The 127892-nt window shown below is 43.5% G+C and overlaps 2 protein-coding genes across 6 annotated transcripts in view; one reads left to right on the top strand and one right to left on the bottom strand.

Annotated features, from left to right (window-relative positions):
- Nucleotides 1–43686, top strand: part of LOC129855801 (F-box only protein 41-like) — a 113545-nt gene extending 69859 nt beyond the window's left edge. For both annotated transcript variants that reach the window (XM_055923823.1, XM_055923825.1), the window contains 10 exons: nucleotides 4435–4508; nucleotides 9708–10114; nucleotides 13648–13895; nucleotides 14230–14345; nucleotides 20284–20436; nucleotides 27836–27931; nucleotides 28124–28242; nucleotides 33869–34153; nucleotides 34563–34678; nucleotides 36127–43686. In XM_055923823.1, the coding sequence (XP_055779798.1) occupies nucleotides 4435–4508; nucleotides 9708–10114; nucleotides 13648–13895; nucleotides 14230–14345; nucleotides 20284–20436; nucleotides 27836–27931; nucleotides 28124–28242; nucleotides 33869–34153; nucleotides 34563–34678; nucleotides 36127–36189 (1677 nt within the window). In that variant the 3' untranslated portion in view covers nucleotides 36190–43686. The remainder of the gene's footprint in view (nucleotides 1–4434; nucleotides 4509–9707; nucleotides 10115–13647; nucleotides 13896–14229; nucleotides 14346–20283; nucleotides 20437–27835; nucleotides 27932–28123; nucleotides 28243–33868; nucleotides 34154–34562; nucleotides 34679–36126) is intronic.
- A 4366-nt stretch (nucleotides 43687–48052) lies between these two features.
- On the bottom strand, nucleotides 48053–110966 carry LOC129855802 (RING finger protein 24-like). Of its 4 annotated transcripts, none has more exons than XM_055923828.1 (6): nucleotides 110456–110966; nucleotides 75298–75447; nucleotides 68031–68073; nucleotides 67404–67445; nucleotides 56639–56718; nucleotides 48053–53967 (listed from the first exon to the last, which is right to left on the bottom strand). In XM_055923828.1, exons 2-6 carry the CDS (start codon nucleotides 75438–75440, stop codon nucleotides 53817–53819), a joined length of 459 nt encoding a protein of 152 aa, XP_055779803.1. In that variant the 5' UTR covers nucleotides 75441–75447; nucleotides 110456–110966; the 3' UTR covers nucleotides 48053–53816. The 4 variants fall into 4 exon arrangements, with proteins under 4 accessions (XP_055779803.1, XP_055779802.1, XP_055779804.1 ...); XM_055923827.1 differs by lacking the exon at nucleotides 110456–110966 and adding an exon at nucleotides 84660–85486; XM_055923829.1 differs by lacking the exon at nucleotides 110456–110966 and adding an exon at nucleotides 83589–83680.
- Nucleotides 110967–127892: the final 16926 nt, after the last annotated feature.

Raw genomic sequence — 127892 nt, 5'->3', positions numbered from 1 at the left:
TTTCACGGCCTACCTTCAAACTCAGTTCCTCTTTGCTTGACATCATGGGAAAATCAAAAGAAATCAGCCAAGACCTCAGGTCTCAAAATTATAAACCTCTGCAAGTCTGGTTCATCCTTGGGAGCAATTTCCAAACACCTGAAGGTACCACGTTTATCTGTACAAACAATAGTATGCAAGTATAAACACCATGGGACCGAGCAGCCATCATACCACTCTGGAAGGAGATGTGTTCTGTCTCCTAGAGATGAACGTACTTTGAACGCAATCAGTCCCAGAACAACAGCAAAGGACCTTGTGAAGATGCTGGAGGAAACAGGTACAAAAGTATCTATATCCACAATAAAACGAGTCCTATATCGACATAACCTGAAAGACCGCTCAGCAAGGAAGATGCCACTGCTCAAAAACCGCCATAAAGTCACTACGGTTTTCAACTGCACATGGGGACAAAGATCGTGCTTTTTGGAGAAATGTCCTCTGGTCTGATGAAACAAAAATAGAACTGTTTGGCCATAATGACCATTATGTTTGGAGGAAAAAGGGGGAGGCTTGTAAGCCGAAGAACACCATCCCAACCGTGAAGCACGGGGGTGGCAGTGGGTGTTGTGGAGGTGCTTTTCTGCAGGAGGGACTGGTGCACTTTACAAAATATTATTATATGAAAATTATATATGAAAATTTTATATGAAAATTATATGGATATATTGAAGACATCAGTAAGGAAGTTAAAGCTTGGTCGCAAATGGGTCTTCCAAATGGACAATGACCCCAAGCATACTTCCAAAGTTGTGGCAAAATGGCTTAAGGACAACAAAGTCAAGGTATTGGAGTGGCCATCACAAAGCCCTGACCTCAATCCTATAGAAAATGTGTGGGCAGAACTGAAAAAGCGTGTGTGAGCAAGGAGGCCTACAAACCTGACTCAGTTACATCAGCTGTGTCAGGAGGAATGGGACAAAAGGTACCCAACTTATTGTGGGAAGCTTGTGGAAGGCTATCCAAAACGTTTGACCCAGGTTAAACAATTTAAAGGCAATACTACCAAATACTAATTGAGTGTATGTTGACTTCTGACTCACTGGGAATGTGATGAAAGAAATAAAAGCTGAAATAAATTATTCTCTCTACTATTATTCTGACATTTCACATTCTTAAAATAAAGTGTTGATCCTAACTGACCTAAGACAGGGAATTTTTACTAGGATTAAATGTCAGGAATTGTGAAATACCGAGTTTAAATGTATTTGGCTAAGGTGTATGTAAACTTCCGACTTCAACTGTATATATCTGTGTATCTCTCTGTGTGTGTGTGTGTGTGTGTATGGGTTAATACAACAAATGTTAAAACCATTTGATCGTGATGGACATGACATGGACGTACCACTATAATGTATTGATTGTCAAGTCCCGTCTTGCTGGTGCAGCCCCTTCTTGATACACCATTGGGGGGTGGATCTCAATAGTCTCAAGTGGTTTCCTCCCCTCGTGTCTAGGGCTGTGGTGGTCATGACATTTTGTCAGCCGTTTATTGTCATGTAAAAGACTGCCGGTCTCATTTGTAATCGAGCGTTAATTAACATAAACGCAAGCCGCTTATGCGTCCCCATCACAGTAAATCCATGATTTATTTTAGGTACGTCTAAAGAAAGATTATGATATGTAGAAAATGTATTTCAGAGGAACAGAATATGGGTTTGCTTTACTGAATGTTATCTGACTGTGCACCATGCTGTAGGCTTGTTCGTTTTGCAGACAAGATGCTTAAGTCCTGTGCCATTATTTTATATTCTAGGATTTTACAGTAGGAAAAATGTAATTCAACTTAGCTGAATAAGATGGAAAGGATATTTCTCCCATTCCGTAGCGAGTGAGCAAATTACGTGGCTATGTTGAGCATAAAAGTGATCATTTTAAACCGGTCCTATATGCTAGATTTTGAGATATTTGAATACTTAAATTGTGAATGATCTAAACCTTAATTTCTTAGGAATCAAAACGTATATGAGCTGCATGGTGTGACTAGGCTATCGGCGATTCGGGAAAGTCGCAAAAAACCGCTCTGTCCCTGCACATGCTGTTCTCATCAAGTGATCATATTTTCACCCGTCAGACTATTCTGAATTTAATCTTGTCCTTTACTAATACGTCAAATGTGTTTTGGATTTAGAATGGCCCGTTTCTAAAATGGGCAGGGGAAATATGTCCACCCGTATGCACTCGAATAGCGAATGGAGGCGACTTTTTCCGCCTGTTTTTCAATCGTGCCGGATAGGCTACTCTGGCTATTTCACTCCATGCATGAACCACTTTTTGAGAATCATGCAGCCTCTCGCTGCGCAAACAGGTGATATTCCCGCCCCAAACTCTGTATGCCATGGGCTCTCCTACCCTGTACCCCAACCCTGTTCCTGCAGCTACCCCCAGTGCTGAATTTGGGAAACCAAGTGAAATCTGTTTGGGAACATCGATGGTAATATGTTTTCACAACAAGACTCATTTCATTAAACCGTCGACAGCCCCCATCTCTGCACGCTCGAGAAAGGAATGAAGGAGAGAGAAACTCACGGTGGTGAGATATTCTTTATCTAAAGGGAATGTCAGCCTATTTTTTTTAATTATGAAAATATAAGAAATGCCCTATTTAGGCTATTCAGAATCCAATAAAAATGCACTATACAGCAGGCAGATTGTGTAAGCCGCCCTGCACAGTCAATGAAGCAACTTCATCGCCTAGACGTTCTCTCCCAGACTCATGGATAGAAAGTGTAGCATAAGGTAATCAGTCCATCCAGGATGCATAATACAGTCCACACTCAAAGGCCATTACTAGAATTTGTTTTATTTTGGAGTATAGGCTAACTAGACCAATTAGGTACCAAACACATCTTAAATCAGTTTTTTTTTGGTGTGTGAGTACCATGCGGTAGGCTATGCATTGTATAAGGGTACAATCACTGTTTGAATCCCCGGGCTCATATACAGTATAGGCCTGTGGGTTTAATCATCACCTTAGCAAAGCTAGGTCCTTTTCAATGTTATGCTTTGAAACAACATCCACAACGACCAAGTTTTCCACTCAGTTTCTTTCCTCAAGCTGATCAGTCACGGTGGGGTGACTTTTAAAAGTCAGCCTACTGTGTTGATGTGTTTTAATGTGACTTTTGATTGCATTTGCTCTGACGTCAGAGTGGTTAGAGGGACACTGGAGTCCTGAGTACCAGGCCATTAGGACCTGATGGTTGTTAGCGAGCTGGTGTCATGGGTGCGAGACTAGGGAGATTACTGCGGCCCTGACTGTGGCGGCAATGCGGCCGCCGCAACAGCCCCTAGATGTGAATACTTTCTGAAGGCACTTGTAGATACGATTGTGCTGGATAGGAAAGTCATCCGTTGATCCGACTCCATCACAATGTTTTCACCTATCCTACATTATCAAGTCAGTTTAGATGAAGGAAAGGAGATGAGAACACGGCAGTTTTGACTATCGAGATGCAACCCTCAGAAATCATGTTTAAACCCTGCTGATAGTGTTTGTGTGTGAATATATGTATATATATGTGTGTGTGTATTGTTGCGCTCCTGGTGGCTTCTCACAGCTTGGCAGATATAAATACATCTGAAGAGGAGACGTTTATACTTATTCTTTGATTAACTACACCACAGCGTGTTATTTTTTTTCATTTGGGAAATGTGTTTTTTTTTTTTTAGCCAATCGCTACCTCCCGTTGAATGTGAAGCTGTTTTTAAACCGATCACCTCTTGGGCTTTGAGCGAGAGTAGTTGTCCTCGTTGTTATGGGTCATTTAAGAAGGTATCACACCTGTACACCAGCATTTTTATGTGCTTCAGTTTTATAGTGGTTGTTTGGTGTGTGTAAATAGTATTTATTTGAATCAGAGTAGATTGAAGAGAAACACGAACAGTGGGAGGTGTTGTTGACCCGTGACAAACCATCCTCTGAACACAGCACAGCAGTAAATGGTTTCAGGGCACAACAACAGAATATCGAAGTCTATTCAACATTCACTGTGAGTTACAGAACACACGAGGTTGGTGGCACCTTTTTAATAGGGGAGGATTGGCTCGTGCTGATGGACTGGAGCGGAATTAGTGGAACCGGTATCAAACGCATCGAACTCGTGGTTTGCGGATGTTTGACGCCATTCCATTTGCGCTGTTCCGGACATTATGATGAGCCGTTCGCCACGCAGCAGCCTCCTGTGTTACAGTCAGTACATAGACCGAGGACTATTTTCACTACCATGTGTAAAGTCCTGTTTTTGTCCTTTTATTTTTATTTTTTAGAAGTATCAGAATTCAAGGAAACGGTTTAATGTGTTGACACACCTCTCTCTCTCTCCCTTTCTTCCCTCTCTCTTTATCTCTCTCTTTATCTTCTCGCTCTCTCTCTCTCTCTCCCCATTTTTTCAGAGGAACTCCAGCATCTCAGGGACGTCCAGGGGCATGTACCAGGTCTCTGACCGACGATCCTCTCCCAGCACCGGGTAAGCCAGTCCTCCACACGCTATCCCGCACTGCCCTCCTGTAGTGATGCCTCTAGCACTGAGATGCAGTGCCTCAGACCGCTGCGCCACTCGGGAGCCCAGAGTCGTGTCCTCTCCCCATGTTTGAGGTTGGAATAGAGGGAGATGAGCTGATTCTAGGTCTGTGCCTATGGGTGACTTCTATATCCCATCTTCACACTTCACTCTCTGCACTGTAAGTGGCTTTGGATAAGAGCATCTGTTAAAGGTAAGATGCAATGCAATGCAACCCCCTGGTGCACTTAGGTACAGTGACTTGATGTGGGGGCCCTATGCTTGGGGGCCAGTGGTCCAGTAGATGGATTCTGAGCACCAGACCGTGGCCTGAGCCCGTATGCATCAGACTGTGGCAACACTGACTCCGACTGAACTGGACCGCCCTGAGCATGGAAGGTATCAGAGGGCACCAGCCAGGTAGTATTTGTCCAGTACTGTGCCCTGGCCCCTGACAGCCTCACAAAACAACTTCCTGTTGTCCTGCCGGGCGCTGAAGTGAGGCCCGACTCTGTCAGCCATGCAGAAACGGTAGGGGAATGTTCTGTCCCAGCTCTCCCTTCCGCCGCTATGTGTTCCCACTCGCACCAAACGCACACAAAACCAGCCGATGGGCATCGCCACTGCTCTTTGACACATGCTTGTAAACAACGGCGGTCAGAGAGTGAGGATTTAAAGTGTCAGTACTGCTTTCTTAGGCCTGGCTGCCTCTGTGGGCACCGGGCAGAGAGAGTGATAGAGAAAGAGGGAGAACCCATGAATTTGTAAAAAGCTCTCTGTTGATGTGCTTGGTGTTTGGTGTGTTCATGGACAACTTGTCATATTTGGTTTACCCCCCCAACTCAGATTAGTGAACGATGTGATTACGTTGTAAATAAACAAGCAAACATTAGATTGGAAGAAAATGGTAAGTTACAGGTGGTTTTGGCATTATTTAAGTATATGATTCATCCCATATGGCTTTCAGATTGTCACCGACTGATCTGCTCATCTTTGCGCAATGACGCATCTTCGCGTGCATCTGGATTTGAGTGGCTCGCTGAAAGGTCAAAAATTCGAGCCCTATCTCATGCATTTCGAGAGGACCATCTCGTGCTCTTTCCTTCACTGCTGATCCAAACCCGCCCACACCGGGCTGCGTCCCAAATGGCATTCCGTTCCCTATTTAGCGCACTACTTTAGTAAATAAAAAAGGGAATAGGGTGCCTTTTTGGTATGCAGCCCTGGCGCTCTAGTATGATGATCAAGCTCCATATCACCATGGTATCATGTCCATGCAGAACCATGTCTTTTTTGTTGTTGTTCAGACGAAATGTAAACCTTATTTTGCATCGTTATGCAACTCTTTGTGTTTGTACGTGCCCATGCGTGTTTCTGTGGGTGCATGTGCGTAACACATGATCATGACTTTACCGTCCTTCTGTCACGCGACGACGTCATCTCGCTTCGGCGTTCGTTTTTTGGCGAGCCAATCGTTGGTCACCAAGTGATCCTTTCACTTCCTAGATTAGAACGTTCCATAAATCCCCTCGGTCTCCCGGAGATGAATGTGATTTATTTGTTCCAAATACAGTGACGGAAGATTCTATTTAGGTGCTTGTTTGAGAAATAGATATTTGGGTTTAAAAATATCTTATTTTGTTGCTTTATTGACATGGTCTGGATCAGTCGCACTGAAATCCTCGACTCCATTTTGTACCGAAATGGCTACTCTGTCATCCATCCTGAGCCCCACTGTGCATTACTGGATAGGAAACTGTACATCCCTGTTATACACTTGAATAATGATCTGTACCCAATTAGCCACAGCTCTGCTGATTGATTCCACAGTATTGATCCAACCTGTGGCTTTTATTGCTGAAGCCACCACTCTGATATAGGCTGTGTACCACCCTATTCCCTATACAGTGTGCTACTTTTGACTAGAGCCCGATCTAACCTGGTCAAAAGTAGGGCACTATATAGGGAATAGGGTGCCATTTGGGATGCATACAGAGCCACACTGCCAAGTGGCCTCTCCTCTGCATCTTTAGCGGTGTCACTAGGTTCTATGCAATCAATCGAGCACAGATGATGTATTTCAAAGAAAAAAGTTCTATTTGATTCCAGGTCTGGCGTGGATTTACCACAGGACGGTTGTGTTAGATGTCATTCGTCTAACGCGTGTGCATGTCAGTGCTGGAAGGTACACTGATTGTTTTGTGGAGTTTTAATGCGGACGTTTAGGACACAAAAGTAATAACGGAAAGGTGAAAAGCCTTACAATGAAGTAGCGTTGTAATGTTTAAAAGAAGAATACGCGTATGCACTAATATCACACAGTGAATCTCGATTAGGTACGGAAGGACTGAATGGAAGTCTGACTTTCGGTGTGCAGTTCATCCACTGGGTACGCCAGTTTATCTGTTCTAGTCTGTTTTGTTTTGTTTGTGGTGCTTTTGCCTCCATAGGACAATATAAACGCCTTTAGACAAGCAGGAGAATGATGAGCGATGCAAGATTTCCTACTTTTCTGCGAGGCTAGGTTTTAAAATTCCTCGTTATTTGCTTAATATGTGGAGGAGAGTTATCGGTATAGTAATTTAACAGGGTCTTTGTTCTCGCTCTCTGTCTGTGTGTGCGTGCGCAATGGCTGCCTCAGGGGGAAAAAACTGCTGTTTCCAGAAGCAGTCACTGTAGTCAATTTTCCCGCAAAAAAAAACAACCCCCCCCCCCCCCCCCCCCCTCACTCCTCATGATCTAAATTGGTCTACTTTGTATTTCATCAGAGCTTCAAAACACTTTTATGCTGAAGTAGTATTTTCACTCTCAACTGATATTATTCTACATTTTGTTAGTTGTTTGTTGCATAGTTTTAAAGCGTCTTGTCGGCACCAGGAAGTTAGTCTTTGTCAGTGCACGATGAAGAGGGAATGTGTTTACAGCTTGGTTTGATATAGTGGCTTATAAACTTCAAAATGTCTCTCTCAGTTGACTAAAAACCATCAGAAATGATTTCTGAAGAAGGGATAGTAGTAGACAATAATGTTAATGTGATTTTCATTTAACACAAAATCTAAAAGAGCTTTACACCTAGGCTTACAAGTATTAAAGCAATGGGTTATATTGAAATGCTGAGGGAAGGGAATGTAACACGCACATCTACAGTATCTACTATCTCAACGAATATGTAATGATATACCAACCTATTAAAAAGTCTCCTTCCCATACATGCACTACATGGCCAAAAGTATGTGGACACCTGCTTGTCGAACATCTCATTCCGTAATCTTGGGCATTAATCTGGAGTTGGTCCCCCGTTTGCTGCGATAACAGCCTCCACTCTTCTGGGAAGGCTTTCCACTAGATGTTGGAATGTTGCTGCGGGGACTTTCTTCCATTCAGCCACAAGCATTAGTGAGTTCGGGCACTGATGTTGGGCGATAAGGCCAGGCTGGCAGTCAGCGTTCCAATTCATCCCAAAGGTGTTTGATGGGGTTGAGGTCAGGGCTCTGTACAGGCCAGTCAAGTTCTTCCACACCAACTTCGACAAACCATTTCTGTATGATCCTCGGTTTGTGCACGGGGGCATTATCATGATGAAACAGGAAAGGGCCTTCCCCAAGCTGTTGCCACAGAATCGTCTAGATTGTCATTGTATGCTGTAGCGTTAAGATTTCCCTTCACTGGAACTAAGGGGCCTAGCCCGAACCATGAAAAACAATCCCCGGCCATTATTCCTCCTCCACCAAACTTTACAGTTGGCACTATGCATTGGGGCAGGTAGCTTTCTCCTGGCATCCGCCAAACTCTGATTTGTCAGTCGGACTGCCAGATGGCGAAGTGTGATTCATCACTCCAGAGAACACGTTTCCACTGCTCAAGAGTCCAATGGTGACTTTACACCACTCCAGCCGACGCTTGGCATTGCTGATCTTAGGCTTGTGTTTGGCTGCTCGGCCATGGAAACCCATTTCACGAAGCACCCGACGTTACAGTTCTTGGGCTGACGTTGCTTCCAGAGGCAGTTTGGAACTCGGTGGTGAGTGTTGCAACCTGGGACAGACTCGGTGGTTCTTATTTTCCGTACAGTTGAAAGTTTCTGCTGTACAAATGCCTGGGGTCTCCAAATAATCCAGAGCACAGGAGCTGGGTATAAATATGAATATCCGTGAAGATGGCCACTAGCATAAAAGTTTTTCATTTGTTTTCCCTCTACTTTTTTTCATGGTTCATATTACTGGGAAGGGAATTATTTCTCATGCTGACTTTAAAGCACGACAGTATGTTGTCGTCTAAACTTTCAGTAAACTTTATTACCTTTGGTCAAATATATAATTTTAACAAGGTCTGTAGGTGCAGTGATTGACAATCGCGGACTTGACACCATGTTGAGGCGTGTGTGTGTGTCATTGGGGATAGTGTCAAAATACCTTTTATATTCTCAATGCTACAGGGAGGGACATGTTAAATTGTGCATATCAGATTTTTGGGACATGTAGCGACTGCCAGAAGGCAGTAAGCTCATGAAATGCATTCGGGATAAAAAGAGCTGTCCTTGAGGGGCACAGTGTTTTCCACCTGTGGCCAGAATCTTAGTCACTGCCAAGACATTACAGTCAAATATGTCTCTACAAACTTAAAAGGACACACCACATCACTATTCAAATATGTCTACACAAACGTAGTTTAAGGGACACCCTCAAAACACCACTAGACAAGTGTCACACCCAAACCTGTGCAGTTACTGTAAGGTTTAAAAAAAACAACGATATGTAAACATTCATTGCAGTTGGCAAATACGTTTCATATTCTTCGTTTTGGAAGTTGTTCATCTTGGTCGATACTGAGCTGTGGAAACCATGGCAACACTGTTGGGCTGTAGAATCATGTGGTATCAGGAAGTGACAACGTGTGGTGGCTCTGCTGCCACTTCGACTCATTTCAGCCAATCACTGACCTGACAAACAGATCTGGGACCAGGCTACAGTAATGCAGATGACCTATCTGATGAAACCTGGATAGAGAACTATATGATGCTGTATACGTTTCAATAGTTCTGTCTGTTAGTTGTCCATATGTAAAGTGTCCACAAAAGTTGCTTTGAGTAACGTTTTTTTTTTTAAAGTGGTACCTTTTGCGTATAACTCATCCCCTCTCTTCCGCTCTCCCCCTCTCTTTCCCCAGAGCGTCGGGACGGGTCAAGTCCTTCTCCCAGGGCTCGGGCGGGGGCTACGACAGCGGCGACAGCGTGGAGATGCACCCCATGGAAGAGTGCCCCGAGGGCCAGTACTACCACGTCCAGTGTCGGCTGGGGGAAGGGGGCGGACAGGGAGGGGGCGGACAGTGCTACGAGAGGGGCGGGGGGTCCCGGAGCTGGGGGCTCCGCAAGCAGGCCATCCAGAACTGGCAGCGGAGACCCTACCGGAACAGCACGGAGGGGGAGGAGGGTGAGGAGGGTGACGTGTCGGACGTGGGCTCCAGGACTACCGAGTCGGAGGCGGAGATGTGGGAGCAGCAGGAGAGGAGGGCCACCATGGCCGAGACGCAGCAGTCTGGAGCGCCGAGACCATCTGGATACCGCCTAGGCACAGGTAGGACTGGATAGGAGGCTAAGCCGCTAATCTTTACCTTGCTTAGGAACAGTACGGTAGGATGCTGGGCTAGGCTACGTCAGGTAGGAGGTTTAAAAGCCGCTTACCATTTGTTTATCCTGATTTGTCCATTGATTGTTACTCAGCAGATACTTGTAATGAAATGGTGTGTACTGGTGCATTGCAGAGAGACACTCGTTTCTAAAAGGAACAGTTGTCACATGTCTGGCACACCTTATGACCCTGATAGCCTGCCTGCCAATGGCACCTGCAGCAAACACACACAGAATCCCCTCCCTCACACAGACAAAACCCCCTCCCTCACACACACACACACACACACACACACACACACACACACACTGTCCTGCGGCCCAGGCTAACAGTAGTCAGGTCTGTCAGAGAAGGACAGAAGGACGGTGGCTGGTGTGAAACTGGGTCATGGCTGTTCTAGTCCCAGGTGTTCCAGGGTAAGGCTGTCCAGAGAACAGTGAAGGACGACTAATGACCAGAGCGGTGCCACAAACTGATTCCGTGTCAGCCCATGGAGCCCTGTCATAGAGGGATGACTTTCACCAGACTGATCTACTAACACACACTACCCAGATAGATCACGCATGAACAACCTCCAGGGGATGGCATGGAATGCCTTTGTGTGTGCTTATGTTTATAAACTCAACAAAAAAAGAAACGTCCTCACTGTCAACTGTGTTTATTTTCAGCAAACTCAACATGTGCACATTTTTGTATGAACATAACAAGATTAAACAACTGAGAAATAAACTGAACAAGATCCACAGACATGTGACTAACAAATTGAATAATGTGTCCCTGAACAAAGGGGGGTCAAAATCAAAATTAAGTCAGTATCTGGTGTGGCCACCAGCTGCATTAAGTACTGCAGTGCATCTCCTCCTCATGGACTGCACCAGATTTGCCAGTTTGTAAGATGTTACCCCACTCTTCCACCAAGGCACCTGCAAGTTTCCAGACATTTCTGGGGGGAATTGCCATAGCCTTCACCCGCCGATCCAAAAGGTCCCAGACGTGCTCAATGGGATTGAGATCCGGGATCTTTGCTGGCCATGGCAGAACACTGACATTCCTGTCTTGCAGGAAATCACGCACAGAACGAGCAGTATGGCTGGTGGCATTGTCATGCTGGAGGGTCATGTCAGGATGAGCCTGCAGGAAGGGTACCATATGAGGGAGGATGTCTTCCCTGTAACGCATAGCGTTGAGATTGCCTGCAATGACAACAAGCTCAGTCGGATAATGCTGTGACACACAGCCCCAGACCATGAGGGACCCTCCACCTCCAAATCGATCCCGCTCCAGAGTACAGGCCTCGGTGTAACGCTCATTCCTTCGGCAATAAACACGAATCCGACCATCACCCCTGGTGAGACAAAACCGCGACTCATCAGTGAAGAGCACTTTTTGCCAGTCCTGTCTGGTCCAGCGATGGTGGGTTTGTACCCATAGGAGACGACGTTGCTGCTGATGTCTGGTGAGGACCTGCCTCTCAGTCCAGCTTCTCTCAGCCTATTGCAGACGGTCTGAGCACTGATGGCGGGATTGTGCATTCCTGATGTAACTCGGGCAGTTGTTGTTGCCATCCTGTACCTGTCCCGCAGGTGTGATGTTCGGATGTACCGATCCTGTGCAGATGTTGTTACACGTGGTCTGCCACTGCGAGGACGATCAGCTGTCTGTCCTGTCTCCCTGTAGCGCTGTCTTAGTACTCACAGTACGGACATTGCAATTTATTGCCCTGTCCACATCTGCAGTCCTCATGCCTCCTTGCAGCATGCCTAAGGCACGTTCACACAAATGAGCAGGGACCCTGAGCATCTTTCTTTTGGTGTTTTTCAGATTCAGTAGAAAGGCCTCTTTAGTGTCCTACGTTTTCATAACTGTGACCTTAATTGCCTACCGTCTGTAAGCTGTTAGTATCTTAACAACCGTTCCACAGGTGCATGTTCATTAATTGTGTATGGTTCATTGAACAATAATGGGAAACAGTGTTTAAAACACTTTACAATTAAGATCTGTGAAGTTATTTGTACTTTTATGAATTATCTTTGAAAGACAGGGTCCTGACAAAGGGACGTTTATCTTTTTGCTGAGTTTATGTACTGCACCTTTCCCAGTATGGCTAAACTTTCTCATATTGATAGGGCCATAGCGCGCTCTCCAAAAGTTGTGCACTATATAGGGAAAGCGTGCCATTTGGGACTTAGACACTGACAATGTTGATGAGAAAACCACCTTTACCTCCACCACTCCTGGTTCAAACACAGCAAGCATATCTCTCCTTTAATTGCCTTCTCCAGCCAAGATCCCACAAATCCCGGCTGGCGACCTCCATTTTATTTAGAAACACCTAGGTTGAGTCTCAAATGGCACCCTTTCCCTATTTGGTGCACTATTTTTCTACCAGGGACCATAGGGAATAGGGTGCTATTTGGGATGCAGAGAGACCAGGTGCGTCATGCTAGGAACGAGTAAACCTGCTTCCCAAATGGAACCCTATTCCTTATACGTGCCCTGGTCAAAAGTAGTGCACTATAAAGGGAACAGGGGACCATTTGGGATGGAGTCTTAACTAGGACAGAGGCCATTGAAACATGCACATTTTGCCTTAAATGTACACATTTTGGGCAAAAGATAGTCCTACCCTATTCCCTGTTGGTCCTTCTGGCTACATATCTACTTGGCAAAGGAGCTACTGTAAACCCAAATAGGCAATAAAGCTGTCATTTTTTACACAACCCAGAATGTCTGGTATGAGAATTCAAATTGGCACCAGCAACATTACTTGTCATGTAAATGACATTTTATGCTCGGACGTTGTCGTCCATATAAGATTCTCAAAGCGTTTGGCAGGGTTGAGTTTGAAATGGCACATATCAACGTATCACACGGTATGACTGCTAGCATGCATTGGTAGATTGCTAGCTAGCGTAGGCGGTGTGCCTCTAGCCGCGAGGCCTGTCGCTTCCAAAGCCTCCTTCGCTTCTTCTTTTCGAAGGCCAACAGCGATGACACGGCGGATGACTCATCACATAGATTGATGCCTGCTGGGAGAAATGGAAATGTGCTGGAGTCGGTTTTGGTCACATGGTATTGGCCAATACAGTACATAATGGTAATGCTCATATCTGTGCTTGAGGGTGAAGTGGATCGCTTGCACCACATTGTGGATATTTTGTAGAATGCCACTGTAATATATATATATATATATTTGCGACTCAGGATGGCGTCTCTAACCTCCGTCTCTTTCCCCGCCACATTTATTTTTCTGACTAAACTCCCTGCCTCCATCTTCCTCTCTCCTCATCCTCTTTTCTCCTTCCCTGCTGCACTTCTCTTCCTTTACCCACCCACCCTCCTTCTCACCACCCTCCCCCTTTCTTAACCTCCCCCTCTCTACCTACCTGACTAATATCCCTGTCCCTCTTTTACCCTCTCCACGTCTCTCTTTCTTCACCTAACCTCTCTATCCTTTTTCTCTCGTTCCGACCCTGCAGGGCGGTCCGAGGGGGGCTACCGCCACAACAAGCCGTGTCGCCACGACAAGAGCCTGTCCCGGTCCAACAACGAGGTGATCAGCCCGGAGATACTGAAGATGAGGGCGGCTCTGTTCTGTATCTTTACCTACCTGGATACCAAGACCCTGTTGAGGGCCGCGGAGGTCTGCAGGGACTGGAGGTTTGTGGGCCGCCACCCTGCCGTGTGGACCTGGGTGCTGCTGGAGAACGCCCGCATCTCCTCCAAGGTAGAGGACACGGATCGTACACGCGGAAGAACAGACCCAAACGCACAGAACGCCGCAGGTGGCTTCTGAGGGGAGAACGGCGCGAATGGAATGACCTCAAACACCTGGAAACCATGCGTTTTGATGCATTTGATACCATTCCACTGATTCCGCTCCAGTTCATTACCACAAGCCCGTTCTCCCCAAACGAAGCTGCCACCAATCTCCTGTGGTACACACGCGCGCACGCCGATTCTGCTGATAGTTTAGGTGCAATAATTGTGATATGTGTTACAGTAAGCCCTTCGAGCGTCTGCTAAATGACTCAAAAGTAACTGTAATCTCTTCGTCCCAGTTCCTGAGTACACTGTCCCAGTGGTGTACCCAGACCCATTCCCTCATCCTCCAGAACCTGAAACCACGACAGAGGGGCAAGAAGGAGATCAAGGAGGAGTACCTCAAGAGCACACGGTGAGAGGCGTGTGTGTGTGTGTGTCATGGACTGATTTCCCTCTATACAGCAAACAGCAGGGGTCTGCAGTTCTCTCCCCATCTCTCCTTTCTCTCTCACCCCGTCATCTCTCCTTTCTCTCTCACCCCGTCATCTCTCCTTTCTCTCGCTCTCCCCGTCATCTCTCCTTTCTCTCGCTCTCCCCGTCATCTCTCATTTCTCTCGCTCTCCCCGTCATCTCTCATTTCTCTCGCTCTCTCAGGGATGCAAACTTGTCACCTTACGGCGGAATGTGCCGTTTTGAATCCAAAATAGGTGACCTACGTGAATCATGTCAACCTGATGAGAAAAGTTTGGGGGGGGGGGGGGCTTTGGATCACTACTGGCTGTAAGCGAACGAGTGATGCGCGTTTGCAGCAATACTGGCTGTAGCAAAGGCTCAGACAATCGTTCAGATAACAACAGAATGCAACAGGAGACTGAAGAGACAACCAATTTGCTAGTTACAGAATCAGTGCGCGCTATGAAAAGACAGCAGTAGGGTGGAAAGGCTGTTTGCCAGTTACAGCAGCGCGACCCCTGAACGATAACGAGGAGGTCGGTGAGAAGCCTGACCACCGAGACGGGGGTGAGAAGGTGATGAAGCGTACTTCATGAGCTGTAACCGAAAAACAACTGGCATTTGGAAAGTTTGAGGTGAGGGAGAAAGTGTGGTGAACAAGTATTAGCATTGTTAAGTATCTTGCTATAGTAGCTGGATGGAATTCTCCGTTAGCTAGCCAGAGAAATGTTGAGCAACATTAGCCAATTTAGCTGATCAAATAATTGAGTTTGTTTGAAAATTAGCTGGCTAATAAAGTCAGACAGCTAGCTAACGTTACAACAGATGTGCTAACGTTAGTAACCTAACCAATGCGCTATAGTATTAACTGGTATATGACTCAAGTTATAACGCGTTAGTTGCACCAAGGTAAAGACAGTTTCAGGTTGGATATTCGACAGATATTCGCCTGTAGTTTTTCTTACGTCCACCAACAGCAGTTAGGGACCGTCAACATGGTGACAATTTTTTTTTTTGGAATTTCAATAGCTCGTTAACCATTAAAGAGTAAACCATTACTTTAACCAAAACTTTCAAAACTTGTTGTAGCAAACCCGATGGCGTAAACGCACATTGCACACACTTTTTTTTGTTGATTTATTTCTCACGATTTTAAATTATTTATTTACATTTTCAAATTGTAATAACTCATTGGTCATATGACCTACTGGCTTCAAAGAAGGTTCAGAATGTCCACTGACTACCCTTCTATATTGCACACCCATCAGTTTGTCCATTTTCATCTCACATGATTTTACATGAATTTTTCCACATTAAAAATGTCAATAGTTCCTTGGTCATGTGACCTACTGACCTCAAACAAGGTTGAATGTCCACTGACTATGCCTTCATATCGCACACTCTGATGTTTGTCTACTTTCATCTGATGCTTTTAGACTTAAATCTGTAAGCCTGAGACCAGAAGGTGTGGATACGCACACTCAGAAGTCATTTGGAGAAAAAGAGAGTATCTGACTGACAGAGTAGTTAAACAGTGATTACTATTATCTGTCTGAACCCCTCGTACAGTAAAGCCCTTCCAGGACATTACAATCTCACCACGCAGGATATTCCATGGTCCCTAGACTCCTTTCTAACAGTCCTCAAGCTTCAATAGGGTAGTCAATGACTGTGTAACCTTTGAAATTTAGAGTCAACGTTATCATTTTAGTAAGTCTTATGGTCGGGCATAAAGTGTCGTCTCCAGTTTCTTGCTTTCTCAGGTCCCGCTGAGTGGACGGTATTGATGCCTTTTCAGTCTAGCTCCAGTCAGGTGTCATTATGTTATACGCACCACGCCACCGCACTCCCGTTTCATAACACCCTCTCACCTTCTACCATTTTGTCTACCCTCCAAGAATCAGGAGAACCCTCTAGCTGTAGACTGAGATTCCCATATCCATAGCCTTCGTAGTTTGTAGCTCTTAAAGCGTTTATGTCCTTACTATGTTGAAATCTCGTAGACTAAGCTTTTCGTGTGACTCTGGTAAGTCATTTCAAGTCAAAGCCTTGTTTTCCCTGGTACATAAACATATTCTACTAACTAGTTCTGTTTATTTTGACTTTGCGGCATAGAAATCTTGTTGGGAGCTGAGAAACACTCACAGTAAATGTGAAATCTTTATTTTTATATAGTTGTGTGGGAGAGCCATATGTTCAGTTCATGCCTATGATTTCAGAGTTCAAAGCCAACAACTGCTTCATGTGTGCCACTGATAAAGAACCTGGATGTGGCCCAAAGACTGACTGGGTTAGTAACTTTATTTAACATGTTTAGAATCTTTTGACACCAGTGACGGCATGTAAGACAATTTATGATATAACACAATGGATGGCTAGTTTGTCATACTGCATTGATATTTGGTAACGCGTTATGCTTCGTTTTGTTTTAGATTGAATGGTTTGCATGCCGACGGCGGTTCCATGGGCTGTGCCGAGTCAAAAAGAGTTGAACAGAGCGAAGAACACAAACTGGAAGTGCAGTCTTTGTTGTTGAAAAATGTCTGCTATACCCCATCCACACTGAAGAGGCTCTGACATGTACATCAACCAGGGATAAAGAGAAAGTTAACACTGTGAAATGTGTCGTACTTATTTGAAGTAAAGTGTCTGTTGACATGTTGGAAAAGATTAAAAAGTCTACAATTTCTGTTTTAATTTGTCAATATTACATTTGTAATCATTGATTTACTGGCCACCATTAATGTGGTTACATGTTCAGTATATGTATTGACCAGCAAACCCACTGCAGCCTACCTCACTAGCTCACTCTCCATCCCTGTTTTGGACAATTAATAGCATGACTCTCGTACTTTGCCCTTTTCCGTTATGGTTGATATTAACGACGAAAGGAGATATTATCCGTCTCTCTCCTATTGTGTACCGCTGTTAAATACTGTGGAAAAATAAACAGGGTAAATAAGTACTTAGAACTACCAATTATAGATAAATATTAAAGAAAAGGGTAAACACAACACTGAACCCCCTAATTGTCAAACTAATATTAATGTACAACAACATAGAAGATACATGACTAGAGGTTTTGCAATATGGGTGTATATCCACTGCACGCTTCTTAGGTGTGTAGTTGACATGACCGTGGCGCTATTGAAATGTTAAACTATTAAAAATGTATGTTACACTGTGTGATTTTACAGTACAGAAAGAGTGTGCAATATAGAAGGGTAGACGGTGGACATTCTGCACCTTGTTTGAAGTCAATAGGTCACATGACCGAGGAGCTATTGAAATTTGAAAGTGAGAAAAATGTATGTACAAACGTGTGATATGAAAATGGACAAACTAAAGGGTGTGCAATGTGTAGGCCCACTGAGTGGACATTTTGAACCTTGTTTGAAGTCAGTAGGTCACATGACCAAGGAGCTATTGAAATTAGAATGTAAAAGAAGTTTGTACTTTGTTTACGCTCCCTAACTAATTCAACTAGGAATACAACATGCTGCTCACATTTCCACTTATTAGCTTTGGAAAGCGAATGAATGTCCAAATTGTGAAAATAAGACCTGTGCAATTTTTCCTAGATCATGACATTTGTTTTGAGTCTGTGGCTCAAGTGGTTTGAAAGCACGAATATCTGTCGTATATCCAACTTAAAACTGTTTTTACCTCGGTGTTAGTTGCTTACTGGACCCTGGCAATCTGTGTGAAATGTTAACTAGCTAATGAACTAACTTCTATCTGTGAACTAATGTTTTCCCTCTACAGTATGTGGTTAATTTTCAGAATGAGAGAATTAGGTGAAAATGAGGCGTTGATTGTTAAACAAGTGGATTCGGGGATCAAGTTTAGCTGGAGCTGGACCTGGCTTATGCTGGATGCCAGTAGAGGTGAAAAAGGCAACACGCTTTCCCTCTTTCAATAAATACAGTGGATAAAAATGAGTATGCCAGGTGTACACTCTGCCTGAAAGAGATAAATAATGCCAACAAAGGGTCTCATGCTGGCACATTGTACACGTTCTGCCTGCGGACATCTGTTCTACAATGTAATAACCTGCAGAATAGCCCAAAGATATTGCTTTTGTTGTGCTGAGCTCGACACTAACACTTTTGTGTGAGTGAAGGGGGATTATACATTTTTTACTCAGTGAACATTATTTTTGCACACATGTAGCCTTGTGATCGATGTCTACTATAGTGGCCACTATAATAGAGCAAAAATAGAATGCCTGTTTCATTTTACTTTAAGATGTTTTTTTCCCAAGTGCAATATTTAGATGTGTGTGTGTGTGTGTGGTCACAAGTGTTCTATTATAAAGGCTGCCATGGTTAACTGCAATATTAGTGTATTGTTTTTTTCCGCAAGACTTTGCAGTAAAGTCTAGGCAACAAATAACATTGGATTGCTTTCTCCCCCCATCTCTCCTTTCGCTCTCTCCGTGCGCTCTCTCTCGCTCTCCCCCATCTCTCCATTAGCTCTCTCGCTCTCCCCCATCTCTCCGTTCACTCTCTCTCGCTCTCCCCCATCTCTCCTTTCGCTCTCTCGCTCCTTTCTCTCTCTCTCTCCCCCATCGCTCCTTTCTCTCTCTCTCTCCCCCATTGCTCCTTTCTCTCTCTCTCTCTCTCTCTCTCTCTCTCCCCCATTGCTCCTTTCTCTCTCTCTCTCCCATCTCTCTGTTCGCTCTCCCCCCATCTCTCCTTTCGCTCTCTCTCGCTCTCCCCCCATCTCTCCTTTCGCTCTCTCTCGCTCTCCCCCCATCTCTCCGTTCGCTCTCTCTCGCTCTCCCCCATCTCTCCGTTCGCTCTCCCCCATCTCTCCTTTCGCTCTCTCGCTCCTTTCTCTCTCTCTCTCCCCCATCTCTCCTTTCGCTCTCCCCCATCTCTCCTTCTCCCCCATCTCTGCTTTCTCTCTCCCCCATCTCTCCTTCTCCCCCATCTCTGCTTTCTCTCTCCCCCATCTCTCCTTCTCCCCCATCTCTGCTTTCTCTCTCCCCCATCTCTCCTTTCTCTCTCTCTCCCCCATCTCTCCTTTCTCTCTCTCCCCCCCATCTCTCCTTTCTCTCTCTCCCCCATCTCTCCTTTCTCTCTCTCCCCCCCATCTCTCCTTTCTCTCTCTCCCCCATCTCTCCTTTCTCTCTCTCCCCCATCTCTCCTTTCTCGCTCTCTCGCCCATCTCCTTTCGCTCTCGTGCCCATCTCTCCTTTCGCTCTAGCCCATCTCTCCTTTTCTCTCTCGCCCATCTCTCCTTTTCTCTCCCCCCCCCCCCATCTCTCCTTCCTAGTCTATATACTGTAGCCGGTTGAGAATGTGCTGAGTCAGAAAGCCCCATTGTTCTATCTCATTCCTGACGTGTGTGTGTGTGTGTGTATGCACAGCCTTGTGGGCGTGTGTGTATGAGCGTGTGTGCACACTGCATTTGCATGCTTGCTCGCTTATCCCTCTTATCCTTATAAATACAAAATGGCTTTTATTCTATTTTATTATGATTTGCACAAACAAATTGAACATGTTTTAGTACAACATTTTTCCTTGACTCTCTTGGTCAGAACAGCGTAATGCCATGCATTATTAACATTCTACTGCTTAGACAACTCCAGAGGCATACATTGCTGCAGTGCCTTGTTCAACTCAAGGACAATACTCGTTCTGTACTGAGTAATTGGTTATTCAGTAAAAATTGTTTTATTAACTTGTTTTTTGTATGTCTGTTTCTGTCTCTCTCTCTCTGTTGCTCTCTCTCTCTCTTTCTCTTTCTCTCTCTGTCTCTCTCTCTGTCTCTGTCTCTCTCTGTCTGTCTGTCTGTCTGTCTGTCTGTCTGTCTGTCTGTGTCTCTCTCTCTCTCTCTCTTTCTGTTTCTGTCTGTCTCTCTCTGTCTGTCTCTCTGTTCCTCCCTCCCAGGGGTTGTCTGGAAGAGGGTCTGGAGTCCTTGCTGAAGGCTACAGGAGGGAACCTGTTGATCCTCAAGGTGTCTCATTGTCCCAACCTGCTAACTGACCGCTCTCTGTGGCTCGCCAGCTGCTACTGCCGAGCCCTGCAGGCCGTCACATACAGGTACTACCACCAGGGGGCGATCACACATAATACAGTACAGTGTGCATTAGAGGTCGACCGATTAATCGGCTTTGGCTGGTTAATTAAGGCCGATTTCAAGTTTACATAACAATTGGTAATCGGCCTTTTTGGACGCCGATTATGGCCGATTACATTGCAATCCACGAGGAGACTGCGTGGCAGGCTGACCTCCTGTTACGCGAGTGCAGCATCAAAAGGACCTTTTGGCTGAAAGGAGCCAAGGTAAGTTGCTAGCTAGCATTAAAATTATCTTATTAAAAAATATCAATCTTCACATAATCACTAATTAACTACACATGGTTAATGTTATTACTAGGTTAACTAACCTTCAAACGAGCTTCAATGCCATACAACACTCCTTGAGTGGCCTCCAACTGCTCTTATACGCTAGCAAAACCAAATGCATGCTTTTCAACCGTTCGCTGCCCGCGCCCGCCCGCCCGACTAGCATCACTACTCTGGACGGTTCTGACCTAGAATACGTGGACAACTAAAAATACCTAGGTATGGCTAGACTGTAAACTTTCCTTCCAGACTCATATCAAACATCTCCAATCCAAAATGAAATCTAGAATCGGCTTTCTATTTCGCATCAAAGCCTCCTTCACTCACGCCGCCAAACTTACCCTCTTAAAACTGACTATCCTACCGATCCTCGACTTCGGCGATGTCATCTACAAAATAGCTTCCAATACTCTACTCAGCAAATTGGATGCAGCCTATCACAGTGCCATCCGTTTTGTTACCAAAGCGCCTTATACCACCCACCACTGCGACCTGTATGCTCTAGTCGGCTGGCCCTCGCTACATATTTGTCGCCAGACCCACTGGCTCCAGGTCATCTACAAGTCACTGAAGCTGAAGACTTATATTTCCCTCACTAACTTTAAACATCGGCTATCTGAGCAGCTAACCGATCACTCCAGCTGTACATAGTCCATCTGTAAATAGCCACCCAATCTACCTACCTCATCCCCATATTGTTTTTATTTACTTTGCTGCTCTTTTGCACACCAGTATCACTACTTACACACCATCTTCTTCTCATCATCTGCTCATCTATCACTCCAGTGTTAATCTGCTAAATTGTAATTACTTTGCTACTATGGCCTATTTATTGCCTTACCTCCTCACGCCATTTGCACACACTGTATATAGACTTTTTTTTCTATTGTGTTATTGACTGTGCGTTTGTTTATTCAATGTGTAACTCTGTGTTTTTGTTTGTGTCGCACTGCTTTCCTTTTATCTTGGCCAGGTCGCAGTTGTAAATGAGTACTTGTTCTCAAGCCTACCTGGTTAAATAAAGGTGAAATAAAAATAAAATACAAAAATAGCTTGTCCTGCGTTGCATATAATCAAAGTGGTGCCTGTTAATTTATCATCGAATCACAGCCTACTTCAACTTCGCCATACGGGTGAGGATTTAACAAAAGCACATTCGTGAAAAAAGCACAATCGTTGCACAAATGTTCCTAACCATAAACATCACCTTCCTTCAAATCAATACACAGAAGTATATCTTTTTTTAACCTGGCTACTTAGTTAAAATAAATGCATGTTAGCAGGCAATATTAACTAGGGAAATTGTGTCACTACTCTTCCGTTCGGTGCAAGCAGAGTCGGGGTATATGCAACAGTTTGGCCGCCTGGCTCGTTGTGAACTGTGTGAAGACCATTTCTTTCTAACAAAGACCTTAATTCATTTGCCAGAATTTTACATAATTATGACATAACATTGAAGGTTGTGCAATGGAACAGCAATATTTAGACTTAGGGTTGCCACCCGTTCGATAAAATACGGAACGGTTCCGTATTTCACTGAAAGCATAAACGTTTGTTTTCGAAATAGTAGTTTCTGGATTTGACCATATTAATGACCAAAGGCTTGTATTTCTGTTTGTTTATTATATTATAATTAAGTCTATGATTTGATAGAGCAGTCAGACTGAGCGGTGGTAGGCAGCAGCTGGCTCGTAAGCATTCATTCAAACAGCACTTTACAGCTCTTAGCAATGCTTGAAGCACAGCTCTGTTTATGACTTCAAGCCTATGAACTCCCGAGATTAGGCTGGCAATACTATAGTGTCTATAAGAATATCCAATAGTCAGAGGTACATGAAATACAAATGGTATAGAGAGCAATAGTCGACGCGTCATAATTCCTATAAATACAACCTAAAACTTCTTAACTGGGAATATTGAAGTCTCATGTTAAAAGGAACCACCGGCTTTCATATGTTCTCATGTTCTGAGCAAGGAACTTAAACGTGAGCTTTCTTACATGGCACATATTGCACTTTTACTTTCTTCTCCCACACTGTGTTTTTGCATTATTTAAACCAAATTGAACGTTTCATTATTTATTTGAGACTAAATTGATTTGATTTATGTATTATATTAAGTTAAGTGTTCATTCAGTATTGTTGTAATTCTCATTATCACAAATATATATATATATATATATATATATATATATATATATATATATATATATATATATATATATATATATATATATATATATATATATAAATAGAAATTTGGCCGATTTAATCAGTATCGGATTTCTTTGGTCCTCCAATAACCGGTATCGGTGTTGAAAAATCATAATCGGTCGACCTCTAGTGTGTGTATATATAATACAATACAGTACAGTGGATTCGGAAAGTATTCAGACCCCTTGATTCTTTCCACATTTTGTTACGTTACAGCCTTATTCTAAAATTGATTCAATTGTTTTTTCCCCTCATCAATCTACACACAATACCCCATAACGACAAAGGAATAACTGTTTTTCACACCTGTATTTGGGAGTTTCTCCCATTCTTCTCTTCAAATCCTCTAAAGCTTTGTCAGGTTGGATAGGGAGTGTCGCTGCACAGCTATTTTCAGGTCTATCCAGAGATCTTTGATCGGGTTCAAGTCCAGAGAATCTGGTTTCTCATGGTCTGAGAGTCCTTTAGGTGCCTTTTGGCAAACTCCAAGCGGGCTGTCATGTGCCTTTTACTGAGGAGTGGCTTCCGTCTGGCCACTCTACTGTAAAGGCCTGATTGGTGGAGTGCTGCAGAGATGGTTGTCCTTCTGGAAGGTTCTCCCATCCCCACAGAGGAACTCTGGAGCTCTGTCAGAGTGACAATTGGGTTCTCGGTCACCTCCCTGACCAAGGCCCTTCTCCCCCGATTGCTCAGTTTGGCTGGGCGGCCAGCTCTAGGAAGAGTCTTGGTGGTTCCAAACTTCTTCCATATTAAGAATGATGGAGGCCACTGTGTTCTTGGGTACCTTCAATGCCGCAGACATTTTTTTTTGTACCCTTCCCCAGATCTGTGCCTCGACACAAAAGTATCGTCCAACCCATCGGCTATCTCAAGGCACTCTCATATGCCACGTCTTGAAATATGCAGACAGAAGTATTACAACGTAAATGTACTTTTAATCTGTCTGACAGCCAACTTTCTAACTCCGCCCATAACTTTTGGACTTTATAACATTCCCAGAAGGCACGAATTATTGAGTCACTATTAGTTTTACACTTCAGACATGACTCTTAAATTGTTCTGTAGAGTTAGGATTTTGTGTGTTGTATAATAAATTCTATACATTACTTTATACTGAATTAAATGTACATTTTTGTTAACTGTAGTTGCGCTAGTTATGTTCCAACTTTCCCTCTCTTGTACCAATATCAGTTATTTTAAGTCTTGTTCCAATAGTTTATATATTTTTCTAATAGATTGTCAGTTGGATAGGCTCTCTGCAAGGTTTTGTATATCTTACCGATCATATGGACATCCTTTTCTGACTCAAATAGGATTCCCTCAAGATTTCAAATCCACATTTTGTAATATACAACTTTTAAGTTGCATGTATTTGAAAATATCTACTTTGGGCAATCCATGGAAATAAATGTATTTCCTATTACCAAGTCATCTACGGTTTCTATGCCTTTTCGTTTTCCACGTGGACCAATTTATCGGTGAATTGTGAAAAGCTATCCAAGGATTGGTTCCGTAAGGTTGTTGTTTTAAGGAAGTGATATTGGTTCTTGTAGAATACGTTTCACTTTCTTCCATGTTGTTATAGTGTTCTGAACAATGACGTTATTCATGTTCTTAACTTTCTACTTTTAAAATAGAGAGGTAAAAAGATTCTGGGGATTGAGCTGCGCATCTTCAATAGTTACCTATTGTTCCTCTTTAGTCGCAAGTAAAAGACTTGGGTAGCGATTTGATACAATTCCAAGTCTGGAAGGTTAAAAACAACCCTCGGACGTAAAGTCGGAAGATGTCAAACTTTCCTTTTTATTCTATGAATTAGTATTACAAAAAATAAATACAAAACCTTTTGAAGAGGTTTATTCAACCTGTGAGATTTATGGGAAGATTATTCAATTTATTTCGATCTGTTTTCATACTGTTCAGTAATGGCATAAAGTTAACTTTATATTTGTTGTTGTCACTTATTAAGTATCCCAAGTATTTCATATTTTTTGTGGTCCACTTAAAGACTGCTGTAAATCATGAGTAAAAAAAACAAAACAAAAAAACATTTATTTAGTTTTTTTAGTTTTTCCATGTTCATTTTATATCCTGAGATTTTAGAGTATTCAGAAAATATACCTGACCAATACTTATTGCAAAAAATATCAGGAGATCATCTGCAGATAAGTTTAGTTTATATTCATGTTTACCAATACCTGTTATGTTTGAGTCCTGTCTAATATTTCCTGCAAGCGGTTTAATTGCCAGTGTAAACAGGAAGTACTATTTCTGTATATTTTTGATTTAGGACATTTTCTGTATTTATTTAATTTGTATTTTTCTGCTGTTTGTGTGTAGCCTAAGATGTAGGGCCTAACTACGCTCCAATCGCCAAATGCTTTTCGGGATCTTGGGCAGAAAAAGTTAACTTTGTTTAATTCTATAAGAGAAAAGCTGCAAAAATGAGTTGAAAATCAATAGAAGGGAGGACCAGAACAATAGCCTAATATTCAGGAAGGATTTGGTGTCGAGGATGATTGCAAGGCGCTATACACATTTAGACAGTTAGTGACCATCTTATAGGTGCTATCTCTATCAGCATCATAAAGTCAAACTGAAATCTTATCACAAACATGTTGGGTAGTATTCACACCTTTTTTAATTTCCTTAGAACCGCTCAAACTGTTGTTATTAGGACATTTAGCACAGAAAACTCTTGCATCCCTAAACATCTTTGCTGCGTAAGAAGAATTTTACCGACCTCAGGATTTATGACATTCTGGTGAACATGGGTTTATTTAGTATTCTAGGGCAACAATTAATGACAAGAGAAGCTATATCTAATTGTATCTGATTATAGAAAAGTTTACTAACAAATAGCGTACCAAAATGTGGGAACGTATAATCAGAAACATAGGCCTGTCTCTGATTGGACAGTGCCTTTTCTATATTTGCGGGTTAAGGTCGGGTGCGGGCCTAAAATTTGCACTTAATCACATATAGTCGGGAGGTTGAGGATGGGTTATTAGAAATTGCGGGTTATCACTAGCGCCCGCGTCGATGGGGCAGAAGTCCGTGTGTTATGATTCTGGACTACTACCACCACGGGGTGCTCACACTCTATACAATATAATCCACTACAGTATACTATATAGTATTCCACTGTAGTATTACAGAATATACTGTAAGTACACTAGCATTTAATCTGCCACATTAAATCAGTAGACGGGCCACATTTGGCCCGCGTGCCATGAGTTTGAGACCCCTGATATACACTGCTCAAAAAAATAAAGGGAACACTTAAACAACACAATGTAACTCCAAGTCAATCACACTTCTGTAAAATCAAACTGTCCACTTAGGAAGCAACACTGATTGATAATAAATTTCACATGCTGTTGTGCAAATGGAATAGACAACAGGTGGAAATTATAGGCAATTAGCAAGACCCCCAATAAAGGAGTGGTTATGCAGGTGGTGACCACAGACCACTTCTCAGTTCCTATGCTTCCTGGCTGATGTTTTGGTCACTTTTGAATGCTGGCGGTGCTTTCACTCTAGTGGTAGCATGAGACGGAGTCTACAACCCACACAAGTGGCTCAGGTAGTGCAGCTCATCCAGGATGGCACAGCAATGCGAGCTGTGGCAAGAAGGTTTGCTGTGTCTGTCAGCGTAGTGTCCAGAGCATGGAGGCGCTACCAGGAGACAGGCCAGTACATCAGGAGACGTGGAGGAGGCCGTAGGAGGGCAACAACCCAGCAGCAGGACCACTACCTCCGCCTTTGTGCAAGGAGGAGCACTGCCAGAGCCCTGCAAAATGACCTCCAGCAGGCCACAAATGTGCATGTGTCTGCTCAAACGGTCAGAAACAGACTTCATGAGGGTGGTATGAGGGCCCGACGTCCACAGGTGGGGGTTGTGCTTACAGCCCAACACCGTGCAGGACGTTTGGCATTTGCCAGAGAACACCAAGATTGGCAAATTCGCCACTGGCGCCCTGTGCTCTTCACAGATGAAAGCAGGTTTACACTGAGCACGTGACAGTCTGGAGACGCCGTGGAGAACGTTCTGCTGCCTGCAACATCCTCCAGCATGACCGATTTGGTTGTGGGTCAGTCATGGTGTGGGTTGGCATTTCTTTGGGGGGCCGCACAGCCCTCCATGTGCTCGCCAGAGGTAGCCTGACTGCCATTAGGTACCGAGATGAGATCCTCAGACCCCTTGTGAGACCATATGCTGGTGCGGTTGGCCCTGGGTTCCTCCTAATGCAAGACAATGCTAGACCTCATGTGGCTGGAGTGTGTCAGCAGTTCCTGCAAGAGGAAGGCATTGATGCTATGGACTGGCCCGCCCGTTCCCCAGACCTGAATCCAATTGAGCACATCTGGGACACCATGTCTCGCTCCATCCACCAACGCCACGTTGCACCACAGACTGTCCAGGAGTTGGCGGATGCTTTAGTCCAGGTCTGGGAGGAGATACCTCAGGAGACCATCCGCCACCTCATCAGGAACATGCCCAGGCGTTGTATGGAGGTCATACAGGCACGTGGAGGCCACACACCCTACTGAGCCTCATTTTGACTTGTTTTAAGGACATTACATCAAAGTTGGATCAGCCTGTAGTGTGGTTTTCCACTTTAGTTTTGAGTGTGACTCCAAATCCAGACCTCCATGGGTTGATAAATTTGATTTACATTGATAATTTTTGTGTGATTTTGTTGTCAGCACATTCAACTATGTAAAGAAAAAAGTATTTAATAAGAATATTTCATTCATTCAGATCTAGGATGTGTTATTTTAGTGTTCCCTTTATTTTTTTGAGCAGTGTATATTATGAATGGGTGTCTAGATTGATATACCATGAAGTATGGTGAATTGGTGTTTTTTTGTTCTAGGAGTGCCACAGACCCTGTAGGACAGGAGGTGATCTGGGCTCTAGGAGCAGGCTGTAGAGACATTATCTCCCTCCAGGTGGCACCACTACATCCATGGTGAGAGGCAACTCTTAGCACACATTTATTTTATGAATACTATTAACACATATATTGTAACGTACCTCTCTCTCTCTCGCTCTCTCTCTCTCGCTCTCTCTCTCTCGCTCTTTCTCTCTCGCTCTTTCTCTCGCGCTCTTTCTCTCTCTTTCTCTCTCTTTCTCTCTCTTTCTCTCTCTCTCTCTCCTCCAGCCAACAACCGGCTCGCTTCAGCAACCGATGCCTGCAGACCATTGGCCGATGCTGGCCGCACCTCAGAGCCCTGGGCGTGGGCGGGGCAGGCTGTGGCATTCAGGGACTAGCCTCGTTGGGTGAGGAAATTAATTTGGATAAACATCTCATGATTTAATCTCATTGGTCATTTAATAAATAAACTGATATAGGGATTATTCTTTCAGAAAAAATAAACAATTTGGATTGAAGTGCTTTGTATGGCTCGTATCAGAGGTCTTTGTTCAGTCCCTCCAGGATCTTTTTGTTGTGATTTCTGCGGCCAAAAATGCTCGATTTTGCGGCAGCCTTTCTGAAATTCTGCGATACATTTTGCAATGTTTTTTTTCTTCACGCTAATTTCATATAAAGCAATAAAAAGCAGAATACATCATCCAAAAACATTTAGAAACATCTAAAGTGCTCAGTTTAGTTGAATTTCCTGAACAAACAGCTCTGTCATAATCCACTCACGCATCAGTCACACACACCTCTCCGATACATCAGGTTTGGGGCCTTGCTATCAACACAAGATGCACCTCCCATTCCTACTCTCTCACTCTCTCTCAAAACCCCCCAAATTGATTCAAAGCTGATCAATCGCTTTCAATTTGAGGATCAATATTTCTTATAAGTTGTCTTCAAAATTCTCAAGTTTTTTTTCTGAAAGGGTCGTAAGGGAGACAAACAACAGAAAACATAGAAATAGAATATCGTGGTTGAAATGTACTGTTCCATTTCTAAAAATAAAAAAAAATCCAGAAAGATTGTGCTTTCGTGAACCGTATTCTGTTTTACGGAGAGTTTAAAATGGCAAAGCTGACAAATTAAACTAAGAGCTTTGAGCAGCGCTCTCCATAGACAGACTGGGGAGAGCAGAGTGCCGACCACCCTACTAAAGCCAAGGTTAGCGGAGTAAAAGTTTGAGTAAAACGCCACTCACCTTGATTCATATTACTTTTACCGTTTGCCACGGTCTTCCCTGCTACCACTTCAGTCATGGGGATCTGCAGCTGCTGTGGGAACTGTTCTGACATTCTCATATGCTTTGCTGATTTGAAGTGACTGTTGATTGTCGACTTTCTCTAGTGTCCAAAAACATTTGGAAATTGTTTTGCACGGTCGTTAGCTGTTACTTTTTGTTGGCAAATGAGATTGATCTCTGTTCATTGTACTGCCTGTCGGCCATCAACAATCACCCATGATCTTCGCACGTGAATACGCTGACAGGCTCACGGGGAAACTTTGTTGACGTGTGGCTGGATTGTGCCATTTTCCACGGTAACAGTGCAGTAATTAGTCAGAATTACTAACCCGCTTTTGATTGGACTCATTTATGTGCTAAAAGTGCAGGGATTGGTCAAAATTGCGAGCTCTCGCATAATATATGCTGCTTGGTTGATTTTGCATTGAATTATGCGATTGTGGAATCCTGGAGGGACTGTTTGTTGATGGATAGAACTTTGTACTTCAAGGGGTTATTTGTCACATTTAGATTTGTATTTTTCTTAGGAACAAAATATTCTGATTTATTTCTGGCCCATCCAAACATATGGGAAGCGGGATGCGTGCGACTGCAAATACCCTCCCAGTCAGAAGGAAATGTAACCCAGCTATTGCGTTCCTACTCACGATTCACAGCATGCAGGAACAGAGGGAGGAAATTACTTTTGTGGCTAGATGAGAAACAGTTGTTTTGGTGGCCTGGCTATCAGTACATCCGCATATTGTTATTTATTTTCTTGCTCTTTTGCACCACAGTATCTCTACTTGCACATCATCATCTGCACATCTATCACTCCAGTATTAATGCTAAATTGTAATTATTTGGCCTATTTATTGTCTTACCTCCCTATTCTTCTACATTTGCACACACTATACATAGATTTTTTATATTGTGTTATTGACTGTACGTTTCTTTATGTGTAACTCTGTTGTTTGTGTCGCACTGCTTTGCTTTATCTTGGCCACGTCGCAGTTGTAAATGAGAACTTAAATAAAGGTGAAATAAATGTTTTAAAAAATTAACAAACATGGGCTGAGTGAGGATGAGGGGTGGCAATAGGAAAGGACATTGAGTGCCTCTCAAATGGCACCCTATTTCCTATATAGTGCACTACTCTTGGCCAGAGCCCTACAGTGCTTTCAAAAAGTATTCACACTCCTGGACTTTTTTCCACATTTTGTTGTGTTACAGCCTGAATTGAACATTTTATAAATTTCGATTTTGGGTCATTGGCCTACATACAATACCTCATAATGTCAAAGTGGAATTATGTTTTCAGAAATGTTTACTAATTAATTAAAAATGTAAAGCTGAAAAGGTATGCAACCTCTCTTTTTTTTTTATTGGAAAGCCTAAATAAGTTCAGGAGTCAAAATTTGCTTAACAAGGCACAATAAGTTGCATGGACTCACTCTGTGTGCAATGGTAGTGTTTAATATGATTTTTGAATGATTACCTCATCTCTGTACCCCACACATACAGTTAGTTACCTGTAAGGTCCCTCAAGTCGAGCAGTGAATTTCAAACATACACTACATGACCAAAAGTATGTGGACACCTGCTCATCAAACACCTCATTCCAAAACCATGGGTATTACTATGTAGTTGGTCCCCTCTTTGTAGCTAAAACAGCCTCCACTCTCCTGAGAAGGCTTTCCGCTAGATGTTGGAACATTGCTGCGGGGACTTGCTTCCATTCAGGCACGAGCAATGGTGAGGTCGGGCACTGATTTTGGGTGTTCGAATTCATCCCAAAGGTGTTCGATGGGGTTCAGGTCAGGACTCTTTACAGGCCAGTCAAGTTCCTCCACACCAATCTCTACAAACCATTTCTGTATGGACCTTGCTTTCTGCACGGGGGCATTGTCATGCTGAAACAGGAAAGGGCCTTCCCCAAACTGTTGTCTCAAAGTTGGAAGCACAGAATGTCATTGTATGCTGTAGTGTTAAGATTCCCCTTCACTGGAACTAAGGGGCCTAGCCTGAACCATGGAAAACAGCCCCAGACCATTATTCCTCCTCCACCAAACTTTACAGTTGGCATTATGCGTTGGGGCAGGTAACGTTCTCCTGGCATCTGCCAAACCCAGATTAGTCCTTTGGACTGACATGTGACGTTTGGCATTGCGCATGGTGATCTTACTCTTATGTGCGGCTGCTCGGCCATGGAAACCCATTTCATGAAGCTCCCGAAAAACAGTTATTGTGCTGACGTTGCTTCCAGAGACAGTTTGGAACTGGGTAGTGAGTGTTGCAACCGAGGACAGACGATTTTTATACACTTTTGCCAAACTGAAAGGTGGCATTCTATGACTGTGCCACTTTGAAAGTCACTGAGCTCTTAAGTACGGGCCATTCTACTCCTAATGTTTGTCTATGGAGATTGCATGGTTGTGTGCTCGATTTTATACACCTGTCAAAAACGGGTGGGGCTGAAATAGCCGAATCCACTAATTTGAAGTGGTCAACATACTTTTGTGTATATATAGTGTAGAATCTACCACAGAACCAGGGAGGTTTTCCAATGCCTTGCAAAGAAGAGCCCCTATTGGTAGATACATTTTTTTTATTGAATATCCCTTTGAGCATGGTGAAGTTATTAATTACACTTTGGATGGTGTTTCAGTCACTACAAAGATACAGGCGTCCTTCCTAACTCAGTTGCCAGAGAGGAAGGAAACCACTCAGGGATTTCACCATGAGGCCAATGGTGATTTTAAAACACTTTTAATGGCTGTCATAGAAGAAAAGTGAGGATGGATCAATAACATTGTAATTACTACACAATATTTATCTAATTTACATAGTGAAAAGGAAGCCTGTACAGAATAAAAAAATATTCCAAAACATGTGTCCTGTTTGCAATAAGGCACTAAAGTGAAACGGCTGCAAATAAATTAACTTTATGTCCTGAATACAAAGCGTTATGTTTGAGGCAAATCCAACACATCACTGAGTACCACTCTTCATATTTTCAAGCATGGTGGTGGCTGCATCATGTTATGGGTATGCTTGTCATCGTCAAGGGAGTAAAAAAAAATAAAAAAAAATGGAATAGAGCTAAGCACAGGCAAAATCCTAGAGGAAAACCTGCTTCAGTCTGCTTTCCAACAGACACTGGGAGACATTCACCGTTCAGCAGGACAATAACTTAAAACACGAGGCCAAATATACACTGGAGTAGCATACCAAAACGACATTGAATGTTCCTGAGTGGCCTAGTTACAGTTGTGACTTAAATTTGCTTGAAAATATATGGCAAGACTTTGAAAATGGCTGTCTAGCAATGATCAACAACAAACTTGACAGAGCTTGTATAATACATTTTAAAAAGTGGAAATATTGTACAATCCATGTGTGCAGAGCTCTTAGACTTACTCAGAAACACTGTAATCGCTGCCAAAGTTGATTCTAACAACCATTGACTCAGGGGTGTGAATACTTACGTAAATTAGATTTATTTCATTTTCAACAAAATTGCAAACATTTCTAAAAACATGTTTTCACTTTGTCATTGTGGGGTGTTGTTTAATGATGGGTGAGAACATTTGTTTTTGTCACGTTCCTGACCTATTTCTGTTAGTTTGTTATATGTGTTAGTTGGTCAGGACGTGAGTTTGGGTGGGCATTCTATGTTTTCTGTTTCTATGTTGGTTTATGGGTTGCCTGGTATGGCTCTTAATTAGAGGCAGGTGTTTGGCGTTCCTCTAATTAAGAGTCATATTTAGGTAGGTGTTTTCACAGTGTTCGTGGTGGGTGATTGTCTCCTGTGTTTGTGTATGTCGTTACGCCACACGGGACTGGTTTCGGTTTGTTTGTTCAGTGTCATTTATGTGTAGGCTTTTTTCCCTGTTCGTGCGTTCTCGTGTGTTATGTGAGTCCGTCGTTCAGATCTGTCTACACCGTTTATTTGTTTTGTTAGTGTATTAGTCGAGTTCGTGTTTTTCGTTAATAAATCATGTCTATAAACTCCGCTGCATTTTGGTTCAATCCCTGCTCATCCTCTTCTGATGAAGAGGAGGAGGAAAGCCGTTACAGTTTTAATCGATTTTGAATCCAGGCTGCAACACAACAAAATGTGGAATAAATCAAGGGGTATGAATACTTTCTGAAGGCACTGCATGTGCGCTAGTGAAAGGTAGTGCACTGTTAAGGGAATAGGATGGCATTTGGAAATCAGCCATTCTGATCGGTTCACACTCATCCTACCATCTAGGACGAAACATGATGAAACACTATCCCCAAGCTGTTCAATAGAATCATCTGAAATATATCTATATCTGAGATTATCATACAAACGATAGAAACACGATGAGCGTACTGTTTTGGTTTTGTAGGCTGATTATGTGCGCTTTCGCTATTGACCGTCTCTCTTTTAAACTTATTTAGGTAGCATTGTTATTAAGTTTTATTTTCATGTAAGCAATGCTAACACTGCAACCCATGAACAGAAGTATATCAACATGTGGTGCCAGGTGTATATGGCTGCTTTAGACTCTGGATAGGCTCTTTATATATCTTACCTAGCACTTGAAAAATGATGGATTAGCACATACCAAGCGTCCTGTCCAGGGGGTGTACTTGTGCTTCTAGCTGCCTCTCGCTACAGAAACGGATGATATTCTCCTGCCCTATGGGCTGTTCTGGTGCGGTCAATGCGACGTTGTTGGTATTAAAGGGATCTCAACCTCCTCCTCTCCTCCCTGTTTTCCTCCCTGCAGCGAGGAACTGCATGCGTCTGCAGGTGTTGGAGCTGGACCATGTGAGTGAGGTCAACCAGGAAGTGGCAGCTGAGGTGTGCAGGGAGGGTCTGAAGGGCCTGGAGATGCTGGTCCTCACCTCCACCCCGGTCACCCCTAAGGCCCTGCTTCACTTCAACAGTGAGTACACCCTACTACACTGCATAGTACACTACATAGAACACTACAGGGAGGGTCTGAAGGGCCTGGAGATGCTGGTCCTCACCTCCACCCCGGTCACCCCTAAGGCCCTGCTTCACTTCAACAGTGAGTACACCCTACTACACTGCATAGTACACTACATAGAACACTACTGGGAGGGTCTGGAGGTTCTAGAGATGCTGGTCCTCACCTCCACCCCTAAGACACTGCTGTACTTCGACAGTGAGTACATCCTACACCAGACCCAGGTTCAAATAAAAATGTGCTAGTAGAACAATAGAACAATCCCAAAAGTGAAATCCCTGCCCATTTTTTTGTTTTCCATTGCTCAGGCAACGGCTCAGAGTGTTGCGTAAGCACCATTTTTTTGAACCCAGGTCTGCACTTTTCTCATCCAGTCAATCATTTCAGATCTACAGAAGTGGCTAGGGCGTAGGGTCGAGGGGTCTATTTGGAATTGGGCGGCGAGTCTGCTGCTTCCGTGTGAGGGTTGTACACAATCTCGCCCCTCCAGGTGTGTGTCGTAACCTGAAGTCCATCGTGGTGCAGATCGGTGTAGAGGACTACTTCGAGGACCCCAACAGCCCTGAGGCTAGGAAGCTCTTTGACGAGATGGTGAACAAGCTGCAGGTAATTATAACGGCGCTTTAACTTCCACTTCAGAGACCACATCCCAATGAATCCCAATGCTCTTAAAAATAATTGCATTTAAATCATCTTAGATCATTTTAAAAGGGGGTGTAATACACTTAATAAGGGGGGGGGGGCAATACTATTAAAACTTACTCTGGATCGGTTCTTTGAGGGCAACTCCTAACTATACCTGTCCAAATAAGTTCCTATCTTTGGGTTCTCTCCTGCCCACAGTATACATGTAATGTATATGACTAACTCTGTAGCATCCTTTAGCGATGGTTAGGTGGGTGAGCGAGTTGTCTATTATTACAACTCAACCATACTGAACTGTACGTGACTCCAAACCAGGAAGTCCAGTTCAGCTGATCGTCTGAGGAATTGAGGAAATGGAATAATCCAGCTGCTTTCTAAAGAGAGGAAGCGGGGCGTTGAGGGCGGTCGCACGCCCACGATGGGCGCCACTCAGAGGTTAAGAGGAAGAGCGCTTCGATATTCGCACTCGGACTTCATCTACATTTTTCTCTATGGGCCCTGGTCAAAGTAGTGCACTAAATAGGGAATAGGGTGGGCGTGTGAGCCTTCCCTTCTTCTGTGAGTCAGCGTGGAAGGTGTCCCTTTCTCACTGGCGGATGCTGTGCTAGATTGCTCATAGCCGTTAAGTAACGAACTCCAGAGAGCTAAAAGTGTGTGTGTGTGTAATTTCGGCACTGTTCATTTGTCATGGCTGTAGCCAGACGGGGGAGAGGCAAAGCAAACATTTAGTCAAACTGAATAAACCCTCGAGGGGGAGAAACCTGCGAGTTATGTGTGTACTGTACAGTCAGTGAAAACCGCTATAAGGAACGAGCACAGTCATTCATTTCTTATGCGTGTACATGTGTGCACGGCAATGGGCTACAAACTTAGTTATATGCTTACTTTTCCGTATCTAAGTAACGCTTCTCCCGGAGACACACTCTGAAGCATATTTTAGGTTCACACATTCTTAATAGGGCTGTGATGATATCAGTATCGCAATATTTTTCCCGTGGCGAAAATGAAAACGCAAAGCAGGCCGAACTCTTTAGTCCGTTTTGAAACCTGCTGTATGTAAAATGTAGTGTGCTAATAGTTTTGGGAAATAAATAAATGTGACTCGGGATGACAACGTATTGATGTTTGTTTCCAACATTAGGGCTATTTTCCTAAAGAAGTTGAAGCCGCTTTGCTTTCTTGCCATGATACTAACGAGTATCGCGATGCTGGTGTCGTCACCGGGCCCTAATGCTTAAATGCACTCACTCAGGTAGAAATAGATTGAGGCACGCTCATTTACACACACCCTTTTGATGGTTCAACGGCCTCTACTGTGTGTGTGTGCGTGCGTATGCACAATGGTCTACAAACTAAAGTGATGTTGACTTTTCTCTGCATAAATCCATCCATCCCTCCTTACCCTCCAGGGCTTGAAGAAGAGACCGGGCTTCTCCAAAATTCTGCACGTGAAGGCGGACATCCTCTGCTAACCCCTTTCACCACTCAGGACCCCACCAAAGAAGGGTCGGCCATTTTGTTTCCAGCCACACCAACAGAACAGACCCTGTCATTTGAAACCCCTTGACGTACCAGTCAGCCAACACACACACATAACTGAAGAGGAAATTCAGCAACTGTTGGAGAAAGTGGAAGTTGTTAAACATGCTGCTTTTTAGTTAAAAATAAAAACCAATGTGTTTTCGGCCCTTAGCCTTGACTAAAAGACAGACACATATACCACAGACAGATAGATCCTACATAGACCATTACAATGCATTACAGAACAGAGGATAGACAAGACAAGGGGCCTGGGCGGGGCCTGGGCAGGGCCTGGGTAGGTTAGGCCCACACCTTACCCTGGAGCATGTAAACCCAGTGGAGATTCTCATGAAGGGACCAAACCCTCCTTTACCATAGATATGTACTAGAGAGCTCATCTCCTATCTTTTCAATGCCTGCTTTTTTGACCAAATGGGCAGCAACATTGAGGGCTATCTCCATTTTAAAGTAGTACATTTTGTGTCCTCTATCCAACTTTATGGTGGGGTAAAGACATCATCAGACAGGTAACAAGACCAGGGGCCCGTAAGTCTCCGCGAAAGCAAACAGGGACCCTGCCTGTGAGTTGCTGACCTGCCAAACAGATTTGAAACATAAACTCAGCAGGACTATTGGACTTTGTAGATGCTGTGATCTCAGTGGCCATTTTGATTTCAACTGAGAAAAGAGCTGTAAGCAGGAGGACCTTTTATTCACTGAGAGCATTGCAGAGAATGTGTCTGGGATGCTTTTTTATCAAGATGCTAAACAGTTAGTTAAAATAGACCCTGTGTGTGTGTGTGTGTGTGTGTGTGTGTGTGTAAGGGAGGGCAATACATGACATACCAGCTGCAGACTTGGTCGAACATAAAACGAGAAGATATCTTGTCACCTTGAGAACATTTTTATTCCAAGGTCTTTATCGGCCTATCAGCCACTCCGTGGTGTGGTCGCCATGGGAACGGTGCAGTATTGAACACTAGGCCCATCCTCAGCATGATCCTCAGCCGAGCACCATCTCTCGCACACCCGTGGATTTTTCAGCTGTCAATTACTTTTGTCTGTGGAACTCTTACGGTATCTATAGGCCGGTTGGGTCCATAAGGCAGCTGCTTTTTATTTGTTTTTAAACAGGGTTGCAAAATTGATTCATTATGCCTTCATTTCAGAATCGATGCCATTCATAGCCGTGTCTGTCCTATCTTCCTTTCGTAAAATGGTTTCTCCAGTGTGCCACTAGTCTATAGGAGCGTTGTAAAGGCAGGCGTTCACCCTATACAAATAACTAGCCACTAGCTCTGTAAGCTGCAGTGAATTACATGCATAAGCTACATCCCCAATGCACCCTATTCACTTGGTAGTGTAATACGTTTAACCGGGGCTCATAAGGCTCTGGTCAAAAGTAGTGCGCTGAATAGGGTGCCAGTTGAGAAACGGCTATAGCCTACATCCAGTGCACGCAAACCACAACTTCCATGAGCACAAAGTTGCTGATCGTTGACTGACATGATGCAATTTATATGTTAACTGGCTATAAACATGATGTATAATACATGTATATATGTTACAGCCGTTTATTATGATATATATACGCTGTTGTATTTACAGCCAGTACACCGGAAGGGCGTTTTATTGTCCGCCCATTGCGTAGAGTTGGATAGAGAGCACATATTTGCCTTTTTGCCACAATGGCTTCATACGTGTGCCCTCTATCCAACTTTATGGCCAGTTGCAATTTGTTCGATGTCATAGATCAGCTGACTCTCTGGAGCCCTATGCTGAGCAGGATGACGACGACACACAGCTGGTGGAGAAGTAGGAAGTGTCTCTGGATGCCTCCCAAATTACTCTGGTCAAAGGTAGTGCACTATATTGGGAATAGGGTGACATTTGGGATGCTGCCTTGATCTCAATTGCCTCAAAAATCCTCTTCCTGTTTCTTCATCTGCACTGATTGCCTTGTCAAGTGAAAACAAAATGGTGGAAGCTCATCGTTAGGCTGTCTTACACCTGAGCAGTTATTTTCGCTCAGTGCAATGATGGGAGAAGAGGACAGAGTTAGCCTGTATGGATCCACTCGCAATACTGTACCGTTAATGCATTCAAGCAAGTCATCGAGCTGAGCTCAGGCAACAATGCATATCGACCTCAAACCATGCACCCAGCCCAGGGAGGCATCTCAAGTCTAATGTGGACTCCTTCTGACAGAAGACAACAGTCGGAAGCTGATCCTCTGGTAGGCTTTGACTTATCCTTTTGTTTTGTAGGTGTTTGTAGATCAAGGAAAGGAAACGAGAGAAAGACATTTTAGGCCATTGAGATGCAGCCCGTGTGCTGGTTTCACGTAATTGTTTTTAGTAAAGAGAGAGATGTTTTTAGTAAAGTTGAGCACCGAGTTCTGTTCCAAGTTACGGGCTGGTCTGTTTTAGTAGTGCTAGCCTGACATGAACACACACACACACACTACAGTTGTGGTTTCTCACCTCTCCATGTTCTCTTCCAATACTGAATATTGTACTGCCTTGCCCCTCAGAGATTGAAAAGGGGTTTCAAGTGAAAGGTGTTTTTAAAGTCACTGTCACAATAGAGAAAACACAATGCACTTGTTTATTTCGGGTGTGCTCCAAATGGCACCCTTTTCCCCCTGTGTAGTGAACTGCTGTACGTTAGACCAGGGCCCATAGGTCTCCGGGTCAAAAGTAGTGCACTATATAGGGAGTGGGGTGCCATTTGGGATTCAACTTTAGGGGGTTTTCAGTTCCTGACAATCTTGTCTTCTGTAAAGGCATTAAACACTGTACATAATGTTGTTTATAATATAAAAAGATTACTGCATTTGGTGTTCTAAAAATTAAGGTCAGACGTATAAGTATCGAAATGACGAAATCAGAAATATTAAGAGTACAGGTGTCCATTCTGTACGTTTTTTCCCCCTCCAAAGTCGAAAGGAAAGATTCAACTACAGTGGCAAGACAAAGTATGTGAACCCTTTGGAAATACCTGGATTTCTGCATAAATTGGTCATCAAATTTGATCTGATCTTCGTCTGTCACAACAATAGACGAACACAGTCTGCTTAAACTAATAACACACAAACAATTATACGTTTTCATGTCTTTATTGAACACACCGTGTAAACATTCACAGTGTAGGGTGGGAAAAGTATGTGAACCCTTGGATGTATTAACTGGTTGAGCCTCCTTTGGCAGCAATAACCTCAACCAAACATGTTCTGTAGTTGAGGATCAGACCTGCACAACAGTCGGGAGGAATTTTGGACCATTCCTCTTTACAAAACTGTTTCAGTTCAGCGATATTCTTGGGATGTCTGGAGTGAACTGCTTTCTTGAAGTCATGCCACAGCATCTCAGTCGGGTTGAGGTCAGGACTCTGATTGGGCCACTCCAGAAGGCGTATTTTCTTGAATCCATTCTGTTGTTTTACTTCTGTGTTTTGGGTCGTTGTCCCGTTGCGCCACCCAACTTCTGTTGAGCTTCAATTAGCGGATAGATAGCCTAACAATCTCCTGCAAAATGTCTTGATAAACTAAGGAATTCATTTTTTCTGTCTATGATAGCAAGCTGTCCAGGCCCTGAGGCAGCAAAGCAGCCCCAAACTATGATGCTCCCTCCACCATACTTTACAGTTGGAATGAGGTTCTGATGTTGGTGTGCTGTGCCTTTTTTATCTCCACAGTGATGTGTGTTCCTTCCAAACAACTCAACTGTAGTTTCATCTGTCCAACAGTGCTGAACTTTCTAAATTTTTGGACTATTTGTCTTACTGTGGACTGATGAACGTCGAGGCTTTTAGAGATACTTTTGTAACCCTTTCCAGCTTTATGCACGTCAACAATTCTTTATCTTAGGTCTTCTGAGATCTGTTTTGTTCGAGGCATGGTTCACATCAGGCAATGCTTCTTGTGAATAGCAAACTCACATTTTGTGAGGTTTTTTTTGTTATAGGGCAAGGCAACTCTAAAAATTGTCGTCAATCTCGTCTCATTGATTGGACTCCAGGTTAGCTGACTCCTGACTCCAATTAGCTTTTGGAGAAGTCGTTAGTCTAGGGGTTCACATACTTTTCCCAACCTACACTGTGAATGTTTAAATTATGTATTCAATATAGACAAGAGAAATACAATCATTTTTGTGTTATTAATTTAAGCACACTACGTTTGTGACTTAGATGAAGATCAGATCAAACTTGATAACCAATTTATGCAGAAATCCAGGTAATTCCAAAGGGTTCACATACTTTCTCTTGCCACTGTATACTATGTATAAGCGGTAGTGTTGAAGTTTGCAGTTGTGTGCTATATAGATGCTTTATATTCAATGTTCATCAGAAATGTGCTATAGAGATGGACATTATTTAAGAAAGAAAGAGGATCAAGATTATTTGAGCTATTTATTTCTATAAAAAGAGAGGTCTATAATGTTGGCATGTTTGTGTTCATGCATCAATCATCACGTTGCCTTTGACATATTCTGCTGTAGTGGCTGTAGTTCTAAATTAATATTTCAAAAGATTTTAAGATTGCTTGCAAAAGTTTCCGCTGTGTTTTATTTTTAATACGTCTGTTGCACTAGTGGGGGGAAAAAATAAGATGATACTGATATTTAATATTAGTGCTGTTTTTTAATGTTTAAAACGCTTTCTCAGTATTTGACATATTACGATGCACTTTGTTTTCTAGAGCGCTTTTAGAGGTCCACGTGGTTCTGTAAGATTAACGAAAATCACACGTCAGTCAACATTGTCATGCCGTTTCCATGGCTTCCTCTGTCGTGTGAGCGACGGGGTTGGTTTCTCTCTTACATAGTCGTGATAATTGGTTGATTTGTTTCAACTGAATGGTGGCCAATTAGGGGCAAGAAGGTGGATCACTTCATGACCAGTAGCCAATGGCAATGGAGAGTTTTGAACGTCACACAATGCGGACCGGACCCTATTTTATCGCCTATATCTGTCATTGGCTGTAGAAGTTTCTGGTTGAACCATGGCCAACCTGGTTCAACTGCATTTCAAGTCCTGTTGAGGTTAATTTTACACCAACATGACCTTATGCTCATGATTGTTAGCAGGTCATGGCGAGTGTAACTATGTTTGTGTACTCTGTGTTTTGTGTTGGTTTGCTTTAACGCTTCTTATCCAAATGTATTGTGTGACAGAAGTCCTGCTGAAATTGTTTTAGAACACGTCCTGAAAACTGAATCAAATAAGAGAATGAGATTAAGAGTTGAAGAGGAGTCATTCTGACAAAAACATACTGTATGTTTGGGTTCCCCAACTGGCGGCCCCGGGCTGTGATTTTATTTGCATTTTATTTTATTACCGAGCAACAACAACAGAACTTGGTTGGACATAAAGTACTGTAAAAACAACAGCAAATCAGCTCCAATTGATTTTCATTTAGGAAATCTGTTCCAAAGTCTTCAAATCCAACTTTATTTGTCAAATGTGCCCAATACAACAAGTGTAGACCTTACCGTGAAATGCTTACTTACAAGCCCTTAACCAACAGTGCAGTTCAAGAAGAGTTAAGAAAATATGTACAAAACAAATGGAGGGAGGGGTCAATGTAATAGTCCAGTGGCCATTTAAGCAAGGTTTGAAATGATTTTTAGTCAAATATACAGTACCAGTCAAAAGTTTTGACACGTACCAATTCAAAGGTCTTTCTTTATTTTTACTATTTTCTACATTGTAGAATAATAGTGAAGACATCAAAACTATGAAATAACACATATGGAATCATGTAGTAACTAAAAAAGTGTTAAACAAATCAAAATATATTTAAGATTTTACAAAGTAGCCACCCTTTGCCTTGATAGCTTTTCACACTCTTGGCATTTTCTCAACCAGCTTCTTGAGGTAGTCACCTGGAATGCATTTCAATTAACTGGTGTGCCACCTTAAAAGTTAATTTGTGAAATTTCTATCCTTCTTAATGCGTTTGAGCCAATCAGTTGTGTTGTGACATGGTAGGATTGGTATATTTGCCTATTTGGTAAAAGACCAAGTCCATATTATGGCAAGAACAGCTCAAAAATGCAAAGCGATACGACAGTCCATCATTACTTTAAGACATGAAGGTCAGTCAATCCGGAACTTTTGACTGGTACTGTATCTGTTTACCGTAAGGTAAATGTTTAGCCTACAAATGATTTGTAAATGTTTAGCCTACAAATGATTTGTAATTATCTTCTATCTCCCTGGCCATCCGCTCAAGAATAAAATCGGCCCGCGGCTGATTGTAGTTGATGATCCCTGCTGTATGTTCTACTACCAGGATCTTATCCATAGCTAAGATTCAATGTGTCTGTGGTTAAAGAGAGAATTACCCCAAATTACATAGTTTCCCTTACCCTACAAGCAGTCTATTGACAAGGTAAGTCCATGCTTTGGTTTTGTTGTACCAGGCCACTGCCACAGACTGCTTATAAGGTAAGGAAACCAATGTAACAATTTGTAATTTGGTGAACTATCCCTTTTTAATGTTTTTATGACTTGATTTGGCAACTTAGTCATTCCGAATATCAAATAATTTAATGATTCCCATGATTAAGATTCCTTGTCGCCATTTTATTTTATTTGTTTATTGTAATAAGATGGTACATGATGCTTTCATTATTTGTTATTTTCTAGAACCCTGGCTATTGTTTCCTATTGATACACACACAAAAATTGTGTATCTTAATTTTTGCTCTTTCAAAGCCCAGTTCTGATCCATTAAGTAAGGTTGTTTGGGATATGGCCAATCCGTTTTTGTCTGTAAAACAAACTATTCTACTGTGTCAGGCATTTGACTGCATTTTCCTAAGACCAGCTTTGTGCCAAGATTTTATGTTCTTATGTCTCTTTTGTCCCAAATGGCACCCTATCCCCTATATAGTGCACTTCTTTTGACCAGAATCCTATGGGCCCTGATCAAAAGTAGTGTGCTATATAGGGAGTAGGGTGCCATTTTGGAAACAAATGTGTCAAGTCTTGTATAATTAATTAGCCTGGATCCAGATCTGTTGCTACATCTTGCCATGTCAATGACCATAGTGATTGGCAAGATAGCACAAACAGATCCGGGACATAGGCTAGCATATGTTTACCTCTTCTGCACATATTCCCTGTATGGATGATTGTATTCTCTGTCCATTTGTCTGAATAGTATTTGAACTCATTACCTCAACACTTATCTGGGCAACTAAGTGTGCACATTCTTTATTATTTTGGACAGTCATTGATATTCTGCTCATTAATGTACTGTATCGAATATAGGTATGTCATGTTGGTATGACCAGGTTTATTTCAAACCCAAACGGTCATTCCCACACCAATGTTATGCCGTTCATCATCCTAAGACCATTGCAATAAATGAAAAGGTGTTATTTTCCCATTCATAGTCAAATTCATCCATTTCTTATCATCAATAAAATGGCTTAAATACATTGAATTGTTTGAAAAGCAAATTATATATTTTTTTGTAGAATAAATCAATCAATGAAATGTATTTATAGAGCCCTTTTTACAACAGTTGTCAAAGTGTTTATACAAAAACCAAGCCTAAAAGAAGCGGTTCTCTTTTAAAAACTCTTGATGTACTCCTAACAGACTGTTTCCCCTAGGTACAGATCTAGGATCAGCTATCCCTTCCTCCAATCCTACCCTTAACCATTAGTGGGGGGAATACTAAACTGACCTAAGATCAGTGTCTAGGGACAACTTCACCCTACTCTATTTAAGCACCCAATAAATGGACTTGAAGCATCCTATTTGTCCACTAGAGGACAGTGCTGCTCCATTTACAAGCACAGTGGCCTAATGTTGGGCCTAGGGCTGTGCCTATGGTAGTTCACCTTATTCCTTCCTCTATTGGCTAACAGAACTCAAACTGGTGAAACAGGCCAAAATCTAGTCAAGAGTGTCATCACTCTTCACAGATGTATGCAACTGAGTTATTTGACATTTTTCCTAATAAACACCTGATGTGAGACTTCACATACTGTACTGTACCTACTCTAGAAAAGTATAGGGGCTCTATTACATCTGTATCAATGAAGCATTACAGATTGTGTGACATAAATTTAAAGGTAATTTCCGATGGAGCTGACATATGCCGTGTTTACTGTGAATGAGGTGTCCGCTAACGTGGGGACATTGCCTTTAAATTGGGCTTTAGAGCTGAACAGAGCCCTAGGCCTCACACAACCACCTTAACATAATAGATGTGGAAAAAGCAAGGCTCACACCCAATGTACAAATAGTACTATCGCTGCTGCTTTTGAGATTCTAGAACATGCATGTGATGACGATTAACGTGGACTGCACACACATTGTCTGCCACATGTCTAACCTTAAATTATATCTAGCCTATCAAAGGTTATGTGCCACACATCTTACACCCATCCAATCCTTCCATCATAGTCCAGGACAGTGGTTCCCAAACTGTGGGTCGGGACCGACTTTTGGGTTGCAGCAGGGGTCCGGATGGGTCACAGGATTACTTTTTTTGTGCATTGTTACAAATATTTGTGTTATTATACAGTCAATTCCTTAAGACCCCATACTTTAATCTACATTCAGTTACCCTCTTCTTCAAAACATGTATTATTAATAAATGATTAACTTATTCTTTGGTCTGACCATGTTTTTTCACCACTCAACCGTTATGTTGGGTCGCGACTCAGACACATCAATTGGTGGGTCACGAAGCAAGAGAGTCTGGGAATCCCCCTGGTCTATGCTAGGGGTTGTTTCTGGACAGGACCAAAAGCTATAAACTAAAGGACAACCCAGCCAGACCACGCCACTCTTCATTTGACCTTTGACCGGGTCACAAGAATCTGACTGCAGGGGAAAGTAGGTGGAAGTCAAGCGGTTGATTAGTCTCACCTCTCGGTGCCAATCCAGAGCAGACGCAACACAGTATTGACTGAGAGAGGCCAGTTGGTCAAAGGGAAACAACACAGGCTGCATCCTTATTGGCACCTATTCCCTATTTAGTTCACTACTTTTAACCATGGCCCATAGGGGCCCTCAACTGCTTAAGACTGGTCGAGGTCGTTAGCCCCACCCCCCCATGGTGCAGAGGTTGCACGTGATGTGTGGCCCCTGGTCTGCTTTTGATATATTCTTCACCTTTCAGACCAACCCACTGACACACGAAACTAGAAACCCCACTCCACACACACATACGTGTCAACTCCATCACGTGACAAGACAAATGGACACCAGCTTTGCTCCAGCTGTACAGAGAAGTCATGAACGGCCGTACTATTTGATTTGTGGCCCAGAGGGCTCCAGTGAAGGCCAAGTATGTCTCCCAAATGTCAGCTATTACCTACATAATTGCACTACTTTTGACCAGAGCCCTGGTCAAAAGTTGTACACTATATAGGGAATAGGGTGACAATTGGGATGCACAAACACTGGAACAGGATTTACTATTGATAGTCATCACTGCTGACCGGAGTGTGTGGAATAATAGTCCAGATGCTAGTATTACTTGTATTCCCCACTGCTGTAAAAGTGGACCGAGCAACAGAGCCTGCAGCTCTATTCGTATACTTTGACAATGGAGCCTTTCTTCCTCTCACCACCCAGATAAACACATTGGTTTCATTACAAAATGTTGACACAGATGAGTTGTCATTACACAATATGGAGATCTTATGATTCAATGTAGACTGAGCCCAATGTGAGCGCCACCGCCCTGCTATGTACAATGGCATGACCAGCATGTAAACATGGCTGAATTCCTACCGGCAATTAGCCAATCAAAACATAGCATTTATCATATGTGATTTGTCATCCGCCATTGCTTCAGACAGTTAACTGTATAACGTATTTCTCTGGGGTTTTGTGTTTGCCTCGTGTGAGCTGCTGGCTGAACAAGATCCCTTTTGTTTTATTTCGGATGTCTTTTCAACTTTCATTCGGAACTGAAAATGAACCTGATGTCAACGTCAGAAAAATTTCTTTTCAACGTCATTTTGATAACTGGAATGCGTGTATGTGTGAGTCACTGTGTTCTGAATATGGATATCTGGAGTGTGAATTTGAGGTGAGATGCTTTCACGTGCCTGTGATTACAGAAGCTCAACAGGCATGGACAAATTGGTCTGAAAACAGGACTAAAGTGGCAAGGCATTTCTTTTATTTCCGCAAACTGAAGGCGTCCAACCAGGCACTACTTTTAATTTCCTCTTGTGGTCGATTCACATCTGTCTAACGTTTAAAAGTACTTTAGAGTGGTACAGCTCTTAGGCTGCTTCAACACAGGCAGCCCAATTATTGGTCTTTTGACCAGTCAGATCTTTTGCCAATATTTGGGCAAAGAATCAGAATGGGCTGCCACTCTCGTGGTAGCCTGGTTACACAATGGTGAGTGCAGAGTTCAGTCTGGTTTATCCAGGCTAACTTTCTGGACCCCATATCCTTAAAACGTCTGTGGATTCTTTATAATGGTCAATCAAGCACCAATCTCCTGTTTAGTTCAACAGGTAGTAAGTTAGTGGTGGCACTTTACACCCTAATCGGTCGGTATTTATAAAGCATCTCAGGAGTGCCAGTGCTGATCTAGAATCATGTCTTCCCTGTCCATGTAAAACTTTTGTGATTGTGATCGAAAGTATAAAACTGATCCTAAATCAGTACTCCTGCTCTGAGATGCTCGATACGATGTGTTTGTTCCAAACCAGTAGAGAAAACGATTTTGGCTGATTTCTCGTGATAATCTTAGTCACAGTTTATCCTGTACAACATGATTATCAGACTCAATACCTTCAATCTAAACCAGGGGTATTCAACTCTTACCCTACAAGGGCTGGAGCCTGCTGGTTTTCTGTTCTGATAATTAATTGCACACCTGGTGTCCCACCTGGTGTCCCAGGTCTAAAACAGTCCCTAACATTGAAAAAATGCAATGGAACTGGCTTTGAGGTCCAGAGTTGAGTTTGAGTGATCTAAACCAGCCAATCCTTAATTTCACTCAACACCAGAGAAGGGAACGGTAGAGGCTCAAATTGGCCGAAGCATGTCGAGGGGAAACAGTACAGACACTCTGAGGCCTGTTGTTGCCTTAGAGCTCTGAGGTAAGGAAGGTGTGACACCCCACAAATTTTCTCTGGTCTACTTATTGCCCTTGTGGCAAGATATTTAACTGGCAAAAACATCTGGGTGAGCGGGAAGGGACAATAGGTAGAGCAGAGCCAACTGTCCCCTCTCTCACATGAGCATGCCAGATATTGGGCGCATTCCTCTGCCCAGGCGTCATTGATGCCTGCTAGATCTTACAACGCCTGGAAAGGTATTTTACCACGTATGTTATAGCAATCTGTCAGGCGATGACGTGGCAAGCAACGTCTGAGCAGTGGAACGTGACCAATATGGAGGAACTGAGAGCTCACGTGGGAAAAGCATGCTCTCGCGAGAGAGAGAACACCCACTGGCAGACAGGAACCTTGAAAAAATTGTCCAATCGTAAACGGCCTGAGTAAACTGCTCTTTGTGGCGGGTCTGCATCTGTAAAAGTTGGTGTTATGCAACTAGTGATGCAGTGTGCGAGCCAAGAGTCTTGATCAGCCACTTGAATACATTTCCAACATTGGTATGTCATACAAGAGCCCAATACTACAAATCAAGTTTGAGGCATCTTTGGTCAACTGAGTTCAACTCGGGATAACCGGTACCATGGAAGTGGCTCACCTTTTAGCCAGGTAAATTTCTATGGCAATGAATCCTTCAGAACTAACTCCATTTATGCTGCTACAACCATGTAAAGGAACTTTACTAATAAAGCATAGCAGGCAGTCATTATTTCCAAAACGTGGTAATTTTATTTACAGTTCAAGTCAGTCACATGCAACTATTTTTTTTAAATGAATAAAACAGAATTAGCAAAAGAAATGCATTCATAATTTTTTTCCTCAAATGGCAATTAAATATACAAAAATAGAGCTTACAAATACTGTACAGCAAATTTCTCCAAAAATATTCTGCTGCAGAATTCTTAATTTTATAAACAATGTTATATTTCTCAGGGTAGGATGGGTAGGCCCATGGGGGGTAGGTTCACCAATCAAGGGAAGAAAGTGTGGGCTAGTGGATGAAGCGGGAGGTTGGGGTAAGATGGGTGGGAGAGGTTATCACAGGGTGGGGTAGGTTGACCCATTGAAGAATGTGGTGGCTATTGGACATAGTGGGAGGTTGGGATAAAGTGGGTTAGGGGTGAGACGGGGGATGTACTTGAGGAAGGGAGAGAAGGGGGGGGGGGGGGGGGGGGGGGGGGGGGGTGCACTACAAGAGCTATACATTGAATAAATAGACACCATACACAACATTGAGAGTTTTCAGTGAGGCAGTGACACGTGTTATGGAGACCCAAGTGACCAATTACACAGCGTTGACCTTGAGGTCTGGCACACAAAATGGCTGCCAACAGCCAGGTATACCAAAGATGTTATTATTATAATTTTTTTAAATGGTTCACTCAGGCCATTTACCATTAAAAAAAGTTATACTTAAGGGAGTGGCTCTACTATAGAGACCAATGTGATCGCAGCTTAGTCTGGTCTACTTAGTTCATTGGCTTCCATTGAAACACAAATTAAGGAGTGGGATGTCCCACTTTCTCCGTCTCTGGGTATACTTTCTGAGATAAAAGCACCTTATAGAAAGGATACACGATAAGGGGCCCGTTATTACGCATTTTGGTTGCTGTCGTGACAAAGAGCCTCACTCTCCTCTCAGTAATTCATGATATTGAAGCAAGTACATCGTAGTCCTTCAATATTTACAGCCCAATAGCCTGGCGTTCTCTGGAACAGTGCTGACATCAATGGAGGTTATGGTGGGGTGAGTCATCACTAAATTCATCAACCGTCCAAACTCGCAATGTTTTTCAAATAGATTTGGCCTGGTACCTTAGTAGACGATAGGTGATTATTCACTATGAATATACACATGATTCCTTCCTCTCGCAGAAGGGCCTCTAACTGCCTGCTGTTGTGGCACTTGACTGTGGCTACATGCTTTCCAGGACTCGGAGAGAACCTAGAACCATGTAGTCTGGTCCGAGAAGCGTGGGGGAAGGATTAGGGAGTTACACAGGAAGAAATGATGGGGTATAATAGATAAGAGTTCTCTTCTGACCTTCAACTCTCATTTGAAAGAAAGCATTACAAAATGTCTGGAATTGTTGCAATTCTCAGATGGGCAAATGGCAGTTTAAAGTGCTCAGATGCAGTGTTTTCGATGGAAGAATTATCCTCAACTGTTCGTTGTTGGATTCTGGGTTAAACTTGGAACATTGCTATCCTAGAGACTGGGTTTTACATCAGAAGTGAAGGAGCCAGGTGGCTTTGGAATGTGCTGGGTGGATGGGAGGAAGTCACAGGTGAAGATCTTTGGATTTAGGCATCAAGGGGGTTGAGGTCAGGTCAGATCCTCTTAAGGGAGAAATTATGATTTATTACCCTATCACTTCGTCTTCCTGTCGAACCATAAAAGATGTAAGGATTGGAGAGAAGGAGTGCCTAAATTCGAGTATATATACTTGTGTTGGTGAAAGCATGTATTTGTCTGAACACAGCTGTATTGATCCTCTGGGAAGAATAAACTTGGTTAAGCTTTCATAATGTCAGTTTTTTTTAAAAACTCAGAATTAGAACCTAACAGGTGCACAATGCACACCCCCTCACAGTAAAAAGTGTTTATGCAGTATGTCTTCCTACCAACACTACTACTCTCTATGTACAATTACAAAATGGTGAAATCGGTTGCATGTGCAAGCCGCCATTTCATCGGATGCTTTCACATTATCGATCTCCTCCCCACCCGGTCCTATCGTTAAAACTCCCTCTAAACCGTCAATTCAGAGACAACCACACATAGCAGAGGATGAAGCGTCAAGACTTGCTGTGTTCTTCTTGGCTATCTGTTACAATATAGGAGTCTTAAGGGAATAAGAAAGTGGTGGGGCTAGTTGTCAAAAAATAAACTTCGGACCGGTCAAACTTTGGAGTTCTGAGATTAATATCAGAGTTGAAGTCTCTTTGTACAAAGAGGTGAGTTATATACAGAAAGGGTGACACCTCCATTGGTTCCTGTGTAGCTAATTTTTTGTGTGTAGCCACAAAGAAGAACCAAGAAGAGGCAAACGGGTACCGAAGCAACCCGCACATACAAGCAACGCCGGGCGCCTTCAATAAAAAGGTTATGGTTTTTCTCATTCCACATTCAACCACAGACTGGTGTCTCATCAAACAAATAGCCAAAATGAACACACATCGTAAGTAAAGCACAAGTTTAAAAACAAATTACAATAGTCACAATTGTCATCCTCCTCCCTCAAATACAATAGATATTATTGGGCGGGGGCGGGAGGGAGACATTGTTTCTGATATTGGCAAGAAATAATGTCCCACTATTCTTTTCACCTACTAGCTACAGTAGGCTAACATTCCCCTCTGTTGTTGTACGAAGGTAAAGCCAGTGGACACAGTACATTTCGTTAACGACTTGGTGTTCGTAACACCTAGAATTCTAAGAATACCATTCTATTTTTAGGAGACACAAGCGCAGTGGTTCTAGAGCTGGGCCTGATGCTCAGCACTGAAAAAGCACAAACACTTAAGAGGGAAGAACCGAATCAACCCTGTTAGAACAGCCCAGGCTTTCTTATAAATAAAGTTGCATTTAACGCCATTATTTTGACCAATCACCTAGATCTAGTCTGTGACCTTTGCCACAAGCTGACCCATGACCTATGGGACACTGTTTCCCCTCTGTTCCAAACTATCACACAGCACTTTTACTTCAGTGATGCCACAAAGCACGAGGGTAGAGGGGTTAGTGTGTGCATATATATACCAGTGTGGAGAGAGCGATTGGGGAAAGAGCTAGAATGAGCCTGCTGTTCTCTCCGACTGCTAACCAGGGCCTATACCAGCTCAATGACATCTACTGGATACGTACGTATGTGTGTTGACCGATATGCTGAGTGCTGCCAGAATTTGAACTAGATAATTAGCCTATATCCCCCATAGCCTAATTAGCTCAACGCTAAGCTAAAGCTAAATAGCGTTAAGTAATTACTAATCCCAGAAGCAGCTTAGAGTCGTTGACTGAATTGAGAAGGAAGTGAAAGCGCGGGTGGTCCTGCTCTTTCAGTGCTGAGTAAAAGACCATGCGTTTTTCTGCCATATGTAATGCTACATCGGTAACGGCTCGCAAACAAGAGAAGGTTTGTTGCTTAGTTTGCGTAGCGTCACAACTTGATCGATTTCAACAAGCCTTTCACGCGCCAAGGCAGTGCTATGTCACCCTGTAGTGTTCACTACCATCATTGTTTGGATAAAAACAAAATGGAAATAAAATGAATTGAGCAAATTTGTCTGGTTTTATACATTTATGTATAGCAGTCAAAATGCAACAATGCCTTAGTTCCGGGTTTCTTAAACGACTGTATGGGTTGGGGCCCTGGGCAGGTCAGAGGTGGGTTGTGGGAAAAGATCTATAATCACGCACTATTTATTCTTCGTTTGGGTTGTTGGAGGACCTTTTGGTTCAGGGGAGGATAGTCAATTTCTACATTTGGTTCTCGAGCTGGAAAAATTTAAGAACCACTGCCTCAGTGGACCAGTGTTTGTTCTAGGTTTCGTAAAGATTAGCGTATAGAATATATGATTCTAGACATGATCACATCGGAGACAATATGGAATATAATCATCTTGGCATTATATGAAGTACTCTTGTTGACTATGTAGTATGTAGATTGGGCTATTTGTTTTAGACTTCAATCAGGCTAAACCTCATTCAAACTCAAACCTGAGGACGGCAAGAGAGGGATGTATTTTTAACTGTAATAAAACCAAAAGAGGAATCTTCCAGCTATACGTTTTCATAGCGCTCTGTTGCCACAAGCTGAATGAGTAATGCTTTGGGAGCACTGTGGGCTCGGGAGGGGCTCAGTCTTCTCTTATGTAACAGTACCGGAGGCATCTGATTGGATGTTGGCTCTAGGGGTGCCATGGGCTCTGGGTGTTGGGTTTCTCTTACTTCCTGATCGCCAGTCCACAGGAAGTGACAGAGGCCAGGACCCCTCAACAGTTTGTGTCGGGTCTGTGTGTGTGTGGGGGGACACACACACAGGGGGCTCTATGTTTACACTAGAGAATACTACTATTTTAATTTGATTTGACCCTCATAAAACCCCATTGTGAAAAATATTTCAATGAGAATACGAACTCGGCATTGTTGCGTTTTAACAATTAGTTCACATCCCCCCCCCCCCCAACAGAATAGTAACTATTGGCTATTTCTGAAATTACAGATGCAGACCGTGACAGTGGCCACATAGCCTTTTTGTAACACACACACACAGGCGGTGTCCCAAATGGCACCCTATTCCCTAAATAGTGCACTTTTTAGAGAATAGGGTGCCATTTGGGAACGCCGACACTGACGTGTGCAGTGAGTAACAAACTGTACAACCTTCATAGGCAAGAGGGGACGCAGAGTCCGATGCACACCGCTGAATCACATTCGGGTCACAACTCCACATTCACACCCATCCTCTCTTAATTCACATTAAGTTGTTTAGACACCAAGTACTGAGGTTGGGGTGATCCTCCCTTCACATACATACATTCCCCTCCAATATCCACTTTTGTGTGTGTGAGAGAGGGTGGATCAGGCCACGGATTCCACGGTTCCTTGAGCTTCCCACGAGTATCTTGACGTTATTTCATTTGGAGGCTACTGTCCCTTTAAGATATTATGCTCCCTCCCCGCCAAAAAAGTATCCACTCAACAAAAAAAAATTCATTACGTGGCTCTGTATGTACACACAAAAAAAGTTAATTGAAATAATAAAATATAACCTTGTTGCTACTACAACCTCCTCACAAGCATTCAATTTTTAAAGTGCTTGTAGAAAAAGAAAAAAAATACTAAGGTTTAGTCGTTAAAAAAAAACCTAAACGATGACGCCATTTTCATTTCAACGTGTTGTAGTTGTTGGTTTTCGTGCCTCTTGCTCGTCACGCGCTGGTGTCCCCAGAAAAGTGCTTTGGTTGTGAAACGGTCAGAATAGTGACCACGGCTGTGTCCAAAAGGAAAAGAGAAAAAAAAGAGATGGTCAGTAAAGAACCGTTATTATAAAAAACCCTTACGGGAATCCACCGAGGCAGAGAGATGAGAGGAGACGCAGCAGATTCACTTCCTCGTCACCGTGAGTCTCTGTCCGCATCGGAAAACTGTTGCGTTTCTCCAATGTCTGCCCTGTCTTTTTAAATCACATATAAACGCCTCGATCACACCTGCAGCGGCATGGCGCAAAATGGTACGCGGCATCATCTGGATATGTGTGCAACAAAAGTTCAACATTCACCTTCTTCTACCATTTCCGTCAAGCTGTCTACGCAAAGAATTTGATGCATACGTCCGATGATGCGAGGCAAACACAGCGTTCCATTGGAAATGAATGTACTTCTGGTGTACCAAAAATGCAATGACGCTGCCGGTGTGATCGAGGTATATGTGTACAGGTGTGTGTGTGTGCGCACTGCAGTCTGCGCTACACCAGGTTTTCCATGCCTGGCAGGGGCTGCTGTATGGGCACAGTGACGGTAACGTCGATGGTGTTGCCCGCCTGCTGGGCAAGCTGCAGGACGGGCATGTTGCACAGCGGGCACACCTTCCTCACCTCCAGCCACTTAATGAGGCACCTGGTAGAGCGAGAGAGACAGAGGGAAAAGGACAGGGAGAGAGCGAGGGGGAGACAGGGAGAGAGCGAGGGAGAAGGACAGGGAGAGAGCGAGGGAGAAGGACAGGGAGAGAGCGAGGGAGAAGGAGAGGGAGAAGGACAGGGAGAAAGCGAGGGAGAAGGACAGGGAGAGAGCGAGGGAGAAGGACAGGGAGAGAGCGAGGGAGAAGGACAGGGAGAGAGCGAGGGAGAAGGACAGGGAGAGAGCGAGGGAGAAGGACAGGGAGAGAGCGAGGGAGAAGGACAGGGAGAGAGCGAAGGGGAGACAGGGAGAGAGCGAAGGGGAGACAGGGAGAGAGAGGGAGAACGGAGAGAGAGCGAGTCAGGGAGAGAGCGAGGGGGAGACAGGGAGAGAACGGAGAGAGCGGGGGGAGAACGAGGGGTGGGGGAGAACAGGGTGAGAGGGGAGAGGGAGAAGAACAGGGAGAGAGGGGGGGATAGAGAGAGACAAGATTGTTCATTTTTAAGGTAATTTAGCAGACACTCTTATCCGTACAAATTACAGGGGCAATTAGGGTTAAGTGCCTTGCCCAAAGGGCACATCGACAGATTGTTCACCTAGTCGGCTCAGGGAGTCAAACCAGCAACCTTTTAGTTACTGACCCAACCCTTAGGCTTAAGTCAACACTTGCAAATGTGGGTGACACTAACATCGGCTAGACTATAAGTGTACCCGTGTGGGTGTTTCTAGTGTTGTCTCTATAAAACACTAGCCCTCTCAGTTCAGCTCTTTGACTGCTGCAACTGATCCAGCTATTCTATTTCTGACTGCTCACAAAGTGCTTGCACTGGGAGACCAGGGGGCTTATTCCACAGGGCAGACTGTGCCGCATAGCACCTAGAAATAGCTCAGTAACTGTATAAAAAAAAAATATCTAATGTGTGTGTTCTGTCTACCTGTTCTGTGTGTTCCATTTCTATCTGCAGCCATCTACCATCCCTACATGTTCAGCCCTACTGAATAAGGATGCTCTGCGCTATGCATTGTTAACGGAACAGACAGCGAGACGACAGCGCGAGACAGTACAGTAGGCTGATGGGGCCTAGACTAGGGTGTGCGTCCCAAATGGCACTATATAGTGCACTAAAATAGGGAATAGGGTGCAAAATGTATGCACCCCTAAACAGGGAATGGAGTGCAAAAGTAGAGCACTAAAGAGGGAATAGGGTGCCATTTGGGACGCACACCTAGAGCTTCTGCCCATGACTCAGAAGTAAGTGGGGGCGGCGTGGCGTGTTCGTTGCTACTTAATTATTTACAGTGGGGCTGGCAGTTCTATTTTGGTACACTCTGGTCCTACAGGGTTGGGAAGGGACTCACACATAGGAGTGAAGGGGGAGAGGGACTGTGCTTCCTTCTCACGGTCACCTACTGGAGGGGTGCATTCAACCCCTGTGAGGTTTATAAATCTTCTGCTCTCTAGTGCCATCTAGTTTTCTCTGCAGTCCCAGAGGGCCACACACAGCGGAGTGTGTTGACATGCAAGTCAGTGTGTTGTGATTGAGTGGGCCCCGCCCCAGCTCCTGACGTGGTAAAAACTAGGCCGAGGCTCGACGTAAACAGCCTAATTTAAATTGTCATGCTGGTGGGAGGAAACTCATTTGGCCCCAGGCCACCAGAGACTTCCAATCCATCAAGCGCTGCATTGTGTTCCCTCTCACTTGCTCTCGGTCGGTCATTTCCTTTCCCCATAATCTCTCTCCATCGCATTCATCTCACCCCCCCACCCCCACCCCCACTCTCACTCTTTCACGGATTTCTTCAGTCTTTCACTCTGTTGCTGTGTGCTGGGTTGCTCTACTAAGAGACCTTGGAGGGGGCGGGAACTGTAGATAGCGGCGAAGAAATGGCAGTAAAGGGACCATCACTTCTGCAGCCGAATCATAACATGTTTGACTTGGTGTGAGGAAGGGTTCCGGTCCACAATATTGGGTCCACTTTGCTCCTTAACAGAAGTTACGGTTATTGTGCAACTGGGGCTGAGTGAGTTGGAATCACTGGACTAACTGTGATGATAAGCACTCTGTGCGAAGAGGACGTCCACCATTTTGGATCCACTTTGCCCCTCATGCTTATCAACAACAGACCAATATTATTGTTATTGTGCGACTGGGCTGAGTACAGTGTGTGTGAATTAGACTAGGATGAGTGAGTGGGAATCACAGTTTGGTTGGGAAGGGCTCTGTGTACCATTTTGGGTCTGGTTGGAACCACATGCTCATCATTAACGGAACTTGTTATTGTGCGAATGGGGCTGCATACAGCGTGTGTGTATGTATTAGACTGGGCTGAGCGAGCTGGAATCACTGTGTGGATGTAACTTTGTGCAAGGAGGCGGGAGGCACCATTTTGGGTCCGCTGAACCATATATGCTCATCAACAGAACTTATCGTGCAACTGGGTGATCCTTTAAAATCGCAGTTTGGATGGGAAAGGTGCTCTGTGTACAGGGTGTGGCTATTAGATTGGGTTATGTAAATGGTGCTCAACCACACTGTTTAATGTTATTGTGAGACTGGGGCTGAGTGGAAGACGGCCTAGGCCTAGCCAGGCTAGGCCTAACTGGGCTAGGCTCCATCCACAGGCTTTGTGTACAGGGTGTGGGCATCAGCCAGGCCCCTGGTGTACTTACTTCCTGTGAAAGGCGTGTTTGCACGGGCAAATCCCCAGCTCGTCTTTCTGTTTGAACTCCTCCAAGCACACCGCACATATCTGTTGACAGATGGAGAAAGATGGGGATGGGGGGGGTTAGCAAGGCAGCAAAACAACCACAGTCATTGTAGCTGAAGTTTAAGGAGAGAAAGGAACGATTGAGACAGAACGAGAGAGACTAAGACAGAGGGAGAAACTGGGCTGTTAGCACTAGCAGGGCAGAAAAACCAAACATAAACAGCTTCGAGATAGTGGGTTTTGTATGTACCGTTATGGCAACGCATCAAGGATGACAGACGTCAGTATCCCAAACTAAAACATGTCTGGGTATAGCCAGAGGAGGGAGCGTCGACACATATACGATTTGTATACTTCTGGGCCCATATTCATGAAGCGTCTCAGAGAGTGCTGATCTAGGATCAGATAGTTTTGCCTTTTAGATCATAATGAATAAGACTACATGGACAGGGAACCTGATCCTAGATCAGCACTCCTACTAGATGCTTTCTGAATATAGGCCCTGGAAAACCATCACCTCGATATACCACTTCTCATGCCAGACCTCAATATGTTCTCAGGCCTAGAAAGAGTGGCGACACACCCCGAGATAAGACTCCTCAGGCCGGAAAAAGAAGCCTCTCCCTCAAACAGTAGAATGTTTTCATTAAACTGTGACGTTAGAGGGAACATTCTGGAGGGTGCAAACAGAAAAGGCCTCTGCACCTGGAGTGTTGTAGAAATGCAACTTACGTAACATGCACAGGGGTGTGATCTATTCATCACAGCCCAACTAAATCCAGAAATTACATACGATACACACACACAATGTCGATTGTGCCCTCAACTTCACACAAGCTATTAAAACCAGTTGAAAGATCCAGTATGGGTCTCCTCAGCCCAAACCATTCTGGCCCAGCTGGGTGCGGTGTACTGTGTGTACTTTCCTGCGTCAAGGTGCCAGCCCAGACAGCTAGGCCTAAATAAGACCATTAAAAGCTAGTTTTATGGCCTAGTTAGGCCAAGCTGAAGCAAATACTAGCTGTGTAGTAAGACAAGAGAACACCACACAGGGAGAGAGAGGGACACTCACCTGGGTATTTAAAGTCTCTTCATGTGGAGGGCTGGATTCAATCACTCCCGCATTAGCAATATTGATGCAGGGACCATTGTTTAGAACTACTACTACATGCTCAGACCTTATTCTGACAACCTGTAAGCACCCACCTTAGTCGCCCAAAGCCAAAACCGGCTCTGTTACAGGACACCCCCGGAGAAATTAGTCTCTGCATGAGTCTCATGACACCTTATTCCCTATATAGTCCACTACATTTGATTTGAATCGCATGGACCCTGCTCAAAAGTAGTGCACTAAATAGGGAATAGGGCGTCATTTGGGACGCCCACTGTTTGTACCAGCAGAGCATGTCCGATTGAGCAGCGTGCTGAAAGGCAGTGGTTGGTGTGTGTGTGTTGACAATGACTGGGAGTACAATGACTGGGAGAAGAAGAGCGTGTGTGTGTGGTTTGCATGCGTGTTGGGGTCTGTGATGAAGCATTTTAACCCACTGTCACAATAGGACTCTGTGTGGGCTGGGAGAAGAAGAGCGTGTGTGTGTGGTTTGCATGCGTGTTGGGGTCTGTGATGAAGCATTTTAACCCACTGTCACAATAGGACTCTGTGTGGACCGGGAGATCTTTGTGTCTTGTCTGTCTGTCAGAGGACAATGGAGAAGGTACAAGACAACAGTGCTGACAGAGGCAAGAGGGAGACCGGCAGACTGGATATAGCTCATCTACCTACTAGCTTGTCAGTGCTGCTGTGCACACACACACCCCATTCAGTGACCTATCAGCACTATTGTGTGTGTGTGTGTGTGTATACATTACTGCCAGTAGTGGTTCCACAATGTTCATGAAGAATCACACTTGTAACTTGTGGCAGAAGAATCAGAATTAGTTGGGTAACATAGATAATTAAGATGTCTTATCTGCATAATATGCTTTTATGATATACTTGTTATTAGAATGTATTCCTTCAGACTCTGGTGTTGGCAGTTGCACTTCTTCCCTCAGCTGGGGCTCAGTCACCTGGGGCCCAGAGAGGGGAGAAGTCAGGCTTGTCTTTCACATGTCCCTGATGCTATGCAGAATATCAGAAAGAGAAGAGGACAGGAGGGAACATTGTCTTCATATGTGAATGTGTCTTTACCTATTCTTAAACCATGTGAAGGGATGGCGTGATTAATGGGGAACCAATTACTTGTCCCCACAATGTCTGTGTGCCAGTCATTCCTTCCTTTGGCCTTGGGGGAAATGAGGTTTGAGAGAACAGATGTGCGGGGTAGTGTCTGGAACCATTGTATGTCATCTCTGATGTTGCACTTATCCTGGGATAGTGTATGATCTAGAGGCTCACTCCCCTCAATCAGCTTGTCCAGGCGTGTGGTCAAGAAGGGGTTTTACTTGAGATGGGAGTATCTGGAGTTGACAATTGATTTATGCCATTGGATGAGTTGGTGTTTTTGGTCTATGAAGTACCAGGAATGAGATCGGAGCCTCGTCTTAGGGGCTAAACTGAACGATAATTTATAGCGAATGCTATCTGGCTACGGGACACTCCTTTCTCATTTAAAAAGTCTCACCTTGTGACCCGTTCCAAACATCTGTTGTTTGTTATGTAGGCTAGGGGGTGGATCTTAGCTATAAAAGATCTCAGTAGCCTTTGTGTTGGGGCTCTCAACGAATCATCTGAGGTTGATTCACCACCAGCCATCGCTATTGCAAAGCTCTCACTAATAAAGATTCAGTTTTAAGTATAACTCTGACTTGTGTGATAAGTTTGTCTCTCCTCATTGATAATACAGAAATGAACCACCACAAACTCGATCTAGACAAAGATAGTAATGTTGTACCCCAGACATTACAACTGCGTCATTAAGTGCATCCCTATATCCAAGGGTACTTTCAATCCATATCAGTACAACACATGACATTTGTCCTGGGACGATGGCCCAGGAGGCTCACTAAACACTGCACAGTGACCTCTATGCGAGTTACTAGGCTAAGTTCAAGAATACATCTTTGCAAACGTGTCCTCTATCCAACTCTATGAGCCTAGCCTTTTTGTCTGCGGCCATTTTGGCTACAGTATTACGTCGGGGCAGGACCTACTTCGGAGTGCTACACTTCAAAGACAAAAGGCATACTTCTCCCTCTCTCCCCCCTTTTCAATACAGACTAGCTTGGGGCTGGGGATGAAAAGAGGTACTGCCAGCTTAGCCCTCTAAGGTTTCTCTCTAGGGTGTAGTTAGAGACAAGACACCATCCTCTCGGTTGAGCTCCATTGAACACTAACCCTGGCTCCTTCTCATTCACTAGATCAATGGTGTCAGTTCTTTTCATTGCCCTCTCTTTAACTATGCTGTTACACTAATGGGAGGAGAGGAGTGATGAGCTAGGATGGTGTGTGTGAAATACAGCCCAAAACTGCACGTCTCAGCACCACCTCCTCGTGTGTGTGTGTGTGTGGTATCTATGCAAGTGAGAGTTAAATCATGTAGATGAGCAGTGCACTAAATCTGACAGTTGTGTGCGCGATATGGACCAAACTGCACATCTCAGCACTCCCTCCTCCTGAGCTCAGTACAGCACACACCCAGGTCTCACAGCGTGTACTAGGGCATGTACATGTCTTACAATCACTAGAATAAATTGGTGTGCTGCTGTGCTCAACTCTGGAAAGCAGTGTCTTTGGATGTAGCCAGGGTTACAATAGCAACCTGCACTGAAAATAATCTAAGGAGCCTGCTTCCATACAGAGGATCTGAGCCCTAGGACCATGCCTCAGGACTACTGGCTGTCCTCAGTCCACCTGGTCGTGCTGCTGCTCCAGTTTCAACTCGTCTGCCTGCGGCTGTGGAACCCTGACCTGATCACCGGATGTGCTACCTTGTCCCGGACCTGCTGTTTTTCTCTCTCACACACTCTCACTCACCTGCTACCTCAACTTCTGAATGACCCTGCTGGTCATCTATGAACGTTTGAACATCTTGAAGAACAATCTGGCCTTTAAAGCCATGTACTATCTCCACCCAGCACAACCAGAAGAGGACAGGCCACCCATCAGTGCCTGGTTCTTCTCTAGGTTTCTTCCTGGGTTCCTGCCTTGCTAGGGAGTTTTTCCTAGCCACCGTGTTTCTAAATCTGCATTGCTTGCTGTTTAGGGTTTCAGGCTGGGTTTCTATATAGCACTTTGACATCTGTTGATGTAAAAAGGGCTTTAGGCTTTATAAATACTTTTGATTGATTTACGAGTCAGGACAGAGGGACATTGGAGATAACGGTCATCATATGACTATTTACGAGACCACTGATCTCTGTTGCCATGGGAAAAAACATCCCGACGACTCCAACCACTGCAAATCCTGGAATACAAACGATAGTCACTCCAATCAAAGAGAAGGGGGTGGGCGAGATAGAGAGAGCACTCACAATGTCAAACTATCCTATAATAAACTCAAATCATCCCATTGTAAACAAGTTGTTGCTTTTGATACAAGATGTACAGCAGTTACACAGAAAGAATATTTACTAGGCCATTTCGTGTCTCTTTACTTTGATTCCAGCTCAGCCCATATTGATAAAGCGTCTCAGTAGGAGTGCTGGTTTAGTATCAGGTTTGCCTTTCAGATGATAATGAACGAGGAGCTCTACCCTCTCTCTTTGCAAGTCACGGGCCGAAAGTCCCCTCCCCTTCTGAAATTCCAAAGACGCCAACACCCGCAAAAGTGTGATTTGTTCAAATAATCCAAACTACTGCTGCTCGTTATACCACGCATCCCGTACAGTCCCGACAGATTCTACGGTATCAGTTGTGTTTACGTAGATCTGTCCACGAGAGATTAGAGGGGACCTGGTCCTACGCTTTATGAATACTGGCCCTGGCAACTGGCCCCCAATTGCTCCTCTTGGTCCACATCCCAGTTTACATAAGACGTACCTTCTTGCTCTCGTAAAAATTGAGCAACAACACAGACCACTATCCACATAGCTAGCATCTAAACAAAGCCAGACAGCCTGTGTTTGATTGAAAAACAACCGCTCTGCTCCAAATGCCAACGGCCTCATGAAAATTCATGACGGCAAATTCATTTATTCAGTCTGGCTCTATTATTACCATTCCACCTAAAAGGTTGCTTGGGTTGTGTTCTGTCTGACGTTTCCCCTAGGTACAGATCTAGTTTCCCCTCCCCCCCAATCATATACTTAACCATTAGTGGAGAAAATGCTAAACTGACCCAAGATCAGCAACAACGTCTCAGTTTGTGAGATACAATTCCTATTAACCAAACAATCAAGTTATCCTTGTACCGTTCTGCGTAGTTCTAATCCCACGTAGCCACTTAAGAGTAGGTAGCCTAAAAATGTGATTTGTAGGCAGGTAGCCTAGTGGTTAGAGCGTTGGGTCAGTAACTGAAAGTCCCCGAGCTGACAAGGTACACATCTGTCATTCTGCCCCTGAACAACGTAGTTAACCCACTGTTCCCCCGGTAGGTCGTCATTGTAAATAATAATTTGTTCTTAACTGACTTTCCTAGTTAAATAAAAGGTAAAAAAGAAAAAGAAACCCTGTTTAAACTCTTTGGCTTAATGAGCAGTTTGTTAAGTGGGGATGGTACGTGAGGTGTGTGTTTCAGAATGTGTACTGGTCAGTGTGTGCCCCCAGGCAGGCTATGGGTTGGAGGGTAAGCAGCTCTGCCTTGGGCAGGAAATGGGGTCACCAGAGACACCAGAGACCCAGGGGTTTTTCCACTCTGAGTACAACTATTTATTTAACCTTTAACTGGGCAAGTCAGTTAAGAACAAATTATTATTTACAATGATGGCCTTGGAACAGTGGGTTAGCTGTTTTGTTCAGGGGCAGAATGACAGATTTTTACCTTGTCAGCTCGGGGATTCGATCTAGCAACCTTTCGGGTTACTGGCCCAACGCTCTAACCACTAGGCTAACTGCACTGAGGTGAGATGGGCTGCATCTCATTCCTGAGAAGTTTCCCTTCTCCCCTCTACAACTGCACTGAACTAGAGTTGAGGGACTGTGTTTCATTCCAGATGACCAGTTGACTCCTCCACTCTATCCTGAAGAGAAAGCAGCATGGCAAGGAAACTAGGCAAAAGTTAAGTTATCGGTTAGGCTATATCCGTCCAATGGCAGATATGAAGCGGACATATTTCTGAAATGAAACACAACCAGGGACAAAGAGCTTTTGAGTTAATGGGGACAGTGATTCACCCCCAGGGGCCCATTCAAAACTACTGTTGAGGGCCACAGTCCATTACGTGCTCGTAAATAGCAGCGTGTGTGTGTGTGTGCGCGTTTTCAAACTGAAAAAGCTTACCTTAATCTATAGGCAATTATTGGCAAACAGGGAGCATTGCTGCTCCTACCAAACCATGCCCTTGTAATGGTATTTCATTCATGCTCCTGATATCATCAGTAGTGCTGTGAACATAGACCTTGACCGTGTCCTCAAAAGGCTCAGAACAAAAGTAGTGCACTATGCTATGTAGGGAATAGGGTGCCATTCTTGACGCAGCGCCAGAGTTAGGCTTATCTTATCAAAACGATATCGGCTGACTAATTCAAAAGTAGGCCTCTGTTTGCTTTGGGAAGGATCGCAAGTAAAATACAGCAGGTCAAACAGAGCTGAGAGCGTATTGAAGCCAAAGTCAAGTCAAAGCTTGCTAATTTCAACACTCATCAGCCCCATACAGTAGTCCTACATTTTGAATATGCTACTTTGTCACAAGGGTCAGGCCTAGAAAGCTCCCCTTAATGTTCTTTGAACGTTAGAGATTGGTTTAGAATGTTCCCCTATTGTTCTTTGAAATGTTAAAGACTGGCTTAGAGTGTTCCCCCAATGTTCTTTGAATGTTACATTGCTGCGGCTGTACAGTGCAACGTCACAGCAACACGATCTGTAATAGATTGGCTGAGTACTATCAAGGACACTACTACTGAACTGCCACAACATTGAGCTGATGCGCCTCCTCACACAATACAACACCTGTCCATCATACACAGACAAGGACACAAAGTGATGTACCGGTGTGTGTGTGTGTGCGTGTGTGTGAGGTTGTAGACCTATGTGTATTTATAAGGGTTATGTTCAGCTGGATACAAAAACATTGACATTGATTTTACCTTTATTTAACTAGGCAAGTCAGTTAAGAATTTTTTTTTATTTTCAGTGACAGCCTAGGAACAGTGGGTTAACTGCCTTGTTCAGGGGCAGAACGACAGATTTTTTTACTTTGTCAGCACGTATTATTCACAGCTGTTGTAGCCATGCTCTGTGTCAAATGAAGGTTAGATGTATACAGCTGCAAGAGGCGCAATCTATACACTTTTTCCAAAAACATTTTCCTTTGGACAGAGCCCTTCCAATAAAATGGGTCATTCCCCCCCGCCAGCGCTGGTGAGTGTTTTTCAGCAATACATAACAACTTGGCTGTCCTACAATCACGCACGTTCACAAACAGGCACACACATGTCACATACTGTAGCGCTCTCCCACTTTTAATGACATAGAATGACTCAATAATGGCTACATAACTAGACCGCTGCACTGTGGGAAATGCCTGCCCTGCCGGTGAGCCGTTTGGTTAGCGTTAGCAACGTAGTGCTTTCGCTCCTTACACGCGGGTGCCAGCACTAGTTTTATCATTAGCATTGACGTGCTAAAGGGAGTAGGGGGGGGGCTAGCGAGAGGCTAGTAGGGCCACTTGGGCATAGTTTATCCTGTTTGGGATAGGGGGCAGCATTTTCACTTTGGATGAATTGCGTGCCCATAGTGAACTGCCTCCTACTCTGTCCCAGATGCTAATATATGCATATTATTATTACTATTGGATAGAAAACTGTTTGAATTATGTCTGTGAGTATAACAAAACTCATATGGCAGTCAAACTTCCAAACAGGAAGTGGAAATTCTGGGGCTGGTTGATGTTAAACTCATCGTGTATTCACATCCCAGTAAGATATGGCTCTGTTCGCACTTCCTACGCCTCCACTAGATGTCAACAGTCCGTAGAACGTGGAATAAAGCCTCTAGCGTGATGTGGGGCCGGATGGCAGCTATTTGAGTCAGTGGTCTGGCAGAATGCTAGTTCCTGGTCACGCGCGCTAGTCATGATATGGCCATGTGTTCCATTACTCTGTAGACAAAAACAAATGCTCCGGTTGGAACGTTATTGGATGTATATGATAACATCCTGAAGATTGATTCTCTACTAAATTTGACCAGTTTATTCGACCTGGAATATAACTTTTTGAAGTTTTCGTCTGAGTTCGCCTGGACCGGCGCCAGCGTTTGGACATGTGAACTAAAAGTGCTAGCAAAAGTAGCTAATTGGACACTAGTAATGGACATTATCGAACAAAACAACGATTTATTGTGGAACTAGGATTCCTGGCACTGCATTCTGATGAAAGATCATCAAAGGTAAGGGAATATTTATGATGTAATTTCGTATTTCTGTTGACTCCAACATGGCGGAGAAATGTTGTGTATTTCTGAGCGCCGTCTCAGATTATTGCATGTTAGGCTTTTTCCTAAAGTAAAAAAAAATCTGACACAGCGGTTGCATTAAGAACCAGTGTATCTTTAACTATATGTAAAACATGTATCTTTCATCAAAGTTTATGAGTATTTCTGTTATTTGACGTGGCTCTCTAATTTCTCCGGATATTTTGGAGGCATTTCTGAACATGGCGCCAATGTAAACCGAGATTTGTGGATATTATTATGCACATTATCGAACAAAACAAATGTATTGTGTAACATGATGTCCTATGAGTGTCAGCTGATGAAGATTATCAAAGGTTAGTGATTGATTTTATCTCTATTTCTGCTTTTGTGGCTATCTTTGGCTGGGGAAAATGGCTGTGTTTTTTGGATTTGGTGGTGATCTAACATAAATATATGTTGTGTTTTCGCTGTAAAACATTGTAACCATCGGACACGATGGGTAGTTTAACAAGATGTTTATCTTTCATTTGCTGTATTGGACTTGTTAATGTGTGAAAGGTACATATTTTTGAATTTCGCGCGCCTTTTCAGCGGAATGTTGTGGGTGTTCCGCTAGCGGAACCCCTGGGCTAAAAGGTTATCAGGGGCCAGGGCTGAGGCTGTGAAGGAGATCTGTGGAAAAGGGGCTAACGCTGCTAGCTGTACAGCTGGGCTAACATGACTAACACATTGTCCGACGCAACAGATGGACTGTAACAAGCTCCAGAGACAGACATGCATAATGAGAGGACAGGGCACATGCACACTCAAAAACACAAGCGGGCACACACACACACACAAGGTGCCTTTTCTGACATGGATACCCTAAACATGAGAGAGATACAACAACAACAGTCTGCTGACAGCTCAACTAAATGTGTCTCGACAGGTCCACTTTGCATAAAGGGGTTCCCTCGCTATTTAAACAACATTTTCATTTTAGCAGGTTAGTCTAGTTGAGATACAAATCTATTTTTCAAGAGAAACCTAAGGGATCTTGTGGCTATTGAACAACCAGTTTGCTTCAGACGACAATGATAAATCTGCGTCATCAAGATCACACGTTTCTAAATCAATAAGTAGCCTAAATGTATGTCATGGGACCCATATACGGTAACACAGCAGTAAACAACAAAACAATCAATGTAAATACCAGGCCAACGGCGACTTTACAGTTTATGAAGCTCAGCCTGTTCAGACAGGAAACCAGAGTATATGCATTAGCTGACGTCGCACCAATCAAATTCTAGATACACTTTCTACCTTAATATGGTGGTATATTTAAGCTGATCATCAGTTTTACTCACATTCTCTACTGCTGTTGGTTACGCGATAGTATGCGGTTGTATTTTCTTGAACCCACCCACCACCCCAGCCTCCACCTGTTTGGTTCTGTGTTTCCGTCCTGTGGTGCGATTGGTACAGAGTAACTTGCTCACTGCCTGTAATTATTATGATCTTAAAAAGGTGCACTATGCAAAAATCACTCCGCCATTTCCTGGTTGCAAAAATGTGAATAGTTTGCCTAATTTCAGTTTATGTGACAAAACAAGCAAGTATTAGTGTAGAGAATCATTGTACCATCTAAACCGCTGAAATAGATTTTCCATAACCAAAAATGTTGCATTTTCAGCTGGTGTACAAAACCAAAAAAGACACAAAAACAAAACTTAAACATATAAATAGCACACATAGAACATATCTACTGCGTCTTAGACTTGCTTTAAATGAGAAAGAAATATGAGTTCTAGATCTGTCAATGTGAATTGTTTAAGGGTTGCCCAAAAAGTGACATATTACAGCTTTAACATGATGCACGCTCTGGCAGTGAGATTCCTCGAAGGAGCAGAGCCTAACGCAAACCCTAACATACTGCAATCATTTTCTAAATAATGGTTAAACAAATAAGTGGCGTTTGCTGTCTGAAAGGTTGCTTTTGGCGGAGGTACAGTTCAGTACAACGACCAAACAGTTACTAATGTTACATTAGGGAAGTACAGCACAGAGTGTGCTAAGCTTTGCAGTCGTATTACAGAATGTCCATGTCCGGTCCAATAAAAAAAAGTTAACACCTGGTGCAATGCTAAACAATATCAACTCAAAGCCCATGTAACCATGAGATACAGTATCAATAGAAGTCAAGACAATGGAACAAGAAAAAGGTTAAGTGCTTACCTCATGCAAATTTAGCTCTTTGACCTTTTCCTTCTGTATAACCTGAGAGAGAGAGAAAAAAAGGCAATTAGAACAGACAACATAAAACACACTTTTCCTCAAAAGAAACATCCAGAAGTGAATCCAATACTAGTTGTTTTTTTTTAGTATTAGAAGAATGTTGATGTATGAATGGACAGTAGAGTTCAGTTCAGTTCCAGGCAGTTATGGTCCTGGGTGGCTCAACCCCTCACCCTCACCACTCACTTAAAGGGATTAAAGACGTATCAACAAAATAAATGCTTCCTGCTGCTATTTCACGCACAGCATCTGGAAATGTCTTCTGACAGGAAGGAGTACAGCTAAGACCGATAGTTACTTTTTCAGCAGGCTGGCTGGCTAAAACTGGCCGTACATTCGATTAAGGGCGAGTCCCCCACTTCCATTGAAACTAGCCCAAAATAAACCACAATCCTTCTGTTTTTACTCTGATGCCTTCTACAGTATGTATATTAAGGGTGTGTACTATATAATGTGTATGTTCAGCAACAGAGGATTTGTAGGCTACAGTGACATACTGTGAGAAAAATAAACCATGTTCATAGTATTTGTGTGTGTGTGTGTGTGCGTAGACGACGGGCCTCTTACTTGTTTGTATGCATACAGCTCCTTGTGCGCCTGGTGCCTTAACCTGCAGGGACAACGCAGAGAAACACAGCATCTCTTCAATTAGTAAAGGAGCCGCTACAACTCACCAGTTGCACTCACAGTACATTCAGATACAGTGGCAAGTCAATAGACCCTGAAACAGGAAGTGAGCAACTGTATAGAGAGCATTCAGGGCAGAAAAACATGGCTGATTTAACAATGTCCATTCAAATCTCCAGCACGGAAATAAAAGCAAGTCAAATTCAACTGTTTAGACGCTGTAGAAACAGACATTGATGGCAGTGCTGCAGTTTTGAACTAGCCTGGTCTACATTGAATTTAAAATGATTTTAGTGCTACGAAACTTTCAGGAAACTCACCCCTGTACAAGATCTTGACTACGGTAGCCTGGATTCAATCTCAACCTTCACATTTCTTTTTTTAAATCTTTAGTTTTGAAGTCATAAATCCAGATGAGTTGATGGAAGATAAAAGCTACGGTCATTGTAATAACCACTGAATTGAATCCAGGCCTTTCCCTATGAACTCTTTATATACACACACAGGAAATACTGTCTGTCATCAGAAGTGGATCCACTTGGCATTTCAAAATGGCTTTTGAAAAGGATTGGACCTGCTATCTTTTATGGTCTATGAAATGGAATGGCCCGAGGTCGGGTAGAGCACCCGTTCTGCCCACAGACCCATTTGATTTCACAATGGTGGTATCCCAAATCCCTAAGTGTTCTTGTCTAAAGTAGTGCACTATATAGGGAATAGGGTGTCATTTGGGACGAACACTATGTGATATCACACCCATCTCACAGCTGTGAACGGTGACATGTAACCCCAATGGCTTGGCTGCTTCTGACCCTAATGACACTGTTATACACCTCCCCCACTAACCCCGACCAAACCAAAACATAACCTACTTCCCACCCACCTATCAGTACCAAACTCAATCTCACGACCTTATGACGACTGACGGAGCACTGGTCAGCAGTCGTGCAGCTCCACTGCCACAACTAGGTGGGAATTCCACACCTTGACACGACTCAATGTAAATGTGGGCCCCCCCATACTGAATGGCAAATGGTCTGGTCCGAACTGGACTGCTTAGACAAAATGTCCACCAGGTCGAGAGTCTAATGCTTTCTCTCTCAAGCGTAAAAAAAAAAAAGAAAAGGTAACACAACTGACAGCTTGAGGTGGTTATAGGATACATCCCCTTTCAACCAATCATCCCTGTTACATTAGCAACTCTTAAGCACCCCCACATACGGTTTCTGCCAGCAGGACACATGGTTTTATCACCATCATTCGTGTGAATGCAGCAGGGATGCTTTTCACGTGAGAGTGCCTATCTAACCAGAGCTCCTGTCTTGACTTTACCGTAGTGGCCTTCGTTAACGCAGACTAGGCTAGAAGGAGAGACAGATTAATCATTTGCGTCGGAGAAAATGGGAGCTTTACTTTACTACAGTACATCCCATTAAAACTAAACTTCCTTTCTTGATTTTCTTCCCTTGACCTTCACAAGCAATGATGGGTGATAGTAAAATATCAGAACACTATCCAGCCCTTTCACCTTTAAAGTCCTTAGATCAGTGTTCAAGGGGATAGATTACAAGGAAAGGAAACGACTGGGCACATTAACCTTCATCTTTAGTGGGGAAGCTAAGGCCCTTTAAGAGGGCATGACAATGTTAACAAAATGGGAGAGGAGTATTAAGGTCAACTCAAGAGAGAGGCAGCCAAGCATAGGGAAGTCCATATTCTTAAGATAAATAACCCTTTGAAAAGTGTTGTGATTGGAAAATGACACCTAACTATAGCTTGAAGAAAGTCAGCCATGAGAAAGCACAAAATTGAAATAGATCCACAAATATTATGAAAACGGTGAGTATATACCACCCTGTGAACATTTTTACTATGAACAGTTAATACACGTAGTGCATTAACTAGAGGTCGACTGATTAATCGGAATGGCCGATTAATTAGGACCGATTTCAAATTTTCATAACAATCGGAAATCGGTATTTTTGGACTCCACGAGGAGCCTGCCTCTGTTACGCGAATGCAGTAAGAAGCCAAGGTAAGTTGCTAGCTAGCATTAAACTTATCTTATAAAAAAAAACTATCAATCAATCATAATCACTAGTTAACTACACATGGTTGTTACACTGGCAATACTAAAGTGCCTATAAGAACATCCAATAGTCAAAGGTATATGAAATACAAATGGTAGAGAGAGAAATAGTCCTATAATAACTACAACCTAAAACTTCTTACCTGGGAATATTGAAGACTCATGTTAAAAGGAACCACCAGCTTTCATATGTTCTCATGTTCTGAGCAAGGAACTTAAACGTTAACTTTCTTACATGGCACATATTACACTTTTACTTTCTTCTCCAACACTTTGTTTTTGCATTATTTAAACCAAATTGAACATGTTTCATTATTTATTTGAGGCTAAATTGATTTTATTGACGTATTATATTAAGTTAAAATAAGTGTTCATTCAGTATTGTTGAAATTGTCATTATTACAAATAAATAATTGTAAAAAATTATATATATATAAAAAAAGTTTTAAAATCGGCTGATTAATCGGTATCGGCTTTTTTTGGTCCTCCAATAATCGGTATCGGTGTTGAAAAATCTAAATCTAGCATTAACATTAAGCTAGCTTGGATATTAACAGACATTTATAAACAAATAACTATTTTGGTAACTCTGTTCAGACATTTTCCCATCACCTGAAGTTAAAAGAACGATCATAGATATCGCCAGTGGTCGGTTTGTATTGTCATACACCAACCACTCACTTCAGCACAAATTAAAAAGGAAAAAAATAAAACATGTTGAATGAAAAACAGAATCGAAAGACAGTAGTAGGAGGGATAGATATACACAAAGTTCACAAAACATTAGGAACACCTGCTCTTTCCATGACAGACTGAATCCAGGTTAAAGCTATTATCCCTTACGGATGTCACCTGTTAAATCCACTTCAAAATCAGTGTAGATGAAGGGGAGAAGACAGGTTAAGGAAGGACTTTTAAGCCTTGAGACAATTGAGACATGGATTGTGTGTGTGCCATTCAGAGGGTGAATGGGCAAAACAAAAGATTTAAGTGCGTTTGAACAGCGTATGGTAGTAGGTGCCAGGCGCATCGGGATGAGTGTGTCAAGAACTGCACGGCTGCTGGGTTTTTCGCGCTCAACAGTTTCCCGTGTCTATCAAGAATGGTCCACTGCCCAAAGGACATCCAGCCAACTTGACACAACTTAAGGAAGCATTGGCGTCAACAAGGACCAGCAACCCTGTGGAACGCTTGACACCTTGTAGTCCATGCCCCAACGAGTTGAGGCTGTTCTGAGGGCAAAAGGGGGTGCAACTCAATATTAGAAACGTGTTCCTAATATTTTGTACACTCAGTGTATTAAAAACAAAAGGCCGAAAAAGAGAAAGCGATTGAGAGACATATGTGTTGAAGATTTACCTCCGTTACTAGTAACCTTAACCTCTCGGAGCAGAGCGAGAGGCTGAGGGATCTGTAACACACAGCAGCACAGTTCTAGGAGAGAGACTGACACCTTCTGAAAGACAGCAGCGGGTAAAGGTGCAGAGACTCCCATTGGGCAAGGGGTCAAAGGTGAGGGGTCAGGGGCTGATTTGATGAGTGGCACTGTTAGCATGGTAGTGAGGGGGATAGATTCAAGTTTCAGTAACATTTAGTACAGGAGACCACAGAAGGGCCACGTGGTGCTTAGGGATGTGATCTTTCCATGGACTCCACTAAAATAATGTCACTGACTTCTAAAACAGAACTGGGCAACATAAACACTCCTCAACGTGTATGTGTGTGTATATGTATGGTGTGTTCGCCAGCCACAGGCTTATTTCACGTATGTGTGTGGACTTCGGGACTGACCGAGAGGAGGGAGTCGAGTCTACCTGTGACGTTCAGCCTCACGTCAAGCTGTCCGGGCCGTGTTTGCTTGGGCCACACCGGGAAAGCGAGCATTCACACATCCTCTCCAGAGCCCGACAGGCCTCGTTCCCCTCTCCTTTCCCGTATTTGTCCAGCTTTTAGAGGATCATCTGTTAACTGGCTGTGAGGAGTAGGGTCAAGTTGACCCAAGAAGAGCATCTATGGGTAGTTTTGCATTTGCCCCACTAATGGTTAAGGTTAGGATTGGGGGAAGCTGATCCCAGATCTGTATCTAGGGGAAACGCCACACTGGAGCCTCGGTGTGGTGTGAAGGGGGCTAAAGTTAAGACAGGGCTCAGTGTTTCGTCCATCGGTCTCTAAAGGCAATGAAACTGGGTCAAGGAAAATCAAACTGATTCTGTGTTAATATACATGGGAAGTGTAGCCTATCCAGTGAGGCCTTGTGGTTTTGTGGTTGGTGGGTTGTTTAGGGAACCATGAGGGCCACGTGTTAGAAAGGGAGACTGCATCTTTAGAAGCCTTTCAAAGTAAAAAAAAAAGTTCCAAATGGCACCCTCTTCCCTACGCAGAGCATTACTTTTGACTAGGGCCCATAGGGCTCTGCTTGTTCAAATGTAGTGCACTATAGGGAATAGGGTGCCATTTGGGACAACTTTTTTCGATAAATTACTTGGTAATCCGACCACCTTCCCCCCCTCCTTTCTTTTTCCTCACAGAATTGTATCGTGACACTGCATCAATTTCATAGTTTGTCTTGAGGAGGGAGGGGCAAAACAAAAGCAGAAACACACTTACCATCTCGCCCCGCCGGGTTAGGTAAAGGGCAGGGTGAATTTGGGTTGAGACATGCTGCTTCTCGCTACTTTAGGTAAGAAATGCTACAGAGTTCCAACGTCATTGGCCACTGCCATGGTTGTCCACCATGGCAACAGTGCTCAGGACTATCATGATTGGACCAGAGGGGGTTAGAGTGGCGGGCCAATAAGATCTCCGCAGAGCAATATAATACAGCCAGGTCTGGGACTTCAAACATTTTGAAGGGGCCATTCTTTAAGGAGATAATACTAATTTCGTTGTCCAAGGTTCAGCCATGTTGAGCGTTGGTTAACCACTCAGAGCCCTATCGACCCTGGTCAAAAGTAGTGCACTATATAGCGAATAGGATGCCAATGGAAGCATGCATAAACTGTGCTGGATGTATACCAACATCTACACAGATGCCCTTGCACTTCCAGCTAAGAGAAGGGAGGATGCCTAAGGACTTAACATGAGAGGCACGACACAAGCCTCTTCAAGGTTGGGAGTTGTAGTGGTAGCGATTATGCAGCTAAGCAGCTTTTAATAAATGTTTATATCAAATGTTTCAGCAGGAGAGAACAAGTCTGGATGTTATTTTTCTGGTGGGATTTCCCCCCCCCAGTTCAGATGATCAAGTCAGCGATTCCTTCTCCAAACTGTGCTGTTGAACCTTTTTTTATAAGCCTTTATGAAAAACGGTTAATTTGAGAAGAACATGATAAAACACAACAAAAGGAAATTAAAACAACCCAAATTGAATTTAGAGCCAGTATGCCAATGTTTCATTAAATCCAGACCACCAAGAAAGGAGTTTTTTAGGCCTAATGACAGCAAATATGATTGACTTGTCTTGGATAACATACATTTACTCTTGGCTAATAATTGGACTCGCTTCAGTTACGTAAGCCATTTCATTAAGAGTAAGACAGACCTGGCGCTTTTCTGTCCATCTGTGCTCTCAACTACTTTGAAAACACTGCTGCAGCCTTGGTAGCTTTGTTTGGAGCCGCAAAGGTTAGGCTAGGTCATAGTTTGAGTTCAAAACCCTGTAGCCTGAACACATTAGGTAACAGAGCTTACACTTCAGACAATTCCAGCCTTATTTGCTGTGGATACAAGTAATTTTTTTATGTGCAGCTGATGGACTACCAGATTGCCTGGTACCCCCGCTGTGTGTTGCATGCTGGGAGCCTGAAAATGCACAAATTCTAGTCTCATCATCACATCTGATGATAGCAGGCTGGCAACACGGTTTAGCAACTCCTATATCATGGGCACCTTTGCTCGTGTTAAAGTAGCCTAAATGTTGCATGTCTTGGCTAACCCTCTGTGTTTCTACCTGTGCGCAAAGCAGCTCAGGTCTTCAAAGTCAACTAGTGTGACTGATGAAAAGCCTGTGCTGCGTCCCAAATGACTCCCAATCCCTTATATGGTGTGCTATTTTTGACCAGTGCCGATAGGGCTTTGGTCAAAAGTAGTGTACTATATAGGGAATAGGGTGCCATTTGGGACACGTCGTCACTGACATGGTGGAGAGAGGGATGAAAGAAGTGTCCTTCTCTCCCAAGCTGTACCATCTGCCTGTGTTCCTCTCCTCTCTTATGCTGTTTATCCCTCTGTTCTCACGTCATATTGGCTTAAAGCTGTATTAAAAACACCACCCTCTTTCATAGGGGAAATATGTTGTCCCCCCTAGTTCTACAAACTACAGCAGAGAAAAAAACATGCACTGCTTGGACTGAAGGACACAAATAGTCCCTCTAGTACACTGAGGTCTTGTAAAACAGCACGCAGGCTACTTGTGTTTGGGAGAAAGCCGTGTTCATAGGCAGCCTGTACAAAAGTATTGCACTATGTAGGGAATAGGGTGCCATTTGGGACGCACAGTGTTGTTGTAAACAGAGCAGACCATCACATGGTGGGACATACCATCCTGGGAGGCGAAATAGGGGGGGGGGGGGCCTTGAGTACGACGCTCGAATGGCATCCAACCTAAGACCGGTGCCAAAGTACTGGCAGAGTAATGACACCCGAGCAAGGCCTTTTTAGAAATGTGTATGACTGAATTCACTCGCAGTCTGGATGTATTTAACATCTAATCCATTGGTGTGGCTATATCAATAACTAATGAGGTTACAGTGAAAATGCTGCATCTCATATGGGAAAAATAAAGTAATTTTTTGACCACAGGTTGAGATTAAAAACACCGCTGACTCATAATTGGATATGGCAAGTGATTCTCGAAGAAATGGATTTAGCCTAGGTCAATCAGCTTTTAAGAATCTGTGGTTTATTGCACTTAAGTGTGCTAATATAAAAAAATGGCCACCGTAAACATTGGAGTGAGGCTCTGTTGATGTCAAATATGGGGTCACAAACAAATGTCATAACACAGAATCTACACTGTCTGGCACCGGTGCAAGGAAACCTAAACACAAATCAAGATTTTCAAAAGGAGACTATAAAAACTAGCCTATGTCAACTAGGACGTAGCAGTGTGGATCATACCTTATCAAGTAGCAACAGAAGAGAAGGCTGAGGATGAAGACAAAGATGGCGGTCCCAAACACCACAATGTAGATGTTGAGAGGAAGGTTCTGAAACCCGATATTAGGCATCCTGAAACTGTAGTGCTGGAAATCGGAGCTCATGGATATCCTGCAACGAGAGAGAGAGAGACGGATTAGGGGATGTGATAAAGTGATAGATTGACTACAGGACTGTATGTGACTATTGGGCTGAGAGAGTACAGGACAATTTCTCATAGCCAGCAGAAATCTTTGATAAGGCTTCCAGCCTGCCACATAATGACAATAGGTAGGGTGAATTGACGAGAACAGGCCACCGTGATCATATACATTTGTTAGTTGCGTAATGTCACTGAGGTAGGCCTATTCCTGATCTTGCACATCACTGCGGCACCTTCAGCATTCGAATGCTTGTAAAATGGCTTGAGCAATATTAGTCTTTATTAGTACAGTGACAATCAATGTAATTTCCTAGGTTATTGTTAACAAATGCGCTGTTGAAAATTGTGTTTTACCTGAATAAAATGAAGCTACCGGAGACAACTCTCATCTGGGTATACCTGCTGATCGGGGCTTACATTAGATTTTATTGTTCAAGATCACCATCAGCAATAGTTTTGGTAGTTTTGCTTTAAACAATCAGTATATATGGTGATTGTTATAAAGGGTAGGGTAAAGTTGATCATTTCATAATAGCACTGCGTGTTGAAGTGGGATGAGAAGAGAAGCTCACGCTGTAAAAATCTCCAAAATGGTCAAAACCACTCGATTTTAAAAAGGTGCAACACCATTTCCTGGTTGCTAAAATTCGATTAGTTCACCTAATTTCAGTTTACGTAACAATACAAAAGTGTAGAGCAGGGGTATTTGTCTCTAATCCTACGAGGTCCGGAGCCTGCTGGTTTTCTGTTCTACCTGATAAATAATTGCACCCACCTAGTGTCCCAGGTCAAATAAAGTTTAAATAATAAATAAATACAATTCTGGACCTCGAAGCTAGATCCACTGCATTTTTTCATTGTTCCCCTCTAAATCAGGGCCTGATTTAAACTAGGCAAGTCAGTTAAGAACAAATTCTTATTTACAATGACTGCCTACCCCGGCCAAACCCTCCCCTAACCCGGACGACGCTGAGCCAATTGTGCACCGCCCTATGGGGCTCCCAATCACGGCCGGTTGTGATACAGCCTGGGATCAAACCTGGGTCTGTGGTGACGCCTCTAGCACAGCGATGCAGTGCCTTAGACCGCTGCGCCAGACAAAAGAGATTTCACAGCGATTTGGATGGTACAATGATTCTCTACACCCCTCAAACTCTTAGGGACAGAGTGAGGCCTCCTCGAGCACTGCAATGCAGTGCCATAGACCGCTGCGCCACTTGGTCCATAAAAGTTTGAGGGGTGTAGAGAATCATTGTACCATCTAAATCACTGAAATATATTTTCAGTAACCAAACATTTTGTATTTTCAGTGGTTTGAAGCTAGTGTACAAATTCGAAAGTAAAAGACGCAAAATAAAATAAACACGGAAAGCATAAAAAATAGCGCACATACTGCTACTTAGACATGCTTTCCATGTGAATGACAGTGTATAAATGTGAGTTATAGATCTATCTATACACAAAAGTATGTGGACACCCTTTCAAATTAGTGGATTCCTCTATTTTCAGCCACACCCGTTGCTGACAGGTGTATAAAATCAAGCACACAGCCATAGACAAACATTGGCAGTAGAATGGCCTTACTGAAGAGCTCAGTGACATTCAACAGGACACCGTCACCTTTCCAACAGGTCAGTTCGTCAAATTTCTGACCTGGTCAACTGTACGTGCTGTTATTGTGAAGTGGAGCAACAACGGCTCAGCTGCGAAGTTGTAGGCCACACAAGCGTGCAGAAAAGGACCGGCGAGTGCTGAAGTCGTCTGTCCTTGGTTGCAACACGCACTACCGAGTTCCAAACTGCCTCTGGAAGCAAAGTCAGAACAAGAACTGTTCGTCGGGGGCTTCATGAAATGGGTCTCCATGGCCGAGCAGCCGCACACAAGCCTAAAATCACCATGCACAGTGCCAAGCGTCGGCTGGAGTGGTGTAAAGCTCGCCGCCATTGGAGCAGTGGAAAAGCGTTCTCTGGAATGATGAATCACACTTCACCATCTGGCAGTCTGCAGGGATGCAAATTGGTGAGGGCCCAAAAAAGGTGACACTTTATTTTGTTGCACCCTGCTAGGGGGAAATGCAGGTTTTAACTAACTAAACAACAAAGAATTGTGTGTGTGTAAAATAAAAAGTGCTTAATGTGAACCTAACTCACAGCTAAAAAATGTAAAGCAAGCAATCCAATGTTATTTGTTGCCTAGACTTTACTGCAATTGACACTCAAGTCTTGAAAAAAACAAACAATACACTAATATTGCAGTTAACCAGGGCAGCCTTTATAATAGAACGCTTGTGACCACACACATCTAAATATTGCACTTGGGGAAAAAAAAAAACTTTTAAAGTAGAAATAGAATGAAACAAACAGGCATTCTATTTTTGCTCTATTATAGTGGCCACTGTAGCAGACATCAATCAAGTGCACAAGGCTACATGTGTGCAAAAACAATGTTCACTGAGTCAAAAATGTAATAATCCCCCCTCACTCACAAAAGTGTTACTGTCGAGCTCAACACAACAAAAGCAATATCTTGGGGCTACTCTGCAGGTTATTTCATTGTACACTTTCTGCCTGCGGACATCTGTTCTACAATGTTCCAGCAGCAGAGCATGAGACCCTTTATTGGCATAATTTCTCTCTTTCAGAAGAGAGTACACCTGGCATACTCATTTGTATCCACTGTATTGAAAAAGTGAGAAAGAGGGAAAGTGTGTGGCGTTTCTTTCACCTCTATAGGTTTCTCTGGCTAACGGATAATTTGATCCAGCTAGCAAGATAACGTTTCTTAAAATGCTAACAATACTTGTTTCACCGCACTTTATCTCTCACCTCAAACTTTCCAAATGCCAGTTTTCAGTTACAGCTCATGAAGAACGCTTCATCACCTTCTCACCCCCGTCTCATTGGTCAGGAGACCTACCTCTTCGTTGTTATTCAGGGGACGCGCTGCTGTAAATGGCAAACTGCCTTTCTACTCTCTGCTGTCTTTCCAGAGCAGATGTTGTAACTAGCAAATTGGTTCTCTTCTCTCTTCAGTCGCGTGCTCCATTCTGCGGTTGAGCCTTGGATACAGCCAGTATTGCTCCAAACACGCTTCAAAAGCCCCCCACCCCCTCCCTCCCTACACAAATCACGTAGGTCACCTATTTTGGCGAAAGGTGACTAGTTTGCATCCCTGAGTCCGACAGACGAATCTGGGTTTGGCGGATGCCAGGAGAACGCCATGTGCCTGAATGCATACGGCCAACTGTAAAGTTTGGTAGAGGAATAATGGTCTGGGGCTGTTTTTCATGGTTCGGGCTAGGCCCCTTAGTTCTAGTGAAGGGAAGTCTTAACACTACTGCATACAATGACATTTTAGACAGTTCTGTGCTTCCAACATTGTGGCAATAGTTTGGGTAAGGCCCTTTCCTGTTTCAGCATGACATTTCCCCCGTGGACAAAGCACATACCTTTGGTGAAGTATTCAATTTAGTCAGGTCACCCAAAAAGCTGGGGTGAATTCCAAAGTTGTGCTATATATTAATTGGTTGTCATAGCTACATGTATAAGATAAATGGACACTTGCACCTTGATTTCGCAGCTAGCTAGCTGCATACCGTGTGACTATTGGCTTACGTCGACCCCGGAGCTAACTCAAATCATGCTGGAGCTAGCCAGCTGAGGAGTTCCATCACCATCCGGACCCGCTTCTTTGTTGCTGCTGCAGATACGGAACCCCACCGGGCCTTCACGACTGACTGCCGACGTTATCTGCCCGAGGGATTTATCCAACCGGCACCTCCGTCCCGGCGTTACCTGAACGCTCATCTGAGGCCCGCTAATCGTTAGCTGTCTTATCGGCTGCTATCTGAACAAAACCCCACTACACGGAACCTACCGACGGAAACGCACGAGGTATCTACAAACAGACCTCCATCCTATGCTGCTACCGATAGCCATATACCCGGCCAGCTGTCTGAATCGCCACGACCCCAACCAACCTCTACTCACTGGACCCTTATTTATCACTCGATTAAGCTTGCCTCTCCTTAATGTAAATATGCCTTGTCCATTGCTGTTCTGGTTAGTGTTTATTGGCTTATTTCACTGTAGAGATTCTAGCCCTGCTCTCTATACCATATCCAACCCTGCAGTTCCACCACCCACATATGCGATGACATCACCTGGTTTCAATGATGTTTCTAGAGACAAGATCTCTCTCATCATCACTCAATACCTAGGTTTACCTCCACTGTATTCACATCCTACCATACCTTTGTCTGTACATTATTCCTTTAAACTATTTTATCGCCCCCAGAAACTTCCTTTTACTCTCTGCTCTGGTAGCTCTAGGCGACCAATTCTCATAGCTTTTAGCCGTACCATTATCCTACTTCTCCTCTGTTCCTCTGGTGATGTAGAGGTGAATCCAGGCCCTGCAGTACCTGGCTCCACTCCTATTCCCCAGGCGCTCTCTTTTGATGACTTCTGTAACCGTAATAGCCTTGGCTTCATGCATGTTAACATTAGGAGCCTCCTCTCTAAGTTTGTTTTGTTCACTGCTTTAGCACACTCTACCAACCCGGATGTTTTAGCCGTGTCTGAATCCTGGCTTAGAAAGACCACCAAAAATTCAGACATTTTTATCCCCAATTACAATATTTTCAGACAAGATAGAACGGCCAAAGGGGGCGGTGTTGCAATCTACTGCAAAGACTGCCTGCAGAGTTCTGTTATACTATCCAGGTCTGTTCCCAAACAATTTGAACTTCTACTTTTAAAAATCCACCTCTCTAAAAACAAGTCTCTCACCGTTGCCGCCTGCTATAGACCACCCTCTGCCCCCAGCTGTGCTCTGGACACTATATGTGAACTGATTGCCCCCCATCTATCTTCAGAGCTCGTGCTGCTAGGCGACCTAAATTTGAACATGCTCAACACCCCAGCCACCCTACAATCTAAGCTTGATGCCCTCAGTCTCACACAAATTATTAATGAACCTACCAGGTACCACCCCAATTCCGTAAACACGGGTACCCTCATAGATATCATCCTAACAAACTTGCCCTCCAAATACACCTCTGCTGTTTTTAACCAAGATCTCAGCGATCACTGCCTCATTGCCTGCATCCGTAATGGGTCAGCGGTCAAACGACCTCCACTCATCACTGTCAAACGCTCCCTGAAACACTTCAGCGAGCAGGCCTTCCTAATTGACCTGGCCGGGGTATCCTGGAAGGATATTGATCTCATCCCGTCAGTAGAGGATGCCTGGTCATTTTTTTAAAATGCCTTCCTCACCATCTTGAATAAGCATGCCCCATTCAAGAAATTTAGAACCAGGAACAGATATAGCCCTTGGTTCTCTCCTGACCTGACTGCCCTTAACCAACAGAAAAACATCCTATGGCGTTCTGCATTAGCATCGAACAGCCCCCGTGATATGCAACTTTTCAGGGAAGCCAGAAACCAATATACACAGGCAGTTAGAACAGCCAAGGCTAGCTTTTTCAAGCAGAAATTTGCTTCCTGCAACACAAATTCAAAAAAGTTCTGGGACACCGTAAAGTCCATGGAGAATAAGAACACCTCCTCCCAGCTTCCAACCGCCCTGAAGATAGGAAACACTGTCACCACCGACAAACCCACTATAATTGAGAATTTCAATAAGCATTTTTCTACGGCTGGCCATGCTTTCCACCTGGCTACCCCTACCCGGGACAACAGCACTGCCCTCCCCTCTGCTACTCGCCCAAGCCTTCCCCATTTCTCTTTCTCCCAAATACAGTCAGCTGATGTTCTTAATGAGCTGCAAAATCTGGACCCTTACAAATCAGCCGGGCTAGATAATCTGGACCCTTTCTTTCTAAAACTATCTGCTGAAATTGTTGCCACCCCTATTACTAGCCTCTTCAACCTCTCTTTCGTGTCGTCTGAGATCCCCAAAGATTGGAAAGCAGCTGCGGTTATCCCCCTCTTCAAAGGGGAGGACACCCTTGACCCTAACTGCTACAGACCTATATCTATCCTACCCTGCCTTTCTAAGGTCTTCGAAAGCCAAGTCAACAAACAGATTACCGACCATTTCGAATCACACCACACCTTCTCCGCTATGCAATCTGGTTTCAGAGCTGGTCATGGGTGCACCTCAGCCACGCTCAAGGTCATAAACGATATCGTAACCGCCATCGATAGGAAACAATACTGTGCAGCCGTATTCATTGACCTGGCCAAGGCTTTTGACTCTGTCAATCACCACATCCTCATTGGCAGACTCGACAGCCTTGGTTTCTCTAATGATTGCCTCGCCTGGTTCACCAACTACTTCTCTGATAGAGTTCAGTGTGTCAAATCGGAGGGTCTGTTGTCCGGGCCTCTGGCAGTCTCTATGGGGGTGCCACAGGGTTCAATTCTTGGACCGACTCTCTTCTCTGTTTACATCAATGATGTCGCTCTTGCTGCTGGTGATTCTCTGATCCACCTCTACGCAGACGACACTATTCTGTATACTTCTGGCCCTTCTTTTGACACTGTGTTAACAACCCTCCAGGCGAGCTTCAATGCCATACAACTCTCCTTCCGTGGCCTCCAACTGCTCTTAAATACAAGTAAAACCAAATGCATGCTCTTCAACCGATCGCTGCCTGCTCCTGCCCGCCTGTCCAACATCACTACTTTGGACGGCTCTGACTTAGAATATGTGGACAACTACAAATACCTAGGTGTCTGGTTAGACTGTAAACTCTCCTTCCAGACCCACATCAAACATCTCCAATCCAAAGTCAAATCTAGAATTGGCTTCCTATTCCGCAACAAAGCATCCTTTACTCATGCTGCCAAACATACCCTTGTAAAACTGACCATCCTACCAATCCTCGACTTCGGTGATGTCATTTACAAAATAGCCTCCAAAACCCTACTCAATAAATTGGATGCAGTCTATCACAGTGCCATCCGTTTTGTCACCAAAGCCCCATATACTACCCACCACTGCGACCTGTACACTCTCGTTGGCTGGCCCTCGCTTCATACTCGTCGCCAAACCCATTGGTTCCAGGTCATCTACAAGACCCTGCTAGGTAAAGTCCCCCCTTATCTCAGCTCGCTGGTCACCATAGCAGCACCTACCCGTAGCACGCGCTCCAGCAGGTATATCTCTCTAGTCACCCCCAAAACCAATTCTTCCTTTGGACGCCTCTCCTTCCAGTTCTCTGCTGCCAATGACTGGAACGAACTACAAAAATCTCTGAAACTGGAAACACCTATCTCCCTCACTAGCTTTAAGCACCAGCTGTCAGAGCAGCTCGTAGATTACTGCACCTGTACATAACCCATCTACAATTTAGCCCAAACAACTACCTCTTTACCTACTGTATTTATTTATTAATTTATTTTGCTCCTTTGCACCCCATTATTTCTGTCTCTACTTTGCACTTTCTTCCAATGCAAACCAACCATTCCAGTGTTTTTTTTGTTGTTTTTATTTTACTTGCTGTGTTGTACTCACTTCGCCTCCATGGCCTTTTTATATTTTTATTTATTTATACATATATCTGTTTGCCTTCACCTCCCTTATCTCACCTCACTTGCTCACATTGTATATAGACTTATTTTTTCTTTTTTTCACTGTATTATTGACTATATGTTTGTTTTTACTCCATGTGTAACTATGTGTTGTTGTATGTGTCGAACTGCTTTGCTTTATCTTGGCCAGGTCGCAATTGTAAATGAGAACGTGTTCTCAATTTGCCTACCTGGTTAAATAAAGGTTAAATAAATAAATAAATAAAAAAAATAAATGACTAGTTCAAACACTTTTAATTTGCAAAAATGACAAGTTAATTAGTGGGTGATGATAATTTCAGATAGTTTTTTTTAACATACATTGCTGCTCTAATCTGATAGTGTGGTGGTAGATGCCCAGTCTCAGCTCAGGTGCTTACATACACCATAGACATAATATTTTTACACACACACATTTTAGGGACCAACAATTTATGCCCATTCAAAATCCTATTTTCCCTAACCCTAAAGTAGTGAGGCCCGGCAAAATGTCCTCAATTTTAGTTGGTTTACTATTCTTGTGAGGACTTTTGGTACTAACAAGTATAGTATAATGTGTCCACACACACCCGACTACTACTGAAGAAAATACAATTCCTGAGTGAGTATGTGTTTGTGTGGTCCACAACGGAAAATTCCCATTCTCCACAGAGGGACATGCCTAAGAAAGAAAGGAGGAAAAGAGAAACAAAAACACACATGCTAGGGTTAGGTGGTATACCATATTTGCCGTATCCCGGGAATTTAGAAAAATCCTCTGTATGGATTTTCCAATACATTTAAAAAATATATATAAATCTGAATATTTCTACATTTTAAATAAATACCTGCAGTCAACCTCTGCACTTGGAAATAGACAAAGCAGATCGTGTTCATCAGTTCGCCTGTTAGATAATTTTTCATTATGAAGCTTACCGGTACTAGTTTCCCAAAACAGCTGTTTAAGCCAGTCAAGTGTGTTTGTTTACAAAGATGCACAACAAGCAAAATGGGAGCTTCTTGAGGTGAGTCACTCCTGCAGCGCAACTTAAGTGAGGTGAACAAGTTACACTTGTATGAAATTCAAAACTGATATATTGTATAACTATCAAGTTAACTATCTAAGATGCGCCAAATTAACTCACCCCAGCTGGGTTTTGCTAAATGGCTAACGTTAGCTTGCAAGATCAAGCTTCTTGGTGACAGCAACAGAGACAATCGCCTCCTGGATGAAGATCCCTGCAGTCTAAATTTGTTTTGTGTGTGCTGCAAACTGTGTTTTGTGATACTTGCATTACTTTATGAGTTGTCCTAGTAAGAAATGTTTGCATGCGCTCGTTAGCGTTTACCTAGCATCCCCTATGGGGATTCCTTAGTACATGTTAGCATTCTGGTAAATAACATTTTTGGGGCTTTATTTACATTTGGGAAAAAAGGGGCCCTTGTGTGCACTAGCGGTAATAATGTATATCCTGGGATGGCACAGACACAGTAAGAAGATAGAAAACTGGATACAGCCCAACTCTACACACACACACAGAGTTTACAGTTACTCCTCCCTATACAGCCAAGCCAACAGACATAATAAACCACAAACCCTGTCTTCCGCACACACCGTTTACTTCCAGAGGACACACACTCATTAACCCACACACACTCACCCGCGTGGTGCCTTCATAGTGTTGAGCGGAACCCAAACTTGAAATCTATAACTCTGAGAACGGCAGCGCTGGGAAGAGGCTCAACCTTTGTTAATTTTTCTATTCCCCTCGTCACACACACTGCGACCACGAATGGTAGTAATAACCCCATCACAATTTAACACCCTCAGTCTCCCTAGCTTAGCCGCTAGGCTGGTATGCGGTCATAAACACTGCTGCCCTCTCAGTTGGGCTCAAATCTGCCCCCCTGCTCTGCCAGTATGCAGTGGCTCCACGCCAACCTCACAATCTTTCTATCAAAACGAGGCCACGACTGGAAAGCCTGGTTATCGCCACTTAGCTGGGCTCCCAAACACACTGGTTCCACATGGCCCTTTGACATACACATTCCAGAAGCAAACACACACACACAAACTCTGGGGTAACATGAAACCCATATGTTCAGACCAGGGCCTAAAATTAACTTTTTGGTCCAGCAGGTAGATAAAAAAAGATATATAATCTACCAGGTCTAATTTACTTGAAACTAAAGTCTACTGAAGTGAGACTCTGTCCTTGTTATTCTTGGCTATTTACCTTGTGTTGTTCACAAGCTAGGTTGTTTTTCAATATTTGAGTTGAGTTTCAACTGTTAGGGAAGAGAAGCAACAGATCCAAGCATCTGCCTCTAACCCTAGGAAGCTCTTTGCCACCTTCTCCTCCCTCCTGAATCCTCCTCCCCCTCCCTCTCTGCGGATGACTTCGTCAACCATTTTGAAAAGAAGGTCGACGACATCCGATCCTCGTTTGCTAAGTCAAACGACACCGCTGGTTCTGCTCACAGTGCCCTACCCTGTGCTTTGACCTCTTTCTCCCCTCTCTCTCCAGATGAAATCTCGCGTCTTGTGACGGCCGGCCGCCCAACAACCTGCCCGCTTGACCCTATCCCCTCCTCTCTTCTCCAGACCATTTCCAGAGACCTTCTCCCTTACCTCACCTCGCTCATCAACTCATCCTTGACCGCTGGCTACGTCCCTCCCGTCTTCAAGAGAGCGAGAGTTGCACCCCTTCTGAAAAAACCTACACTCGATCCCTCCGATGTCAACAACAGACCAGTATCCCTTCTTTCTTTTCTCTCCAAAACTCTTGAACGTGCCGTCCTTGGCCAGCTCTCCTGCTATCTCTCTCAGAATGACCTTCTTGATCCTAATCAGTCAGGTTTCAAGACTAGTCATTCAACTGAGACTGCTCTTCTCTGTGTCACGGAGGCGCTCCGCACTGCTAAAGCTAACTCTCTCTCCTCTCATCCTTCTAGACCTATCGGCTGCCTTTGATACTGTGAACCATCAGATCCTCCTCTCCACCCTCTCCAAGTTGGGCATCTCCGGCGCGGCCCACGCTTGGATTGCGTCCTACCTGACAGGTCGCTCCTACCAGGTGGCGTGGCGAGAATCTGTCTCCGCACCACGTGCTCTCACCACTGGTGTCCCCCAGGGCTCTGTTCTAGGCCCTCTCCTATTCTCGCTATACACCAAGTCACTTGGCTCTGTCATATCCTCACATGGTCTCTCCTATCATTGCTATGCAGACGACACACAATTAATCTTCTCCTTTCCCCCTTCTGATAACCAGGTGGCGAATCGCATCTCTGCATGTCTGGCAGACATATCAGTGTGGATGACGGATCACCACCTCAAGCTGAACCTCGGCAAGACGGAGCTGCTCTTCCTCCCGGGGAAGGACTGCCCGTTCCATGATCTCGCCATCACGGTTGACAACTCCATTGTGTCCTCCTCCCAGAGTGCTAAGAACCTTGGCGTGATCCTGGACAACACCCTGTCGTTCTCAACTAACATCAAGGCGGTGACCCGTTCCTGTAGGTTCATGCTCTACAACATTCGCAGAGTACGACCCTGCCTCACACAGGAAGCGGCGCAGGTCCTAATCCAGGCACTTGTCATCTCCCGTCTGGATTACTGCAACTCGCTGTTGGCTGGGCTCCCTGCCTGTGCCATTAAACCCCTACAACTCATCCAGAACGCCGCAGCCCGTCTGGTGTTCAACCTTCCCAAGTTCTCTCACGTCACCCCGCTCCTCCGCTCTCTCCACTGGCTTCCAGTTGAAGCTCGCATCCGCTACAAGACCATGGTGCTTGCCTACGGAGCTGTGAGGGGAACTGCACCTCCGTACCTTCAGGCTCTGATCAGGCCCTACACCCAAACAAGGGCACTGCGTTCATCCACCTCTGGCCTGCTCGCCTCCCTACCTCTGAGGAAGTACAGTTCCCGCTCAGCCCAGTCAAAACTGTTCGCTGCTCTGGCCCCCCAATGGTGGAATAAACTCCCTCACGACGCCAGGTCAGCGGAGTCAATCACCACCTTCCGGAGACACCTGAAACCCCACCTCTTTAAGGAATACCTAGGATAGGATAAAGTAATCCTTCTAACCCCCCCCCCCCCCCCCCCCCCCCCCCTAAAAGGTTTAGATGCACTATTGTAAAGTGGTTGTTCCACTGGATATCATAAGGTGAATGCACCAATTTGTAAGTCGCTCTGGATAAGAGCGTCTGCTTAATGACTTAAATGTAAATGGCAATGATAAAATGGCGCCGAAAGAAATGGCAGCAGTTTTACGGGCGCCTAACTAATTGTGCAATTGTGTGTTTTTTTCTTGCGTTATTTGTAACTTATTTTGTACATAATGTTTCTGCCACTGTATCTTACGGCAAAAAAAGAGCTTTGGAATATCAGGACAGCGATCACTCACCTCGGATTAGACAAAGATTTTTTACTTCAACAAGCAGGACGCACAGGATGAACTTCAGACACCCGACAAGGCCAAAATCCCTGTCATTGGCAGGAGAAAGAGACGCAGGTACAGAGGACACAGAGCGGGGTGCCTCGTAAGGATATGCCGAAGGCGAGTGGGAAATCTGCCTTTACCGTCAGTATTACTTGCCAACATGGATATACACTGCAATGGCTAGATAGAACAGCACAATCCAGCAAGATGAGGGGGGGGGGGGGGGGGGGGGGGGGGTTAGATCGTGCATATTTGTAAACAGCTGGTGCACAAAATCTAAGGAAGTCTCTAGATTTTGCTCACCTGAAGTAGAGTATCTCATGAACAGCTGTAGACCACACTATTTGCCAAGAGAGTTTATCAATATTTGTCGTGGCTGTTTATTTACCACCACAGACGGATTCCTGCACTAAGACCACAGTCAGCTGTATAAGGTAATAAGCAAACAGGAAACCGCTCACCCATAGGCGACGCTCCTAGCGGCCAGGACTTTAATGCAGGGAAACCTAAATCAGTTTTATCAAAATTTCTATCAGCATGTTAAATGCGCAACCAGAGGGAAAACCATTCTAGATCACTTGTACTCCACACACAGAGACGCATACAAAGCTCTCCCTCGCCCTCCATTTGGCAAATCTGACCACAATTCTATCCTCTTGATTCCTGCTTACAAGCAAAAATTAAAGCAGGAAGCACCAGTGACTCGGTCTATAAAAAAAGTGGTCAGATGAAGCAGATGCTAAACTACAGGACGGTTTTGCTAGCACAGACTGGAATATGTTCCGGGATTCTTCCGATGGCATTGAGGAGTACACCACATTAGTCACTGGCTTCATCAATAAGTGCATCGAGGACGTCGTCCCCAGTGACTGTACGTACATATCCTACCAGAAGCCATGGATTACAGGTAACGCTCACACTGAGCTAAAGGGTAGAGCCACCGCATTAAAGGTGCGGGACTCTAACCCAGAAGCTTATAAGAAACATGCTATGCCCTCCGACGAACCATCAAACAGGCAAAGCGCCAATACAGGACTAAGATTGAATCGTACTACACCGGCTCTGACGCTCGTCTTATGTGGCAGGGCCTGCAAACTATTACATACTACAATGGGAAGCACAGCCGCGAGCTGCCCAGTGACACGAGCCTACCAGACAAGCTAAATCACTTCTATGCTCGCTTCGAGGCAAGCAACACCGAGGCATGCATGAGAGCATCAGCTGTTCCGGACGACTGTGTGATCACTCTCTCCATAGCCGACGTGAGGAAGACCTTTAAACAGGTCAACATTCACAAGGCCGCGGAGCCAGACTGATTAAAAGGACGTGTGCTCCGGGCATGTACTGACCAACTGGCAGGCGTCTTCACTGACATTTTCAACATGTCCCTGATTGAGTCTGTAATACCAACATGTTTCAAGCAGACCACCATAGTCCCTGTGCCCAAGAACACTAAGGTACCCTGCCTAAATGACTAAAGACCCATAGCACTCACGTCCGTAGCCATGAAGTGCTTTGAAAGGCTGGTCATGGTTCACATTAACACCATTATCCCAGAAACCTTAGACCCACTCCAATTTGCCTAACGCCCAAACAGATCCACAGATGATGCAATCTCTATTGCACTCCACACTGCCCTTTCCCACCTGGACAAAAGGAACATCTATGTGAGAATGCTATTCATTGACTACAGCTCAGCGTTCAACACCACAGTGACCTCAAAGCTCATCACTAAGCTAAGGATCCTGGGACCAAACATCTCTCTCTGCAACTGGATCCTTGACTTCCTGAAGGGCCGCTCCCAGGTGGTGAGGGTAGGTAGCAACACATCCGCCACGCTGATCCTCAACACGTGGGCCCCTCAGGGGTGTGTTCTCAGTCCCCTTGTGTACTCCCTGTTCACCCACGACTGTGTGGCCAGGCACGCCTCCAACACCATCATTAGGTTTGCAGACGACGCAACAGTGTTAGGCCTGATTACCGACAGCCTATAGGGAGGAGGTCAGAGACATGGCCGGGTGGTGCCAGAATAACAACCTATCCCTCAACATAATAAAGACAAAGAAGATGATTGTGGACTACAGGAAAAGGAATACCGATACCCCATTCTCATTGACGGGGCTGTAGTGGAGCAGGTTGAGAGCTTCAAGTTCCTTGGGGTCCACATCACCAACAAACTAGAATGGTCCAAACTTACCAAGAAAGTCTAGAAGAGGGTACGACAAAGCCTATTCCCCCTCAGGAAACTAAAATGATTTGGCATGGGGCCTCAAATGGTTCAACAGCTGCAACATCGAGAGCATCTTGACTGGTTGCATCACTGCCTGGTACGGCAACTGCTCGGCTGGTGGCATTGTCATGCTGGAGGGCCATGTCAGGATGAGCCTGCGGGAAGGGTACTACATGAGGGAGGAGGATGTCTTCCCTGTAATGCACAGCGTTGAGATCGCCTGCAATGACAACAAGCTCAGTCCATTGATGCTGTGACACACCTCCCCATGCCACCCTCTACCTCCAACTCGATCCCACTCCAGAGTACAGGCCTCAGGGTAACGCTCATTCCTTCGATGATAAACGCGAATCCGACCATCACCCCTGGTGAGACAAAACCGGGACTCGTCAGTGAAGAGCACTTTCTACAGTTTTTTCTGGTCAGGCGACGGTGGGTTGGTGCCAGTGATGTCTGGTGAGGACCTGTCTTACAGCCCTACAAGACCTCAGTCCAGCCTCTCTCAGCCTATTGCAGAGAGTCTGAGCACTGATGGAGGGATTGTGCGTTCCTGGTGTAACTCGGGCAGTTGTTGCCATCCCGTACCTGTCTCGCAGTTGTGATGTTCAGATGTACCGATCCTGTGCAGGTCTTGTTACACGTGGTCTGCCACTGCGAGGACGATCAGCTGTCCATCCCGTCTCCCTGTAGCGCTGTCTTAGGCGTCTCACAGTACGGACAATGCAGTTTATTGCCCTGGACACATCTGGAGTCCTCATGCCCCCTTGCAGCATGCCTAAGGCACGTTCACGCAGATGAGCAGGGACCCTGGGCATCTTTCTTTTGGTGTTTTTCAGTCAGTAGAAAGGCTTCTTTAGTGTCCTAAGTTTCTATAACTGTGACCTTAATTGCCTACCATCTGTAAGCTGTTAGTGTCAACTTCTTCGGGGTAGGGGGCAGCATTTTAACTTTTGGATAAATAGCGTGCCAAATTTCAACTTCCTTCTACTCATCCCCAGAATATAAGATATGCATATTATTAGTAGATTTGGATAGAAAACACTCTGAAGTTTCTAAAACTGTTTGAATCATGTCTGTGAGCAAAACAGAACTTATGTAGCAGGCAAAACCCCGAGGACAAACCATTCAGAATGTAAAAAAATTTGAGGTCACTCTTTTCAATGAGTTTTCATTTGGACGCCAGATTTCTAAGGGACTTGTTTGCAGTTCCTACTGCTTCCACTGGATGTCACCAGTCTTTGGAAATTGGTTGAGGTTATTCCTTTGTGTAATGAAGAAGTACGGCCATCGTAAATGAGGGTCACGAAGTAAATTGTTTGAGAGAGGCACATTACCAAAAAAGTTGCGTCAGTTTGTTTTCTTTTTGTATTGAACACAGATCATCCCGTCTTCAAATTGATCGATTATTAACGTTTAAAAATACTTAACGTTGTATTACAAAAGTAGTTTGAAATGTTTTGGTAAAGTTTACATGTAACTTTTGATATATTTTGTAGTGACGTTGCGCAAGATGGAAGCTGTGTTTTTCTGGATGAAACGCGCAAAATAAATTGACATTTTGGATATATATCGATGGAATTAATCGAACAAAAGGACCATTTGTGATGTTTATGGGACATATTAGAGTGCCAACAAAAGAATTGTCAAAGGCATGAATTATATTTTTATTTCTGCGTTGTGTCGTGCCTGCAGTGTTGAAATATGCTACTCTCTTTGTTTACTGTTGTGCTATCATCAGATAATAGCATCTTATGCTTTCACCGAAAAGCCTTTTTGAAATCTGACATGTTGGCTGGATTCACAACGAGTGTAGCTTTAATTTGGTATCTTACATGTGTGATTTAATGAAAGTTTGATTTTTATATCATTTTAGTTGAATATGGCGCTCTGTATTTTCCCTGGCTATTGGCCAGGTGGGACGATTGCGTCCCACCTACCCCAGAGAGGTTAACGACCTGAAAAAGGGATGTTTCTTTTTTTTCTGAGTTTATTTATTTAGCCCAGATGGATAACAATTAGCTCCACTATCGGTTTGTTTGGACTGGGCTTGGCTCACCCTAAGACTAGTTCTGCCGTGGCTCTAGCTGGATCCGGCAGTGGAACTCTCTCCCTCCGAACAATGTTGAGAAACACACACACACACACACACACACCAGAGCAAGCTTGCTGAGACAAAGGCTATTTCTGTCCGGACTGGCAGAGCCACGCGTCGTTTTGCAACACCCACCGTGTAAACGTTGTTGGGTGGGTGCCAATGCCATGGCAGCCAAGCAGCACTCAGATATGATCACTAATTTCTTTATGAAGGCACTGTTATAACTTATCATGACTGAGGTAGACTAGAAGGTGTGTGTGGAGGAGCAGTTTGTTTTTAACGACTGGTGCTCCTGGTAGTATACTGTGATTTTTTCCTCAGAGTTTTATGGATTGACCATTAGGCAATTTGCAGTCATTAAAGCTTAGCCTATCTGGGTTTTTTTTACACTGACTAACAGGCTAGCTACAAGAGGACTTGAATACAATAGACCATTTCAGTCCCTGACAAACTGTCCTCGGCCCCCGCCTATCATCTCAAAATGGTGGACTTCTTACCACTACATTCCCCAAAATCTAGCCTATTACAGTTAGGCATGATTTCTGATTGATGTAAAGTTGATTAAATAGCTATGTTTTCACCACATGTGTGGTGACACACAGAGGACATACAGGACACGGCCTTGATTCAATTGATGTAAGATCTGGGGGGTGCAGGTCTTGGCCTACAGTGGCAAGAAAAAGTATGTGAACCCTTTGGAATTAACTGGATTTCTGCATAAATTGACAATAGACAAACAGTGTGCTTAAACTAATAACACAAAAATGATTGTATTTTTCTTGTCTATATTGAATACATAATTTAAACATTCAGTGTAGGTTGGGAAAAGTATGTGAACCCCTGGGCTAACGACTTCTCCAAAAGCTAATTGGAGTCAGGAGTCAGCTAACCTGGAGTCCAATCAATGAGAAGAGATTTGGCGATTGTTGTTTAGAGCTGCCTTGCCCTATAAAAAAAATAATAATTTGCATTTGCTATTTACAATTAGCATTGCCTGATGCGAACCATGCCTCGAACAAAACAGATCTCAGAAGACCTAAGATTAAGAATTGTTGACTTGTATAAAGCTGGAAAGGGTTACAAAAGTATCTCTAAAAGCCTTGATGTTCATCAGTCCACAGTATTGTCTATAAATGGAGAAAGTTCAGCACTGTTGCTACTCTCCCTAGGAGTGGCCGTCCTGCAAAGATGAAGATGCAAAGATGCAAGAGCAGAATGCTCAATGAGGTTGAGAAGAATCCTGGAGTGTCAGCTAAAGAAATCTGAGGAACATGCTAACATCTCTGTTGACGAGTCTACATACGTAAAACACTAAACAAGAATGGTGTTCGTGGGAGGACACCATGGAAGTCACTGCTGTCCAAATAAAACATTGCTGCACGTCTAAAGTTTGCAAAAGTGCACCTGGATGTTCCACAGCGCTACTGGCAAAATATGTGGACAGATGTTGTATGGAATTGTTGTGAAGGAACACACAACACTAGGTGTGGAGAAAAAAAGGCACAGCACACCAACATCAGAACCTCATTCCAACTGTAAAGTATGGTGGAGGGAGCATCATGGTTTGGGGCTGCTTTGCTGCCTCAGGGCCTGGACAGCTTGCTGTCATCGACGGAAAAATGAATTCCCAAGTTTATCAAGACATTTTTCAGGAGACTGTTAGGCTATCTGTCCGCCAACTGAAGCTCAACAGAAGTTGGGTGATGCAACAGCACAACGACCCAAAACACAGAAGTAAATCAACAACAGAATGGCTTCAACAGAAGAAAATAGTGTCCCAGTCAGAGTCCTGACCTCAACCCGATTGAGATGCTGTGGCATGACTTCAAGAGAGCAGTTCACACCAGACATCCCAAGAATATTGCTGAACTGAAACAGTTTTGTAAAGAGGAATGGTCCAAAATTCCTTCTGACCGTTTTGCAGGTCTGATGCGCAACTACAGAAAACGTTTGGTTGAGGTTATTGCTGCCAAAGGAGGGTCAACCAGTTAATAAATCCAAGGGTTCATACTTTTCCCACCACCCTGCACTGTGAATGTTTACACAGTGTGTTCAATAAAGACATAAAAACGTATAATTGTTTGTGTTATTAATTTAAGCCGACTGTTCTATGGCCAATTTATGCAGAAATCCAGGTATTTCTAAAGGGTTCACATACTCTTTCTTGCCACTGTAAATGTCAACGTAGCAGCTAAGTAGCCTAGCGGTTGTTGAAGTAGGGTGGGACGGGGTAAGGAGGGGGTTGGGGAACAGGGCAGGGAAGAGCGGATTTTAAAGGTCTCTCTTGGGGATCTCGTCCAGAGTGATTTATAGAATCCCTCCCAGAACCCCTTCCTCCCCTCGTTGTGTCGCAGGCGGCTGTCGACCATCGACCCCCTGCTAATGGACAGTATCAGGATTCGCTTAGCTAGATGGTCCCGGGTACACCCCGTCGTCCCGGTAACCCTACCCCACAGCGGTAAACAACCGACGTCGTCCACAAAGGCACGTTTCAGGTGTCACTCAGGGCTGTATGTTGTTCTGCTATTGAATGGAGCAAAGAAATGAGAAGAAAATACTCAAATACACTATTGGCAGTCCTAATTCATCCCTTTTAAATTCTGACACTGACTACCCTCTAAAAAGACCTTTTCTTCTTTCATCACTGGGATTTCTCCGTCTCTAAGCACATCCTTGCAGGAGGTCGAAGAAGCCCAGGAAGTGGAGATACCGGTCCAGAGCCTGTGGCTCTCAGCACTGACAGCGACGGTCATTCACTGAAGGAGCAAACAGACAGACAGAAACAGAGAGAGACAGAGAGACATCTACTCTCAAATGGGCACTGACAGCTAGGGAGACTACGGCCTACAGCCAGTTACTCTGTGGGGCTGGAACACACAAATGCCTACAAAGAAACGCACACTCACTCCAGGGATCAACGGACCTCACAACGTGGACCTTTATTCACATTTCCCTTGTTTGTACTGAATCAGGCCACTTTGAGAGGGGAAAAATCCAAAGTACACTTCACTTGCCTCACACAGTGCCAGAACAAAGCCAATTGAACTGACAGACTGTCAGAGAGACAGGACTATAGACTGTAGAAATTACAGAATCTACCGCTGACACACCGCTGCCTTCAAAAGGAAAGCACCTAAAAGTCATCAGATCTCATCACAGAAAAGTACCTAAAATATACTACAAAAAGGACCTGAAAATTCCCTAGCTCCTACTTCATCTGATTTACTCAACAGTCCATCCACCTCTGACTGGTTCCAATCCAAAATCTATTAGAGCATCTAAAAATACCTCCCGTCTAGCCTATCCTCCCTTCAAACTAGAAGGCCCTCTCAGCCAGGCCAGGACACAACAAACCCACAGCTCATAGTTGACTGGAGACAAGCTTGATGAGGAGAGGGAAATGGGATCGTGCTTACAGACAAGCCTATATCTGCTCAATATAGGCCGTATATTCTCGCTAACTATGCCAAGGCCAGTTCAGCCAAAAGCATTTTAATGGGCGGAACAACAAAGGCTTTGCCCTCTCATCGTTCTATGAAGAAACGGGTCCGTCCTTACAGTACTGTAACCACACTGCTTTGTTAGCCGCGGGGTAGTTCGCATTTCAACACGTCGGTCGTGCCTCTCTCAGAGGAGACTTATACAAGGCTCACAGAGGATGATAAAGCCGTAAAAATAGACTGGCGAAGCAGACCGAGAGAGAACACGACGCACTCTGCCATGTGAGAAGCGGAGAACTGATAGCCAACTCGTTTTGAGAGAGTGTGATTTAAGGTGAGACAAAGACAAGGGAAAAAGGCTTTTGGTTGTTGGCTCTTTGTTTCAAAGGCTAACCTTTGAGAAGCTATGTAGCCTAAGCTCTTTGTGAGGTTAGATAAGGTGAGGGCTCTCTCTCTTTGGCAAGGCTCTTAACATTTGTAAAGAATAAATATATATTTTTAGTCTTCAAGGCTTGCAGTGTCTGTGTTCATTCCATCTTGAATTATTTATTTAGACTAAACTAATATGCTGACATTTCCACGAAAACCAGCAGCCACATTTCGACGATAGGCCCTCTGACGTAGACGATACAAAAGGTTGTAGTTAAGCAGAGACGTTTTTTTTAAAGATTCCTCGAGTGTTGCAATTTTTAACAAGTGAAGTATCAAATGACACAACCAACACCCTCTTCCCACAAGCCCCAAAACAGCTCGAAATTCTTCCACAGGGCTTTTCTTACAGTAATTTACTCTTCCAGACCTTCTACTCCCCTTCTCCAGCTTGTCCTGGGTGTCCTCAGAAGGTTACAGCAGTGGAGATTCCTGCTGGACAGTGAAAGTGAAACCGGTTCTGGTTTGAAGATAAATTCTTTGCCCTCTGTGTGATCCCATCTTACATTGATTTCAATAAGCCCTCCAACGTGGCTTGAGAGAAGTCTTTGACCACGTTTCATACTGAAATTGGACATTTGGCAATTATAAGGTATGGGGTTACTGAACCGATTTGTTTCAACAAAATAGTCTAAACGAATGCTCAAACAATATAAATGCATTTGGTTAAGCACCATAAAACCACAGTATGTGATCCAGAAGTGTATAGGAAGTAAGACAGGCCTTGTGTTTGCAGACACACACACACACACACACACACACACACACTCTGGAGTGCCTCTCAGCCATTGCCCAGCAGCCACCAACCAGCTGCCAATCCACAGGACTGTTCACAAATCTTCTTAAGGGGAAATAGATGGGCCAAAACACTTAAACAACACGTAGCCTAGCTAATGCCAAAACATACAATAGCCAAAGCCTAGTTAATGCCAAACCGGCTTTCAATAAAACTAGTCTGCTTTATTGATTACAATTTAGTCTAGTCAGACAATACTGAAGGATGTGACCAATCTCAAAACCTTGACCTGAACAAAAGTTTGACTACACAAATACACATGCAAAAGAGGGTGTCTATTTCCTATGTCACAGACTCAACAGTGAAGTCCCAGTCAGACATGCATTGGGTACGGAGAAACAAGATCGTTAATAACACCAGCACTGAGGGAAGGCTGTTTCTCTAGTTAAAGTAGTGTTTCTCAAACATGTCCTTGGGCAGTTTCCCACATTTGATCTATTCCACCGCTTGCACACCTGATCCAACTAGTTAAGGGCTTGATGATGATGGCTTGTTGACAAGCTGCATCAGGTGTGTTCGTACTAGAATATATTCAATATGTGGATCGCCTGAGGTTCCCAGGACGGGGACTAGTATGAGAAACCGTTGACTAGAGTCTGCCCAGGGATAAGGGATCTGATTACTCTGGCTGGGACTGGGTGACCTCAGGGTGAGAACTCAGTAGTTTTCCCCTTGTTGCCTCCATGCGTCGGTCACATGGCGCTGCCCGCTAGTTCCTGGATTGCACCAGAGTAACCGGCCACATGGTAGGATGTTAGGTGCCAAGTGACTAGTCCGGGGATTATTGGGCAAGTTCATTTCCTTATTTTTGGAGGGTAGTGGTGGTTTACTGGCAAGCTGTACCATTTAAACTGTTGGTTATCTCCACATTGCAGGTATTCAATTAATACGGCAAAAAAGAGCTATCTTTAGTGTGCATTCTTGGTTGCACCCCCCAGCAATAAATGGAATGGCTCAATTTGACACAAGTGTTGAAAAATCACTGCTTTCATACCTCAATCTGTCCGAATACGCCACAACCCAAAATGCCCTTTGAAAGGCTCTAACAAAATGACCCTCCTTTTCTCCCTTGCATTACCTGTGGCTTTCTCAAATCACATTACAAGCCGGCATGGGGGCGTAATACCATATCCACTCTGAGCCGTGCCGTTCCGGCAAACTAAGGAACCCCAGACCAGAGCACATTGCCTTACACTGGACCTAAAATTAGAGGTGCCTGGAAGTCCCTCCCACCAGATAGCCAGCCAAGTAGATAGTCAGAAAGTGAAAGAAGACCCCTCTTTGCATCTTTCCAGTAATTTTCCATTGCATTGGGCAGGGCCTAATACTAAGTAACAGGAATGGTCCAAAGCAGGGTAAGTCAGTGGCTTATCTAGACACAGCATCCATTTTCCAACCCCCCATGGTCAATAACCAGAATGTAAAAAAAAAAAAAAAAAAAAAAAAAAAGGTTTGTCAGGGTTTTGGGTGACAAGCCACATTTCTTCAGCCTCCTGAGGTTGAGGAGGCGCCGTTGCGCCTTCTTCTCCACACTGTTTGTGTGGGTGGACCATTTCAGTTTGTCTGTGATATGTACGCCCAGGAACTTAAAACGTTCCACCTTCTCCACTGCTGTTCCTTCAATGTGGATAGGGGGGTGCTCCCTCTGCTGTTTCCTGAAGTCCACGATCATCCCCTTTTTTTTAAACTTTGGATTAGAGGTTGTTTTCGTGACACCACACTCCAAGGGCCCTCACCTCCTCCCGGTAGGCTGTCTCGTTGTTGTTGTTGATCAAGCCCACTACTGGTGTGTCGTCTGCAAACTTGATGATTGCGTTGGAGGCGTGCATGGCCACACAGTCGTGGGTGAACACGGAGTACAGGAGAGGGCCGAGCACACACCCTTGACATTCAGACAAAACACATTGAGCTGGGGGTTTTCCTGAAGATCTCTTACAGAGTGTTTGATCAATAGTAGTCTTGCTAGAGGACAAATCACATGTCCTGATCATGACCAACTTAACCTTTGAACCTCCACCCACAGATTCATTTTTGAAGAATAATTCTCCGTCGCAACAGCATTATCCGGGATTGAAGGGAAACTGACTGTCACTACTGCATGATTAGGAAACACAAGATCACAAAATGTTTTCATTTGTATTCATATCCTATTGTAAACGGTCTTCATGGTGGTTTGATTACACTCATTGGAGGAAGAGATTCACCAAACAATTAGACTTTCGGTGGGCCTAACCAACAAAACATGGTAGGTTGATACATTATGAAGGAACATCAGCAATCAAAAAGTCCCTACAGTAGTTCACTAATTATCATAGACAGTAGTGTAACGCGTTCACACTGAATCAGGCTTTCAACCCTCTTGTTGAGGATTCCTTGAGAAATCAAGGAGCCAAAATCCCTCTTTGTAGAACTGCTTTTTTAACTAACTCCAGTTGTATAGTTTTGGTTCAGAACACATGCTTTTGTAAGACACCCCCCCTTTCTCTTTTTTGTATTAAAATAGCTGACCGTTTGCAGTGTTTCGCAACACCACCCGCCAATTTACAGAGGGCTTGTGGCGAGCCCCCAGCACCCGAAACAAAGTCCACTATCTGATTCTGAAGTGGAAATTTCCACTGGCAGCTACAGCCAGCCATGATTTTCACATTTGAAACTTAACATGCCAAAGGGCAACACCAAACCAGAGGCCTCGGGCAGAAGGCAGAGCTCCATAAGCAGCAGCAGGCAGGCAGGCATGGGGCTGTTCAAAACGCTGCCCGTCACGACTCACCACTACTATACACACACAAATCAGTCAGCCATTGTTTAATTGAGCTTGAAGCCCAAATTCCTGACATGGTGGTAGTAGCATTATCAGGGCTTTAGAAGTAATTGGAATCATCACAGCTTAGGCTAAAAGTATATATCATTGTTCCTAGTCATTGTGACAACAGTGGTGAGCTAATCTGCAAAGCGACCCAGTCAAATCAGCCCTAATGCAGAAGACTCACAAAGCTTACCACGGGATACATCCTATACTTCTGTCATTTAGTCTCTTTCTAAAAGAGGAAACCTTTGAAAAACTCCACTTTGTTCTTTATTGGCCAGCGGGACAATATGGGTGATTGGTTTTGTTCACTGAGGGGGAGCGACACTGCTATAGCGTTAAATAGGTGTCATAGCGATTCGGGGAGAAAACATAACAGCGCTGTTCCCTCAGGCGCTGAAATATGTGTTGCGAAAAAAAGAATGCTTGTTTTTCTGCACAGTTGATGCCAAGTTCTGCAATAAACTAGGTCAGACTAACTTTAGTTCCAGAGATGGAGATGTGGTGGCGAAGGGTAGAGAATGCACTTTGAACAAGGTCAACCTCAGGGATGTTTCTGCCATTGAAATCATTAGCGTTTTTTCAGGGCTCTGTATATAAAAAAACGGTGTAAACTTAAACCAGATAAAGTATGTAGAAACAATGATCTATACATATTTGTTAAAATATAATCTTTGAGAACTAAAAATCACCAAAATAAAAACTAGACAGTCAAGAAGAATTGAAAAAGACAAAAACAATGAATTTAGCAGTATTGGTTTTGTTATTATGTTTGAGCAAAATAGCACACCATTAGCCAAGGCCAAATGCATAGAATTGCAGGAAATGTGCTTTAAAAACGACAACATTTTCTGTCAAGTCAAAATGTGCAGAATTACTGAAAATTTGCTTTAAAACTGCAAAAAGCTCAGCTCCATGGAGAAATTATTAGAATTACAGGAAATGGGCGGGGGAAAAAATGTCTCTACACCGTCAAGATGCGGGGCATTGAAAATTCAGCCGTGCCGACTGTGCCCATTGCCATGCCCGCTTTCCAAGATGATTGACAAGAAAAGTATCGTCCAACACATCGGGTATCTCACTGCTCCCTCATATACCATGGCTTGAAATATGCAGACAGACAGATTAAAAGTAGGCCCAAATGTACATACTTCTGACCGCCAACTTTCTAACTATAACGACATGGCATGCTTTTGTGCTGTGGAATTTGTGAATTGTCTAGTAATAAATTCTGTAGGCCCAAATGCACCAATTTGTAAGTCGCTCTGGATAAGAGCGTCTGCTAAATGACTTAAATGTAAATGTACTGGATTAAGCATTTTCGTTAGTTATGATCCAACTTTCCCTCCATCTTGTGCCAATATCAGTTATTTTAAGTCGTGTTCCAGTAGTTTATATATTTTTCAAAGAGATTGTCAGTTGGATAGGCTCTCTGCAAGGTTTTATATATCTTACCTATCATATGAATATCTTTTTCTGACTCAGATTATAAGGGCACAAGGCAAGACCCAAATGCAGACACAGGAGGCAGATGGTTGAGCTCCGATAATGTATTATACAAAACGGGGTAGGCAAAAGGCAGGTCGGGGACAGGCGAGAGTTCATAAACCAGGTCAGAGTCTAAATAGTACCAGGGGGTAGGCAGGCTCGAGGTCAGAACAGGCAGGGGTTCAGTGAACAGGTCCGAGTCCAAACAGTACAAGGGGATAGGCAGGCGAGAGGTCAGAACAGGCCGATTGGTCAGGCAGGCGGATACGGCGTCAGGACAGGCAAGGGTCAAAACCAGGAGGGCTAGGAAAAAACAGAGACTGGGAAAAATAGGAGCTAGGAGAAACGCTGGTTGACTTGGCAAAACAAGACAAACTGGCAGAGAGAGACAGGAAACACAGGGATAAATACACCGGGGACTAATGGGGAAAACAGGAGACACCTGGAGGTAGGTGGAGACAATCACAAAGACAGGTGAAACAGATCAGGGCGTGACACAGAAAGGATTCCCTCAAGATTGCGCTGATGTCCAAACGATTTCTAATCTACATTTCTTGGTATTAAACTTTCAAGTTGCATGTATTTGAAAATATCAACATTGGTCAGTCCAAAATTGCTTTTTAATTCTGTCATGTAAATAACTTTATTTCCCATTACCAAGTCCTTTACGGTTTCTATGTGGACCAATTTATCTGTGAATTCTGAAAAGCTATCTAAGGATTGTGTTTTTAATTGCACTGTATCCAAAGCCAGCATTCACAATAGCATAAGCCTATGATTATGCTACTGTTCTATAGCCCATCTTTAATAGATCAATGGAACACAGACATTTTGTCATTGTCTCGTTTGGTAACAGATGTCAGGATACTGAGGGCAGATGACTCAATTCCCAGAATTAAACCAGGGAATATTCCAAGTAGGTCACATAAACAAACCGATGACTTCTTAGAGATAGCAAAGGTCAGTTAGTTTTGGGAAAACATTGCTACAGTGACTTTCAGAAGAAAACTTACAACAGAACAGAGGCTGTTGAAACCATAGACCACTGTACTGTGTTCTTCAGGCGCCTTCTTGAGCATCTCAAATTAGGACTGCTGATCTAGGATCAGGACCCTTTAGGGCTGGGAATTGCCAGGGACCTAAACATATGATATTATCATGATACGTTGGTGCTGATACGATATGCATTGCGATTCAATACTGTGTTCTTATTGCGATTCGATGTTCCAAACATTTTGCTCACCACATGTCTGCCGCAGAGGGACAAGAGAGAGCCGTGAGAAAACGAGCTTTGAGTAGTCATGGAAATAAGTGCTGAAAACAAATTGACTCCCTTTAAAAAAAAAAGATTGAGATAAAGTTATTGAGGAAAAATACTGCGTTCTGGTGCAGGTACAGCCAACTAACGCAAACATATTGCACTATTGAATTAAATGATACATCAAAGATAATATCCCAATATGAAACTATCACGAGGGCCCAGGACCAGGTCCTATTCATTAGAATGGCTAAATTAATCCTCGATCAGCACTCCTACTGAGATGCTTTATGAATACGGGACCAGAACTGCATGGCAGACAGTCTAAGTTCCCTGCGTGTGAGCCGGGCAGCAGGATCAATCTTCTAACCCCTGACCCAGGGCAACGGTGTTGCTCCTGCGGCTAATTAATCCCGTTTACCCCGAGGGCTGATCTAGGGCTGTGCTGTGGGATCAGCCTCACTGACACCGACTTGGATTCAATGGCTTTAGAGGCAGATGGGCAAGAGACTGAGGCCCATCTTGAGGCGGGACACTGGCTGCATGTCTTGATGTGGGACACTGACCTGGCTGCATGACCAACATTGGTAGTGACTTTATTAGAGGCAGGCGAGATGCAAAAAAAGGCTTAGAACCCACCTTCATGACTGACATTGGTCGTAGCATTATGCCAATTATTAGCCACAGCAGGCTTTCTATATCTGTAGTTTTGTGAGAAACCAATAATGACAAGAGATATAGAGCCATAGGGTCCATATTTGTCTACTTCAAAGATGAAAAATAGGCGTTTTTCATACCTTTCTGCATTGATTTCTCACACTCCCTGTGGCCAGCAGTCAAACACTTCTCCCCCTCTTCCTTTTCGCTTTGCTCGTTCTTCTTCGGTGGGCTCAGACAGTAACACAAGCTGGTACAACCAGGCTGGGAACTGACACGTGCAGCTGTCGCACGTAGCCCTCCCCTCTTCCTCCTCCCACCTCCCATCCAGCACTAGGTCCTACATTTTCAGGAAGGAATTACTCTCTTCTTACCCATCTCTCTCTGTGTCATCTCATAAACATGGGCCATTTTTAAACAGCCCTACTTTTTGGGTGGAGGCCCCTGGTTTCGCACCTTACCCCCATTCACATGGTTTACACGTCCTGTTTGGGCATCTGCCCACCTGCATACACACACATAATAATTGACTGACTAGTGGATGACTCGTTCAAAGCCAGGGGATCAAACTTAACTATGTTTCTAAATGGAGTTTAAACGGTCACCCAGGCTTTTCGGCTATAGTTGAACACGTTCTAACTTTTAGCCTGAACTTGGGATACTTTACATGTCAATTTGCCTACTATGCTAGTTCTTAGACATAGGCTTTCGTTTGGGGATATAAATTGACCAAATCACGTGGGTCAGATTCAGTAAACACAACACAGTATGGTAGATGTTTTGCAAATGGTCTACTTGCGTTTAATTTCGATGAGATGATAGAAACAAGAGCCTTGCCCAGTGTCGCTAAATAAAACCTGTGGTCATGTGACGAGTGAATGGGCAGACCAGGGCCCGACAACAACTTGGCAAAGCCAAACACAAATCCAACACGACGCAAAGACTCAATATCACTGCTTTTGTTGGCTGAACTTCTGCATATAGTATAGCATTAATGTGATCGGAAGAGTCAAGTGCCTACTATACAAATACAAAGAGCGAGACAAGAATGGATATAAACATGGCATCAATATCAACATCTCTACACCTAAGAATAGTTGCACATGTGCACTATTGTGTGCGCACACACACCACCGAACCCGTGGGCTAAAGATGCCTAATTGATTACCCGTGGTGGACAGACGGAACTGAATAGGACATGACACATTAATCAAGGTCAAATGAAGCAAAGCCCTGACTCAGCAGCACTCTCAAAGGCCTGACCACCTTGTCCTTGAGCATCGTCCGGATGTTGACTTACATAGCAAGCCACTGCCTGGCACAAATGACAACGAAAACGAGCCCTAAGAAAGCTAAAATGGAAATGTATTAAATATTCATATTTTCAAACCATCAATTAGGCTTAAATCAGGATTAGGCTACAAGTCAACACTGAGGAAATTAGTGTTTTGATGCAGGCCTATAGCCTAGGCCCTAATTGTGTTTCTGCTTGCCCACCAAGGGCCCTCCTCGCTTCAATTCCACCTCATAGACGACATTCCAACATGTCAAATAAGTTTAGGCTCGTACTTCCTGAAATACATTTGACATTTTAGTAATTTAGGGTTAAGTGCCTGGCTCAGGGGCACATCAGATTTTTCACCAAGTCGGCTTTCGGTTACTGGCCCAACGCTCTTAACCGCTAGGCTACCTGCTGCCCTGACAAGACAGACCTATGACAAGAGACCGTCTGAGAACAGAAGTCACATCCTGAGGCACATGGCATAATACTATTGCAAGTTCATTGGTCAATACTACCCAGCACTAAGCCAAGCCAGGGGATGTGCGTGTGTCCGACTGCTATAAAAGGCCTATGAGATGACTGCCTCACATCTGTGGCTGCTTAAACGTTAAGTAAGCTCGGTTGCATCAAAAAAGGGAATCGTAAATCTGTGTGATGACAGCGGTGCATCGTGTGTACGATGACAGATAGGATGCTAAATGGTAACACTGTTACTAAGCCGGTGCCCAACTTCCTTGTTTACGACTGGAGAATGGAGTTACCCAACTGAAGTAAAGGATGTTGTGTCTGTTGTTTCTACACGCCATTGAATTGGGTACAGTCAAGATTAGGGATGAGAATGAGTAACGTCAAGCTCGATCTTTAACCAGAGATTTTTTAAAGTTATACTGTAAAACTATTAAGTGAAATGTGCTACACGGCTGCCCGAACAGGCAAGCGAAAAGACAATGTTAACTTGCTTTGGCTCTAGTGTTCCAGTTGTACATTTGCGGGGCACAACAACAAAAAATAAACCAAACCAAGCATCACAGTTCTTCTCCCTAAATTCCCTTTCCCCTTGTGTCTCATTCACTCAAATGCGTTCCGACTCCTTCCTCCACACATGGGTGCTGAGTGCACACACTTAGCACACAGAAATGCCTATAAAAACATATCTAACTGATGGGATACACAAGCTACATTCCTTGCCAAATCACGACAGTTTTACCACAAATTCAAAATGGACTGGTTGATTGAAGAAGGTAAAAATGTGTTCCAACAACGAGCTGCAGTTTTGGAATAATTGCGTCCGGTCTATTTTCTGCTTAGTCTACTTTGCAAACTGCTAGTGACATTTTCAATTGGTTAACCTAGGCTATAACCCACGTAAACATAGACAGGTTCCACACTGTAAATACACAAAAACATTAGTTTGATAAAGTCAAAGAGCGTATTTTTCATCAGAATCCTTAAATATAGGCCTCATCAACAAACAGACGTTGCTGCGGTAATTCATCTCCACGCAATGCAGTGTTCAATGTGGAATTGTTCATCCATTTTGAAAATTCCAAAGAGCAGGCAGAATAAACTTAACGTCTGTCTGTACATCGAAAATAAGACAGATTTTGGTTTGTAACTCTTTAAAAAAAGATATTCTCTCTACCTCGCCAAATTAAGCCCCGTTTCAAATGATCACTGAGAATAACTGACACGAGATGCACAGCACTTCGCACCGGCAAATGTTCCATTTTATTACATCATGGTTTGGGTGAGTCTTGACTGTGATAAGGGCTCACTAAATAAATAAAACAAGGCTATGCCATTGCACAGCCATAGGCTTCTATGCAAGCGCCACTGCTGAGGTTACTGCCTTTGAAGATTGGGTTCCACGATAAAATATTACGGTTTCAAAAAAAGTATCTTAAAAATGGCACTTGCTTTTTATTGGCTGAATATAGGCCAGTTTATTAGGCACACCACCCCGTTCACGAAAATGGATCACCCCTACAGACAGTGAGTCACGTGGCCGTGGCTTGCTATATAAAGCAGGCAGACAGGCATCCAGTTACTGTTCGACTGAACGTTAGAATGGGCAAAACGAGTGACCTAAGCGACTTTGAGCGTGGTATGATAGTCAGCGCCAGGCACACTGGATCCAGTCTGTCACAAACGGCCGCCCTCCTGGGCTTTTCACGCACGACAGTCTACTATTTACCGAGAATGCTGTGACAAACAAAAAACATCCAGTCAGCGGTAGTCCTGTGATCACTGGTCAATTGAAGAGTGGAAAAACATTGCCTGGAACATGACAGCGAGTTCAGTTTACTTGAGTGGCCTGCGGAGTCCCCAGACCTCAACCCAATAAAGCGTCATTGGGATGAGATGGCTGTTGGCAGCATGGATTTCCCGTCGTCCAATCTGCCATCGCGTCAGCATGGACCAACATCCCTGTGGAACGTTTACGACACTTCGTAGAATGGCCCGAAGAACTCAGGCTGTTCTGAAGGCAAAGGGGGGTCTGATCCGGTACTAGATGGGTGTACCTAATAAATTGTCAGCATACTGCACCACCTCTGATAAGTCTCTTGTCTGACTCAAAAAAATAATGGTGCAACACTAATACATCTAATATTATTTCTCCCGCGTTGGATACGGTCGCTGTCCTCGGTTCTGAAACATAATCTTCAGTGCACCGTGGAATTGGCGCCTTTCCCTATGTTGCCATGTGCATAATAGCAAAGTTAACCAGCATATTGGGATTGAGAACAACGTGGCAGCAGCAGCAGAGACAGCCCTTGCCTTAGCCTGTCTAAGAAAATTGAGGAGGGAAGAAACCCCAATTTAATTAGGTATATAATCAATAGCCTACCTGTTAAATGTGCCTGGCTTATAAATCATCCATATATATCTACAGAAATAAGAAAGCTCTTGCTTCTGTTTACTGTTTGAGTGTTTGTTTAATAGCCTACTGATTCCGTGAGCACCAAGCCTCATGTAACAGCAAAATGTTGGGCAAAGCAATTTCACTGTTTTTAATATTTGCTATGCTATTTTTTTTTGTTAGAACAGACTGGTATTACTTCTAACTTATTTAGTGTTGTTTACACTATTCCAAACAGGTAGAAAATCATATTGTAATATAACAGCACCTGTTTGTCACACATAATATGAACACAGCTCTTGTTCCTATACCCCCCTTTTTCTTGAGGTCCTTCTTATTGTTATTATTATCATTATTATTATAATAAGTCATGTTGTCATCATTAGTAGGCTTTGTATAGTAGGCTTGTATAACCACCATTGAGCTGTAGGCCTAAGGCATCCTGTTTAGTCTTAATACCGTAAATTACTTAGGCTTGTATTTCAATATATAGGCTACAGTATCAATCATTCATTCATTCTTTCATTCGTTCGCTCATGCCGTCACACAGAATACGAAACATTCATGATTTGAAATGCAATCAAGCATTTTAGTTTTTAAATTAAATAACAAAAGGGTGCTTTGAATAATTAGCCTAAACAATAAAAAAAACGCAATTCACAAACGCATGCAACTGTTCTTAGTTTGCTGTAATAAAATCCTTTATATATTTTTCTCCCGTTAGAACAGACTCAGGGTTATTTTTCACGTCTTCCACACCCATTTTGCTGTCAACCTTATTTGTGTTCGGAGTTTGTTATAACCAATTTATTGATGTGATTATGACAGGCAATAGGTCAGGCCTATTGGTTACAAGCCTGCGATGCTTACATGTGTCACGTAAAGAGAGCAAGGGCTGAGGGAATAGGGGATGGTTTAAGTAAAGAAATGAGGGACTTCGTTAACAGAACTCAGAAACTAAACGGCTGACATGATGTTGCAGTTTCAACGCGGACAGCGCAATAAACACTTGCTGTGCTGCGGTGCCTTTTCGCTGCAGTAGGGAGGAGAGCGAGAAAACGTGCGCCACTCACACAGGTACTCTCTGTCATTTTTGTTAACACAGTGTGTGACCGTCGGGCTCTTTCTTGAGTCATGTGTGTCTTAATTATTTAAATCAAACAATGTGCTTAAAGTATCAAAACAAGCTCAGTGCATATGTAGTTGATTTTATTCAAACACATAGAGTGTGTCTGTCTATATATGGGAAAAACAAGTTTAAGCATTTTGACCAATCGATCGGTCGAAAGAATAGGACGACTCCCGGTCGACCAAGATTTTGTTCTTGTTGGGGACAGCCCTAGTCCTACCGTTTCTGTACAACACTGGGGTATGCGGTATTACCGGAAGTGCACACAAGTGGCGCCATTCAAAAAACAATTTTATAACGGGCCTCCAGACTGGCGCAGCAAGAAAATGGTGCTATCTGGTTTGCTTAATATAAGGAATTTGAAATGATTATCCTTTTACTTTTGATACTTAAGTATATTTAAAACCAAATAGTTTTAGACTTTTATTCAAGTAGTATTTTACTGGGTGACTTTCACTTTTACTTGAGCCATTTTCTATTAAGGTACCTTTACTTTTACTCAAGTATGAACATTGAGTACTTTTTCCACCACTGGACAGGAGTAAGGTAATTACACTATATAATTTTGGCAATTTAATTACATTTACTTTAGGGAAAACATAGCTTTCCCTAGCCTTATGGACTTTGCCTTCTAATGTGGCATAAACACGACCAGTCATGATGTTTTCATTTGATTGTCAAACAATCAATCATGCGTTCACTCACAAATTAATTTCAGCATCCAAACACCAACAGTTCACTATGCACCCGCTATTTAATGAATGGAAAGAGACAGTCATAAACTCTACTGTAAGTAGAGCCTGTAAGTAAGCATTTCACTGTAAGGTCTACACCTGTTGTATTCGGCACACGTGACAAATAAACTTTGATTTGAACAGCCTACAGTTCTTTAGGCATGTTGTATTAATTTTGATATGCTCACGTTTTACCGGTACGGTGTACCCCCACTATTTATTTACCGGACCGCCTTACTTGCACCCCTGCTCCTATCAGCATGAGGCCTGTCATCTACTGTACCACTCCATTGATTGACAGGTTTGGTCAATGGGGTATGCATTTGGGTGGCATCACCTTCCTATGGCTTTAGAGTCCTTGGTCATGTTCATTAGGCGCAAACAGAAGGAAACGGCACGAAACAGGAGTTGTCCAATGAGAAAGGCAAATTCATTTCCCGTTGCAAAATGTTGTCAAACCTTTTTCCATTCTGTGCCCTAATGAACATGGCACCGTTGATGTAACATTTGAAGTGGAGGGCTCCTCGAGAGAAATTATGCAGTTGACCCTCCACTCTTGACTCTCCAGGGGTGGGTGTTCTTTCGCCAAGACGTCGAAAAGGCTAACGGACATCTTTGGACATTGTGCACAATAAAAAGTCCCCGATTACTTCTTAATAGCCTTTCTAATAAGGGGGGGGGGGGGGGGCGCACTGCGAAACTCTTGGTAGACTTGGCTTACAGTGGAACTGTATGCCTAAGAATAAGGTATGGAATTTGCTGCGAGGGACTGCATCACAGAGAATACAGAGTTAAGGCTTGACGGCTTCAGCTATTCAACTATCTGTGTGCATATGGCATGACATACGCAGAGCATCTTGAGTCAGAAGCCAGTGAGGTCTATAGCAGGTTTATAGCTTCATATAGCCATAACAGTTTTATGTGGACCCGGGGAAGAGAGCGGATGCTGCATGTGCAGTAGCTAATGGCGAGCCTCAAACTTAACAGCAGTCTGTGCTGGGCAGGTAAGGGTTAATGCATTATCTAAACCCTTTCTTCCCATCCACTGATGACACCAACCCTGTAATGATACGCAATTATGTGCAACTACTTAGCCTACGTCAAGAGGGATGAAAATGATTTCGCTATCGGTTATAGTGCTGTCTGGCGGTACTAGTTTGTTTATATAACGTTAGCACTTTACTAAGCACATGTATGGCCAAAGCACAAAGCCAGCCAACAGCATTTCGAATAGGAGCAAGTCTAGAACATTCTATCGTGTGTGCAAACATAGTAACTTCACTTTCTTGGTTCAGCAAAACCTGAGCCAATGCGTTTTAAAAGTGACACTACAAAGAAAATGCACAATTCGCAAATCAGTCTGATATGCAAATGATTGAACAAGCAATTTATCACGAGCAACTGATTTCCACAGCACGAGCTAGGCCTAACGAGTATTACACTTGCTGATCAACTACGTCGATTGTATCGACTCATACAATATTGACAATCGTTTTACTATGTTATTATGAAAACATGATCCAATATTAGCGAAAGAGAGGTAGGCTAAAGCACAGCTGATGATAATGGGCCTAAATGCATTTTGCTTGTCCATCGTCAGCTGAAAAGGGATAGCGCGGAGGGGGGCGTATTTGCAAAAATCGATGAAACAATGGTTTAGGTTGAATCCCTATAATGTATACATCACATAAACAAGTAAACTAGCTCGATTTTCACAACGATATCCCAACTGCAACCACGCCTATTAACATACAAACCTGTATACAGACACGTTTGGTGCTGCAAAGCAACACAAATATTAGGACACTTACCAATCAATACCGTCCTCGATATCTGCTCGTCTCTTCTTCACCAATACCAATGAGAGAAATATCAGGCCAATAAAACAAACAAATACTCTGCACGTCAGATAACTAGTTACAGTAACGTTAGCTACACAGCTGTCTTATCTACACGGGATAGGCTACAGCCCATGCAAAGCGTCTTCATTCAACTCGCGATGTTGGTGGTTGACTATGGTTTGCTCGATATTGGCTTGCTGGCTAGCGATGTAGCAATATTTATCAACACTGTAACAGACAAAAAACTGAGAAGCGGACATAACGATAAATGAAACCGATTAAAAAGGCAACTACTGCTCCTTAGACGACTATCTAAATTGATTTCCAGGTGTACAATATTTTCGTGGTCAATTTTGAACGGTTCTCCAAGCACGTAGTGCTCGTAGTCCCTCCTCCTAACCCGTTTAACCGAGACAGAGTCGTGTATAGTGTATACGCGGGGATGGCTGTGTTCTGGAAGGAAGGAGGGAGGCAGAAGAATTGATGCATTGCTCACGTAGTTTGCTGTGTGTATTCCTAGCTGTCATCCGATATGGGAGAACTCCACATCTGCCTGGCTGGCATCGGGATTGAACATTTTTGACATGATGATGGTGATAAAAATAATGGTATTATTGCATGCATGTAATCACATGCAGACTATTTTATTATAGATCATCGATCATAGGATGTTTGTTATTTACATTTATATGCCTATAGAAGTTGACGCAACATACTTGGCTAGACATAATTCTGTTGAGATTCTATTGAGTTTAGCTATATTATTTATTTAGTCACCCACTTAGTGACTGCACATGAACAATGTCATCATTGGGATCTGCCTCAGTGATTGAGCTGAGATAGGGGTTAAGATGTCAGCACCTTATATTGCTCTACAGTCAAACACTGTCTGGTGATGATGACTAGTCTAGATATCGAGAACAATAAAAAGCATCTCTCAAACTGAATTAGACTAGATCACGTGTCAAGTGTCACCTATATAATCAATAGAATTAGTCCATTAAAACGGGACCAAAAGCAAACACAACTATTTTTAAAATCAAATCAAATGTTATTGGTCATGTACACATATTTTGCATATGTTATCGCAGGTGCAGCAAAATCTTGCTTATGTTTCTAGCTCCAACAGTGCAGTAATACCTAACAATACACACAAACCCAAACAATTTAAATAATGAAATTAAGAAATACCAGATTGAACAATGTCAGAGTCCGGAATATATACACTATCGTTCAAAAGTTTGGGGTCTGCAGATCATTCCATACATGGGGCGTTTCTCTCTCCAGTGGCTGTGTTCCTTGGCCTATCTTAATCTTTTCTATTTATTGGCCAGTCTGAGATATGGCTTTTTCTTTGCAACTCTTCCTAAAAGGCCAGCATCCAGGAGTCGCCTCTTCCCTGTTGACGTTGAGACGTGTGTTTTGCAGTTACTATTTAATGAAGCTGCCAGTTGAGGACTTGTGAGGCATCTGTTTCTCAAACTAGACACTCTAATGTACTTGTCCTCTTGCACAGTTGTGCACCGGGGTCTCCCACTCCTCTTTCTACTCTGGTTAGAGCCAGTTTGCGCTGTTCTGTGAAAGGAATAGTACACCGCGTTGTACGAGATCTTCAGTTTCTTGGCAATTTCTCTCATGGAATAGCCTTCATTTCTCAGAACAAGAATAGACTGATGAGTTTCAGAAGAAAGTTATTTGTTTCTGTCCATTTTGAGCCTGTAATTGAACCCACAAATGCTGATGCTCCAGATACTCAACTAGTCTAAAGATGGGCAGTTTTATTGCTTCTTTAATCAGAACAACAGTTTTCAGCTGTGCTAACATAATTGCAAAAATGTTTTCTAATGATCAATTCGCCTTTTAAAATAACAAACTTGGATTAGCTAACAGAACGTGCCGTTGGAACACAGGAGTGATGGTTGCTGATAATGGGCCTCCGTACGCCTATGGACAGTTGAAGTCAGAAGTTTACATACACTTTGGTTGGAGTAATTAAAACTTGTTTTTCAACCACTCCACAAATGTCTTGTTAACAAACTATAGTTTTGGCAATTCGGGTTGGTACATTTACTTTGTGCATGACACAAGTAATTTCTCCAACAATTGTTTACAGACAGATTATTTCACTGTATCACAATTCCAGTGGGTCACACGTTTACATACACTAAGTTCACTGTGCCTTTAAATAGCTTAGAAAATTATGTAATGTCTTTAGAAGCTCCTGTCAACTGGACGTGTACCTGTGGATGTATTTCAAGGCCTACCTTTAAACTCAGTGCCTCTTTGCTTGACATCATGGGAAAATCAAAAGAAATCAGCCAAGACCTCAGAAAAAATTTGTGGACCTCCACAAGTATGGTCATTCCTTGGGAGCAATTTCCAAATGCCTGAAGGTATGACGTTCATCAGTACAAACAATAGTACGCAAGTATAAACATCATGGGACCACGCAGCCATCATACCGTTTAGGAAGGAGATGCGTTCTGCCTCCTAGAGATGAAAAGTGCAAATCAATCCCAGAACAATAGCAAAGGACCTAGTGAAGATGCTGGAGGAGACAGGTACAAAAGTATCTATATCCACAGTAAAATGAGTCCTACAGTGGGGCAAAAAGTATTTAGTCAGCCACCAATTGTGCAAGTTCTCCCACTTAAAAAGATGAGAGAGGCCTTTCTCATCATAGTATGACAGACAAAATGAGGAAAAAAATTCAAGAAAATCACATTGTAGGATTTTTAATGAATTTATTTGCAAATTATGGTGGAAAATAAGTATTTGGTCAATAACAAAAGTTTATCTCAATACTTTGTTATATACCCTTTGTTGGCAATGACAGAGGTCAAACGTTTTCTGTAAGTCTTCACAAGGTTTTCACACACTGTTGCTTGTATATTGGCCCATTCCTCCATACAGATCTCCTCTAGAGCAGTGATGTTTTGGGGCTGTTGCTGGGCAACACGGACTTTCAACTCCCTCCAAAGATTTTCTATGGGGTTGAGATCTGGAGACTGGCTAGGCCACTCCAGGACCTTGAAATCATTCTTGCGAAGCCACTCCTTCGTTGCCCGGGCGGTGTGTTTGGGATCATTGTCATGCTGAAAGACCCAGCCACGTTTCATCTTCAATGCCCTTGCTGATGGAAGGAGGTTTTCACTCAAAATCTCACGATACATGGCCCCATTCATTCTTTCCTTTACACGGATCAGTCGTCCTGGTCCCTTTGCAGAAAAACAGCCCCAAAGCATGATGTTTCCACCCCCATGCTTCACAGTAGGTATGGTGTTCTTTGGATGCAACTCAGCATTCTTTGTCCTCCAAACACGACGAGTTGAGTTTTTACCAAAAAGTTATATTTTGGTTTCATCTGACCATATGACATTCTCCCAATCTTCTTCTGGATCATCCAAATGCTTTCTAGCAAACTTCAGACGGGCCTGGACATGTACTGGCTTAAGCAGGGGGACACATCTGGCACTGCAGGATTTGAGTCCCTGGCGGCGTAGTGTGTTACTGATGGTAGGCTTTGTTACTTTGGTCCCAGCTCTCTGCAGGTCATTCACTAGGTCCCCCCGTGTGGTTCTGGGATTTCTGCTCACCGTTCTTGTGATCATTTTGACCCCACGGGGTGAGATCTTGCGTGGAGCCCCACATCGAGGGAGATTATCAGTGGTCTTGTATGTCTTCCATTTCCTAATAATTGCTCCCACAGTTCATTTCTTCAAACCAAGCTGCTCACCTATTGCAGATGCAGTCTTCCCAGCCTGTTGCAGGTCTACAATTTTGTTTCTGGTGTCCTTTGACAGCTCTTTGGTCTTGGCCATACTGGAGTTTGGAGTGTGACTGTTTGAGGTTGTGGACAGGTGTCTTTTATACTGATAACACGTTCAAACAGGTGCCATTAATACAGGTAACGAGTGGAGGACAGAGGAGCCTCTTAAAGAAGAAGTTACAGGTCTGTGAGAGCCAGAAATCTTGCTTGTTTGTAGGTGACCAAATACTTATTTTCCACCATAATTTGCAAATAAATTCATAAAAAATCCTACAATGTGATTTTCTGGATTTTTTTTCCTCATTTTGTCTGTCATAGTTGAAGTGTACCTATGATGAAAATTACAGGCCTCTCTCATCTTTTTAAGTGGGAGAACTTGCACAATTGGTGGCTGACTAAATACTTTTTCCCCCCACTGTATATCGACATAACCTGAAAGGCCACTCAGCAAGGAAGAAGCCACTGCTCCAAAACTGCCATAAAAAATCCAGACTACGGTTTGCAACTCCAGATGGGTACAAAGATCACACTTTTTGGAGAAATGTCCTCTGGTCTGATAAAACAAAAATCTAACTTTTTGGCCATAATGACCATTGTTATGTTTGGAGGATAAAGGGGGAGGCTTGCAAGCCGAAGAACACCATCCCAACCATGAGGCACGGGGGTGGCAGCATCATGTTGTGGAGGTGCTTTGCTGCAGGAGGGACTGGTGCACTTCACAAAATAAATGGCATCATGAGGAAGGAAAATTATGTGGATATATTGAAGAAACATCTCAAGACATCAGTCAGGAAGTTAAAGCTTGGGTCTTCCAAATGGACGATGACCCCATGCAGACTTCCAAAGTTGTGGCAAAATGGCTTAAGGACAACAAAGTCAAGGTATTGGAGTGGCCATCACAAAACTCTGACCTCAATCCTATAGAAAATTTGTGGGCAGAACTGAAAAAGCGTGTGCGAGCAAGGAGGCCTACAAACCTGACTCAGTTACACCATCTCTGTCAGGAGGAATGGGCCAAAATTCCCCCAGCTTTTTGTGGGAAGCTTGTGGAAGGCTACCCGAAATGTTTGACCCAAGTTTAACAATTTAAAGGAAGCGCTACCAAATACTAATTCAGTGTATGTAAACTTCTGACCCACTAGGAATGTGATTAAAGAAATAAAAGCTGAAATAAATCATTTTCTCTACTATTATTCTGATATTTCACATTCTTAAAATAAAGTGGTGATCCTAACTGACGTAAGACAGGTCATTTTTACTAGGATTAAATGTCAGGAATTGGGAAAAACTGAGTTTAAATGTATTTTGCTGAGGTGTATGTAAACTTCCGACTTCAACTGTAGATATTCATTTATTTATTTTTATCTGCCGTTTTCAGCTACAATGGCCATTTACAACATTAACAATGTCTACACTGTATTTCTGAACAATTTGATGTTATTTTAAAATTGGCAATTTTTTAAATTTTCTTTCAAGAACATCTCTAAGTGACCCCAAACGTTTGAACGGTAGTGTATATAGACAGTGCCTTCGGAAAGTATTCAGACCCATTGACTTTTTCCAAATTTTTTACATTATAGCCTTATTCTAAAATTGATTAAATTATATTTTTTCCTCATCAGTCTACACACAATACTCCATAATGGCAAAGTGAAAACAGGTTTTTAGAGATTTTTGCAAAAGTATTAAAACTCAAAACTGAAATAGCTTATTTATATAAGTATTCAGACCCTTTGCTATGAGACTCGAAATTGAGCTCAGGTGCATCCTGTTTCCATTGATCATCCTTGAGATGTTTCTATAACTTGATTGGAATCCACCTGTGGTAAATTCAATGAATTGGACATGATTTGGAAAGGCACACACCTGTCTATATAAGGTCCCACAGCTGACGGTGCATGTTAAAGCAAAAACGAAGCCATGACGTCGAAGGAATTGTCCGTTGAGCTCCGAGACAGGATGGTGTCCAGGCACAGATCTGGGGAAGGGTACCAAAAATGTATGCAGCATTGAAGGTCCCCAAGAACACATTGGCCTCCATCATTCTTACATGGTAGAAGTTTGGAACCACCAAGATTCCTTCTAGAGCTGGTCGCCCGGCCAAACTGAGCAATCGGGGGTGAAGGGCGTTGGTCAGGGAGGTGACCAAGAACCCGATGGTCAGTCTGACAGAGCTCCGGAGCTCCTCTGTGGAGATGGGAGAACCTTTCAGAAGGACAACCATCTCTGCCGCACTCCACCAATCGGGCTTTTATGGTAGAGTGGCCAGACGGAAGCCACTCCTCAGTAAAAGCCACATGACAGCCCGCTTGGAGGGACTCTCAGACCATGAGGAACAAGATTCTCTGCTCTGATGAAACTAAGATTGAATTATTTGGCCTGAATGCCAACCGTCTGGTGGAAAACTTGCACCATCCCCACGGTGAAGCATGGTGGTGGCAGCATCATGCTGTGGGGATGTTTTTCAGTAGTAGGGACTGGGAGACTAGTCAGGATCAGGAGAAAAATGAACGTAGCAAAGTACAGAGAGATCCTTGATGAAGCCCTGATCACTCTGGAGCAGGTTCTCAGACTGGGGCGAAGTTTCACCTTCCAACAGGACAACAACCCTAAGCACACAGCCAAGACAATGCAGGGTTGGCTTCGTCATCAAGTTTCTTAATGTCCTTGAGTGGCCCAGCCAGAGCCCGGACTTGAACCCGATCGAACAGCTCTGGAGATACCTGAAAATAGCTGTGCAGTGACAGAACTTGAGAGGATCTGCAGAGAAGAATGGAAGAAACGTCCTAAATACAGGTGTGCCAAGCTTGAAGCGTCGTACTCAAGAAGACTTTGATGTTGTAATCGATGCTAAAGGTGCTTCAACAAAGTACTAAGTAAAGTATTTTTTTTAAATACATTTGCACAAATTTCTAAATACCTGTTTTTGCTTTGTCATTATGGGGTATTGCATTTAGATTGACGAGGAAGTAAAACAAATTAATACATTTTCAATTAAGGCTGTAATGTAACAAAATGTGGAAAAAGTCAAAGGGAATACTGAATACTTTCCAAATGCACTGTATGTGTGTGTATGTGTGGGTGTGTGTATGTGTACGTGTATATTAATATAATGGTGTGTGTAGACAGTATGGACAGTATATGAATAGAAGAGGTGTGTACAGCAGTATATTTATAGGATGATCCTTGACTAGAATACAGTATATACATATGAAGTGGGTAAAACAGTATGTAAACATTATTAAAGTGACCAGTGTTCAATGACTATGTACACAGGGCAGCAGTCTCTAAGGTGCAGTGTAGAGTACAGGGTGATAGCCAGCTAGTAACAGTGACCAAGTATGACTCCAAACACCCAGAAATGGCTACTCTCCTTGATGTTATCCTCACAAATAATCCTGATAGGTATCAGTCTGATGTGTTCTGTAATGACCTTAGTGATCACTGTTTTACAGTCTGTGTTCGTAATGGCTGCTCAGTGAACCGACCTCTCCTGATTTGTCATAGATGCTTGCTAAAAAACTGTAATGAGTAAACCTTCCTTCATGAACTGGCCTCTGTAAAATGGTATAGAATCAGCTTGATCCCCTCTGTCGAAGACGCTTGGACCTTCTTTTTTGATATTTTCAGTGGTATTGTTAACAAACACGCCTCCATAAAGAAAATAAGATTTAAAAACAGGTTCTGCCCCCTGGTTCGACCGTGATCTTGCAGAGTTACCCCACCTCAAGAATTCCATTTGGCGAAAGGCTCGGCACACGCTCACTCAGGCTCTCGTTCAAGTAAATGAGAAATAAGTGCACTCAGGCTATCTGGAAGGCCAAAGTTAGTTACTTTAAGGAACAGTTCTCTCTCTGTGGATCTAACCCCAACAAGTTCTGGAAAATGGTTAAAGACCTGGAGAATAAACCCTTCTCCTCACAGCTGCCCATGTCCCTTAATGTTGATGATGTGTTTGTTACTGACAAGGAGCACATGGCTGAGCTCTTTGGTCACCACTTCCTTAAGTCAGGATTCCTGTTTGACTCAGCCATGCCTCCTTGCCCGTCCAACATTTCCTCATCTCCCACACCTTCTAATGCGACTCCCTCTTTTTCCCCTGTCACACTACAAAGTTTCTCCCTGCAGGCAGTCACTGAGTCCGAGGTACTAAAGGAGCTCCTTAAACTTGACCCCCCAAAAAACATCTGTGTCAGATGGTTTAGACCCTTTCTTCTTTAAGCTTGCCGCCCCTATCATCGCCAAGCTTTTCTATGAGCTGTTTAACTTGTCTCTCCTCGGTGGGGAGGTTCCCATTGCTTGGAAGGCAGCCACGGTGCGTCCTTTATTTAAAGGGGGAGATCAAGCTGATCCTAATTGTTATATGCCCATTTCTATTTTGTCCTGTTTGTCAAAAGTGTTGGAAAATAATCAATAATCAACTGACTGCCTTTCTTGGTGTCTATAGTATTCTCTCGGGTATGCAATCTGGTTTCTGCTCAGGTTATGGATGTGTCACTGCAACCTTAAAGGTCCTCAATGATGTTACCATTGCCCTTGATTCTAAGCTGCTATTTTTATTGACTTGGCCAACTTTTGATACGGTAGACCGGTTCTGCCCCCTAGTTCGACCGTGATCTTGCAGAGTTACCCCACCTCAAGAATTGCATTCTTGTCGGCCGGCTAAGGAGTATTGGTGTCTCTGAGGGGTCTTGGGCCTGGTTTGCTAACTACCTCTCTCAAAGAGTGCAGTGTATAAAGTCAGAACATCTGCTCTCTCAGCCACTGCCTGTCACCAAGGGAGTACTCCAATGTTCGATCCTAGGCCCCACGCTCAACTCAATTTACATCAACAACATAGCTCAGGCAGTAGGAAGCTCTCTCATCCATTTATATGCAGATGATACAGTCTTATACTCAGCTGGCCCCTCCCCGGATTGTGTGCTAAACGCTCTGCAACAAAGCTTTCTTAGTGTCCAACAAGCTTTCTCCGCCCTTAAACTTGTTCTGAACACCTCCAAAACAAAGTTCATGTGGTTTGGTAAGAAGAGTGCCCCTCTCTCCACAGGTGTGATTACTACCTCTGAGGGTTTAGAGCTTGAGGTAGTCACCTCATACAAGTACTTGGGAGTATGGCTAGATGGTACACTGTCCTTCTCAGCACATATCAAAGCTGCAGTCTAATGTTAAATCTAGACCTGGTTTCCTCTATTGTAATCGCTCCTCTTTCACCCCAGCTGCCAAACTTAACCTGATTCAGGACCATCTTACCCATGCTAGATTACGGAGACATAATTTATAGATCGGCAGGTAAGGGTGCTCTCAAGCGGCTAGATGTTCTTTAACATTCAGCCATCAGATTTGCCACCAATGCTCCTTATAGGACACATCACTGCACTCTATACTCCTCTATTAACTGGTCATCTCTGTATACCCGTCGCAAGACCCACTGGTTGATGCTTATTTATAAAAACCCTCTTTGGCCTCACTCCCCCCTATCTGAGATATCTACTGCAGCGCTCATCCTCCACATACAAGACCCGTTCTGCCAGTCACATTCTGTTAAAGGTCCCCAAAGCACACACATCCCTGGGTCGCTCCTCTTTTCAGTTCACTGCAGCTAGCGACTGGAACGAGCTGCAACAAACACTCACACTGGACAGATTTACCTCCATCCCTTCATTCAAAGACTCAATCATGGACACTCTTACTGACAGTTGTGGCTGCTTCGCGTGATGTATTGCTGTCTCTACCGTCTTGCCCGTTGTGCTGTTGTGTTGCTGCCATGCTGTGTTGTTGTCTTAGGTCTCTCTTTATGTAGTGTCTCTCATGTCGTGATGTGTGTTTTGTCCTATATTTTTATACAATTTTTAGTTTTAATCCCAGCCCACTGTCCTCGCAAGAGGCCTTTTGCCTTTTGGTAGGCCGTCATTGTAAATGAGAATTTGTTTTTAACTGACTTGCCTAGTTAAATAAAGTTTTTTTTTTTAAGAAAAGAAAAACGTCTACATTTCAAGGCAGGGTACAGGGTGGATGCACCTGTACTGTCTTCGCCTTCTAGATGGTAGCAGGGTGAACAGGCCGTGGCTCGGATGGCTGAGGTCCTTGAGGATCTTCTTGGGCTTCCTGTGACACCAGGTGATGTAGATGTCCTGGAGGGCAGGCAGTGTTCCCCTGGTGAGGTACTGCACTGACGGCACCAGCACCACCCTCTGGAGAGCCCTGCGGCTGGTTGCGGACGGTGCAATTGCCGTACCAGACGGTGATACAGCCCGAAAGGATGCTCTCAATTGTGAATTTGTAGAATTTCTTGAGGGTCTTATTTTTGTTGACCATCTTATCTCATCTCGTCTTACCTCATTGTTAAAGGGATGATGTCATTGAATTTCCCACTAGCTTCCATAGTGAGGAATCTTCCCAGACTATAATAAGAGGATTTGAATGAGTTACCAACGGATACAGGAAGCAGCCATCACCACCCTATCACAAGCCTGTATCCCTCATTTCCCTTATCCTGTGAGAGGCGTCAAGGAGCGCCCCCGTTCCAGACGAACACCACGGCTTTTGCATGCCAACGAGGCGCCCGTGACAGGGGCACATTGTGAGACGGAGCACGGCAGGCTGGGAGTGGGCGTGCGATGTGACCACCCTGAATGGACAGCGGGGGTTGGTCAGGAGGGAAGGATGACAGTGTCCACAAAGGCCCATTGAGTGTGGCACACTGGGTGCTAGACTGGCACCAGTACCCCAGCCACCCTGACATACCCGGGCATGAGTGGGGCGGGCGAGGAGGAAGCCTGCTGCCTGGTACAGGCTGAATAGAAGGATTCTTCCAGCTAGAATGGGAGAGCATTTTGGACTTCATCATTCCGGGCTAATGTTAGCTATTATGTCCCGTTTTGTACACAGAAGTGTATTATTGACATCGACTCAGAGCATTTTCCCCATATGGCCTTTATGTGAGAAGATTGCTCATACAAGGCCCAAACATGATAAAATGGCAATAGAACAATAAAACAGACTATATCAGTGTTTTACTCCCCAAAATGCAGAGAGGTGAAAAAGATATTTGGCTCATTTATGAGGCATGACACACGCATGCACACACACAGAGGAAGGACACGTACACACCCACACACACTTAGCTCAAAATAGGTTTGTTCTAGATAAACACGCATATCTGGTCATGTTCACATGATACTCATTCCTAGGACTACTTGACCACGAAGTACACACGAAGACGAGTATAGGATGAGTCAACAACATTATCTGGGTATGAGTCAACAGAACATTAACTTTTAAAAGTGAGATCTTCACTTTCCAGGTACTTTCAGAAAGAATGTGTGACAACGCTCACTGGGTTGATTGACGTGTACAAAGCAATGTGTACTAGATTCCAAGTAAGTAAGTCATTCTGTACAGGTTTGTTTTGAGTAAGCACTGATCACCATAGGGTTGGAACAAATATGGCTTGTGTCCAAAGGATAAATTGGAGAAGAAAAGAAAACTTTAAAAACCCCGCCTCAAAAATGCTTGCTATTTGCTCCTGAGAAGGGATGCTGGCTCATGTTGACTCCAATGCTTCCCACAGTTGTGTCAAGTTGGCTGGATGTCCTTTGGGTGGTGGACCATTCTTGACACACGGGAAACTGTTGAGCGTGAAAACCCAGAAGCGTTGCAATTCTTGACACAGACCGGTGCGCCTGGCACTTAATACCATACCCCGTTCAAAGGCACTTCAATTTTTTGCCTTGCCCATTCACTCTCTAAATGGCACACATACACAATCACTTATGCCAATGCTTAAAAATCCTTTTTTAACCTGTCTCCTCCCCTTCATCTACACTGATTGAAGTGGATTTAACAGGTGACATCAATAATGGATCATACCTTTCACCTGGATTCACCTGGTCAGTCTGTGTCATGGAAAGAGTTCTTAATGTTTTGTATTCTCAGTGTTGCTCCCTATTGGCTCAGGATGATCAATTAGATAACAAAGTCCAGTCGACATTGCTCTGCATCACATTCACAGCAAGGCTACAGAACGCTACAGAACACGGTCTAGAGAACAGAACACACATAACTAACGGATTTCACAATGAACGTCAAATGACTTGTACCCTGTGAGCAAAAGACGTTGACAATCATTATTTTTAGTTGAAAAGATGCTGAAAATGAATATCATGCTCCCTGAGTAGGCTACTTGGTATCTCCAAGACAGTCTTTGTTGTTCCTCAAGGGTTCGTGTGCAATTTCGGGGCAGTAATACATAAGGTGATGGGTTAGGGTCAGGTCATAGGTTAGGCTTAAATTATATAAAGTCAATCTCAATGTGACTTGGATTTAAAGGAATGGCGCAGAGAAGGAAACTCTCTCACCCATGTTTACACCAGTCTAAAGCTTTTTAATATGTAAGAAAAATCAAGTTAGCTACTTAGCGTTTTTTCCCCTTTAAGCTAGTGATGGCTTGGGGTTGTGATGCACAAGATAATTATAATCAATTATTTTGTTTTAGTTTACTCAAATCGTTTTTTCATGATTAGTTTTAGCTTAAGTTTACTATAATAACCTCGTACATGTTTTGTTCTAGCTCAGCACAATCGCATCTGATCTAACTAAACATGCATACACATCAGCCCTCCAGAGAGTCAAAAGGTCACAGAAGACCCAACTTCTGCTATGGAGCTGATGACTGACAATGATTCATATAATTTATTTAGAAACCAACATACCTCTGAATTTCACAAGTGTATGTCCCTAAGCCAAAAATGTATTTCATATGAATTACATTTTTTTTTATTAAGGTCAGAGGCGACTCAAATATCAGTCATTCTATGTCTATTTTTCTCTCCGTTTACTTACTTTGCTGTAACCTTGGTGCTCTTTTGGAATGTGTGCTCAATTGTTGCCTTCTAGAGAAGCATTTCTTGTCTCGTATAGGGAGCTTACCGCCAACTTTTACAACGCATTCCATCAAATACATGTGTGGATATTTAGTGTTGAGTTATGTTTCGGCAGTCTGTCCCTTGTCTTGAGAGGCAGCGGAAGAGTTGACTAGTGAGCTGTTTCCACAATATATGAATCTCTAATGCCCTCTACTGTTGAAAACCGTACCTCACAGGTCAGGTGGTAATGTAATGGTAATTCCGGGTAATGTGGCATAAGTTATACAGTAGTATACTCTAATCAGCAAACTCTAATTTTCAAATCGGGGAAAACAAAAACAAACCCACAACAACCCACTCACAACAGAAAGACGATATAGCAAAGCACATATTAGGAGAAATAGTATTCACAGCTATAGTATTATACAGTTCATTTATGTACGCACGATTCAAAAAATGAATGCATCTCCCGTTCTGCTTCCTGTAAATTGTAAAAGACGAAAGGGATGTATTTTCTAAGAGACAGTAGTCAGCCTGTCGGCCTGTCATGTGCATACCAACTCCTCATTGTCCTTCGCTCTGAAAGGGACAGGGCCGCAGTGTTACGTAACTTATGCCCCCCACTATGCAGCTTGCACACCAGTGCAGTGTACAGACCTTTCAAGGGGCAGGTGCTCAAAATGTTTTTTTGTTTTATATATTTTTTTACGTAGAGTAGGTCTAGTTATTTCTGCAACAACACACTCAATCAGCATCACAAATTGTAAGCAAGCTAGTTACAGTGCCTCCTAAAGACATGATTTACATTGGGATAATATGATTTATGATTTATCTTCAATGCTCTTAAATAACAGCTTCATAATATATGTCTGGCTGGCTAATGGCTTATGTGGATATTTTAGTATATGGTGATTCGACAGGGCAGACCAGCATGCGCAACCAACCAACGGATGTGGGTAGTGGGCTGGCGAGTCACAACGACTTGGGTCCAGTGGGTTCAGAACAACAACGACGAAAACTGTATAAACTAAATATATACATACCAGAGGAGGCTGGTGTGATGAGCTATAGGAGGACTGACTCATTGTAATGGCTGGAATGGAACAAATGGAACGAAGTCAAACGTTGTGCCCATATGTTTGATGTGTTTGATAACGTTCCATTTATTAGCCCTATCTGTGCACGTGCCTGCTGCACACGCTCAGTGAACCAGGAGGAAAGCTGCAGTGCTCTCACCAGGGGCAAGAAAGGAGTGATCACTGGGGTAGCGGTAAATGTGAAAGCTGACCAACTAAAGGAAAAGATTCCCGATGTTTGTGGTGCTCGTCGTTTGGTATGACGCAGACAGGGTGGCGTGAAGGGAGAAACAGAAGAGTCATTGTCTGTTCTTTTGAGTTCAGATGTTGAGTCTTTGCCCGACAAAGTGATGTTAGGATATATAAGTTATCCTGTACGAGCTTTTGTGCCGAATACATTCCATTGTTACAGGTGTCAAGCTTATGGGCATGTGGCAGCAGTTTGTAGGATGGAGGTTTCTAGGTGTGAGAAGTGTGCAGAAGGTCATGAGACAAAGGAATGTGTAGCATTGGGGAAAGTAGTGGTATGTGTTAATTGTAGGGGTGCCCATGGGGCTGGGGATCAGAAATGTCCCGTGCGAGAGAGGCAGGTTAAGGTTTCCAGGGTTAGAGAAGTGCAGAAGTTGTCATATGAGGCAGTGAAGAAAGTAGAGGAAGATGGGACCTGCTAAACATTTGACTAAATGTAATACAAATGTATGTATTACATTTACATTACAATAACATGTTGTTCTAGAGTTTGCGACAATAAGGTTCTATCTTTCAGAAATGTTTATCTTCTATTCTTTTAACTTAACAACATTAATTGGGGAATTTAGAGTACTATATAGGTAGAGAACATTGAACAGAACAAGACTATGTCAATATAATTTGGACAAAAATGCAGATAGAACCTTATAGTCCCAAACTCTAGATTTGTCCAAATACTTATGGCACCTTCAAATGGGGACTATAGTAGATACATAAAGTGCCTTCATTTCTAAATGATAAAACAGATATGAAAATACCCTTGTGCTGGGGACAATAAAAGGACACTCTAAAATGTGCAGTTTTGTCACAGATGTCTCAAGTTTTGAGGGAGCGTGCCATTGGCATGCTGACTGCAGGAATGTCTACCAGAATTGAATGTTAATTTCTCTACCAGAAGCCGCCTCCAACGTCATTTTAGAGAATTTGGCAGTACGTCCAATAGCTTCACAACTGCAGACCACGTGTAACCACGCCAGCCCAGGACCTCCACATCCGGCTTATTCACCTGGATCGTCTGAGATCGCCTGAGACCAACTACCTGGACAGCTGAAGAAACTGTGGGTTTGCACAATCGAAGAATTTCTGCACAAAACTGCCAGAAACCGTCTCAGGGAAGCTCATCTGCGTGCTCGTTGTTCTCATCAGGGTCTTAACCTGACAGCAGTTTGACGTCGGTGGGCAAATTTGTGTGCAAACACGTTCAACTTAATAAAAAACATGTTTTACCATCTCAAAAGATAAAGTAAAAAAATTACTATTGTAAGTGCCTAATAAGTGCCAAATAAAGTAACAGGGTTGACCGTAACAGAGGCATGTTGGTATTTGTTGTCATGAATGCCCTGAAAGCATCTCTGCAGAGTTGTCACCACGGTAGCTGGCACAGCAACAAAGTCATAAAATCTGTTTGTTTTTTTACTACTTTTTCTCCCCAATTGGTAGTTACAGTAATGTCTCATCGCTGCAACTCCCGTACGGACTCAGGAGAGGCGATGGTCAAAAGCCGTGCATCCTCTGAAACATAACCCAACCCAACCAAGCTGCACTGCTTCTTGACACAATGCCCACTTAACCCAGAAGCACCAATGTGTCAAAGGAAACACCGTAAACCTGGCAACCGTGTCAGAATGCACTGCACCTGGCCCGCCACAGGAGTCGCTAGTGCACGATGGGACAAGGACATCCCTGCCGGCCAAACCCTCCCCTAACCCGGACGGCGCTGGGCCATTGGTCTCCCAGTCAAGACCAGATGCGACAGAGCCTGGACTCGAACCCAGAATCTCCGGTCGCACAGCTAGCACTGCGATGCAGTGTCTTAGACCACTGCGACACTCGGGAGGCGTGATTTTAAACCTAACCATAGCCCATAACCTTTTGTTTTCATTAATTTGTACAATAATGATAACCAATTTTTACTTTGCCGCTGGCCCAGCTAGCAGAAATCGCTCAGTTCTGCCTCCAGGGGAAGATTCATGACAATAAACGTCAACCTGTGTAACAGGGTTGACGAATTCATCTTAAATCATCCATAAATCCACCTGTGACAAGCTTGTAGTGTGCAACATGGAGGGGCAATTTTAAACAAACTAAACAAAAACATGTCATTGTTAAAAACATTCCAGCCTGTCTATCCATGGGTAACAGGGTTGACGTGTTATGCTCGAACCGCTCCGTTTTCCACCACAAAATGGCCACAAAGAGTAGAACCAACTCGCCGATTATACACTATGATTTGACTACTAGATGTTAGATCTTTCTTTTGAAAAAAATATTTAAAAAAGAATAGTTTCACCATATTAAAACGAGAGTTCAGTTCACTTAACAGGGTTGACCTCAAAGTGAATCACTAATCACATTAAGTAAATAATAATCTTCAGAAAGGACATTGTCAAAGCAGCAAAAATAACTAGGGCTTTAGAATGATGTTGGGGTTAAGTGTGTTCCTAAGTCACAGAGGATGCACAGAGGGACATGTCAAAATTATGAATTCTTCCATTTCAGCAAGTCTTTATTCATATAAAAATCAGATTAATTGAATTTTCCATGTGGTCTATATTGAAGGGCACTTCATTTATTATATCAGGCTTTGAAAATGTCATATTTGTGCACAATTTCTACTAAAAATATCAAAGGGACACAAAAAGCAATCATTTCGTGGAACGACCAAGGGAAGTTTAGTATTTTTTTGGGGGGGGTATGATCTTTGTTCCTCTGTAATTTTCTCACTCATCATTATTCATGATTCAGTCATGATTATCTATAATCATAGTACTATCCACATTAATGTAGATGTTTTCAGAAACTTTTTATTTTCTTGTTTACAATAAAAGTGACTCCAAAAGGACATAATACATTATTACTCATTCAGTTCCTGTTGGGCAAAACATAATCCAAAATACAACCAAAACAAACTGCAAATGCATCCAACAAGTTTGTAGAGTAACAATCTTGATGTAGTCATTGTATGTAGGACTATGAGACCCAATACTAAACGTTTGACTACTTTAATACACAAAGTGAATTTGTCCCAATACTTGTGGAAAATAAACATTCAAATGGGAGGTCAAGATACATAAAGTGCTTTCATTTCTAAAATGGAAAACAGATATGCATGTAAATACCCTCAAATATAAGGTGACTCTGTACTGTCACTTCATATGAAACATTTGGTCTCAAATTCAAAATAATACGTAGGGAAGTGTATATAAAATACTACATCCTATATAAAAGGAGAGGTTCACAAAATAACCAAGTTCCTTGACCTTTAAAAGGATGACTCTTCTCTCCCAGGAATGTAACTCCTCCATTAACCATTGTGTGTGCGCCTTGTTGTGTTACCTTGAAACAGAATCAATCTTCTATCCAGAATGAGATATACAGCAAAGGACCCAAAAGAACAGACAACAGCATACATATTCTGTCTGTTATCAACTTTGCCAAGCTGTGAACTA

Source organism: Salvelinus fontinalis, chromosome 5, assembly GCF_029448725.1.
Source record: "Salvelinus fontinalis isolate EN_2023a chromosome 5, ASM2944872v1, whole genome shotgun sequence".
NCBI classification, from domain to species: Eukaryota; Metazoa; Chordata; class Actinopteri; order Salmoniformes; family Salmonidae; genus Salvelinus; species Salvelinus fontinalis.
The sequence above is the reverse complement of the archived record's forward strand: the minus strand, read 5'-3'. Positions and strand labels throughout refer to the sequence as shown.

Bases quoted from the DNA above. Each gene is read 5' to 3' on its own strand.
- LOC129855802 (XM_055923826.1), bottom strand. From the start codon at position 75,867: ATGAGAGTTGTCTCCGGTAGCTTCATTTTATTCAG. The intron at 56,719-67,403 runs GTAAGCACTTAA...ATCTGTCAACAG, and splicing joins AAGAGCTAAATTTGCATGAG to ATATGTGCGGTGTGCTTGGA. The intron at 53,968-56,638 runs GTAAGTACACCA...TCGCTCTACCAG, and splicing joins AAACACGCCTTTCACAGGAA to GTGCCTCATTAAGTGGCTGG.